At 43.6% G+C, this 144,179-nt stretch overlaps 3 protein-coding genes and 1 long non-coding RNA gene across 4 annotated transcripts; 1 reads left to right on the top strand and 3 right to left on the bottom strand.

Annotated features, from left to right (window-relative positions):
- The first annotated feature begins 6,124 nt into the window (after positions 1-6,124).
- LOC139370699 (mitochondrial import receptor subunit TOM34-like) lies at positions 6,125-9,699 on the top strand. The gene is made up of 8 exons (XM_071110337.1): positions 6,125-6,341; positions 6,568-6,707; positions 6,901-6,997; positions 7,859-8,011; positions 8,165-8,316; positions 8,467-8,614; positions 8,788-8,914; positions 9,009-9,699. The coding sequence occupies exons 2-8, from the start codon at positions 6,578-6,580 to the stop codon at positions 9,108-9,110; spliced, it is 909 nt and encodes a 302-aa protein (XP_070966438.1). The 5' UTR covers positions 6,125-6,341; positions 6,568-6,577; the 3' UTR covers positions 9,111-9,699.
- Positions 9,700-19,160: 9,461 nt separating this feature from the next.
- Positions 19,161-29,706, bottom strand: LOC139370698 (14-3-3 protein beta/alpha-1-like). The gene is made up of 6 exons (XM_071110336.1): positions 29,546-29,706; positions 23,712-24,012; positions 23,256-23,379; positions 22,696-22,859; positions 21,076-21,171; positions 19,161-20,933 (listed from the first exon to the last, which is right to left on the bottom strand). Exons 2-6 carry the CDS (start codon positions 24,003-24,005, stop codon positions 20,877-20,879), a joined length of 735 nt encoding a protein of 244 aa, XP_070966437.1. The 5' UTR covers positions 24,006-24,012; positions 29,546-29,706; the 3' UTR covers positions 19,161-20,876.
- Positions 29,707-40,546: 10,840 nt separating this feature from the next.
- Positions 40,547-43,272, bottom strand: LOC139369707 (uncharacterized). The gene is made up of 3 exons (XR_011627059.1): positions 43,120-43,272; positions 42,547-42,621; positions 40,547-41,116 (listed from the first exon to the last, which is right to left on the bottom strand). It is a non-coding gene; the product is annotated as an uncharacterized lncRNA (long non-coding RNA).
- A 23,618-nt stretch (positions 43,273-66,890) lies between these two features.
- LOC139370696 (angiopoietin 4) lies at positions 66,891-116,374 on the bottom strand. The gene is made up of 9 exons (XM_071110333.1): positions 115,622-116,374; positions 78,350-78,505; positions 76,831-76,952; positions 74,077-74,309; positions 72,875-72,987; positions 72,617-72,718; positions 72,146-72,312; positions 70,425-70,555; positions 66,891-67,775 (listed from the first exon to the last, which is right to left on the bottom strand). The coding sequence occupies exons 1-9, from the start codon at positions 115,943-115,945 to the stop codon at positions 67,615-67,617; spliced, it is 1,509 nt and encodes a 502-aa protein (XP_070966434.1). The 5' UTR covers positions 115,946-116,374; the 3' UTR covers positions 66,891-67,614.
- Between the last annotated feature and the right edge of the window lie 27,805 nt (positions 116,375-144,179).

Below are 144,179 nucleotides of genomic sequence, written 5' to 3'. Positions count from 1 at the left end.
GTGTGTAGGCCAGTGACAAACAAATCTCATTTTAATTCATGTGTTGCATATACAGTGATTCACATTGTGGCCAATGGAATCAAAATCAAATAACGTTTTATTTGTCAAATGCACCGAATACAACAGGTAGACCTTATAGTGAAATGCTTACTTACAAACCCTTAACCAATAATGCAGTTTTAATGTTTTTATAGAAATATAACCAATAATTAAGGAGCAACAATAAACTAACAACAGCGAGTCTATATACAGGGGGTTCCGGTAGAGAGTCAATGTGTTAGTCGAGGTAATTGAGGTAATATGTACATGTAGGTAGTGGTAAAGTGACTATGCACGGATAATAAACAGAGAGGAGTAGCAGCGTAAAAATAGGGGATGGGATGGGGACTAAACAAATAGTCCGGGTAGCCATTTGATTAACTGTTCAAGAGACTTATGGCTTGGGGTTAGAAGCTGTTGAGAACCCATTTTGACCTACACTTAGCGCTCCAGTACTGCTTGCTGTGCGGTAGCAGAGAGAGCAGTCTATGGACTAGGGTGGCTGGGGTCCTTGGCAATTGTTTAGGCTTTCCTCTGACACCGCCTGGTATTGAGGTTCTGGATGGCAGGAAGCTTGGCCCAAGTGGTGCCTTGCGGTCGGAGGCCGTGCAGTTGCCATACCAGGCAGTGATGCTTCCGATGGTGCAGCTGTAGAGGATCTGAGGATCTGAGGACCAATGCCAAATATTTTCAGTCTCCTGAGGGGGAATGAGGTGTTGAAAGCGTTCCACAGGGATGCTGGCCCATGTTGACTCCAATGCTTCCCACAGTTGTGCCAAGTTGGCTGGATGTCCTTTGGTGGTGGAACATTCTTGATATACAGGTGCCATGCCAAATCTTTTCAATCTCCTGAGGGGGAATATGCATTGTCATGCCCTCTTCACGACTGTCTTGGTGTGTTTGGACCATGATAGTTTGATGTTGATGTGGACACCAAGGAACTTGACGATCTCAACCTGCTCCACTACAGCCCCGTCGATGAGAATGGGGGCGTGCTCGGTGCTCGATTTTCTATAGTCCACAATCATCTCCTTTGTCTTCATCACGTCTCTGACCTCCTCCCCATAGGCTCTCTCATCGTTGTCAGTGATCAGGTGATCACAGTGATTTGCCGATGACACAATCACTGTTGTGTCATCGGCAAACTTAATGATGTTGATGGAGTCGTGCTTGGCCATGCAGTCATGGGTGAACAGGGAGTACAGGAAGGGACTGAGCACGCACCCCTGAGGGGCCCCTGTGTTGAGGATCAATGTAGTAGATGTGTTGTTACCTACCCTTATCACCTGGGGGCGGCCCGTCAGGAAGTCCAGGATACAGTTGCAGAAGGAGGAGGTCCAGGGTCCTTAGCTTAGTGATAAGCTTTGAGGGCACTATGGTGTTGAAGCTGTAGTCAATGAATAGTATTCTCAGGTAGGTATTCCTTTTGTCCATGTGGGAAAGGGTAGTGTGGACTGCAATAGAGATTGCATCATCTGTGAATATGTTGGGGCGGTATACAAATTGGAGTGGGTCTAGGGTTTCTGGGATAATTGTGTTGATGTGAGCCATAATCAGTCTTTCAAAGTACTTCATGGCTACAGACATGTGTGGTACGGGTAGGTTTTCATTTAGGCAGGTTACCTTGGTGTTCTTGGGCACAGGGACTATGGTGGTCTGCTTGAAACATGTTGGTATTACAGACTCAGTCAGGGACAGGTTGAAAATATCAGTGAAGACACTTGCCAGTTGGTCAGCGCATGCTCAGTGTACAAGGCTTTACAGCGAAAGCACCACAAACGATTATGTTAGGTCACCACCAAGTCACAGAAAAACACAGCCATTTTTCCAGCCAAAGGGAGGAGTCACAAAAAGCACAAATAGAGATAAAAGTAATCACTAACCTTTGATGATCTTCATCAGATGACACTCATAGGACTTCATGTTACACAATACATGTATGTTTTGTTTGATAAAGTGCAAAAATCACATTTTACATTGGCGCGTTATGTTCAGTAGTTCTAAAATATCCGGTGATTTTGCAGAGAGCCATATCAATTTACATAAATACTCATCATAAATGTTGATGAAAATGCAAGTGTTATACATGGAATTAGATATATACTTCTCCTTAATGCAACCGCCTTGTCAGATTTTTAAAAAACTTTACGGAAAAAGCAAACCATGCACAAACTGAGTACAGCGTTCAGACAACAAAGCAGCCAAAAAGATATCTGCCATATTGTGTAGTCAACATTAGTCAGAAATAACATGATAAATATTCACTTACCTTTGATGATCTTCATCAGAATGCACTCCCAGGAATCCCAGTTCCACAATAAATGTTTGATTTGTTCGATAAAGTTCATCATTTATGTCCAAATAGCTTCTTTTGTTAGGGCGTTTGGTAAACAAATCCAAACGCGCGTGCAGTTCCAGCCCGAACGTCAGACAAAAAGTTCAAAGAGTTATATTACTGGTCGTAGAAACATGTCAAACTAAGTATAGAATCAATCTTTAGGATGTTTTTATCATAAATCTTCAATAATGTTCCAACCGTAGAATTCCTATGTCTGTAGAAAAGCAATGGAATGAGAGCTAACTCTCTCGTGACCGCGCGTCGCGAGCCTGTGGCACTCTGCCAGACACTCTGCCAATCCCCTCTCATTCTCTCCCCCTTCACAGTAGAAGCCTCAAACAAAGTTCTAAAGACTGTTGACATCTAGTGGAAGCATTAGGAAGTACAATATGACCCCATTTACACTGTGTATTGGAATGGCAGAGTTGAAAAACTCTGATTTCCCACTTCCTGGTTGGATTTTTCTTAGGTTTTCGCCTACCATATGAGTTCTGTTAAACTCACAGACATCATTCAAACAGTCTTAGAAACGTCAGAGTGTTCTATCCAATACTACTAATAATATGCATATATTAGCATCTGGGACAGAGTAGCAGGCAGTTTACTCTGGGCACCTTATTCATCCAAGCTACTCAATACTGCCCCCCTGTCACCAAGAAGTTAACACTTTGCTTGTTTGTTGGTTCGTCAGGAGGGCATGGCGGGATTTCTTATAAGCTTCCAGGTTAAAGTCCCGCTCCTTGAAAGCAGCAGCTCTACTCTTTAGCTCAGTGCGGATGTTGCCTGTAATCCATCGCTTCTGGTTGGGGTATGTACGTACGGTCACTGTGGGGATGACGTCATCAATGCACTTAGTGATAAAGCCATGGGAAGAATCCCGGAACATATTCCAGTCTGTGATAGCAAAACAGTCCTGTAGCTTAGCATCTGCGTCCTTTGATCTGCGCCCTCTGACCTTGAATGAGTCACTGGTACTTCCTGCTTTAGTTTTTGCTTGTAAGCAGGAACAAGGAGGATAGAGTTATGGTCAGATTTGCCAAATGGAGGGCGAGGGAGAGCTTTGTGTGTGGAGTAAAGGAGGTCTAGAGTTTTTTTTCCTCTGGTTGCACATTTTATTATTATTATACCTTTATTTCAACAAGGAACACAGACTGAGACCAAGGTCTATTTTACAGCTGGGCCCTGGTATACATGTTTACACATACACATACAATGATTAAGAAACTACACAAGACAGACAAAAAGATCACAGATAACACAAAAAAATACAGCAGCAGATTGTTACATTTACCCACAGGTTATTCACCTAACAGCACAAGAACTTGCATTACCCGAAGCAAGCAATAGAAGAAAAAAAATCCTCCAATAAATGTTTAAATGGGCAAGGGGGACAAGAGTCTCAGGTTTACGTTTAGTCTGCAGGCTATTCCATAGGCAAGGAGTGTAACAGGAAAAGGCAGCCAGACCCAAGTCTGTGGAAATCGCATGGGCCTCAAGTGTAATCCATGCTTCAGACCTAGTTTTAGGAATTATAATTGTAATGTTGATGAGTGATGATAAATAAGAAGGTAGTTTATTCAGAAGTGCTTTATATGTTCTCATCTCATGGACAGCGAAGTCCAACCACATTTTGATATAAAACACAGTGGTGAGTTCTGTAGCTAGCACCGGTAATAAACCTAAATGCACAATGATAAGTAGAATCCAGCGATTTAAGTGTGGATGCCGTAGCATGCATGTAGATAATATCCCCATAATCTATAACAGACATAAAAGTAGCTTGCACAATTTGTCTTCTATTTGTAGAGGACAAACATGTCCTGTTTCTATAGAGGAAGCCTAGCTTGATTTTTAGCTGTTTAAAAAGTTTGTCAATATGCATTTTAAAAGACAGTTTATCATCCAACCATATCCCTAAGTATTTATATGCAGAGACCTGATTAATTCGAGAGCCATCTAAGCACGTAAGTGCAAGTGTATTTTCAAACAACTTTTTGAACCTATTAAAAATCATAAAATGTGTTTTCTTTGCATTTTAAACAACTTTCAGCTGTATAAAAGACCCTTGTAATATCTTAACATCTGTCTCCAATTGTGATAATGCTTGGTCAGCCGTTGAAGCAATAGAGTACATGATAGTGTTATCAGCATATAAGTAAATTTTACACTTTCTTATCTCATCACCGATATTGTTTATGTAGAGAGTGAACAGTAATGGACCAAGTATAGAACCTTGTGGGACCCCTTTAACCAACTCCAATGGCTCTGACTGGATGCCGTTGACTCTAACAGCCTGACTTCTATCCTTTAGATAGTCATGAAACCAACGACAGGCATCCGATCCCAGTCCTATTAACGACAGCTTACGCAAAAGTATCGCATGGTCTACAGTGTCAAAAGCTTTAGACAAATCTACAAGGCCTCACAGTACTTTCTATTATCTAGGGCATTAGTGATATCATTTACAACACGTACAGTGGCCGTAATGGTACTGTGTTTAGGTCTGAAGCCAGATTGATTGCTAGAAAGAGTATTGTTAACAGTTAAAAATGTAACATGCTGGTAGAAATGAGGTAAAACTGATTTAAGTTTCCCTGCATCAAAGTCCCCAGCCACTAGGAGCGTTGCCTCTGGATGAACATTTTCCTGTTTGCTTATGGCCCTATACAGCTTGTCTTAGTGCCAGTATCGGGTTGTGGTGGGAAATAGACAGCCACAAAAAATATAGATGAAAACTCTCTTGGTAAATAGTGTGGTCAACAGCTTATCATGAGATACTCAACCTCAAGCGAGCAAAATCTTGAGACTTCCTTAATATTTGATTTTGTGCACCAGCTGTTGTTTACAAATAGACACAGATTGCCACCCCTTGACTTACCGGATGCAGCTGTTCTATCTTGCCGATGGACCCTAAAACCCTGCCAGCTCTATGTTATCCATGTCGTCGTTCAGCCACGACTCTGTGAAACATAGCATATTAATGTATCGTTGGCAGGATGTCCTTGATCAGAGCTCATCCATTTTGTTATCCAATGATTGCACGTTGGCTAATAGGACTGATGGTAGAGAGGGTTTACTCACTCGTCTACAAATTCTCAGAAGGCAGCCCGACCTACCTTTTTCTACATCTTTTCTTCACGCAAATGACGGGGATTTGGTCCCATACCTGAGAAAGCAGTATATCCTTTGCGTCGGATTCATTAAAGAAAAAATCTTTGGTGAGTAATCGCAGTTCCGATGTCCAGAATAGATTTTCGGTCATAAGAGACGGTAGCAACAACATTATTTACAAAATAAGTTTAAAAAATAAGTACCAAAATGAGAAAAAAAGAACAAAATAACACAGTTGGTTAGGAGCATGTAAAACGGCAGCCAGCCCCTACAGCGCCATTCCATTATGGGTGCACTCTGTATTATTCAAAGCTCCATGAAGACACACCATATATACATTCTACAGACCGCACTGAGCATTCCCTACAATAATTTTATCGTGGCACCCATAATAGTTTTTGCTCTATAAGCCAGTATGTATTCCATATACAGTTATTCGCACTGTGGCCATTTATTTGACCTTGGAACATGTATTAAAACCCACATTTTATGCAAATGTCACTTAAATAGAAACAAATATGAATCAATGTTAATGTTTAGACAATTATTTTTCGTATATCATGAATAATACAGGTAATTGACAAGTTCCTACTATTAAGTGGAGGGCTTTTATTTCGAATGTTTCAAAATTATGTGACCCGGAAGTACTTTATTGTTGCTGAAGACACACTGATGTTGGTTAGCGTGTAAGGAAGACACATTTTACGCATCTAACTAGATTGTTTAAGATCTTGGTTTTACGTCCTACGTTATTTGTTAGTTAGACGATTTGCGGACGAGTACAGTACAGGAGAGTATAGATAGCTTCACAACCAACAGTTTGCCCTGCTATCAACATTACATTCACTAATTGGTAAGTCGACACATAGGCTAGCTGCTGGCTAACCACTTCTAAGGAATTAACTAGCTAGCCAGACATATATTTATACAATTATATTCATTATTCAAGGTAAGTATGTAGCTAACTAGCCGGCTGGCTCAGTTTAGAATGGATAATAAGTTGTTTTGGCTTGTAAAAGTTGGCTAGCTAGCAAGCTAACGTTAGCTAGCTAACCTTTCTTGTGTCTGTCTTGTTACAGCAAATCAAATATGCCACATAAGCGTCGTTCCCAGTCTTGGACAGAGTTGAAAAAAGCAGGCAACGAATGCTTTAAAACTGGACAATATGGGGAGGCTGCCTGTCTTTACAGCCAGGCGATCAAAGATGTGGAGAAGTCAGGTAGGCAGCTAACTAGTCAGCTAACCAGTCAGAATAATCGGCTCAATGTTCTAGATTAGAATCTAGTGTTTTCTCTGATCTAGCTACGTGTGTTTATTTTTTTTTATTGTGCATAAATGAAGACACGTTTTCTGAAACCAGCACAAGCTTTCCATGTTCTGATAGATTGTTACCACTGTAAATTCATTTACAGGAAAGAATTCAGAGGATCTTAGTATCCTGTATTCTAACCGTGCAGCCAGTTATCTGAAGGATGGAAATTGTGCGGAGTGTGTGAAGGACTGCACAGTGTAAGTAGCCTACATTGTAGACATGATGTTTTGTGGTAGGCCACGCAGACCTAGATCTTCTGCTCTATAGGTAGTTCTAGCCCAATATTGGACTAAAGGTGCACAATGTTACTCCTTAGTCCAAGGACCTTACATGTTTTATTTAAAGGGTGAATTGGCTCCTGGAAGCCTAAACAGCCAAATACTCCATCAAAACGTGAATCGATTCTCTACTGCGGTACGGTTCTAGAAATGTAAATCCCTCAACTCAAAATAATTTCACAAATACAAAATACAGTACACTTTTAACCAGTTTTAACAGTTGCAGCTGACAGTATTTTTCAGTGACAACACATTTGTGGTGTCTGTCTTCTGTTTACACACAGGTGTTCAGAGACGCAGATAGCTAATTATCACAGGTAGTCCACTCTGTTTTCCATCTGTTTTCTTTAAACAAGAGCTGTGACATGGAAATATGGCTGTGGGAAGCCTAACCCTATAAAAGTGTGTATCAATTTAACCTTTTGTTTTTTGAAAATGATTTCTCGCCAATATGAAAGATAAGGTACTTATTCTTCCAAAACCGTACTGCAAGCAATGCGTGTTAATGTTAAGACCGAGCGTTGTGGCTCTTAACAAAACACCCCCCTACAGAAGACGCCTTCGTCCAATGATTTTTATGTGTAATGGAATTGAGAGTCATGATCAAGGGCTACAGGTGGTTCATACTGCTGAAGTAACACTATTAACTAAAACATATCAACAGCATCTTTTCCCAATACTTTAGTAGCTCATTACTTTGTTTGCTGTTGAATAGGTTCTGTATTTTTTGTACTTACTACTGCAGCAACGCTCGTACCTAAAACACTTTTTATATTCTAGCTCTCTTGACTTGGTTCCGTTTGGCATCAAGCCTCTCCTTCGCCGGGGTGCAGCGTATGAAGCCCTTGAGAGATACAGATTAGCCTACGTGGACTACAAGACGGCCTTACAGATAGACTGTCGCATACCTGCAGCCCAAGATGGTACCAACAGGTATAACATGTTGCACTTATCCATTTGAACTTATTTTTGTTCACTAAAAGCCTTCAAGTCCTTTAACTTCTGAAAACTTCTCAATGTCATGCATAGGGGACATAATGAAGATGGTGCAATTGTGTACAACTGGATAACCCCTTTTCCTTCCAGAATGACAAAGTGTCTGACAGAGGTGGATGGACACTCCTGGCGAGAGAAGCTCCCGCCCATTCCCATTGTTCCAATGGCCGTCAAAGAAAACTTTTCTCAGGCAACATGCCAAACGACACAACACAATGGCACCAGAGAAAAATATAAATCCGGTTTGTCTTTCATATGATTGTCTGGTTTTGCTGTCCAAATATTAATAGAAACAGAAAACTGTTAATCTTCTTTTCACAACCTGTAACAGATATACACAAGTGTACAGAAATAGTAGTCCCAGAAATAAGATATCCATTTTTTTCCCCCAGTCCCAGGAGAGGATGTCATTAAAAAAGCCCTATACCTGAAAGAGGAAGGCAATGCACTGGTGAAAAAAGCAGAGTACAAGAAAGCCATAGAGAAATACACTCAGAGCCTCAAACACAATCCCTCAGAAATCACAACCTACACAAATAGGTGAGGCTTATGTCTGTTTGGTGTGTAGACAAATTACCATAGAAACCTTGTACGGGAGTTGTATTCCCATCTCTGCATTGTCATATAATTCTGTGAAATTGCCCAGCTCCTGTCAGACTTGGAATGTACATAATTCCTATGTTGGGACTAATTTGTACCTTTGTACTGAATAGGGCACTCTGCTACCTCTCTGTAAAGATGTACAAGGAGGCAGTGCGAGATTGTGGAGAGGCCCTGCAGCTCGACCCCGCTAATATCAAGGCACTGTACAGACAAGCTCAAGCACACAAGGAGCTGAAAGTGAGAGGCTTTCCGATGAACAAGAAATGCAGTGTATACATTGTATGTACCTGTTTTATCATTTTGTTTGATTTGTGTTCATTTTGCCCTTCAGGACTACAAAGCTTGCGTGGAAGATCTAAACAGCTTGCTGAAGGTTGAGCCAAAGAACACAGCGGCACATAATTTACTGCTGAAAGTGCAAAATAAAAAGTGAGCTTGTGATTCGGATGCCTGTGGATGTGAAGGACCCTATGCTTACCTGGTGTACATGCCTGAAGTGCCTGTGTTCACTCACAGAAGCAGTTTTTCCTATCTATTTCCTGGCCTCTTAACTTAAAGTATAAGTTTTTTTTTTTTTTTTACAACCAAATCTCTAATTTTGATGTGGAATTGATTGCTCTTTGGGGAAAGTGTTTCTCTAAAAGAAGTGAAATCAGAAAAAAGGTGTCTGGACCCTTCTGTAACATGACATTTACATGACAATTTTTTAAAGATTTGGTTGTAAAAAATTATCTGTTAAACCCACTCAAGTTGGAGTATTGCTGTGACTACTAAAGAGGAAGCACAGTGAATGCATTGCATATTTAGCCTTCATGTACATCATGCAATCACTGCATGAAACTGGAAATATAGCATTCAACAATTGTTGAATAACAAGGACTATGCATCTGTACTGTATTTTCACTAGTATAATAACCGATTGTTCGATAAAAATGTTTCATTTATGTTAGTCATATCGTGATCAATAAAATGACTGTTGTAATTAAAGGGATAATTCACCCAAATAACAAAATTACATATTGGTTTGGTATTTTATTAGGATCCCCATTAACTGTTGCAAAAGCAGCAGCTACTCTTCCTGGAGTCCACACAAAACATGACATAATACTGCTGAAAGTGCAAAATAGACAAGGACAGAACTCTACATTTTAAAAAAAGGCACACGTAGCCTACATATCAATGAATACACACTATCTAGGTCAAGTAGGGGTGAGGTGTTGCTTTATTTGTTTTTTTAAAACCAGGTTTTCTGTTTATTTGTGCAATATGAGATGGAAGGATGTTCCATGCAATAAGGGCTCTATATAATACTGTATGCTTTCTTGAATTTGTTCTGGATTTGGGGACTGAAAAGGGCCCTGCTGGCATGTCTGGTGGGGTAAGTGTGTCAGAGCTGTGTATAAATTGACAATTTAGGATTTCTAACACAAACATGTTTCTTATAAAAAGAAGTGAGGCAGTCAGTCTCTCCTCAAGCTGCATGTTTTGCCCTTCATTGTAAATCAGAGGGCTGATATAAATACAAGAGAGACTGGCATGCATAGTATTTATATTTGCCCTCTGATTTACAATGAAGAGCAAAACGTGCCGCTCTGTTCTGGGCCAGCTGCAGCTGAACTAGGTCTTTCCTTGCAGCACTGGACCACACGACTGGACATTAATAAAGATTAGACAAAACTAGAGCCTGCAGATCTTGGTTTTTGGAGTGTGGTGTCAAAAAAGCAGAGCATCTCTTTATCACGGACAGACCGCTCCCCATCTTTACAACCACTGAATCTATATGTTTTGACCATGACAGTTTACAATCTAAAGTAACGCCAAGTAATTTAGTCTCCTCAACTTGTTCAACAGCCACACCATTCATTACCAGATTCAGCTGAGGTCTAGAGCTTGAATGATTTGTACCAAATACAATGATCTTAGTTTTAGAGATGTTCAGGACCAGTTTATTACTGGCCACCCATTCCAAAACAGACTGCAACTCTTTGTTAAGGGTTTCAGTGACTTCATTAGCTGTGGTTGCTGATGTATATATGGTTGAGTCATTAGTATACATGGGGACACATGCTTTGTTTAATGCCAGTGGCAGGCCATTGGTAAAAATTAGAAAAGAGTAGAGGACCTAGAGAGCTTGACATTGGAGAAGCTTCCATTAAAGAAAACCCTTTGAGTGCTATTAGATAGATAGCTCTGAATCCACAATATGGCAAGGGTTGAAAAGACATAACACAAGTTTTTTCAACAACAGGTTATGGTCAATATCAAAGGATACACTGAAATCTAACAGTAGCGCTCCAACAATCTAATTATCATCAATTTCTTTCAACCAATCATCAGTCATTTGTGTCAGTGCAGTACATGTTGAGTGCCCTTCTCTATAAGCATGCTGAAAGTCTGTTGTTAATTTGTTTACTGTATTTGGTCAGACAATTTTTTCCCCCAACAGCTTGCTAAGAGCTAGCAGCAAGCTTATAGGTCTGCTGTTCGAGCCAATTAAGGCCACTTTACCACTCTTGGGTAGCTGAATTACTTTAGCTTCCCTCCAGGCCTGAGGACAGACACTTTCCTCTAGGCTCAGATTAAAAATATGAGATAGGAGTGGCTATAGAGTCAACTACCATCCTCACTCTTTCTGCCCATAACTTCATTTAAAATACTCAAGTTTTTTTTCCCATCCTTCTTTATATCATTGACCTTGGCTTCCTAATACAGCTTCTTCTTCTATTTGTTGAGTTTAGTCACATCATTTCTCAATTTGCAGTAAGTCAGCCAGTCAGATGTGCAGCCAGACATATTAGCCACACCTTTTGCCCCGTCTCTTTCAACCATACAGTTTTTCAATTCCTTATCAATCCTTAATTAACTGTTCTAATAGTCAGTTTCATAACAGGTGCATGTTTATAAATAATTTGAAGAAGCAATTTCATAAATTCATCAAGTGCGGCGTCTGGATGCTCATTAATCAGACAAACAAATATTTTTAATCATCCACATAAGAGTCACAGCAAAATCTTTTGTATGATCTTTATACACTATTTTAGGCCCAGCTGTTGGAACTTTGGCTTTCCTGGATATAGCCACTATATTGTGGATCAGAGCTACCCAGAGCTACCCAATGGGTACGGATACAGCTTTAGAACCAAGTTCTACAGTACTTATCATACCAGTCTATGGACAAGGTATGATAAAAATCCATGCGTTGCTTTTGTTTACCTGGCCACTGTTTCTAATGCTAACTTTTTAGCATTTGTGGCACAAATCCACTGCAAGTCAATGGTACCTACTGTGCATTCGGAAAGTATTCAGACCCTTTGACTTTTTCCACATTTTGTTACATTACAACCTATTGTTTCTTTTTCTTTTCTTTTTTTGAGTCTTCTTGGGTATGACAGTACAAGCTTGGCACACCTGTATTTGGGGAGTTTCTTCCATTCTTCTTTGCAGATCCTCTCAAACTGTTGTCAGGTTGAATGGGGAGCATCACTGCACAGCTATTTTCAGGTCTCTCCAGAGATGTTCGATCAGTTTCATGTGTGGGCTCTGGCTAGGCCACTCAAGGACATTCAGAGAATTGTCCTGAAGCCATTCCTGCATTGTCTTGGCTGTGTGCTTAGGGTCGTTGTCCTGTTGGAAGGTGAACCTTTGCACCAGCCTAAGGTCCTGAGAGCTCTGGAGCAGGTTTTCATCAAGGATCTCTCTGTGCTTAGCTCTGTTTATCTTTCCCTCGATCCTCCCAATCCCTGCCGCTGAAAAACATGCTTCACCATAGGGGTGGTGCCAGGTTTCCTCCAGACGTTACGCTTGGCATTGAGGCCAAAGAGTTCAATATTGGTTTCATCAGACCAGAGAATCGTGTTTCTCATGGTCTGAGAGTCTTTAGTTATTTGCCTTTTGGCAAACTCCAAGTGGGCTGTCATGTGCCTTTTACTGAGTAGCTTCTACCACTATTGTTTTCACTATATATTTTACCTCTTGGTGATGTCATTCGGAAACATAATGTTAACTTTCACTGCTATGCAGATGACACACAGCTGTACATTTCGATGAAACATGGTGAAGCCCCAAAATTGCCCTCGTTGGAAGCCTGTGTTTCAGACATAAGGATGTGGATGGCTGCAAATGTTCTACTTTTAAACTCGGACAAAACAGAGATGCTTGTTCTAGGTCCCAAGAAACAAAGAGATCTTCTGTTGAATCTGACAATTAATCTTGATGGTTGTACAGTCGTCTCAAATAAAACTGTGAATGACCTCAGCATTACTCTGGACCCTGATTTATCTTTTGACGAACATATCAAGACTGTTTCAAGGACAGCTTTTTTACATCTACGTAACATTGCAAAAATCTGAAACTTTCTGTCCAAAAATGATGCAGAAAAATGTATTAATTATTTTGTCACTTCTAGGTTAGACTACTGCAATTCTCTACTTTCTGGCTACCTGGATAAAGCACTAAATAAACTTCAGTTAGTGCTAAACACGGCTGCTAGAATCTTAACTAGAACCCAAAATTTGATCATATTACTCCAGTGCTAGCCTCTCTACACTGGCTTCTTGTTAAGGCAAGGGCTGATTTCAAGGTTTTACTGCTAACCTTACAAAGCATTACATGGGCTTGCTTCTACCTATCTTTCCCGATTTGGTCCTGCCGTACATACCTACACGTACGCTACGGTCACAAGACGCAGGCCTCCTAACTGTCCCTAGAATTTCTAAGCAAACAGCTGGAGGCAGGGCTTTCTCTTATAGAGCTCCACTTTTATGGAATGGTCTGCCTACCCATGTGAGAGACGCAGACTCGGTCTCAATTTTTACATTTTTATTGAAGACTCATCTCTTCAGTGGGTCCTATGATTGAGTGTAGTCTGACCAAGGAGTGTGAAGGTGAACGGAAAGGCACTGGAGCAACGAACCGCCCTTGCTGTCTCTGCCTGGCCGGTTCCCCTCTTTCCACTGGGATTCTCTGCCTCTAACCCTATTACAGGGGCTGTGTCACTGGCTTACTGGTGCTCTTCCATGCCGTCCCTAGGAGGGGTGCGTCACTTGAGTGGGTTGAGTCACTGACGTGATCTTCCTGTCTGGGTTGGCACCCCCCCTTGGGTTGTGCCGTGGTGGAGATCTTTGTGGGCTATACTCGGCCTTGTCTCAGGAAGATAAGTTGGTGGTTGAAGATATCCCTCTAGTGGTGTGGGGGCTGTGCTTTGGCAAAGTGGGTGGGGTTATATCCTGCCTGTTTGGGGTTATATCCTGCCTGTTTGTCTCCCGACCCCTCCTGTCTCAGCCTCCAGTATTTATGCAGCAGTAGTTTATGTGTGGGGGGGCTAGGGTCAGTCTGTTATATCTCCTGTCTTATCCGGTGTCCTGTGTGAATTTAAGTTTCCTCTCTCTAATTCTTTCTTTCTCTCTCTCTGAGGACCTGAGCCCTAGGACCATGCCTCAGGACTACCTGGCCTGATGACTCCTTACTGTCCCCAGTCCACCTGGCCGTGCTGCTGCTCCAGTTTCAACTGTTCTGCCTGCGGCTATGGAACCCTGACCTGTTCACCGGACGTGCCACCTGTCCCAGACCTGCTGTCTTCAACTCTCTAGAGACAGCTGGAGTGGTAGAGATACTCTGAATGATCGGCTATGAAAAGCCAACTGATATTTACTCCTGAGGTGCTGACCTGTTGCACCCATGACAACCACTGTGATTATGAACATTTGAACATCTTGGCCATATTCTGTTATAATTTCCACCCAGCACAGCCAGAAGAGGACTGGCCACCCCTCATAGCCTGCTTCTCTAGGTTTCTTCCTAGGTTCTGGCCACCGGCATTGCTTGCTGTTTGGGGTTTTAGGCTGGGTTTCTGTACAGCACTTTGAGATATCAGCTGATGTAAGAAGGGCTTTATAAATAAATTTGATTTGATTTGTGAGGCCGGTTGGACATACTGCCAAATTCTCAAAATTGAAGATGGAGGCAGCTTATGGTAGAGAAGTTAACATTAAATGATCTTGCAACAGCTGTAGTGGACATTCCTGCAGTCAGAATGCCAATTGCACACTGCCTCAAAACTTGAAACACCTGTGGTATTGTGTTGTGTGACAAAACTGCACATTTGAGTGGCTTTTTATTGTCCCCAGCACAAGATGCACCTGTGTAATGATACTGTTTAATCAGCTTCTTGATATGTCACACCTGTCAGGTGGATGGATTATCTTGACAAAGGAGAAATGCTCACTAACAGGGATGTAAACAAATTTGTGCACAAAATTTGAGAGAAATTAGCTTTTCGTGCATATGGAACATTTCTGGGATATTTTATTTCAGTATAGTTGCATTTATGAGCATATTGAAACATATTACAATCTATATCACCTGACATGTTGACAATTCTATCAGTAATGCATAATCTTTAGATGTAGTTATATGGCAGATTTCGATTTGGGAAACAAATTAGAATTAGATGATACCAGTTTTGAAACCAGTTGTTTTTCATTGTCTAGTTTTTGCTTCAATTACAGAATGTTTGAGCATATTTTTTAAATTTTAAAAATATTTTTTTGTTGTTGTGAATTTTACCCCTTTTTCTCCCCAATTTCGTGGTATCCAATTGTTTTTAGTAGCTACTATCTTGTCTCATCGCTACAACTCCCGTACCGGCTCGGGAGAGATGAAGGTTGAAAGTCATGCGTCCTCCGATACACAACCCAACCAAGCTGCACTGCTTCTTAACACAGCGTGCATCCAACCCGGAAGCCAGCCGCACCAATGTGTCGGAGGAAACACCGCACGCACTGCGCCCGGCCCGCCACAGGAGTCGCTGGTGGCGATGAGACAAGGATATCCCTACCGGCCAAACCCTCCCTAACCCGGACGTCGCCCCACGGACCTCCCGGTCGCGGCCGGTTACGACAGAGCCTGGGCGCGAACCCAGAGTCTCTGGTGGCACAGCTGGTGCTGCAATACAGCACCCTTAACCACTGTGCCACCTGGGAGGCTTGAGCATATTTTTTGGTAAATGTATTTTCAGATTATCAATATTTTTACCTTTCAGCAATGTCATCTCAGTATATTTAAGCAATAAGGCACGAGGGGTGTGGTATATGGCCAATATACCACGGCTAAGGGCTGTTCTTACACACTTCGCAAAGCGTAAAATACCTATCCAGGCATTGTAAGTTCAGCAATGTCTGGGAAGAGGAACATCACCATAGGCAATTAACATGAGCTGGTAGAAGTGGAAATGGCATTCCCACTCCCAGAAAGTGCTCAACAGCAACACAGGCATCCAAATGAGCAAGTATTTGGATAAAAAACAACACAATTTGGACATTTTATAAAAACGGTTTAATGTCAAACGTCTTCAGATTCCTTTTGAAGAAGTTTCCTCTCAATGTCCCCTCCCCTGGGTGACATCTTGACCATTTCAATTCCAATGTATCTCAGAGAACTAACATGATGTTCATCTTGTACAAAATGAACAGCAACCAGATTTTTTGTCTCAACCTGTCCGTATATTGCTGCGGTGCTCACTGATCCATGTCTTAAGGCTTCTATGGGTATTCCCTGTGTAAGACAGACCATAAGGACATTTCAACATGTAAATAACATTGGTGGACGTGGCCTTTGATCTTTGTCCTGTGTGGGGGTGGATAAATGAGTTGCATTTGTACGTGAAGCTGCATTGAGACACATTTGTAATTACCCTCCAGAACATTGTCCAAGAAAGTTTCCCTTTTCTCTGGTGGCTAATCAGATTTAACCACAATGCCTCTCACAGTTAGGGGTCTTTTAAAGACCATACGTGGGTGATATTTAAAAATGGGTTTCAATTGTGGGTCAGTATCAATAATGTACCAGTGCTTCCTGATAATGTCTTCAAATGCCTTCCCCAATGGTGAGTATTGGGTGAAGCATGATGGGACATGTTCTGCTTTTCCTTTAACTTTTTGTTGAAGGCTTTCCAACTGTTAGTCCTTCACAACGACCATTTGCATGTTTTACCCAATTGTCTTTGTACCCCCTTTCCTTAAACCGTTGTGTGAGGTCCGTGGTCTGTTTCTGATAAGAAGCATCAGAGCTGCATATTCTTCTGATGCGACTGAATTGACTGATAGGGAGACTTTTAATAAGTGAACGTGGACGAAAGCTGTCACCTCTAAGGAGGGTATTCCTGTCTGTAGGTTCCGTATAGAGATCTGTAGAGAGAAAACGGATTTGTGATAGGTCATAGTTAATGGTGAAATGAAGGTGTTCATTCATAGACTTTAGATAAGCATGGAATTCCAAAAGTTCTTCCTGGGTCACTGTATATATCACGAAAATGTCATCCAAATATCTCAGAATTAAGAGAATATTGGAGGGGAAAGCATTAAGGTCTGAATTCAGCACCAAGTGTTTTTCAAACCTTCCTAGATATAGGAATTAGGAGCCATAGTGTTCCCCATAAGCATAAATGGGAAATTATAATATGGCCTACCAAATGTTGGATATTATAATTATTGCTAAATTAGGGGTGAAAGTAGCCTAAGCCAGTAGGCTATATGGTCCAGTACGGAGTATTCGCAAAGCAAATTATTATGGTAAAGGTAGCCTACTTTTTGAAGTGATATGTTTGACCATCAGATCACACAACACTTATAATATGCAAAGCTGAGCCTGCGCAGACAGCGAAAAACAACAGTAAACAGTATAAGACATGCCACAGTATCCAGGCTAAAATCAGCATATTCCAGGCATCTTATCCGGGTTATTGTAAACGGATATGATGTTTATATCAACTCAAAAAGAGAATACTTGATTATCCCAAATAATAACAGGATATTGGTGTGCATTTAAGCGTGGTCAATATCTCAATGGGAAGCCCATCCTCCTATTTTCAGAAACTGGGAGGCATTTCCTGAGGCTATTCAATCAACTTGGATATTTGGCAAACCTTTTGTTAAGGGAAATCGTTATGTTGTTGCACCATGTATCTTCATTGTGGCCAATGGGTGCACTTGAGGATATACACTATATGACCAAAAGTATGTGGACTCCTGCTCGTTGAACATCTCATTCCAAAATCCTGGGCATTAATATGGAGGTGGTCCCCCATTTGCTTCTATAACAGCCTCCACTCTTCTGGGAAGGCTTTCCACTAGATGTTGGAACATTGCTGCGGGGACTTGCTTCCATTCAGCCACGAGCATTAGTGAGGTCGAGCACTGATGTTGGGCGATTAGGCCTGGCTCGAAGTCAGTGCTCCAATTCATCCCAAAGGTGTTCGATGCAGTTGAGGTCAGGGCTCTGTGCGGGCCAGTCAAGTTCTTCCACACCGATCTCGACAAACCATTTCTGTATGGACCTCGCTTTGTGCAAGGGGGCATTGTCATGCTGATACAGGAAAGGGCCTTCCCCAAACTTGCCACAAAGTTGGAAGCACAGAATCGTCTAGAAAGTCATTGCATGCTGTAGCGTTAAGATGCACTGGGGCAAGTAGTGTTCTCCTGGCATTCGCCAAACCCAGATGGAGAAGTGTGATTCATCACCCCAGAGAGCGCGTTTCCACTGCTCTAGAGTCCAATGGCGACGAGCTTTACACCACTCCAGCCGACACTTGGCATGGTGATCTTAGGCTTGTGAGCGGCTGCCCGACCATGAAGCTCCTGAAGAACAGCTCTTGAGCTGATGTTGCTTCCAGAGGCAGTTTGTAACTCGGTTGTGTGTTGCAACAGAGTACAGATGATTTGTACGCACTACGCGCTTCAGCACAAGGCCTACCACTTTGCAGCTGAGCCATTGTTGCTCCTAGACGTTTCCACTTCACAATAACCAGTACTTACAGTTGACCAGAGCAGCTCTAGAAAGGCAGAAATTTGACGAACTGACCAGTTGGAAAGGTGGCATCCTATGACGGTGCTACGTTCAAAGTCACTGAGCTCTTCAGTAAGGCCATTCTACTGCCAATGTTTGTGTATGGAGATTGCATGACTGTGGTCGATTTTATACACCTGTCACCAAAGGGTGTGGCTAAGCTAGCCGAATCCACTCATTTCAAGGGGTGTTCAAATACTTTTGTATATATAGTGTAATGCCCTGATGCTTCATTTCAATTTTTATGGTGTGTGTAATAGTATATTTAAGCAATAATGCCCGAGGAGGTGTGACCGTGGTATTTCGCCCATATACCACAAACCCCTGAGGTGCCTTATTGCTATTATAAACTCGTTACCAACCTATTTAGAGAAGTAAAAATAAATGTCATACCAGTGGTCAGTTTAAAATATTCAAGAGCCCTTTAGTAGACATGAACAAATAAAAATAGGACGCCCGAGGAAAAGATTAAGCCTTCTTTCTGAGGTGGAATGCAATTTCTGTCAAATAAGTAGCCAATGTTTTAATTGGACATTAAATAACATTTTAGTTGGACATTAAATTTGAGGGTTTTCAACTGGTGTTTTAGGCAGCAACTCCGTCAGAGACACAAACCAGTGGGTATAAAAACAAAACAGGAACATTTGGAACTGATAAAACTTTTATTTCACTTTAAATTGTCTTTTACATTTCCTGATAACATGTAAGGTGAAACTAGAACTGTTTTAAAAGACATACACAAATTTTGTTTTACGTCAATAACCAGTTTTTTTTGTTTGTTTGTATTTTTTTTAATGCTAGTCTAAAATGTCACAACCACGTGCGCACTAAGCAATAAAACCGTCACAGAAGCAAACTTTAGGCAGAATACCGGTCAGTAAAAATAAAGCAATTGGAGATACCAGATATACAGACAGGCTCGGTTCCACATTCACTACTGCATTTATTTTTTATATATATCAAGCGTAGAATAACTGCCATTTGCTCAGCTAAAAGGGGAGATTTTTCTTCAGTGCATGAAACATGGTCTTCAGCAAGACCGACTGAGACAGATCAATTCGACACCTAAGTGGAATGTTATGATGATGACAAGGTATTGTGACACTGAGTGAATTCAGCTACCTCTTAAGGGTCCTTGCACTACTCCAGAATCTAACCCGTCCACTGACCGCATTCCACTATTATATGGTCTCCTCTGGAGATACACAAAACAAAAGCATCAATGCCATCTCTGACTATGATAGACAACCTCCTTACACAACTTACATTAGGGGACTTGCTTACACACTCGTCGTGGGCAAAAGCATACATTCGCTTAGATATCATTTCATGAAGGAAACTGGTCAGTTTTGTACTGTCAGCATAAGGCTATCAAGATAGGCTTGAATAACCAAGACGTCAAAGTTCAACGCAAACGGCTTTAAGGTGTTTCTTTGCAAGCAGGTTAACATTTACATTTAGGACAGATTTATATTTACCGCAAACGTTTACAATTTACAGTTGAGCCAAAGAGTGAGTCATTATTACACAAAGCAAAAAGTAACATTTAAGAACAAACCAGGATCATTGTACTGATTTCAAACAGCACCTTGATGACAGCTGTTCAGGAGAATGGTCCAGGTTTGTTCAAGAAAGGTATATTGTCTTAATGTTAGGTTCTGATGGAATGTTATATTTTTTCTTGTTTTTAACTGGACAGATGTGGAATGGCAAAACCTACAGTAGGGTCCCTTTTATTCATTTTAATTCCATATGCAAAATAAACAAACAATACACAGCAATACGCATGTTAGTCAGTGTCACAATAGAGCCCGTTATACCATTCTGTATGAGGTCACAGCAGAATTGCACTGCTACTCAAACCATACAGTCCTAAATTTTATCATCCAGAATGTGATTATGTGGAGAATAACTAAGCATCACAGTGTTTGTTGAAAATAAAACCGACAGTTTAATACATTTTCTGAGTCAAACCAGCAAATCGCAAGTACACTAGGAAAGCAAAAAAATGGATACTATAAATGCATAAACTTGCTAGGTGAAAGAACACATATTTTTTTAAATGTTTGGAGGGAATCAAAAGGAAGGGAGGTGGAGGAGAGAATGGCCATGCCACTCAACTGGGCAATTTTATAATTGTTTTCTCTCCTCACAAAACAAGACTCGGCTTGTTAACAACTGAGTGTTACCCTGTTGCCTTTGAGCATATCGGAGAAAGGGCACAACTGGTAGGTCAGGTACAATTCATGCTGTTCGTCATACAGAAAGGAAGAGGCTGGATGGAGCGGGAATGTACGGGCTGTATATGTGTAAGAGAAGAGAAAGGGTGTGGGTGGATTAACAGTGATGTGCAACGCCTTTAGTTCTCCCCTTCACCGGCATCCCCCTCATCACCCTGGTTTTCTGATGTCCACAGCTGCAGAGGGGGAGAAAAACAAATCCAACCATTGAGTTCATTGGATTCAGACACTTGAGGTTTTCAGTTCCAAGAGTATCAAACTATTATGCATTTGAATGGCATTACATCGACAAGGCGTGTATTGGCAGTAAGCACTTACAGTGAGGTTGTCCCTTAGTAGCTGCATGATCAGGGTGCTGTCTTTGTAAGAGTCCTCGTTCAAGGTGTCAAGCTCGGCGATTGCTTCGTCGAAAGCCTAGAGGGTAAACAGGTATATGGAAGGGCGTAAAAAATATTTTCTGAAAGACCCAGAATACAAAAACCTACAATGCCTCAAACATATTTTAAATGTATTACCACTAAAAAGGGCTTACCAACTAACAAATCTTGGCATACCAGATGACAAAGCACCATCCATTAAAGTCTATTTTTGATTCAATATCTGGCAAATGCCAACAGCACGAGCACCGGTGTTAAAGAGCAGGTTTCTGTCACGTACACTACATGACCAAAAGTATGTGGATACCTGGTCATTGAACATCTAATTTCAAAATCATTGGCATTAATATGGAGTTGCTCCCCCCCTTGCTGCCAAAACAGCCTCCACTCTTCTAGGAAGGCTAGATGTTGGAACGTCGCTGAGCATTAGTGAGGTCGTGCACTGATGTTGGGCAATTAGGCCGGGCTCAAGGTGTTCGGTGAGGTTGAGGTCAGGGCTCTGTGCAAGTTCTTCAACACCGATCTCGACAAACCATTTCTGTATGGACCTCGATTTGTTCACGGGGGCTTTATGCTGAAACAAGGAAAGGGCCTTCCCCAAACTGTTGCCACAACATTGGAAGCACAGAATCGTCTAGAATGTCCATGTATGCTGTAGCATTAAGATTTTCCTTCACTGGAACTAAGGGGCTTAGCCCGAACCATGAAAAACAACCCTAGACCATTATTCCACCTCCACCAAACTTCACAGTTGGCACTATTCATTTGGGCAGGTAGCGTTTTCCTGGCATCCGCCAACGCCAGGTTTGTCCGTCAGACTGCCAGATGGTGACGCGTGATTCCTCACTGCAGAGAACACGTTTTCACTGCTCCATAGTCCAACGGTGTCGAGCTTTACACCACTCCAGCCAACGCTTGGCATTGTGCATGGTGATCTTAGGCTTGTGTGTGGCTGCTCAGCCATGGAAACCCATTTCATGAAGCTCCTGGCGAACAGTTATTTTGCTGATGTTGCTTCCAGAGGCAGTTTGGAACTCAGTAGTGAGTGTTGCAACCGAGGACAGACAATTTTTACCCTCTACGCGCTTCAGCGGTCCCATTCTGTGTGCTTCTTTGTCCTACCACTTCGCGGCTGAGCCACTGTTGCTCCTAGAAGTTTCCACTTCACAATAACAGCACTTGCAGTTGACCGGGGCAGCTCTAGGGCAGAAATTTGACAAACTGACTTGTTGGAAAGGTTGCATCCTATGACGGTGCCACGTTGAAAGATACTAAGCTCTTCAGTAAGGCCATTCTACTGCCAATGTTTGTCTATGGGGATTGCATGGCTGTATGCTCAATTTTATACATCTGTCAGCAACTGGTGTGGATGAAATAGCAGAATCCACTCATTTGAAGGGGTGTCCACATACTTTTGTATCTATAGTGTAGCTGAGCAGGAGGGGCGTGTTTGTGTTCTGTATTGATTCGGTTAGGCCAGACTCATGCTGATCACACAGGCGCTGCTGTGTGATGGAGGAACGTGTGTTTGTGCGAGAGATAGTGTATAGCGGTGCCCCACCGCCTTCGCCAAACTGCAGGCCTGCTCGGGGGAGTTGAGGATCTCATAGTAGAAGACAGAAAAGTTGAGAGCGAGCCCCAGCCTGATGGGGTGTGTCGGCTGCATGTCCTTCTTGCTGATGTCAAATGCCTCCTGGTAGGCCTGCTGGGAGTTCTCCACTGTGGCTGTGACAGAGAGGGAGAAGAGGTCCAATTAATTAACGGTATCATGCTTTTGTTGAAGTGAATTCATGTTTCATTTCACAGCCCATCTCCTGTATAATGGAGAGCGTTGAGCCAGTAAACGAAAGGTTGTTAGATCGAATCCCCGAGCTGACAAGGTAAAAATCTGTCGTTCTGTCCCTGAACAAGGGACACCCACCGTAATTGTAAATATGAATTTGTTCTCAAATGACTTGCTTAGTTGAATAAAGGTTAAATAAAATAAATACATGTACTATGAGGACATCAAATTGGAGGTTTTGCTTATTTCCATGAAAATCAGAGGTTGAAGAAAAGTGGCTGATTAACAAATATGGGTGACTCAGAAGCTTCCCCATTGAACAGAGATGATCAACTTACTCTTCTTTGATTCTCCAGACGCCACCTCAGACAGATATCTGTAGTAGTCCCCTTTCATTTTAAGGTAGAACACCTTGCTTTCTGCCTGAGTCGCATTGGCGATGAGGTAATTGTCGAGGAGTGCCTAAAACAGAAAAAAAGAGGGGTTGGTTGGGTGTCAGTCAACTCAAGTCCGCCCTTTCAACACAGGACCAAACAAAAGATTCATCCAAAATATATTATGCTTTGTAACCTGTCTTTGGCATCAAATCCATTCCAACTCACAATCAGAATGCCTAATGAAAAATGCCTGTTGAGTATAGGGCATTCCCAAATTGTCTGGACTCTAAATGAACCGGACTATAAATTAACTTAAATAAAGCCCCAGTGTTACACCCATCCCTATAACATCACGGGACACTTCATTTAAGAGCGAGGGGGGCCCATATGGAGTAGCAAGCGGCCGCGCTCTCTCACCAGCACGTCCTTGCAGATGTCCTGCAGCTCGGCCTCAATCTTCTCGCGGTACTCGCGTGCCATCTGCTGCTTCTTCTCGTTGCCCTCGGTCTTCTGCTCGATGCTGGAGATGACGCGCCAGGAGGAGCGGCGCGCCCCCACCACGTTCTTGTAGGCCACCGACAGCAGGTTGCGCTCCTCGTTGGAGAGCTCGCCGCCCTGCTCCGTCACCGCCTTCATGGCCGCCGCCATGTCGTCATAGCGCTCGGCCTGCTCGGCCAGCTTAGCCTTCTGTACCAGGTCGTTCTTGTCCATGTCGAGGCTGCGAAAGGGCACAGAGTTGTGGTCATAGTCAAAAGCAAGCAACATTGAAAATTGAGAAAACATCGTCAATTCGGTCAATTGACAATTAAATAAACTTGAATAAACTTGCCTTTCAATGCTTTTTAATTTCAGTTTACTTCCCGATTGAATTAAAATGAAATTGACATCAACCCCGGAACAACTCTCTGGACATGCTATCGGGTTGTCTATATATCAGACATGAGGCCCTCCCCTAACAGAGTATGTACTAATATTTGGCCTAATTACTGATTATTCAATAGGCTATGTATTAAAACAGATTAATACAATCAGAACATCATATGTCAACATGAAAAACCTTTCAGATACCACTCAGGAGTGAGTAGTTCTGATTTCATAGTTCTGATGTTTTCACTATTATTCTACAATGTAGAAAATAGTAAAAATATAAGAAAAACCCTTGAATGAGTAGGTGTGTCCAAACTTTTGACCGGGAGTATACATGACCAAATTACATGTTTTTGCTCATCCATTTAACACACACCCATGTACTTTCACAAAAAAAAGGCACATTATATAACTTTGTATTGAGACATTGTGTGTTGTCAAATATAAGATTATTTTTAAGGAGGAAAGCCTCCACTGCTGGTCCTCGAGTGACATAGTGCAAATGTGACGAAGTAGAGAATTCGAAATGCATATAAAACCTTGTATAATTAAGTGTACACATCTACTTAATTTCCGGTATACTCATTGTAGTGATGAACATTTCCGTACTACGCCTATCATATAGCCTGTGTTTTGGTCTGAGTGACTCCAAGATGCTCCTTTCATATTATTAATTTACTAAGTGTTGCCTGCTCTTCAATTCACAATATAACTACAATTAGTGTAGGTCTAATAAATACTTGAAGTTTAGGCTACACTAAAGTTCCATATGCAATAGGTTATAGCAAGGAGGACACCATATGGTGTGAATGCGTGCAACGTTCAACCTATAGTAGGCTAGGCTATATCAACACCATTTTTGGATACGATACGCTAGCCAAGCTAAAAACACATCCGTGACAATGAAGAGAGCTCTATTGTTAGGCTATAGGCTAAGGCCAGTCAGTCAATAGCTTGTGTTGCAGGAAAGCATGATCAGATTGTGTGTATTTTACTACATCGGCTTCATTCGTTTTTTAAGCCAGGTTTCACTTCAGTGAATTCTTGGAGTAGCTGCGCCCTCTACTGGACACTTGGTGAACCTAGCCTGACCAGCCAATTTACCAGGGCCTAAAATAAACACCCCGCTACCTGCCAAATGCGGGTAGATTTTGGCGTTGGCGGGTTAAATGTCTATTTCACCAGCCACGTTGGCGGGTGGTCAGGGCTCCACAGTGCGAGTATTTCACTCGCATTTGTGAATAGAAATAGTCAAGTATGATCAATCACACTTATCTGCAGTAGCTGTTTTCAAAATATTTCTGCCGTTTTGTTTCATAGCTGGTAAATTAATTGCACAAAGTCAAAAAACTACAAATCCTATATAGCCTATTCCACCTCGCTCTGCAACACTGCCTGGCTAGGGGCTGCGCGCACGTGAAGAACAGTGAAAGATTCATTTATTTTTTTAGAAGTGCTGCACACAGGCATAAAAGTAGGTCTAAAACAAACATCTACTGAAGTGAGACTTTGTCCTTGTGTTTCTTGGCTATTTACATTGTTTTGTTCACATGCTAGGTTGTTTTTCTATGTTTGAGCTTTAAATGCTAGGGAAGAAAAGACAACGCTTCTTCTACTAGTCAAGACAATCTCACAGGCACAAACATGACTTGAGTCGCACTACCACGGTAACCTCACCCATTTATTGTCTAGTCTGTGATATTTTGGTTAAAGAACACATCACAAAAAATGAAAAACAATAACCCACATTGCTTCTTACAAAGCATGCTCATCTGTTCGTTTGTGTTTTCTTGGTGAAATTTGTGTGAAAAAACATGTTGGCCAGTAAAAAAATCTGAGAGGCTGGTAGATTTTTAAAAATCTACCTGTCACAGTCGCTGGTGTACCAAAATGTAAATGTTATGCCCTGCCATTTACACGTGACAAGGACGGCTAGATTATTATTATAAAAACGTTGTAGGCATAACCCACTCGTAGGCAAGTATACACATCCATGCAGCCTCATATGCTAAGACATTATTAGGCCCTAGCAGTGTGTTTGTGAAAAAGGCTGACGAAATCGTAAATGTATCTTGCAGATGCTAAACTCTTTCAACTGTCGATCAAGTCCCATTGGGGATCTAGGCAGTTTTAGGCCATAATCTGAAGACCATCTTTAAAACAAGGGTTTTCCAAACTCAGTCCCCGTGTGCACATGTAGGTTTTTGCCCCAGCACTACACAACTGATTAAAATAACCAACTCATCATTAAGCTTTGATTATTTGAATCAGCGGTGTAGTGCTAGAACAAAAACCTACATGTGTCCCCAAGGAGGAATTTGGGAAACCCTGTAACAAATAACCATTATAGGAAATGAACCTTATCACTTCATTTAAATTTCAGGTGAAACACAGCTCTAGACTTACACCTAGAGCAAGGAATGTTTCTAATTCCCTAGACACCAATAGAAAATAACATGAAATGGTCCCAGTACTCAGTGAAAACGCCGCAGGGGATCTTAGCTAAAGGTCGACTGATCTCAAGAGGTCGACCGATTTTCAAATGTTCATAACAATTGGAAATCGGTGGTTTTGGACACCGATTTGGCCGTTTTTTTTGGTTCACCTTTATTTAACTAGGCAAGTCAGTTAAGAACATTCTTATTTTCAATGACGGCCAAGGAACAGTGGGTTAACTGCCTCGTTCAGGGGCAGAACGACAGATTTTTACCTTGTCAGCTCGGGGGATTCAATCTTGCAACCTTACAGTTGACTAGTCCAACGCTCTAACCACCTGATTACATTGCACGCCACGAGGAGCCTGCCTGTTACGCGAATGCAGTAGAAGCCAAGGTAAGTTGCTAGCTAGCATTAAACTGATCTTATAAAAAACGATCAATCATAATCACTAGTTAACTACACATGGTTGATGATATTACTAGTTTATCTAGCGTGTCCTGCGTTGCACATAATCGATGCGGTGCGTATCGTTGCTCCAATGTGTACCTAACCATAAACATCAATGCCTTTCTTAAAATCAATACACAGAAGTATATATTTTGAAACCTGCAAATTTAGCTAAAAGAAATCCAGGTTAGCAGACAATATTAACCAGGTGAAATTGTGTCACTTCTCTTGCGTTCATTGCAGGCAGAGTCAGTGTATATGCAACAGTTTGGGCCACCTAATTTGCCAGAATTTGACGTAATTATGACATAACATTGAAGGTTGTGCAATGTAACAGGAATATTTAGACTTATGGATGCCACCCGTTAGATAAAATACGGAATGGTTCCGTATTTCGCTGAAAGAATAAACGTCTTGTTTTCGAGATGATAGTTAACAGATTCGACCATGTTAATGACCTAAGGCTCGTATTTCTGTGTGAGCAGTCTGACTGAGCGGTAGGCAGCAGCAGGCTCGTAAGTATCCATTCAAACAGCACTTTCGTGCATTTTGCCAGCAGCCCTTTGCTGTGCTTCAAGCATTGCACTGTTTATGACTTCAAGCCTATCAACACCCAAGATTCAGCAGGTGTAACCGATGTGAAATGGCTAGCTAGTTAGCGGGGGCGGCAGGGTAGCCTAGTGGTTAGAGCGTTGGACTAGTAACCGGAAGGTTGTGAGTTCAAACCCCCGAGCTGACAAGGTACAAATCTGTCGTTCTGCCCCTGAACAGGCAGTTAACCCACTGTTCCCAGGCCGTCATTGAAAATAAGAATTTGTTCTTAACTGACTTGCCTGGTTAAATAAAGGTAAAATAAAAAAAAAATAAAAAAAAATAGTGTTTCAAACGTCACTCGCTCTGAGACTTGGAGTAGTTATTCCCCTTGCTCTGCATGAGTAACACTGCTTCGAGGGTGGCTGTTGTCGTTGTGTTCCTGGTTCGAGCCCAGGTAGGGGCGAGGAGAGGGGCGGAAGCTATACTGTTACACTGGCAATACTAAAGTGCCTATAAGAACATCCAATAGTCAAAGGTTAATGAAATACAAACGGTATAGAGAGAAATAGTCCTATAATTCCTATAATAACTACAACCTAAAACTTCTTACATTGGAATATTGAAGACTCATGTTAAAAGGAACCACCAGCTTTCATATGTTCTCATGTTCTGAGCAAGGAACTTAAACGTTAGCTTTCTTACATGGCACATATTGCACTTTCACTTTCCTCTCCAACACTTTGTTTTTGCATTATTTAAACCAAATTGAACACGTTTCATTATTTATTTGAGGTTAAATTTATTTTATTGATGTATTATATTATGTTAAAATAAGTTTTCATTCAGTATTGTTGTAATTATCATTATTACAAATAAATAAATAGTCCGATTAATCAGCATCAGCTTTTTTTGGTCCTCCAATAATTGGTATCGGTATCTGCGTTGAAAAATCATAACCGGTCGACCTCTAATCTTAGCTATATTGTTTTACCCATATAATTAATAGGAACTATTGTTTAACCAATGTATTATTATGGCCATGTTAACTACACGCTTATTATGGCCGCTAAGTCAATTTTGACTCTGATTTGTCACCTGCGTTAAGTTTATTTACAATGCCTGGAATACTATGACAGTATGGTATCCTAAAATACCAAGGCCAAACGTCTTAATTGCCACTGTATTAGTTATTATCGCTATTAAAACAGATAACATGACAACCTGCTATTCTTTAATCACGGATTTAACAATGGAACGTCCATTGCGGAAATACTGCAGCATTGCCCTATAAGATCCGTAGGCAACCTCATTGCTAAGGCGCTAGCTAGCGTGCTATATTCCTGTCCATTGAAGATGTTGGTAGTTGGCTAGCTACGCCCTCTGTCGCATTCCCTTGCGGAATTTTAAGATGGAGTGATACCGTTAGCAAACCAAGTAACGTTAGCTAGCGTAATTGAATGCTACCAATGAGTTGGATTTACTAAATGTCATTTTAATTCGTTATAAGCACCAGTTTTATTTCATTGTTCACGAATCGCAAAGGCCTGTGTATTGCAGTCCAGTCACTTGTAAAATTTGCTGGAGATAGCGTCAAGTTAGCATTAGCTTGCTAGCGCTGGTAAGATATCTTGATTTCACGACGACCAGGATGTGAACGTTAGCCTGGCAAAATGTGTTTTTCAGTCTCTATACACATTTCATTATGGAACTATTTTTGATTCATATATTCAATGGCAGATCTCCCCTATTGGCTTACAATAATCTAAATCCTGGCTAGTTTGTGAGCTCTAGTTCGCCATTCAATCACACGTCTCGGCCTAAGTCATTGTACCCAGCCCCAAACCACAATAGGCACCTTCCGCCATAGATAGCGATTTGAGCCATTGTTGGGTCATTATGGTGCCAAAATGCTCTACCTTACCCTTGAAATAATACTAGAATCGACTTTATGCAAGTAAACTTACATTTAGAATGTATTTTGAATCTTGCTTTTTTTCTCTGAACGATGGGAGTATCAAGCTGTCCTCGGTTCGCTGCTCGGGATATTCAGGGCAGTACCACTTCCGCCTGCGCTGACACTTCCACTTCCGTTTCCTCTAAACCCCACCCTCCCCCGCCAGTATCTATGGTAACAGCACTCCGGGGTTTTCAGAGCGTTGTACAGGGTCGTTAACGTCATAAAGACTACGGGAACCACCATAGAATGACGTAAGTGGTCACCATAGTTACTGCAGTAAGAGGGCGAAGCCAAACATGTCTTTTAACCTTTGTTTAACTAGACAAGTCAGTTAAGAACAAATTCTTATTTACAATGACGGCCTACACAAGAGGGATAACTGGGCCCAAAATCGTTCGTTTTTTTGGCTCACCAAGCGAGTAGTTTTTGTTTGGAGGTCAATAGTAGTGTCACATTTTGCAATAAAAAAATGTATGTCTTATTTGCTACGTGTGGCATACTTGATATAAAGTTTCGTAACGATTAAGGTAGCTACGAGGCAACTGAGAAAAAAACACTTTGTATCAGACTTGTGCCTGATCGTCACTTACCACGAACACAAAGTCATAAATCCCGCCCATTTCTACAATCTCCCTTCTAAAATATGATTTTAAACCTAACACGAACCTTAACCTACACTGCTAACCTTATCCTAACTTTTACATTAAAAACCCAAAAGCACGTTGTTGTCATTCATTTTTCGATAGCCAATTTTGACTTTGTGGCTGTGATAACTAGGAAACCGTTGTGCCTGTTGTCCACACAGAATATTGGCTATGATGGTCCCTCCCACCTGATCTTGCCTCCTCCCGAATTCCATTTTTGAAGACATTTATTTTCACTGTGTGGAGTATCTGGTCAATACAATAGATAATCTGTGGTTACCGTCTCCAAGAGACAGTTGACAGTCAGATGTTATGCTGCATTCATATCATGTGGGAAATTTGCTGCGTTTACATCATGTCGGAAACTCGTACCTCAGAGTTCAAATGATTGTATATTATTTACATTTTATTGGTTTAACTTTTTTTTATTTCACCTTTATTTAACCACAACTGCGAACTGGCCAAGATAAAGCAAAGCAGTGCGACACAAACAACAACACAGAGTTACACATGGAATAAACAAACGTACAGTCAATAACACAATTGAAAAAATCTATATACAGTGTTTGCAAATAAGGTAAGATTAGGGAGGTAAGGTAATAAATAGGCCGTAGTGGCGAAGTAATTACAATTTAGCAATTAACACAGGAGTGATAGATGTGCAGAAGATGAATGTGCAAGTAGAGATACTGGGATGCAAAGGAGCAAGAAAACAATATGGGGATGAGATAGTTGGATGGGCTATGTACAGGTGCAATGATCGGTAAGCTGCTCTGACAACTGATGCGTAAAGTTTGTGAGAGAGATATGAGTCTCCAGCTTTAGTGATTTTTGAAATTCGTTCCAGTCATTGGCAGCAGAGAACTGGAAGGAAAGGCGGCCAAAGCGCATGCTACGGGGTGGGTGCTGCTATGGTGACCAGTGAGCTGAGATAAGGCGGGGCTTTACCTAGCAAAGACTTATAGATGACCTGGAGCCAGTGGGTTTGGCAATGAATATGAAGCGAGGGCCAGCCAACGAGAGCATACAGGTCGCAGTGGTGGGTAGTATATACAAAACGGATGGCACTGTGATAGACTGCATCCAATTTTCTGAGTAGAGTGTTGGAGGCTAATTTGTAAATGACATCGCCGATTTCAAGGATCGGTAGGATAGTCAGTTTTACGAGGGTATGTTTGGCACCATAAGTGAAGGATGCTTTGTTGCGAAATAGGAAGCCGATTCTAGATTTAATTCTGGATTGGAGATGCTTAATGTGAGTCTGGAAGGAGAGTTTACTGTTTGGGGGCCTCCCATCCAAATCACTAAAGAGTTGATCCGAGAGAAGATTATGTGAATAATATATACATGTAAATGTTGTCCAACCAATCAAGTCGATGAAGATATTAATAAAGGGGAAAAAAATGTGAGGAAATCACTACCGAAATTATATAATCTCCTGTGCTACACTCTAGTGCTACACACGCAACGAACACTCTGGATCAAGGCTCTCTCTGTGCTAGTCTCCCTTCCGGGATGGCTACAAAGCCCTCCCCCACCCTTCTTTCGGTAAATCAAAGCCACTCTTCCCCACCTACAGGCAGAAACTTATGCAGGAAGTACCCCTGTTAAGGACTGTTCAACATTCGTCTGACCAATCGAAATCTATGCTTCAAAATTGTTTTGATCATGCGGACTGTGAAATGTTCCAGGTCGCCTCTGAGAATAGTATCGACATATACACTGACTCGGTGACTGGGTTCATCAGGAAGTGCATAGAGGATGTTGTTCCTACTGTGATGATTAGAACTTATCCAACACCAAACCGCCAACGTGGGACCCCGCTGCTCTCAAGGATCAATCCATTTTTTATAGTTTTATATGTTGCGTTTATTTTTTTGTGTGTATACAGTGCATTCGGAAAGTATTCAGACCCCTTGACTTTTTCCACATTTTGTTACGTTACAACCTTATTCTAAAATTGATTAAATAGTTTTTTCCCCCTTACCAATCTACACACAATACCCCATAATGACAAAGCAAAAACAGGACTTTTTTTGTTTGTTGCTAATTTATTAACATTTTAAAACTGAAATATTGCATTAACGTAAGTATTCAGACTCTTTACTCAGAACTTTGTTAAAGCACCTTTGGCAGTGATTGCAGCCTCACGCCTTCTTGGGTATGACACTACAAGCTTGGCATACCTGTATTTGGGGAGTTTCTCCCATTCTTCTCTGCAGATCCTCTCAAGCTCTGTCAGGTTGGATGGGAAGCATCACTACACAGCTTTTTTCAGGTCTCTCCAGAGATGTTTGATCGGGTTCAAGTCCGGGCTCTGGCTGGGCCACTGAAGGACATTCAGAGACTTGTCCCTAAGCCACTCCTGCGTTGTCTTGGCTGTGTGCTTAGGGTTGTTGTCCTGTTGGTAGGTGAATCTTCAACCCAGTCTGAGGTCCTGAGCGCTGTTGAGCAGGTTTTCATCAAGGCTCTCTCTGTACTTTGCTCCGTTCACTTTTCCCTCGATCCTGACTAAGTCTCCCAGCCGCTGAAAAACATCCCCACAGCATGATGCTGCCACCACCATGCTTCACCGTAGGGATGGTGCCAGGTCTCATCCAGACGTGACGCTTGGCATTCAGGCCAAAGAGTTCAATCTTGGTTTCATCAGACCAGAGAATCTTGTTTCTCATAGTCAGAGTCCTTTAGGTGCCTTTTGGCAAACTTCAAGCGGGCTGTCATATGCCTTTTACTGAGGAGTGGCTTCTGTCTGGCCATTCTACCATAAAAGCCTGATTGGTGGAGTGCTGCAGATATGGTTGTCCTTCTGGAAGGTTCTCCCATTTCCACAGAGGAACTCTGGAGCTCTGTCAGAGTGACCATTGGGTCCTTGGTCACGTCCCTGACCAAGGCCCTTCTGTTCAACGTTCGTCTGACCAATCTAAATTTATGCTTCAAGATTGTTTTGATTATGCGGACTGTGAAATGTTCCAGGTCGCCTCTGAGAATAGTGGTTTCGTCAGTTTGGCCGGGTGGCCAGCTCTAAGAAGAGTCTTGGTGGTTCCAAACTTTTTCCATTTAAGAATGATGGAGGCCATTGCGTTCTTGGAGACCTTCAATGCTGCAGACATTCCCTTCTTGGGGCTCCACAGACAATTCTTTCGACCTCATGGCTTGGTTTTTGCTCTGAAATGCACTGTCAACTGTGGGACCTTATGCAGACCTTTCCAAATCATGTCCAATCAATTGAATTTACCACAGACTCTAATCAAGTTGTAGAAACATCTCAAGGATGATCAAAAGAAACTAGATGCACCTGAGCTCAATTTCGAGTCTCATAGCAAAGGGTCTGAATACTTATGTAAATGAGTTATTTCTGTTTTTGCACCGGTGCACAAATACATGCTTTACAGAGTTCAAGTAACAGACATCTCAACATCAACTGTTCAGAGGGGACTGCGTGAATCAGGCCTTCATGGTCAAATTGCTTCAAAGAAACCACTACTAAAGGACAACAATAATAAGAAGAGACTTGCTTGGGCCAAGAAACACAAGCAATGGACATTAGACTGGTGGAAATCTGTCCTTTGGTCTGATGAGTCCAAATTTGAGATTTTTGTTTTCAACTGCCGTGTCTTTGTGGGATGCAGAGTAGGTGAACTGATAATCTTCGCATGTGTAGTTTCCACCGTGAAGCATGGAGGAGGAGGTGTGATGGTGCTTTGCTGGTGACACTGTCAGGGATTAATTTAGAATTCAAAGCACACTTAACCAGCATGGCTACCACAGCATTCTGCAGCGATATACGCCATCCCATCTGGTTTGCGCTTAGTGGGACTATCATTTGTTTTTCAACAGGACAATGACGCAACACACCTCCAGACTGTGTAAGGGCTATTTGACCAATAATGTGTGACATGGTGAGGTTGGACCCAGGTGCAAGAGAAGAGACCAGACAAGGAATGGGCGGTTAAGGATAAGCACAATACTTTACTGAGAAACGGTAATGGAAGGATCACAGTAACTGGGAAAACAACAAACACCAAGTGTCGAAAACTCACTCAGGAGACAAATGCACACGGCACATAATTCAAGATTCAGCAAAGGACAACAGAAAACACACCTCTTTTAAAAGGGAAATCATAATGAGTCTCTAGGACTGTCTCTGCCACTCTCTGGTGACAGGTGGAACCATGACAGAAGGAGAGTGAAGTTGGCTCCCCTGCCTGTTCGGGGGGTGCTCGGCGGTCGTCGTCACCGTCCTACTAGCCGCCACGATCCCTTTTTCGTTTGTCTGTTTGTCTTATTAGTTTCACCTGTGTTCTGTTGTATGGCTTAATGAGCTTCAATTGGCCTAGCGTCGTCCGGGTTAGGGAGGGCTTTGTTGGTAGGGATGTCCTTGTCTCATCGCGCACCAGCGACTCCTGTGGCGGGCCGGGCGCAGTGCGCGCTAACCAAGGTTGCCAGGTACACAGTGTTTCCTCCGGCACATTGGTGCGGCTGGCTTCCGGGTTGGATGCGCGCTGTGTTAAGAAGCAGTGCGGCTAGGTTGGGTTGTGAATCGGAGGACGCATGACTTTCAACCTTCGTCTCTCCCGAGCCCGTACGGGAGTTGTAGCGATGAGACAAGATAGTAGCTACTACAACAATTCGATAACACGAAATTGGGGAGTTAAAGGGGTAAAAAAAATGAAAATAAAATAAGCTTATTAAACAGCATATCAAGAAGCTGATTAAACAGCACACCTTTTGCTGGAGACAATAAAAAGCCACTCTAAAATGCACAATGCCACAGATGTCTCAAGTTTTGAGGGAGCCTGCAATTGACATGCTGACTGCAGGAATGTCCACCAGAGGTGTTGCTAGAGAATTTAATGTTAATTTCTTTACCATAAGCTGCAACCAACGTCATTTTCAATAATTTGGCAGGACGTACAACCGGCCTCACAACCGCAGACCACATGTAACCACGCCAGTCCAGGACCTCCACATCCGGCTTGTTCACCTACGAGATCATCTGAGACCAGCCACTCGGACATCTGATGAAACTGTGGGTTTGCACAACCTAACCATTTCTGCACAAACTGTCAGAAACCATCTCAGGGAAGCTTATCTGCGTTCTCGACTGCAGTCAGACTTGACCTGACTGTAGTTCGGCGATGTAACTGACTTCAGTGGGCAAAAGCTCACCTTCGATGGCCGCTGGCACGCTGGAGAAGTGTGCTCTTCACTGTACCGGGCAGATGATAAGCCTCAAGTCTTGGGTACAAATGTTTTATACCAGTTTATGCAATGGACTCGTATCAATGACCTACAAGTGGTTCCCACTAGATGGCTAAGCTTCAAAGTCAAAATTGGCTATATTGTAAAAATGTATGAAAACAAAAATGAGCTTTTTGGTCTTAATTTAAGGCTAGGGTTAGGCATAAGGTTAGCAGTCTGGTTAAAGGGACACTTCAGGGATGCAACACTACTTAGCATTGGCTCGCAAAACTACCTCTAACTTCCTTCATACTGGGCACAGAGACATGCAGTTTTTATTCACAAGTTCATGTGACTCAGGGGAAGTAGATAAATGGCCTCATTGCCAAAATCCCGAAGTATCCCTTTTAACGATAAGACAACCCCTATAATGGTGCACTTGACTGTGGTGCTGTGATGCTATGAAACAGCCAGCAGGGTGTACTAGAGGCTATGGTATTTTATTTCTTTCATGATTAACCTTAGCCTGCCTTGCCAAATTCTGCTAATAAGATCATCTTCAACATGATAATTTTTACATTTTGATATTGTATCAATTGATATACAATTGGGGGCATTATGAGCGCAATGTCAAGTGTTAAGATAGGCAAAATGAAGGGTTATAAATCGAATACCAAAAATGTTAGAACAGTTTATTTACACATTGATCTGTTGTATGGTTTGCATCAACTGCAGAACGAATCGACGTCTTCAAAAATCCGTTGAAAGAGTGATTAGTCTTACATATTCACATTTCCACTGAACTGTTTGTTGATATAAAGGCCTTTTTCTTGCAACAGTAAATATATTAAACAAGTAACACATTTCTCTATGACCTTGCTTCAAATTATTTACCATTATTTAAATAGGTAATCAATACATAATGTAATAACTTTACAGTGGCCTAAAAAATGTACTATTGGCAATCAATTGAGTGTCCTTCACAATATTGTAATTTTGCAGAGCGATTTGACAGACATAAGTTCGACCGGGGTCAGCCCCAATTAATGCCCATCAAGATAGGACAGTCATTAAACAAAAAACTGTCTCATTAGACCTCTATATTGAGTTTGAGGTCTTTCAATTGAATTATCTTCTACTTTTTTCTTCAGTAAAGGAAGTTTCAAGTTGAGATGGGGACAGCTATCTGTATGGCCTCTTTAGCGGGCTTGGTACACAGCCACCGCCTCACCCACCTTGGAATGCAGATCTCTGGGGACTCATGTGGAGCAGCTCGTAGTTGTCTAACTCCAGAAGTATGCCTGTCATCTTCCCAGCCAGACTGAGGAGCGTGATCTGGGTGAGAGATGCTCACCTCGGGAAATGGGGAACAAAACAAACCATCACAAAGTACTTTACACTGGAGGATTGCAAAATTCCAATATGAGGCTAATAAAGTGAACTGAACAGAAGGATGCCAAACTCACCAAGCATCTGCTTCTGTTCCTGAGGACAAGCAGTTGCCAGCATGGAGGCCATCAGAGGCTCCTGGCCATTGGACATGGACAGCAGGCTGCTGCAGGGGGGCCTATGGCAGGGCAATCATATGATACAATGGGTTCTGTACACTGCCTGGGCACCTGTAACGTTACTTGTACAATGCTGAGGACTAGATATTCACGATTAAAGATGTGATTATAGCCAGTTATATCACTAATGCATTTTTCCAACTACAGACTGTAAATGTTATGGGATCATTTAGGTAATGAGGGGCTGCATCACCAGATATACGCACCCCTCCGTTGAGACAAAGCCGAAGCCCTTGCTGCGGCCACCCTCTGTCATCATCACCATTGCACTCGTGATCGTTCCAAAACGGGGAAAACTCCTTGCGAAGACGCTCATCATCCCAGTGATCGTCCTGCTTCATCTGCTCAAACTTGTGTATCGGCTCTGTCTGGCGCTCTCCTTTCTTCTGGGCGGCCCACACTGACCCGTCTTCCATCCAGCTCCTCCCCATTCATTTTAGCCACAGCCTGAAGAGGTCAGATACACTCCATTGAGACACTGGACTCCCAGATACTGAAATCTATTCCATATCTAGACAGTGACAATAATGTATGGCATTACTCACCTTCTGTGATGATCATTGGATCACCTGATTAATTTTGCATCAATGCAATTTCATCTTTATTGACTAGCTTAGTATCAGTCTCAATTGCGCTGCCCGTGCATTCACAGATGCCATAATGGGAGATACAACGTTGCGATCTCAATACACCTTTATGCGACAACAATGGGTTTGGGTTTTTTGGGACATCAAATCATTCAACGGAAGGTGGATGTGGATGTGCTCCGGAATAGAGAGGAATATAATAATTCTGAAGGAGTATGGAAAGAACCAAAATGTACAAATGCAATAGACAGTCAAATCAAAGTTGTGGTAGGCCTACATCCACAATGCTTTATCACTGAAAGGGTATCAAGGCCGCACAAAAATGTCTTGATACTGCATTGACACTAACCTGTAAGTTGATTGCTGTTTTCAGTTTTTGCAGTCTTAACTTGTTAACGACATTAGAGTGTTAATGAAGCTCTTCAGCTTTCATGAAAACACTGTTAAATTTCATGGGAGGACTGTTATAGTCAAGAGAGTGGGAATGACAGCAATTATAAACGATCATTAAACAGCAGCAAACATTTCCCTCTAATCTTATCAATCTATATTTCGACAAAGGATGTTGAATTACCATCACTCCATTTTGTTTGATGTTATTTTGTTTTCATATGCACTAATATGACCGATACTTACAGTTTTAGCAGCCTTTTAAGCATTCTAGTACAGTTAAATAGTTAACACACACACACGGACGCAGTGGTCTAAGGCACTGCATCTCAGTGCTAGAGGCGTCACTACAGTCCCTGGCTCAAATCCAGGCTGTGATTGGGCGACCCACAATTGGCCCTGCGCGGTCCGAGTCCCTGGTCTTTGTGGTTGAATCTGTGTTTGAAAATCACTGCTTGACGGATGGGTCTAACAGATAAAGTGCCTTCGGAAAGTATTCAGACCCCTTGACTTTTTCCCCAAAAATATACGTTACAGCCATATTATAAAATTGATTAAAAAATAAATAAATATAAATAACTCTATTTGACGTGTCAAATAACACGACATCTGCTATAGCAAGGTGTCATCATCGAAAATAACCCTAATTTATAAAACAGCTCTTATTTGATTAATGGTGGTCGGACCACAATAGTGGACTTTGCGGTTAGCCTTCAAAATAAAAGTATGGCATAATTCTACAATTTGTATTAATTTGCATTACTGTCAATTACATAATTTTTAGTTTGAAGGCAAACTGCAAGTTCCACTATATTGCCTAATCCTTAATGTGGCTAGCTTCACAACGCTAGCCTCACTAGCCAAATGAAGCTAGCTGGCTGCTTATAACGTTAGCTTTGAGCAACAGGGCAATTGCTATTTATTTTCACGAACTGAAGTTCAATTTCAATAGGCGAACAACAAGTGGCAACCTAGCTAATACTAACAAGGACTCCTAAATCATTGCTAAGAATAATGAAAATGACTGCAGGTTCTACTGGTCATTGTCTTCAGGCTGGTTGTGTTGGTGCTAGCTAGGTACCAAGCTGAAGCTAGCTACCCCAGAAGTTGCGGTCGAACAAATTATGCTTTATTACCAACATGGTATTGTAAACACATTGTTCGTGGCTGGTGTTTGCTTGTTTGCAGACTTTTTTGTACAACTTTGACAGTGCTACTGTATCTTTTTTGACATGCAAAGACCCAAACGGCGTTCCATAGTATGTATGTCGTGAAGCTAATAGCAGTGACGCTATTACTGCGTAACTCCGGTAGGGCAACATCTAAAAAATAACACACTTGGTAGTGTGTACCGGTGCTCGACCAGTCGGCGAAAGCCAACATCACCCACGACAGAGAACAGTTGATTGTCAAGGGCAATGAATTCCATTATCTTGGCTGTAATGGATTTCGCCTTTGAGTTGTCTCGCTGAAATTTTGTTACTCTTTCAAATGACTGCTCAATCCACACTGCAGACATTGTGGGCTAGTTTAGGAATGTTGCGTGATGTTATTACGTCATGTATCCACGTTCTATAGGTATGCACGTCAGCTTTGACACCGGTTTTGTACATCGGGGCGTTAAACTAGACATTGGCCGATACCGATGTTGCCATTTTTAGCTAATATCAGCAGATTCCGATATGTTCACCGATATATTGTGCATCCCTATTTGATAAAGTACCCTTTATTGAAGAAAACGTGATTCATCTTGCACTCGAGATTATCGCCACAATACAGAAAACATTTTCCATTGAGAAGTGATAGTCTCTGTACAATCAATCGGCCCTTGTGAAATTTCTGGAGACATCGTTTGACAAAGTTAAGGCACTATTTTGTTTACTTAGCAGTCTGCGGAAACAAAGCAATAAACATTGTGGATCCAACCAGGTTTGAGTGATGCTGATTGGTTTATATATCGACTTTACTTTTGGTGGCTGCTGTTTGAAAGAGATGTTGCCTCTCGCGAGTACATTTTTTAAAGAGTGTAGGTTACCATGAATGGCTTTTGCACAATGTTGATGGCTGTTACATATGGGCACTTGTTCATCCTGCTTAAACCTCATGGTTACTATGTTTAGTACCTAATAGTGTCCCTTGAAGCAGAATTTTCATTACTTTTAAATAACATGAAATTCTTGTGAAATGTTTGTTGTAAATCTTGTATAGTATTTGTGTCTTTTCGTGTGAATGTTGCTGTTAGTGCTTTCAGAAAGTATTCACACACCTTGATTATTTTCACATTTTGTTGTGTTACAGCCTGCATTTAAAATGGATAAAATTGCGATTTTGTGTCACTGGCTTATACACAATACCCCATAAAATGTCAAAGTGGAATTATGTTTTTACTAATTATTTAAAAATGAAAAGCTGAAATGTCTTGAGTCAATTAGTATTCAACCCCTTTGTTATGGCAAGCCTAAATACGCTCAGGGGTAAAAATGTGGGTAACAAGTTACATAATAAGTTGTAGGGACTAACAATATTGTGTAATATGATTTTTGAATGACTACCTCATCTCTGTACCCCACACCTACATGTACAGTGCCTTCTGAAAGTATTCAGTCCCCTTGACTTTTTCCACATTTTGTTACATTACAGCCTTATTCTAAAATGAAAATAGTTTTTTTTCCCACTCAATCTACAAACAATACTCCCTAATGATAAAGCAAAACAGGGTTTTAGAAATGTTTGCTAATTTAAAATAAAACCTGAACTATCACATAAGTATTCAGACCCTTTATTCAGTACTTTGTGGAAGCACCTTTGGCAGCGACTACAGCCTTGAGTCTTCTTGGGTATGACTCTACAAGCTTGGCACACCTGTATTCGGGGAGTTTCTCCCATTCTTCTCTGCAGATCCTCTCAAGCTCCGTCAGGTTGGATGGGGAGCGTTGCTGCACAACTAGTTTCAGGTCTCTCCAGAGAAGTTTGAAGTTTGGTTCAAGTCCAGGTTCTGGCTGGGTCACTCAAGGACATTCAGAGACTTGTCCCGAAGGCACCCCTGCGTTGTCTTGGCTGTGTGCTTAGGTTCGTTGTCCTGTTGGTAGGTGAACCTTCGACCCAGTCTGAGGTCCTGAACGCTCTGGAGCAGGTTTTCATCAAGGATCTCTGTACTTTGCTCCGTTCATCTTTGCCTCGATCCTGACTTGTCTCCCAGTCACTGCCGCTGAAAAACATCCTCATAGCCTGATGCTGCCAGGTTTCTCCAGACACTTGACACTCAGGCCAAGGAGTTCAGGCGTGTGCGCTAGTGTATTGGAGGATGCATGACTTTCAACCTTTGTCTCTCCGTACAGGAGTTGTAGCGATGAGACAAGATAGTAGCTACTAAACAATTGGATACCACGAAATTGGGGAGAAAACAGGGTAAAATTCAAAAAATAATTGGGGTAATCTAGTTCCTGATTATATAATTGATTAAGTGGCCCTTTCCCTGTAGAATGTTGACAGCAGTATAGATCCCATTGTATTGCTAAGATGCTCAAACTTAACTTAATAGCTATACTCACCGACACAGGACAAACTTTAAACCTCATGCTGGCCTTGACCAAACTGGTGAATTGCCCCTATAGCTGCACTTCTCCACATGGCCAGACTTATAGTGGTCTTCTCCCCTTTTAATGCTCATCCTTGAAAAATGCCATAAAGTCTGAAATAGATATCAAAGTAGACATACTGTACAAACAATTATCTAAACTTAAGTGATAAGAAAAAAATTCAATTGAACTACTGCTCTGCTAACTGACTAGCTAAAGTGTAGTCAGTGGCTAGCTAAGACAGAAAGGGGATGGAAGAAGTTCCAACACTATTCAATTCATTTCAATACAGCACATGGATTCATCAGGGATTGGGCAAAGGTCTTTAATCACGCTGGTGAACGGTAACTTTGTCAGCTAGAGATGAAAGGCAGAAGCTTCCTGCAGGAAATTGTAGTCTTGCTGAGGTCTTCTCTGTTCCTAATTAGCATTTCACATTTTTTTAAGTAAATTGAGGTGAATATATTGATAAACCCCACCTTGTCCGAGAGAGAATTACACGTTTATCAAAACATCATGACACATACTGAGTTTGAAGTGTTTCTAAACTTCAGAGCTGGTGTAAGGAGGGCAAGGAGGCCTACAAACCTGGCTCCGTTACACCACCTCTGTCAAGAGGAATGGGCCAAAATTCACCCAACTTATTGTGGGAAGCTTGTGGAAGGCTACCCGAAACGTTTGACCCAAGTTAAACAATTTAAAGGCAATGCTACCAAATACTAATTGAGTGTATGTAAACTTATGACTTACTGGGAATGTGATGAAAGAAATAAAAGCTGAAATCATTCTCTCCACTATTATTCTGACATTTCACATTCTTAAAATGAAGTGGTGATCCTAACTGACCAAGCACTATTGAGCACATCTGCAGCAATTACGGAATATGAAACATGGGTTATACATATTCATAAGTTATCAGTCTTTTCTTGCAGTTTTTTTTCCTCTAGTAAAACAAGTTGTTTTTGTTCAACCAATGCTTCAATAAAATACATATAGGCCTATGTGTTTTCTTGCTTTGTTTTCATCCAGTACAACTGTTAAGGAGTGTACGTTAGCATACAAAAGCTGTCCTCATTCTTCAGCTCCAAAGATGTCCAGCTCCAGTTATGATATTGGCAAATAATGTTTGTGGTTTCTGAAAGTACAGAATAAAGAGTAATTAATAGTCAGTAGAATAAAACATCAGGATATAACAATAATACAATATTACAAAGAAGTGACATAACACTGCTATAAAAATAATAATTTTCATTGACAAAATCACACATGAGTTATATAACAGTAAGAAACAGTAACTGTTGTGCTCCACAAGGGGGCAGGGCAGAACAGAGCTATGCTAAACAGGCCAAATGAAAACAAACCATGGTCCTAAGGACAGGGTAGCTTCAAAAGACAACAAGCTAATACTTCTCTGATGCAGTTAGCATTGTTTTACAGATCTAATAGAAGAATGTAGCTAGCTACATAAGCACGATTGAGTGTAACACCATAAAGGTTATGAAATGAGTAACGTTACCTTGCGTGTCCGCGGTTATAAGGAATACAGACAAATATATTATGCTCCATACAGTGAGCTACAGTAGAAACGACATAAAGACATACAGAAACAATTATAACATAATAAGGCACTTACTTTGATTGAACCTCATGCATGTCCAAAGTTATTATCATGTAGTAATGAAAACAACAATGAAGTGGAAGTGGGCACCAGCCCGGAAAATGTGAAAAACTTTGTGCAGGTCCTGTTCTAACTGGAGATGCGCAAATGTCTGCATACTTGATCTGCGGAAACAATGGGGAAGTGTTTGGGAAAGTTTATAATGGCCAAAAAATATATTGTCCGCAAAAGTCAAATGGCTTACTTTTATGTGAATTAATGAGGCAGAACACACCTCAATTCAAACTGTTCTTAGAAAATAAAACTTGTAAGAAAATAATTTGAAATAGACAAGTTAAAAAACAGCCTATAAATAAAAGCAGGCAGCGTGCCTTAAAAAAATTGCATAAAAAACTCACGCTGGGGTGACCGAGATATGAGGTTAAGAAAATGACTGTAAAAACGGTGAAATCCCCGTGGATTGATGAGGTATTGAAAAATGTTAATGTTTATGGGGATGAGGAAAAGCAATGGTAATAAGTCTGGCTGCAAACGTACTGCAAATTGAGAAATCATGTGACTAAACTGAATAAAAAGAAGAAGAAACTATACTATGAAGCAAAGATAAATGACAAAGAATGTTAGTAAAATGCTTAAATGATTTTTTTTCCACAAAAAGGTCAACTCAGCCCCATCATTCATTGAATCATTGAATTCATTACAAAACCTACTGATATTGCCAAATGTTGAATTCCGTGAGTGTGGAAGAGGTGAAAAAAATATTGTTCTCTATCAATAATCACAAGACAGCAGTATCTGACAACTTGGATGAAAAATTGCTGAGAATAATAGCTGACAATATTGCCACTTTATTTGCCATATCTTCAATTTAAGCCTACTAGAAAGTGTGTGGATATTGTGGGTTACTGTGTATAAATAAAGCTGGACAAAGTCCAATTTGATGGGTTTCCATTCCAGGCTGTAAATCAACAAAAGGTGAACATTTTGAAATGAGGTGGTGACTTTCTATACCCACTGTAGTGCATGTCCTTGCAACACTTATACGGGTAGTTTGCTTACCATGTAGGAGTGGACAAAATGGCTGAGGTCTCCAGCTACCTTGGAGAACTCAGCCTTTAAAAGGCCAAAGTATGCCATGTCCAGTGGCTGCAGGACATGGATGCAGTGTGGTGGAAGACAAAGAAGTATAACCCCTTCCCTTAGTACCACCGCGAACACCTCCGAGTCCATGTTGCTCTCTTGTTATTTCCAGTGCCTTCATTATCTCAGCCAATCATGACTAAAGGGAAGGTTCCTTGCTTTTTCTGTAACTAAACCAACTAGGCTCGTACTTTAACAATTTTATTTGTATGTACAGATGGCATACAAGTTTGTTATTAAGGCACATGAAAGTTAACATGTTCCAGAAGGCATTTCTGCCAAAAATAACGCATTTTGATTTAAAAAAAAGTTTACGTTCAAATAGGTTTCCTGTGAAGTAGTGACGCACGACATACACCTTGTTTCCTGAAATGAATCACATACAGTATGTGCAGCCATCTGTAACTCTGATCGTTTAACCACAGATAGAACAATGAGGCAGATATTTATTTCACTGTAACGTTAAAGCCTTATTCAAAATATTTTTAATCTACAAACTTGATTGGAGTCCACCTGTTCATTGGACATGATTTAGAAAGGCACACACCTGTCTATATAAGGTTGCACAGTTGACAGTGCATATCTGTGCAAAAACCAAGCTATGAGGTCGAAGAAATTGCCTATAGAGCTCCGAGACAGGTTTGTGTCGAGGTACAGATCTGGGGAATGGTACTTAAAAATGTCTGCAGCATTGAAGATCCCCAATAATACAATGGCCTCCATCATTCTTAAATGAAATAATTTTGGAACCACAAAGACTCTTCCTAGAGCTGGCCGCCCGGCCAAACTGAGCGAACGGGGAGAAGGGCCTTGGTCAGGGAGAACTCTGCCAGAGCTCCAGAATTCCTCTGTGGAGATGGGAGAACTTTCCAGAAGGACAACCATCTGCAGCACTCCACCAATCAGGTCTATATGGTAGAGTGGCCAGACGGAAGCCACTCCTCAGTAAAAGGCATATGACAGCCCGCTTGGAGTTTGCCAAAAGGCACCAAAAGGACTCAGACAACGAGAAACAAGTGATGTTGTACCCACAGCGACTATTAAAACCTTCCACAACCAGAAACCACGGATTGATGGCAGCATTCGTGCAAAATTGAAAGCGCGAACCACTGCTTTTAATCAGAACAAGGCGACCGGAAACATGACCGAATACAAACAGTGTTGCTCTTCCCTCCGCAAGGCAATCAAACAAACTAAGCGTCAGTATAGAGACAAAGTAGGGTCACAATTCAACGGCTCAGACACGAGAGGTATGTGGCAGGGTCTACAGTCAATCACAGACTACAAAAAGAAAACCAGCCCACGAAGTCTTGCTCCCAGACAGACTAAACAACTTATTTTCTCACTTTGAGGACAATACAGTGCCACTGACACGGCCCGCTACCAAAACCGCGGGCTTCCCTTCACTGCAGCCAACGTGAGTAAAATATTTAAACGTGTTAACCCTCGCAAGGCTGCCAGCCCAGACGGCATCCCTATCCGCGTCCTCAGAGCATGCGCAGACCAGCTGGCTGGTGTGTTTACGGACATATTCAATCAATCCTTATCCCAGTCTGCTGTTCCCACATGCTTCAAGAGGGCCACCATTGTTCCTGTTAACTCAGAAAGGTAACTGAGTTAAATGACTTCCGTCATCATGAAGTGCTTTAATAGACTAGTCAAGGACCATATCACCTCCACCCTACCTGACACCCTAGACCCACTCCAATTTGCTTACCGCCCCAATAGGTCCACAGACGACGCAATCGCAATCACACCGCTCACTGCCGTAACCCATCTGGACCAGAGGAATACCTATGTAAGAATGCAGTTCATCGACTACAGCTCAGCATTTAACACCATAGTACCCTCCAAACTCGTCATTAAGCTCGAGACCCTGGGTCTCGACCCCGCCCTGTGCAACTGGGTCCTGGACTTCCTGACGGGCCGCCCCAGGTGGTGAGGGTAGGAAACAACATCTGCACCCCGCTGATCCTCAACACTGGGGCCCCACAAGGGTGCGTTCTCAGCCCTCTCCTGTACTCCCTGTTCACCCTTGACTGCGTGGCCATGCACGTTTCCAACTCAATCATCAAGTTTGCAGACGACACTACAGTGGTAGGCTTGATTAGCAACAACGATGAGACGGCCTACAGAGAGGAGGTGAGGGCCCTCGGAGTGTGGTGTCAGGAAAATAACCTCACACTCAATGTCAACAAAACAAAGGAGATGATCGTGGACTTCAGGAAACAGCAGAGGGAGCAGCCCCCTTTCCACATCGACGGGACAGTAGTGGAGAAGGTGGAAAGTTTTAAGTTCCTCGGCATACACATCACGGACAAACTGAAATTGTCCACCCACACAGACAGCGTGGTGAAGAAGGCGCAACAGCGCCTCTTCAACATCAGGAGGCTGAAGAAATTAGGCTTGTCACCGAAAACACTCACAAACTTTTACAGATGCACAATCGAGAGCATCCTGTCAGGCTGTATCACCACCTGGTACGGTAACTGCTCCGCCCACAAACGTAAGGCTCTCCAGAGGGTAGTGAGGTCTGCACAACGCATCACCGGGGGCAAACTACCTGCCCTCCAGGACACCTACAGCACCCGATGTCACAGGAAGGCCAAAAAGATCATCAAGGACAACAACCACCCGAGCCACTGCCTGGTCACCCCGCTATCATCCAGAAGGCGAGGTCAGTACAGGTGCATCAAAGCGGGGACCGAGAGACTGATAAACATCAGATTGTTAAACAGCCATCACTAACATTGAGTTGCTGCTGCCAACATACTGACTCATCTCTAGCCACTTCATCAATAAAAATTGGATGTAATAAATGCATCACTAGCCACTTTAAACAATGCCACTTTACATAATGTTTACATACCCTACATTACTCATCTCATATGAAAATACTGTACTCTATACCATCTACTGCATCTTGCCTATGCTGTTCGGCCATCGCTCATCCATATATTTTACGTACATATTCTTATTCATTGCTTTACACTTGTGTGTATAAGGTAGTAGTTGTGGAATTGTTAGATTACTTGTTGGCCTTTCTGGCGCAGGCGTTCCGTTAGCGACCCACCTCGACAACATCCGGTGAAATTGCAGAGCCCCAAATTCAAAATACAGAAATAGTCATAATAATCATTCAGAAAAAATACAAGTGTTATACATCGGCTTAAAGATTAACTTCTTGTTAATCCAGACGCTTTGTCAGATTTCAAAAAGGCAGCGAAAGCATACATTGCAATTATCTGAGGACAGCGTCCCGCTTACAAAAGCATATGAACATTTTACAACATAGTAAAGGAATTACAAAAGTCAGAAATAGCGATAAAATTAATCACTTACCTCTGAAGATCTTCATATGGTTGCAGTCACAAGAGACCCAGCTACACAATAAATGTTTGTTTTGTTCGATAAAGTCCCTCTTTATATCCCAAAAACTCAGTAATCCACATGCTCAAAGGCAATCAAAACATGCAGACAAATACATCCTAATAGTACCGGTAAAGTTTGTCAAAACATGTCAAACAATGTTTATAATTAATCCGCAGGTTGTCAATTGTCTAAATAATCGATAATATTTCAACCAGACAATAGCGTATTCAATAGAAAGGAAAACCAACAAAGTGCGCGCAATCGGTCGCGCGATCAAACCAGCTCTGCATTCTTCCTCAGTCCACTGACAGAAGGTCTCATTCTTCTTCATTTTTCAGAAAACAAGCCTGAAACAGTGTCTAAAGACTGTTGATATCTAGTGGAAGCCATAGGAACTCTATAGGTATTCAATTGAAAATACCCAAATAAAAAAAATCCTACTTCCTGGATGGATTGCCTCAGGTTTTCGCCTGCCATATCAGTTCTGTTATACTCACATACATTATTTTAACAGTTTTGGAAACTTTGGAGTGTTTTCTATCCAAATATTCAAATTAAATGCAAATCCTAGTAACAGGCAGTTTACTTTGGGCACACTTCTCATCCAGACGTCGAAATACTGCCCCCAAGCCATAAGAAGTTAGATATTACTGCATGGTCGGAACCTAGAAGCACAAGCATTTCACTACACTTGCATTAACATCTGCTAACCATGTGTATGTGAGAAATAAAATTTGATTTGATTTCACATCTGAAGGAAACCTTGCACCATTCCTAAGTTGAATCAGGGTGGTGGCAGCATCACGCTGCGGGGATGTTTTTCAACTGCAAGGGGGAAGATGAATGGATCAAAGTACAGAGATATGTATGTAGTTGGTTTTGTAGTACTGTCCTTGAGTTGTTCTTGTCTAATTATGTTCTGTGTTATGTATTATTCTCTACTTTTGCAACAGCTAATGGGGATCTTAATAAAATATCAAATACCAAATCTTTGATGAAAACCTGCTCCAGAGTGCTCAGGACCTCAGACTGGGGTGAAGGTTCACCTTCCAACAGGACAACGACTCTAAGCACACAGCCAATACAATGCAGAAGTGGCTTCAGGACAAGTCTCTGAATGTCCTAGAGTGGCCCAGCCAGAGCCCGGGCTTGAACACGATCGAACATCTCTGGAGGACCTGAAAATAGCTGTGTAGCGACACGCCCCATCAACCTGACAGAGTTTGAGAGGATCTGCAGAGAAGAATGGGGGAAACTCCCCAAATACAAGTGTTGTAGCGTCATACCCAAAAAGAGTTGAGGCTGTAATCACTGCCAAAGCTGCTTCAACAAAGAACTGAGTAAAGGGTCTGAATAATTATGTTTTTGCTTTGTGATTATGGGGTATTGTGTGTAGGTTGATAAGGGCAAAAAAAATTTGAATCCATTTTAGAATAAGGCTGTATTGTAACAAAATGTGGAAAAAGTCAATGGGTCTGAATACTTTCCGAATGCACTGTATAAATGTGAAGCCAATATGATAGTGAGAGGAATCCCACTGGCGGGCAGTGGGAGAAGATGGAAGGAGGGATTTTGTCTGATATTCTGAAAATGTTCTTATCGATGAAACATTTGATCTCAATACAGTTTTCTGTTGCCAAAACTAGAATATGTTAAAAACAGAGTGGACTCATTTGAGGATACTTTACCCTTTGCAAAAGTTTTTTTTAAATGTCATTGTTTAGAAGGTGCTCAAAGGCAAATTGTCACGTTCGTTCGTAGAAACGGACCAAGGGTTATGTTGAGTTCCACATATTTATTAAAGAAGTAAAACTTAGCAAAGACAAAAAAACGAATAAACAAATAAACTAACAACGAACCGTGACTACAGAGAATGTTAACGTGCAATAACTCAAAACAAAATCCCATAACTCACAGGTGGAAAAAATGCTACTTAAGTATGATCCCCAATTAGAGACAACGATAGCCAGCTGCCTCTAATTGGGGATCATACCAAAACACCAACATAGAAAAAACAAACTAGAACCCCACAGAAAATATAAACTAGACTAAACCCCTAGTCACGCCCTAACCTACTCTACCATAGAATATAAAGGCTTTCTATGGTCAGGACGTGACACGAATTGAGTTATTGTACACGCTCACATCACAGAGTAGGCGTTCTCTATAGGCGTTCCCTAACGGAAATATGCAGATGCATACCTAGAACACACTACTAGGACCTTGTGCTTGGCTCTGCCCACCTCCTTGCTTGTTCTGCCCACCATGACTAATTTGTTCCCATTGGAAACGACAGGCTGTGGTCTATCTCGGTTGAGTTATAAAAAAAACTATTTGGTATAACTGTGTTATTCTCACTTACAAATGTAGTTCCTGTGTCAAACAATGTTCTTGCATTAGAAAATGGGGCATCATTTCTCTTGTGTTTCTCCGTTTGTGCATGAGAAATTTCTGATTTATTTCACATTTCCGATTTACAATACCTACAGTAAGCTTTTCTGTCATCTCCTGGGATGCTCTTAATCCATTATATCCCATTCTCTTTCCCAGTCTTTGCAATATTTTGGCCCATATTTTCCCCATTTACCTGGCATACTGACAATAGAATCGTGTATAGCCAGTAAACTAGTGTGTTAAATCGGTTTGTTCCTCTGTCCTCATCTCTGCACGTTGCTACATACACAGAGAGAAAGCAAGTTGTTTGATCCTTTCTCCCTCTGAAACTGTTGGATGATTATTTCTCAGTTTCTGTCCGTTGCTGTGTTGGCTATAATGATCGATAGGACTGGGGGCGGTCAGGATACAAAGAAAATAAACATTTTGAGGGAGAAGTATGTAGTTAGCTAGCTAGTGCTTCTGTTCATTGTTGAATCTCACATCACTTGCCATTATTTTTTCAAATCAAAATCAAATCAAATCAAATTTTATTTGTCACATACACATGGTTAGCAGATGTTAATGCGAGTGTAGCGAAATGCTTGTGCTTTCTAGTTCCGACAATGCAGTAATAACAAGTAATCTAACTAACAATTCCAAAACTACTGTCTTGTACACAGTGTAAGGGGATAAAGAATATGTACATAAGGATATATGAATGAGTGATGGTACAGAGCAGCATAGGCAAGATACAGTAGATGGTATCGAGTACAGTATGTACGTATGAGATGAGTATGTAAACAAAGTGGCATAGTTAAAGTGGCTAGTGATACATGTATTACATAAGGATACAGTCGATGATATAGAGTACAGTATATACGTATGCATATGAGATGAATAATGTAGGGTAAGTAACATTATATAAGGTAGCATTGTTTAAAGTGGCTAGTGATATATTTACATCATTTCCCATCAATTCCCATTATTAAAGTGGCTGGAGTTGAGTCAGTGTCAGTGTGTTGGCAGCAGCCACTCAGTGTTAGTGGTGGCTGTTTAACAGTCTGATGGCCTTGAGATAGAAGCTGTTTTTCAGTCTCTCGGTCCCAGCTTTGATGCACCTGTACTGACCTCGCCTTCTGGATGATAGCGGGGTGAACAGGCAGTGGCTCGGGTGGTTGATGTCCTTGATGATCTTTATGGCCTTCCTGTGACATCGGGTGGTGTAGGTGTCCTGGAGGGCAGGTAGTTTGCCCCCGGTGATGCGTTGTGCAGACCTCACTACCCTCTGGAGAGCCTTACGGTTGAGGGCGGTGCAGTTGCCATACCAGGCGGTGATACAGCCCGCCAGGATGCTCTCGATTGTGCATCTGTAGAAGTTTGTGAGTGCTTTTGGTGACAAGCCGAATTTCTTCAGCCTCCTGAGGTTGAAGAGGCGCTGCTGCGCCTTCTTCACGATGCTGTCTGTGTGAGTGGACCAATTCAGTTTGTCTGTGATGTGAATGCCGAGGAACTTAAAACTTGCTACCCTCTCCACTACTGTTCCATTGATGTGGATAGGGGGGTGTTCCCTCTGCTGTTTCCTGAAGTCCACAATCATCTCCTTAGTTTTGTTGACGTTGAGTGTGAGGTTATTTTCCTGACACCACACTCCGAGGGCCCTCACCTCCTCCCTGTAGGCCGTCTCGTCGTTGTTGGTAATCAAGCCTACCACTGTTGTGTCGTCCGCAAACTTGATGATTGAGTTGGAGGCGTGCGTGGCCACGCAGTCGTGAGTGAACAGGGAGTACAGGAGAGGGCTCAGAACGCACCCTTGTGGGGCCCCAGTGTTGAGGATCAGCGGGGAGGAGATGTTGTTGCCTACCCTCACCACCTGGGGGCGGCCCGTCAGGAAGTCCAGTACCCAGTTGCACAGGGCGGGGTCGAGACCCAGGGTCTCGAGCTTGATGACGAGCTTGGAGGGTACTATGGTGTTGAATGCCGAGCTGTAGTCGATGAACAGCATTCTCACATAGGTATTCCTCTTGTCCAGATGGGTTAGGGCAGTGTGCAGTGTGGTTGAGATTGCATCGTCTGTGGACCTATTTGGGCGGTAAGCAAATTGGAGTGGGTCTAGGGTGTCAGGTAGGGTGGAGGTGATATGGTCCTTGACTAGTCTCTCAAAGCACTTCATGATGACGGATGTGAGTGCTACGGGGCGGTAGTCGTTTAGCTCAGTTACCTTAGCTTTCTTGGGAACAGGAACAATGGTGGCCCTCTTGAAGCATGTGGGAACAGCAGACTGGTATAGGGATTGATTGATTGATTGCAAGGGTTAACACGTTTAAATGTCTTACTCACCTCGGCTGCAGTGAAGGAGAGACCGCATGTTTTCGTTGCAGGCCGTGTCAGTGGCACTGTATTGTCCTCAAAGCGGGCAAAAAAGTTATTTAGTCTGCCTGGGAGCAAGACATCCTGGTCCGTGACTGGGCTGGATTTCTTCCTGTAGTCCGTGATTGACTGTAGACCCTGCCACATGCCTCTTGTGTCTGAGCCGTTGAATTGAGATTCTACTTTGTCTCTGTACTGGCGCTTAGCTTGTTTGATAGCCTTGCGGAGGGAATAGCTGCACTGTTTGTATTCGGTCATGTTACCAGACACCTTGCCGTGATTAAAAGCAGTGGTTCGCGCTTTCAGTTTCACACGAATGCTGCCATCAATCCACGGTTTCTGGCTAGGGAATGTTTTAATCGTTGCTATGGGAACGACATCTTCAACGCACGTTCTAATGAACTCGCACACCGAATCAGTGTATTCGTCAATGTTGTTATCTGATGCAATACGAAACATCTCCTAGTCCACGTGATGGAAGCAGTCTTGGAGTGTGGAGTCAGCTTGGTCGGACCAGCGTTGGACAGACCTCAGCGTGGGAGCCTCTTGTTTTAGTTTCTGTCTGTAGGCAGGGATCAACAAAATGGAGTCGTGGTCAGCTTTTCCGAAAGGGGGGCGGGGCAGGGCCTTATATGCGTCGCGGAAGTTAGAGTAACAATGATCAAAGGTCTTTCCACCCCTGGTTGCGCAATCGATATGCTGATAAAATTTAGGGAGTCTTGTTTTCAGATTAGCCTTGTTAAAATCCCCAGCTACAATGAATGCAGCCTCCGGATAAATCGTTTCCAGTTTGCAGAGAGTTAAATAAAGTTTGTTCAGAGCCATTGATGTGTCTGCTTGGGGGGGGATACATACGGCTGTGATTATAATCGAAGAGAATTCTCTTGGTAGATAATGCGGTCTACATTTGATTGTGAGGAATTCTAAATCAGGTGAACAGAAGGATTTGAGTTCCTGTATGTTTCTTTCATCACACCATGTCACGTTGGCCATGAGGCATACGCCCCCGCCCCTCTTCTTACCAGAAAGATGTTTGTTTCTGTCAGCGCGATGCGTGGAGAAACCCGTTGGCTGCACCGCTTCGGATAGAGTCTCTCCAGTGAGCCATGTTTCAGTGAAGCAAAGGAAGTTACAGTCTCTGATGTCCCTCTGGAATGCTACCCTTGCTCGGATTTCATCAACCTTGTTGTCAAGAGACTGGACATTGGCAAGAAGAATGCTAGGGAGTGGTGCACGGTGTGCCCGTCTCCGGAGTCTGACCAGAAGACCGCCTCGTTTCCCTCTATTTCGGAGTCGTTTTTTGGGTCGCTGCATAGGATCCACTCCGTTGTCCTGTTTGTAAGGCAGAACACAGGGTCCGCGTCGCGAAAAACATATTCTTGGTCGTACTGATGGTGAGTTGACGCTGATCTTATATTCAGTAGTTCTTCTCGACTGTATGTAATGAAACCTAAGATGACCTGGGGTACTAATGTAAGAAATAACACGTAAAAAAACAAAAAACTGCATAGAGAGTTTTTGTGCCTGCTGCTCTCCTCTCACTAATGTGACTGAGCTGAGCTACCTGCTGCAGCAGAAAAGCCTCTCTGAGGCAACAGACACACACACCCCTCCAGCCCGCCCTTCTATTTCAATGACTGTATGAAGCTCTTTCCCAGTCACCACTCACTCACTCAGCATCAGCAGCCTGCAGTTGTGGAAAAAGTACCCCATTTTCATGCTTGAGTAAAAGTAAAGATACTTTAAAAGAAAATAACTTTAGTAAAAGTGACTTTCACTTTAACTTGAGTAAAATGCTACTTGAGTAAAATTCTAAAAGTATTTGGTTTTAAATGTACTTAAGTATCAAACGTAAAAGTATAAATAATTTAAAATGTATTGTATTAAGCAAACCAGACAACACGATTTTCTTGTTTTTTAAGTTTACGGATAGCCAGGGACACAGTTCAACACTCAACATTTACAAATTAAGCATTTGTGTTTAGTGACTCTTCCAGATCAGAGGCAGTAGGGATGACCAGGGATGTTCTCTTGATAAGTGCGTGAATTAGAGAATTTTCCTGTCCTACTAAGCATTCAAAATGTAAAGAGTACTTTTGCTTGTCATTCCAGAAGTTACCACCAGCTAAATCTATGACGTTAAAATGCCTATTTACTCTGTTCCATCTGACTGCGCAATCCACTGTCTCATCAGCCTGGCCAGTCAATTTATAAACTAAAAGCATTAATTCATTTTCAACAGCGGAGATTTGTGTATCCCTTGCTCTGTCTCTCCGACATTTACAACATTGTTTCAGTATTCAAATTCGATCTCCCGCTGTCCCATATAAACAATTTGGGACAAGACAGACAAGCAGGCAGTGTTTCTCAGCCAGTCGAAATCATGAATCAGCTGGCATAATTTTTAGCAGCTAATTTATAGTCTTTCCAGCTTCCGTTTGAAGTCATTGTTTTACTGTAGCTGTGTCGCTGGCAAGCTCCTCTGGACAACAGACGAGTGAGAACATTTTCTTTGCCAGGCAAAATCACACCTCATTAGCTCCTTGTTATTTATGTATCCAAATAAATGTCACTAGAAAACAGCTTAAATGAATGCAAATGCAGCTACTTTGCTGTTATACTGGTGTCACGTCCTGACCATAGAAAGCCTGTATTTTCTATGGTAGAGTAGGTCAGGGTGTGACTAGGGGTTTTAGTCTAGTTTATTATTTCTATGTGGGGTTCTAGGTTTAATGTTCTATGTTTGGGTTGGATAGATACAATCAATGGAGCGTAAGCACTTCCACATGGATGATATCCCCTCCATCTACACGTAGAGAGACTTGGTATTGTTCAAGCTCTGAGCGAGAAGATGACGGGATCCGTGAAATAAAGGCTCTGCCAACATGCAATTGCAATCATCGATAAGATGCATTTTCCGTGTTTCAATGATAACAAAGCCCTTTAGTGTCAATCAAGATGTTAATCACTGATGACCATTGCAATTGATCTTGACTTACAAAATATAAATGAAAATCAAAATTGAATGATGCTTATGTTTTTAGAGTTATAACACACAAGTAAAAAAGCAAAAATTCAATGTCATAATACTGTTTTTACGAGCAAAGGCAGTCATCTTCACCGCAACAGAGCATAGAAACACTTATTTTCCAATTTAAAAGCGATATCAATATTTGACTGAGATGTTACAAGTAAACATTTTATAGCTGCAGAGAGAGATATAATGTGTGTGTTAGGGAGAGTTTTGGGTCTTAACTGTGCTTTCAACAGGGGATGTTTCATATGCTTCTGTTTGTGTTGGCGAACAAATGGAACCACTTTTTTAAGACAGAGGAATACATTACATTTCTTTACAACCCTGCTGAGCTCTTTGCAATCAACCATTACATAATTCTCAATTATATGACATATTGTTGACGGGTTCAAATGTCACAGTTCAAATAAAGATCATGTGCACTTAGCACAATGGCATCTGCATCAGCACAATGGCGTAAGAGGCCTAGTAATTAAGTTCCATACATTAGTACAGCTGGCATGAACATGAGTTCACATTTATGTTTTTGCTTTTCATTCAAATCAATGACAATATTAACAATACAAAAGTGATAACATGGCTGTCAAATGTTACATTAAAATAATGCAAGGGCTGCCTCACTGTCACACTGCAATTAAAACTTCTTAAGGCTATAGGGCAGTATTCGGAAGTTTGGATGACTGATGTGCCCAAAGTAAACTGCCTGCTACTCAGGCCCCAAAGCTAGGATATGCATATGCATGGTAGTATTGGATAGAAAACACTCTAAAGTTTCTAAAACCGTTCAAATAATGTCTGTGAGTATAACAGAACTAATTTAGCAGGAGAAATCCCGATGACAATCCATCCAGGAATTTTTGTTGTTGAGGTCATTGGATTTTCCAATGCTTTTCTATGGGAAAGGCTAATTATTAGGACCCAGATTGCAGTTTCTATGGCTTCCAGTTCCTATGGCTTTAACAGTCTTTAGAAATTGTTTTTTTTTAATGAGGAAGTATTCGTATTCTTTCTAAGTGTCATTCAGGTGGACTCCAGTGTTTTGGTGCGTGTGAATGAGAATGCGTTCCTCGTTGTTTTTCTCCGGTATTGAAAACAGTTTATTACGTCTTAAATTTGATCGATTATTTACATATTATGGTACCTGAGGTTGGATTAGAAACGTTGTTTGAAATGTTTGGACCAAGTTTACAGGTAACTTATTAGATCCTTTGTAGGCATGTTGGGCGAGTTGGAACAGGTGTATTTCTGAATCAAGCGCAACAAAGAAACATACATTTTTAGGAAATAAAGGACTTTATCAAACAAAACGACCATTCATTGTGTAGCTGTGACCTTTGGGATTGCAAAAAGAGCAAGCAATTTATTTTATCGCTATTTCTGACTTTTGTGATGCATCTGTCCTCATGGTGTGCTTTCGCCGTAAAGCCTTTTTGAAATCTGACAAAGCGGCTGTATTAACAAGAGGTTAAGCTTTTAAATGATGTAAGACACTTGTATCTTCATGAGTGTTTTAATATTACGAATTTTGTATTTTTGAATTTCTCACTCTGCAATTTACCGAATGTTGTCAAATCGATCCCGGTAACGAGATTCTAGCCGTAATGGTTTTAAGAGTTGAAGAGTTATGGGGCTAATTAATGTTGCACAAAATATGGAAAAACTGGCACAACATAGACACTCCCTGCAAGAAAGTAATGTGTTTCAACTGTAACTCAATGCGAAAATGTACCTCACCCTAGTTGTAAAACAAAGCTTTGGCCTTTTACTGTATCAGATACTAAGTACTCATAAAGTGCATCACCTCAAAAGTTAAGTTGGAATAATTCACTTAGGGGCCAATTCAGACTTTTACACCTTTCCTACACACTCCTTTCATACTCACTTCTCAGTATTTGGTATTCAGACTTACCTAATTCAGTCGCATAACGCGCTCTGCAGATGTGGCTACCTTCCGTGCTCTGAAAACATTTCATTCAACCACTGAAAACCCTCAAACTTACAAGCCAAAATATTTTCTTGTGGACTTTTCAGTCAATAGGTTTTTCAATACATCTATTTTAAGTCATCCCGGTGCTCTTCCGGCGCCGACAGAGATGGCCGCCTCGCTTCGCGTTCTTAGGAAACTATGCAGTTTTTAGTTTTTTTACGTGTTATTTCTTACATTAGTACCCCAGGTCATCTTAGGTTTCATTACATACAGTCGAGAAGAACTACTGAATATAAGATCAGCGTCAACTCACCATCAGTACGACCAAGAATATGTTTCTCGCGACGCGGATCCTGTGTTCTGCCTTACAAACAGGACAACGGAGTGGATTCCATGCAGCGACCCAAAAAAACAACTCAGAAAAAGAGGGAAACGAGGCGGTCTTCTGGTCAGACTCCGGAGACGGGCACACCGTGCACCACTCCCTAGCATTCTTCTTGCCAATGTCCAGTCTCTTGACAACAAGGTTGATGAAATCCGAGCAAGGGTAGCATTCCAGAGGGACATCAGAGACTGTAACGTTCTTTGCTTCACTGAAACATGGCTCACTGGAGAGACTCTATCCGAAGCGGTGCAGCCAACGGGTTTCTCCACGCATCGCGCAGACAGAAACAAACATCTTTCTGGTAAGAAGAGGGGCGGGGGCGTATGCCTTATGACTAACATGACATGGTGTGATGAAAGAAACATACAGGAACTCAAATCCTTCTGTTCACCTGATTTAGAATTCCTCACAATCAAATGTAGACCGCATTATCTACCAAGAGAATTCTCTTCGATTATAATCACAGCCGTATATATCCCCCCCCAAGCAGACACATCGATGGCTCTGAATGAACTTTATTTGACTCTTTGCAAACTGGAAACCATTTATCCGGAGGCTGCATTCATTGTAGCTGGGGATTTTAACAAGGCTAATCTGAAAACAAGACTCCCTAAATTTTATCAGCATATCGATTGCGCAACCAGGGGTGGAAAGACCTTGGATCATTGTTACTCTAACTTCCGCGACGCATATAAGGCCCTGCCCCGCCCCCCTTTCGGAAAAGCTGACCACGACTCCATTTTGTTGATCCCTGCCTACAGACAGAAACTAAAACAAGAGGCTCCCACGCTGAGGTCTGTCCAACGCTGGTCCGACCAAGCTGACTCCACACTCCAAGACTGCTTCCACCACGTGGACTGGGACATGTTTCGTATTGCGTCAGACAACAACATTGACGAATACGCTGATTCGGTGTGCGAGTTCATTAGAACGTGCGTTGAAGATGTCGTTCCCATAGCAACGATTAAAACATTCCCTAACCAGAAACCGTGGATTGATGGCAGCATTCGCGTGAAACTGAAAGCGCGAACCACTGCTTTTAATCAGGGCAAGGTGTCTGGTAACATGACCGAATACAAACAGTACAGCTATTCCCTCCGCAAGGCTATCAAACAAGCTAAGCGTCAGTACAGAGACAAAGTAGAATCTCAATTAAACGGCTCAGACACAAGAGGCATGTGGCAGGGTCTACAGTCAATCACGGACTACAGGAAGAAATCCAGCCCAGTCACGGACCAGGATGTCCTGCTCCCAGGCAGACTAAATAACTTTTTTGCCCGCTTTGAGGACAATACAGTGCCACTGACACGGCCTGCAACGAAAACATGCGGTCTCTCCTTCACTGCAGCCGAGGTGAGTAAGACATTTAAACGTGTTAACCCTTGCAAGGCTGCAGGCCCAGACGGCATCCCCAGCCGCGCCCTCAGAGCATGCGCAGACCAGCTGGCCGGTGTGTTTACGGACATATTCAATCAATCCCTATACCAGTCTGCTGTTCCCACATGCTTCAAGAGGGCCACCATTGTTCCTGTTCCCAAGAAAGCTAAGGTAACTGAGCTAAACGACTACCGCCCCGTAGCACTCACTTCCGTCATCATGAAGTGCTTTGAGAGACTAGTCAAGGACCATATCACCTCCACCCTACCTGACACCCTAGACCCACTCCAATTTGCTTACCGCCCAAATAGGTCCACAGACGATGCAATCTCAACCACACTGCACACCGCCCTAACCCATCTGGACAAGAGGAATACCTATGTGAGAATGCTGTTCATCGACTACAGCTCGGCATTCAACACCATAGTACCCTCCAAGCTCGTCATCAAGCTCGAGACCCTGGGTCTCGACCCCGCCCTGTGCAACTGGGTACTGGACTTCCTGACGGGCCGCCCCCAGGTGGTGAGGGTAGGCAACAACATCTCCTCCCCGCTGATCCTCAACACTGGGGCCCCACAAGGGTGCGTTCTGAGCCCTCTCCTGTACTCCCTGTTCACCCACGACTGCGTGGCCACGCACGCCTCCAACTCAATCATCAAGTTTGCGGACGACACAACAGTGGTAGGCTTGATTACCAACAACAACGAGACGGCCTACAGGGAGGAGGTGAGGGCCCTCGGAGTGTGGTGTCAGGAAAATAACCTCACACTCAACGTCAACAAAACTAAGGAGATGATTGTGGACTTCAGGAAACAGCAGAGGGAACACCCCCCTATCCACATCGATGGAACAGTAGTGGAGAGGGTAGCAAGTTTTAAGTTCCTCGGCATACACATCACAGACAAACTGAATTGGTCCACTCACACAGACAGCATTGTGAAGAAGGCGCAGCAGCGCCTCTTCAACCTCAGGAGGCTGAAGAAATTCGGCTTGTCACCAAAAGCACTCACAAACTTCTACAGATGCACAATCGAGAGCATCCTGGCGGGCTGTATCACCGCCTGGTACGGCAACCGCTCCGCCCTCAACCGTAAGGCTCTCCAGAGGGTAGTGAGGTCTGCACAACGCATCACCGGGGGCAAACTACCTGCCCTCCAGGACACCTACACCACCCGATGTCACAGGAAGGCCATAAAGATCATCAAGGACATCAACCACCCGAGCCACTGCCTGTTCACCCCGCTATCATCCAGAAGGCGAGGTCAGTACAGGTGCATCAAAGCTGGGACCGAGAGACTGAAAAACAGCTTCTATCTCAAGGCCATCAGACTGTTAAACAGCCACCACTAACATTGAGTGGCTGCTGCCAACACATTGACACTGACTCAACTCCAGCCACTTTAATAATGGGAATTGATGGGAAATGATGTAAATATATCACTAGCCACTTTAAACAATGCTACCTTATATAATGTTACTTACCCTACATTATTCATCTCATATGCATACGTATATACTGTACTCTATATCATCGACTGTATCCTTATGTAATACATGTATCACTAGCCACTTTAACTATGCCACTTTGTTTACATACTCATCTCATATATGTATATACTGTACTCGATACCATCTACTGTATCTTGCCTATGCTGCTCTGTACCATCACTCATTCATATATCCTTATGTACATATTCTTTATCCCCTTACACTGTGTACAAGACAGTAGTTTTGGAATTGTTAGTTAGATTACTTGTTGGTTATTACTGCATTGTCGGAACTAGAAGCACAAGCATTTCGCTACACTCGCATTAACATCTGCTAACCATGTGTATGTGACAAATAAAATACAAATTTGATTTGATTTGATTTGATTTGATGCACCTTTTTGGGTGACGGCCAAGTTAACATAGAAATGTGATTTCTAGATCTGTCATTTTCACTGAAAGCAAGTCTAAGAAGCGGTATATCTATTCTATGTGCCCTATTTCTATGCTTCCCATTCTGAAGTTTAGTTTTTGCATCTTTTAATTTCAGTTTTGTACACCATCTGCATACAGCTGAAAATACAATATTTTTGGTTATGGAAGATATATTTCACAGCAGTTTAAATGGTACAATGATTCTCTACACTATACTTTCTCGTCACCGAGCTTAGGACTTTAGGTCTGAACACCTCCCTCTGCAACTGGATCCTGGAATTCCTGATGGGCCGACCTCAGGTGGTGAGGGTAGGCAACATCACCTCCGCCACGCTGACCCTGTCCCACTGGGATGTGTGCTTAGTCCCCTCCTGTATTCCCTGTTCATCCATGACTGTGTGACCACGCACAACTCCAACACCATTATCAAGTTCCCTGACGACACGGCAGTGCTAGGCCTGATCACCGGCGATGATGAGTCAGCCTACAGGGAGGAGGTCAGTGACTTGGCAGTGTGATGCCGGAGCAACAACCTCTCGCTCAATGTCAGCAAGACCAAGGAGCTGATCGTGGACTACAGGAAAAGCGGGTGAGGTGAGCACGTCCCCATCCACATCGATGGGGCGGCAGTGGAGCAGGTAGACAGTTCCTCGGTGTCCAAATCACTAAAGACTTAAAATGGTCCAAACACACACACACACACACACTTCCCCCTCAGGAGGTTGAAAAAGTTTGGCATGGTGTGGACAGCCCAGTACATCACTGGGGCCGAGCTCCCTGCCATCCAGGACCTTTATATCAGGTGGTGTGAAAAGAAGGCCCTGAAAATTGTCAAACCCAAGCCATAGACTTTCTCTGCTTCCGCATGGCAAGAGGTACAAGTTTATCAAGGCTGACACCAACAGGCTCTTGAACAGCTTCGATCCCCAAACAATACGACTGCTAAATAGCTAACAAAATAGCTATACGGACTATCTGAGTTGACCTTGTACATTTATTGACCTTTCATTTCAATATTTGTCTCTATGCAGACTCACAGTGCCTTACACAACACACACAAACACTCACTCCATCATTTGCTCACTCACACACAATATGCACATACATTTATACTGACTCCACACACCCACTCACATGCAAGCTGCTGCTACTCTGTTTATCTTATATCCTGTTGCCTAGTCCCCTTACCCCTATACATATCTACCTCCATCCCTCCAACATCATGTAACTATGGTATGGATTGGATTTCCTGTATATAGTATGTTTACTTACTTATTTATATTGTGTATTTCATATTCTTATTTATTGTTTTTTTTAATAGTATTTAATTGTTATTGATTACTGCATTTTTGGGTTTTGAGTTTGCAAGGCATTTCACTGGTCTTGTGCATGTGACAATAAAACTTGAAACTTGTTTTGTCAATAAACTGAAATTAGGCTAAATATTAGAGTTTTTGCAACCAGGAAATGGTGGAGCGATTTCTCCACAGTGCTCCTTTAAATATGGTGTACCTTTTAGTTAGAATTTTGTCGACAGACTCACTAGAATACTGTATATCGAGAGAATGGGTTCAGAATATTAGGGATTAATGAAAGAAAGCCATCTAAATATACCATAAAACTTCCATTAATCCCTGAACACAACAGGCCCTTGTTAGAGACATGTTTCTATTTGAGCCAGGTATCTATTTCTTTAATGTACACAGCTTTTGATCATTTGCATAGTTTATTGTTTAATTCCAGCATTCACTTTCAGCATTTTAATCAGTTTCTTAATTTCCTGCACTAAGGTGTTATCATTTACACACTGTGACACTTTTATTTTGATTCAGACACCTTGACCTTTTCCACATTTTGTTATGTTACAGCCTTATTCTAAAATGTATGAAATTAATTTTACCCCTCCTCAATCTGCACACAATACCCCATAAAAACAAAGCGAAAACAGTTTAAGAAAAGTTTGCAAAAAACAGAAATACCTTATTTTACATAGGTATTCAGACCCTTTGCTATGAGATACGAAATTGAACTCCAGTGCATCCTATTTCCATTGATAACCCTTGAGAAGTTTCTACAACTTGATTGGACTCCACTTGTGATAAATTCAATTGATTGGACATTATTTTGAAAGGCTATATAAGGTCCCACAGTTGACAGTCCATGTCAGAGCAAAAACCAAGCCATGCGGTCAAAGGAATAGTCTGTAGAGCTCCGAGACAGGATTGTATCAAGGCACAGATCTGGAGAAGGGTACCAAAAAATGTATGCAGCATTGAAGATCCCCAAGAACACAGTGACCTCCACCATTCTTAAATGGAAAAAGTTTGGAACCACCAAACTCTTCCTAGAGCTGGCCACCCAGCCAAACTGAGCAATCGGGGAAGAAGGGCCTTGGTCAGGGAGGTGACCAAGAACCTGATGGTCACTCTGACAGAGCTCCGGAGTTCCTCTGTGGAGATGTGAGAACCTTCCAGAAGGACAACGATCTCTGTAGCACTCCACCAATCAGGCCTTTATGCTAGAGTGGGCAGACGGAAGCAACTCCTCAGTAAAAGGCACATGACAGCAGGCTTGTAGTTTCCCAAAGGCAACTGAAGACTCTCAGAACATGAGAAACAAGATTCTCTAGTCTGATTAAACCAAGATTGAACTCTTTGGCCTGAATGCCAAGCGTCACGTCTGAAGGAAACCAGGCACCATCCCTACGGTGAAGCATTGGGGTGGCAGCATCATTTTGTTGGGATATTTTTCAGCGGCACGGTCTGGGATACTAAACAGGATTGAGAGAAAGATGAAGAGATCCTTGATGAAAACCTGCTCCAGAGCGCTCAGGACCTCAGACTGGGGTGAAGGTTCATCTTCCAACAGGACAACGACCCTAAACACATATCCAAGACAATGCAGGATTGGCTTCGGGACAAGTCTCTGAATGTCCTTGAGTGGTCCAGCCAGAGCCCGGACTTGAACCCGATTGAAAATCTCTGGAGAGACCTTAAAATAGTCATGGTAACCTAATAAACAATTCCTAAATACCCAGCGTGTCACGTCCTGACCTTAGTTCCTTTTTTAATGTCTCTGTTTTAGTTTGGTCAGGGCGCGAGTTGGGGTGGGCATTCTATGTTTTGTATTTCTGGTTTTGGCCTGGTATGGTTCCCAATCAGAGGCAGCTGTCATTCGTTGTCTCTGATTGAGAACCATACTTAGGCTGCCTGTTTTCCCACTATGGGTTGTGGGTAGTTGTTTTCTGTGTCTGATTTCCATACAGAACTGTTTCGGTTTTCATTTATTTCTCTTGTTCTTTTGTATTCTGTGTTCAGGTTAATAAATATATTATGGACACTTACCACGCTGTGCATTGGTCCGATATTTCATACTCCTTGTCAGAGGAAGAAGAAAATCGTTACACAGCGTCTATTTGAAACAGCCGTTTATTTGATGAAATGTGTGACATTGCCCGGCTATTAAAAGGGATAGGCGACTGATTTGAGACTGAGCGTTTAATTAAAGTTTACAGTATCCATCTCGGTTTCAGCACCAATTGGTATATTTAAAAATATGATGATCTTGTAGATTATTTACTTTTAGGAAAGTATTTACGAATCATAAAAAACAGGTTTGGAGAGCCTTTACGCACAAAATAAAGAAAACGGTGGTTTGAATCATTCTTAAAATTGCCACATTCATTTTTTCCACCCATGGTAATGTTGGAAGATTAGTGTATATTATAGAATTATAATAGGGAGAATAGTGTAGGTTATACCCTTGTCTATTACCTGCACTAACCATGGAACTGTGTGATGACGGCCATGCCTCTGGTTCAAACTGGTCTGCTCGCTGCTCGCTGCTCCTGTCACGTTCGTCATAACGAGGAGACCAAGGCGCAGCGTGATTGGAATACATTCTTCTTTTATTTAACGAAGAACACTTAAACAAACTAACAAAACGGACGTAAAGCTATAAACAACTAGTGCTGACATGCAACTACACATAGACAATAACCCACAAAACCAAAATGGAAAATGGCAACCTAAATAGGATCCCCAATCAGACAACGATAAACAGCTGTCTCTTATTGGGAACCAATTCAGGCCACCATAGACCTACATATACCTAGACATACCAAAACCCCATAGAATACAAAAAAACCCTAGACAAGACGAAAGCACACATACCACCCTCGTCACACCCATAGCCACCTATCCCTAATAAAGAAAGAAAACAAAAAGAAAACAAAGATAACTAAGGTCAGGGAGTGACAGTACCCCCCCGCCCCCCCCCCCCCAAAGGTGCGGACTCCCGGCCGCAAACCTAAACCTATATGGGAGGGTCTGGGTGGGCATCTAACCTCGGTGGCAGCTCTGATTCTGGATGCCGCCCCCTTTCTATACCCTGAGTCCGCTCTTGACCCGTGGATCATTGTCGGGGGCTTTGGACTGCGGATCCTCACTGTAGGCCTCGGGCTGGGGACCCTCGCTGCGTGGATCATCGCCAGATGTTCTGGACTGGAGACCGTCGCTGGAGACCCCGGACTGGCGATCGTCGCTTGAGACCCCGGGCTGGGGACCGTTGTTGGAGGTTCCGGACTGTGGCCCGTCGTTGGAGGTTCTGGACTGTGGCCCGTCGTTGGAGGTTCCGGACTGTGTACTGTCGCCGGAGGTTCCGGTCTGTGAACTGTCGCCGGACGCTCCGGACTGGGTAGTGTCGCCGGACGCTCCGGACTGGGTACTGTCGCCGGACGCTCTGGACTGAGTACTGTCGCCGGACGTTCTGGACTGGGTACTGTCGCAGGACGCTCTGTACTGCCGAGGCGCAGGGTGCCGGCACTGGTGGTACTGGGCTGGGGACACGCACCTCAGGGCGAGTGCGAGGAGCAGGAACAGGGCGTACTGGACCCTGGAGGTGCATTGGAGGTCTGATGATTGGTGCCGGTACTGGTGGTACTGGGCTGGTGACACACACCTCAGGGTGAGTGCGGGGAGCAGGCACAGGACGTACTGGACTTTTGAGGCGCACTGGAGGTCTGGAGTGTAGAGCTGACACAACCCGTCCTGGCTGGATGTTTATTTTCGCCCTGCAGATGCAGGGCACTGGCACAGGACGCACTGGGCTGTGCAGACTCACCAGAGACACAGTACGCAGAGCCGGCGCAGGATTTCCTGGTCCAAGGAGGTATACTGGAGACCAGGAGCGCTAAGCCGGCACCCTCCTTCCTGGCTGGATGCCCATTCTAGCCCGGCCAAGTCCACCATAGACCTACACATACCTAGACATACCAAAACCCCATAGAATACAAAAAAACCTAGACAAGACAAAACACACATACCACCCTCGTCACACCCTGACCTAACCAAAATAATAAAGAAAACAAAGATAACCAAGGTCAGGGCGTGACAGCTCCATAACGATTTAATTAGACTACATGTCTTTTAGCTCGTATCAATAGCTCAAGTTGTAATTTACAGTGCATGGAGAATGGTGTTATTTCTATCTGAAAATATAGTAGATGCTTTTCCCACTTGGAACTGGTAGGGTCGCTAAACTTTATTAATGGTTTCCTCACGCATAAATGTGGTTGAATTATTAGGGAATTAAGTCAAGGCCAGAATACAGAGTATCTGTAGACACACCTCCGCCACACCTTCATTTATTTCATCTCCACCCCAAACTAATAGTGGGTGAATAGCATTCTATACTCATGCATAAATTCAAGGTCAGAATGCGCATATAGAGAAAAGTACATATAAAAGGAATGTAGAGATATCCTTAATAGAAAAAACAAGCTTAGAGAAATATTAACAGATTCACACGAAATGGCAGAGCAATGAACCCAAAATTTAAACATACAATCCAGTTATGCAAAACAATTATGTCAAAGTTTAGCTCACATTTACAGTACGCAAATACAATTTTGCAAAAAAAAAGTAGGAACGTTGAAATATTTCATAAGCAGGCCTCACAGTATGACCTGTCCATATCACATCTTGTCAATCATAAAATATTCTGGCACATTCTGGCCAAAATGTCTTCCATTTATTTGTCTTGGTGTCTTTATCTGTGGTTAATTTAAAATAGTCCTCTTGGCTCACGGATATGCGACATTCCTATATATTCATTTGATGTTGTCTTGATGATGACAGCTTCAGAATGTTCTGGAATAAACACTGAGGGTGTGAGGGAGCTGTGTAGATGTGTATTTTTGACATCACTAGCACATTGTGGTAAAGCAAGACATCAGAGGACTGAGAATCTGGCACCTTATAGTATATATTAAAAAGAGCTGAGGCCAGATCTACACTGCATAAAGGTGCCAAGTGACGAAGACTATCAGTCTGGTCTCTTCTGCTGACTCCCAACGTTTTCGCATGTACTAAATGACACCCAGTCATCCAGTGACTGATTGATTGTTTGCTATTAAAAACTTAAATTTACACCTGCCTTTGTCCTGGAGACAATGAGGCAAAGAAATGTATGCCCCTTTCCCATTCATAGCCCTTCCCCTCTCCAAATGACTGTCCCTTTCCCATTCACAGCCTTTCCCCTCTCCAAATGACTGTCCGGACTGTCCCTTTCCCATTCACAGCCCTTCCCCTCTCCAAATGACTGTCCGGTCTTAGAAGTCGGATGGTCGGATCATCATGGCTGTCGAACTAAGTGAATAACTCGGTCCCCGAAAGTGATGCCACTTTATGCCGTTCAGCTTGCGGATGTTGTGGCCCACGGTGTAGTAAATGCCGTTGAGGTTGGACAAGCCACAAGCGTCAAACCACCAACCTAAAGAACAGAAAGAGTGGTTGGGTTATAGCAGGATGGACTCCGGGAGATATGTCTTTGTGTTAGCAAAATGGTTACAGCAATTAAAGTGGAACCGACACTTGTGAACAGCTTGCCACACAGGCCTTAAGCCTCAATTAATCATTCCCCCCACCTTTTCCAACCAAGTTCTTTCTCTCTCACCAAATGTGGTGTTTTGACTCATGGTAGTGGTGTGCTAACCTGCTGTGCATAAGGTTCTTATTCCATTTCAAAGCAAACATGGATCCTGCTATGAGAACCACACTCGCGCCTCAGAGAGATACTGCAAATTCATCTCTGATTAATCTAATATCACCCCCCTGCTGTTTGCTTTGGATGGCATGTGTCAAGAGGTTGTACCCATAAGTGGTTTGATTACGGATGACTATAGTTTCAAACATTTTGAAAGGGGTTCCAGCTGTGCTGGAGCAATTAACTTAAACAACTTTCAGAATCAATCAAAGTTTTAGTATTAAAAAGCTATTTATCTTGGAGTTTGTGTGACTGAGGGAATGGTTTGAGGTCGGGATGTGTTTTACACAGCACGTAGGAGATAGGAGCTGGAATGCTTGTATCTGGTGAAGATCCCAGAAATTGTGTTTATGCCTTGTCTTGTTGTCTTTAGCTCTGGGCCTAGAGTCAAGACCCACTGGGCAAAAACGGATTTTTATTAACGTTGTTTCCATGTCATTTAAACCAAAAAATATATATGGGATGACGTTGAATCAACATGGAAAACTGATTGTATTTGCAATAATTCATCAACGTAAGAGAACTTATCATTTTTTTTCACCCAACTTTTATTAACCTAAATCCAATGACAGGGTGAACTTTTCGGTAGATTTCACATTGAATTGAAATTAGTTGACAACTCAACCCAAAGTAAATTAAAACTAGAAGTTGAAATGACGTCTGTGCCCAGTGAGGAGTCAAGAAGAGAGTAAGCAATTCAGATTGAAACTGCTGTATGGAGTACAATGAGTTTATCAGGGTGTTACACAAAAAGCACAGGAATCTCAGAGTAAAATAAAATGATCGAGAGTACTATAGTACCACAAACAAACTAATAATTATATACGAACATGTAGACCTGAAAAACATATATTTTTTTAGTATGTAGGTATTTACAGTGGGTCCGAAATCATTGACAGCTTTGATAAAGATGACACCCTTGATAAAGATGACACCCTTGATAAAGATGAGCAAGAATTACTGTATAAAATAAATAATTAAAATACTGAGCTACAGTATATTGTATGCTCAATAAAATTGGGAAATATATTATTTTATACTAACTAATACAATTGCTCAGAAAAATAGATTTTGTTTAAGTAAAAAATATATATATACAAAAAATGTAGGGGTTAAAACGAACATCCCTGTTTTCTATAATAACTTTCAATAACTAACCTGGCGAGGATAACGGCACCTATCCTTTTTCTAAAATGTTTTATGAGATTGGAGGACATATTGGGCCAAAAGAGCTCGGTTTTCATGCCATCTTACAGTAGCACCGGTTCCAATCCAAGTGCCAGTGCCGTTTAGCAAACTCCAGCCATTTACATTTGTTGAATCACATGAAAATAAAGCTCTTTGGCCATGCACACAAGTGGTCGGTTTTGGCGTTGAAAAGAGGAATCATATGCAGAAAAGAGCCACATACCTACTGTAAAATATGGTGGTGGATTTGTGATGTTATGGGGCTATTTTGCTTCCACTGATCCTTGGGCCCTTGTTAAGGTCAACAGCATCATGAACTTTAAAAAACCCGGTTGTCTCGGCCAGGAGGCTGAAACTTGGCCGCAAGTGGATCTATCAGCAAGACAATAACCCCAAGCACATATCAAAATCCACAAAGAAATGGTTAATTGACCCCCAAAAAATCTACATTTTGCAATGACCAATATCTCCGGACTTGAACGCCATTGAAAACCTGTGGTTTGAATTGAAAAGGTACAGACAAAGAAATATCAATGTTCTGGAATGATTCTGTATGGAGGCATAGTCTAATATCACACCAAACATGTTCTCCAATATCATAAAACATTTTAGAAATAGGCTCACTGCCATTAGCTGGTGAGGTATTGAAAATAGGGGTGTTGATCATTTTGCCCCCTACCCTTCTGAGAAAAATAAATATTTCTTGGTAAACAAAATCTATTTTTATGAGCAATTGGATTAGTATAAAATAATATAATTTTTATGTTTTGGAAATACAATATAGCTCAGTATTTGAATTATTTATTATACACTGTCATTTTTGCTAATCTTTATGAAGGGTGTCAATAATTTCAGAGCCAAGTACTTAACAATTAAAACAACTGATGAACTTTACTTGAGCTTTACTTTAGCAAGGTCAACAGAATACATGTCACAACACGTCATAAAAAACTGCTGGCATGTTATGACATGTTGACACCCACGTAAATTGATGAAAACAAAAACATTATATATTTATGTCACGACATGAAAGGCATTAGCTATGTTATTCATTTACCAGAGTGAGAAGTCATATTGGCAGCATGCCTCAAGTCAGCTAGCTGTAAGAAAGGGGTTACTGCTTGTATGTCACTTTCACATAACATAATGCCCTAAATTTCCTCGTGGAGGACAAGTTTTAACCCTCACCCCCAGTCAGCATGAGGGCACACTTGCACAGGCAGTTGTCGTTGTCGGCGTCGCGGGTGCTGAAGCTGGTGCCATGTGATACCAGGCTGCTCTGCTCTCCTGCTGTTCCACTGTAGCCCCACAGGAACAGCCTGCAGATGGGAAAGTCAGCTTGACTGGGACTGATGGATTTCTGATGCCAAAATCACATTTTGAATTCATTCCATACAAAAAAATAGCTATGAGATAATACTGTGAGGAAAGTTGAAGCAAAAAGCGAACGCTGTAGACTTTTTTTCAAAGTAATTTTACATGGCTTTCAGATATACAATAAGAACTGTATTATTTTCCTTGTAATGGAAAGGCGATATATGATTAATAACAACATTGATATTTATTCCTATATCATTGGATCCAGGATTATTCATGTGCAATGAGTTTTGTTGTGGTGACAAAGACATAGTAAACTTGAACTGTGTACATATTTGCATAGTTCTTGCCAGAAATCCTGTTACCGTTCCCGATTTCTATACTGTCAGCCTAGCTCTGGCTTATATGCTTTATTTGTTGTGGTCCTTTGAGTCAGATAAAGAAATGAACACATCGACATTGTGACTGAGTGTTACTCGTGGTTCAGGCATTTGTCACCACACACCTCATCACAAACTCCTGACCTTGAACAAAGTGAAGCAGACAAACTTCAAGGCCTTTGCTTGCCACTTCCCACCCACTTCGCCTGTCAGCCAGCCAGATCAAGTCCCTACGATCCGTCTCGTACGACCATAGCTTTAGGAAGTCGTTTGGGAGTGGGAGGTCATGCCATTTTTTTTCCCGGGGATGCAGGAAAAAAGAATACCTGCACTGAAGAAGTCTAAATCTGAAGAAGTCTATATTGGTCTGCTAAAATACAGGACTACTAAAGGCATAGTGCACTACTTTTGTAAAAACATTTCAACCAAATGTATTTGAGTGTTTACTTGCGGAATATAAAAACCAGAGCATTGCAAGCCCCACGTTGGGCACTACCATTGGGGCTCCTGAGTGGCGCAGCAGTCTAAGGCACTGCATCTCAGTGCTTGAGGTGTCACTACAGACACCCTGGTTCAATTCCAGGCTGTATCACAACCGGCCGTGATTGGGAGTCCCATAGGGCTGCACACAATTGGCCTAGTGTCGTCCGGGTTTGGCCAGTGTAGGCTGTCATTGTAAATAAGAATTTGTCCTTAACCGACTTGCCTAGTTAAAGTCACAATCATTATAATGATTGGAACAAGGCAAGTGCGTAGAGCTCCACATATTAAAATGAACCGAAACTCACCAAACAATACAAACAAGTACAAACGAAACGTGAAGCTACTGGTGTGCACACAGGCAACTAACTGTAGACAAGATCCCACAAACCCAATGGGGAAAATGGCTATCTAAATATGATCCCCAATCAGAGACAACAATAAACAGCTACCTCTGAACCATATCAGGCCACCATAGAAATACAATTAACCTAGATGACCCACCCTGGTCACTATCACGCCCCAACCAACATAGAGAATAAACAGCTTTCCATGGTCAGGGCGTGACATAAATATTGTTTTTAATTCTGATTTTTCAGCGGGTGCTGCAGCACCCTTACTTCCCAAGGCTATGTGGGAAGTAGAAAATTGTGTTCAGCCATGAAAAATCTGTTTAGAAAGAGCTACGTTTTCCATATGGACATGGTGAAGTCATGAGGTAGAGTACTGTACCTGTATTGTTGTTTCTCACTGGCCAGTTGGAACTTGTCGTAGTGGGAGTAGGGTGTGTTCCCCTCCCAGTCTCTCAGCTCCACTCTCAGGGCATACTGGGTCTGACTGGTCATTTGAAACGCCAGCTCATTCCCAAGCCAGTGCTCTCCCGCAGGGTCCCCAAAACCCTAGAGACAAACATCGGATGATCACACCATTACACAAGGGCACCTTACATCTATATTTTAAGTTAAAGTAGTCCATGTTTGATGCTTTGTCAGCTCTTGGCATCTGAACTGGTCTGCCAATGGATGAATAGGTGTCCAAGCGGCCCAATGGATGAATGGGAAAACATTTTACACAGGGCTTTATTGGGACAACAACATTATTCTCAGCACCTGCACAACAAATCTAACACAGGTAGGTACAGTACAGTAACATCCCTAACGTCAGCTGTGAATTCCAAAGTTGGAGGTTGTCAGGAGTACCCACCATTTTGTATTCCTTCCATGTTCTCTGGAAGTCCACACTGCCGTTGACCCTGCGCTGGAACAATGTCCAGCCTCCACCACTAGTCTCCATGTCACAAAACACCTGGTGAAACAATAACTCAAATCTAGTCATTGCACTCAGCAACGACAGAGGCACCACTCAAAAAACGTTGATCTATCAGCCGCACTTGGAGAAAGTTGACAAGAGAAAGTTGACACAAGTTGGCTCGTGAGGATGATGACAGTGTTATTTATTCACCTGGGTGGGTTCTGTCATGTTACTGATGTATATGTAGTAGACTCCACTGATGTTGTGTCCTGCTTTATAGGCTTCTGCACAATCACAAAACCTCTGGTCTCTCAGCAATATCCCTGCACACACACACACACACACACACACACACACACACACACACACACACACACACACACACACACACACACACACACACACACACACACACACACACACACACACACACACACACACACACATTTTGAAACAAAGCCAAAAATAAGTGTTTTGTTTAAAATCTACAAAGGGTAGACAACAATCTGATGACGATAATTGAAAGCAGTCTCATTTGAGTTGGGAACGTCTCCGGAAACAGATGCTGACATGTCCTACTCAGGCAAGATGTTGATTGGGAAGTTCAAAAGAGTTATCAAAGTGAATCCAAGACTTGACGGCCAAAAACATCATCAAGTCAGCTCCCAACAATCTCTTTCTCTCCTTCTCTCGCTCTCTGTGTCATTAACGACTGGATGTCATTAAGACCGCACAGCACATATGATATCCGCACCCATTTTCCAGAATGTTAGTGTTATCTGAATTTATGAATGTGCAATGGTCCCCAAACGTGTACACATTGTGGCCCACCCAAAGTCTTTACATTTTCATGTTGACCCATCCAAGAAACCAGCCACGTCTTTAGCTCCAACCCAGCCTTAAGCTGTGACTCTAGAGAGGAACTGGCTCGGATCCATCAGTGGATTCTATTTCCCCAGAAGGGACCTAGGTGTTGATGTCTGATAACGTTTGATCTTTTCATTGCCGTGAAAGTGTGCACTCATGGTGGTTTACAGCTTGTCTATCGACTGTCTGTCTGCAGACAGCTGTCACAATGACATTATGAACATTCTATCTATCTGGAGTTAAACACTGGAGTGTACTGGATTTGATTTGACACTTCAATAGAGCGCCGGAGTCTGGTTGAGTTATGACACTCGACTCCCGGACCACCTCTGCAATGTGGTTTGAGCCTTGGTTCGGTCGCTGTCTGAGGCCTTCCTTCCCGTCATTCCTGCTTTATTGTCTGTTCCCCTAACTTCATTCTGTCCTGTCGAAAAACCAATCAAAACAACAAAAGGTTGTTCGACTCTGATCTCTTCAGCCGAGTGTGGACTTATCAGAAAGCAAACTGCATTTGACAAAACCTGAGCTTTTGAAGGTGTTCCTACCTGTACCGGTAGACACCATGTTGATGAGCGTGTGGACCGACTCCATGAGCTGCTGATGCTGCCTTTGCAGGGCTGAGTTGTTGGTGCTGGCCACCCTCAGCTGCCTCTCTAGAGCCTCGATGGCTGTCGTCTGGGTCCTCACCAGTCCTTGTAGCCTATTCTTCTCCTCCCTCATGTCCTCCAGCTCGTCCCGCTGCTGTGACTCCAACACCTGCACCTTGTTCTCCAAATGACTGAGAAGATAGGCGACAAGTATATTTCGTAGTATTTTGATTACCAAGCCTTCTTTTGTCGCTTGTTCTCTAAATTACTCAGCAAAAGGGGCCGGGGGTTTATTTGGATAGTCCATCTGTAGATGCTCTACAAACTATCAGCAACATGTCAACTGCATGTCTGTTGACTTTCAATTATATACTATGTGCTTTGATAAAGCATTCTACCTCCCTACTGTACCTGCCCTACGTCGATTGATCATTAATCTACAGTTTTGGTGTAAACTTGAACCCTTGCTTTACCAGAATAACCACAATTGATAGAAGGACAAATAAGTATTTGAACAGGCCCCGTTGTCTCTTGACAACCAAGCTAACTAATTCACTTTCACTGCTTCCATGTGTAAGTAACTCCAAAAAAACACTAACCGTCGAGTAGATAAACCCATGCTCTAGGGTCGTAGCTGAAAATAGATGTGGACTCTGGTTGACTAAACACTGAAACAAGCCAAATGTATGTAACTTGATGAGAGGATAGCAAAGTGAACATAGCACTAGATGAACAACACTGCAACTGAATGTTTGGCCAAAGCACACATCTGGTGATTCTAAATGTGGCTCAAAGAGTGGATGAAACAGGCAGGTAAGTGTCAGTGGTGTGTCAGTGGTGTTGTACAGATGTAACCTGCTTCAATTACATCTTTCACAACTGCTGTTGGAGTGAAACAAGGCTGACCTTGAATTGGGCTTCTAAAACAATGTATTTACATGGGCAGGTTGTTACGCCCTGAGCTGTTTCACCTGTCTTTGTGCTTGTTTCCACCCCCCTCCAGGTGTTGCCCATCTTCCCCATAATTCCCTGTGTATTTATACCTGGGTTCTCTGTTTGTCTGTTGCCAGTTTGTTTTGTTCGTAGAACCTACCAGCATTTTGTTCCCCTGTTCCTTGCTCCTGTTTTCTAGTTTCCCGTTTCTGACCATTCTGCCTGACCTGACCTGTCGTTTGCCTGCCCCTGTTTAAAGAATAAACTTTTGTTTCTTCAGCACTGTCTGCACCTGGGTCATACCTTAAAACATGATACAGGCATAATGTAACTAACTATCTGCATAGCTCAGTAAACCTGTTGACATTCATACATAGACATCACATTGACGTTACACATTCTGTATATGAAAATATCTCAAACAAGGGTGAGATCCTAGCAGGGTAATTATGAGTTTGGTTGAAACTGCACACAGATATTATTGTTGTAATCCCTACATGTAACAATTTGTACATTCACTGTAATTACACCTGAACAATGTAAAAACTATGTAAATACCAAAAACCATGTAAATAATAGTTATAGCAACACTAAGTGACTTGGGCATTCAAAACCCTTACATTGGCACAGTGAGATCTGAGTTGAGGCTTAAACCCATTGTATCATTATCCTATACCGCATACCGTATGAGTGGTTTCATAGCTTTACAGTAGTGGATGTCAGAGCCAAACTAAATTTGCGCAAAATTATAAATTCAACATGCTGACCATTGCAAAGCAACATAAACTGTGAAAATTATGATTATTCCTAATGGAAATTTATGAGCTGTGAATTATTTTTATGTTGCTGTGGCCTGCTGCTGTTGATTATGGGCACCAGTTCAGTTGTAATGGTGATCAGAAGCTGAGAAAGGATCCCCTTATAGAGTCAATTTCCGTATGATGTAGTGGCCCATTATATTTGTCTACGGTACCCCATATGGCCTGATGTGTAACCAAAACAGAGTGCAAAACAAGATTCAGCTGTGAGCCCCATGTTCTCATTTAAGACAAATTACATCAGTCTATCTGTTACATCTAGAACTTTTATGGGAAATCTGTCACATTTCTCAATGAAAACTGTACCCAACTACCTCATCCCCATATTGTTATTTATTTTTTTGCTCTTTTGCACCCCAGTATCTCTACTTGCACAACATCATCTGCACGTCTATCGCTTCAGTGTTATTGCTAACTTGTAATTATTTCGCCACTATGGCCTATTTATTTCCTTACCTCCCTAATCTTGCTTTATTTGCACTCACTGTATATAGATTTTTCTATTGTGGTATTGACTGTACGTTTGTTTATCCCATGTCTAACTCTGTGTTGTTGTATGTGTCGCACTGCTTTGCTTTATCTTGGCCAGGTCGCAGTTGTAAATGAGAACGTGTTCTCAACTGGCCTACCTGGTTAAATAAAGGTGAAATGAAAATGTTTAAAAAAAGTTTTGCAAGGTCTTTACTTTTGAGAGTTTTGTTTATATTGTAGTTATTAAGCATTATTTTGAATTTCTCATTACATACATTTTACTGCAACGTGCGCTGTCCAAGATTCCCCAGTACAGGAGTAATGTTATGGTTTCAAATATGCTTCTTTGCACTGATATGTCTTTTCAACATAAATTATTTTTCAGCTCAAAGCTGCAGAAATATGTAACAGCTATTTTAGTTGAGATTGTACCACACGTCTTAATGAGGAAATAGCAAACTTATGCAGATATCAAAATGTTATACTGTACCTGTTCTTGTCTTGCAGTTTAGTGATTTTAGAAGTCTGTACCAATAATTCCTTCTCCAGTTTGTTTGTAGATAATGAGTTCTCCAACAACTTGATCTCAATTCTTGATGTCTGGTTCATAACCTACACATAATGACAATAAATGGCAACACTTTATTTAGAGTGGTGATGTGTAGCATTCATTCTCAATGCGTCATCAATTATTTCCAAGGTAATGTACAGAACGTCAGCCTTAATCCCTTCCTTAATGATTACTATGTCACCAATATAAGTAAAGTGTTACCAAATAAACAGATTCCACCAACTTGTGAGCAATGTTTAAAAAAAATTACATTCCACAGTTTTATTCTGTTGACCAGAGAGACAAATTAGCATTATGAGGCTATGCAGAACTTTTACCTCTGATGGTGTTCTTGAGCCAAAAGGGATCCTATAATTGGACAGAAAAATTTACCCGAAATGACCTTATTGGACAGAGAGCGGCAATCTTCCATAAACAAATGAGCAAACATTAAGGAAAAACTAAGGATTGGTGTGGTTTCATGAGATAATACATTGATTTATATTATACTGAACAAAAATATAAACGCAGCATGCAACAATTTCAAAGATTTTACTGAGTTACAGTTCATATGATAAATGAATCAATTGAAATCAATTAATTTAGAACCCAATCTATGGATTTCGCATGACTGGAAATACAGATATGTATCTGCTCACAGATTTTTTGTGCATTCAAATTGCCATCAATAAAATGCAATTGTATTCATTGTCCGTAGCTTATGCCTGCCTGCCCATACCATAACCCCACCATGTGGCACTCTGTTCACAACGTTGACATCAGCAAACCGCTCTCCCATACGACGCCATACACAAGATCTGTTGTTGTGTGGCTGGTTGGATGTACTGCAAAATTCTCTAAAACAATGTTTGGTAGAGAAATTCATATTAAATTCTCTGGCAACAGCTCTGGTGGAAATTCCTGCAGTCAGCATGCCAATCTGTGGCAATGTGTTGTGTGACAAAACCGCACATCTTAGAGTAGCCTTTTATTGTCCCCAGCACAATGATCAATGATGTAATGATCATGCGGTTTAATCAGCTTCTTGATATGTCCCACCTGGCAGGTGGATGGATTATCTTGGCAAAGGAGAAATGCTTACTAACAGGGATGTAAACACATTTGTGCACAACATTTTAGAGAAATAAACTTTTTGTGTGAATCAAACATTTCTGGGATCTTTTATTTCAGCTCATGAAATATGGGACCAACACTTTACATGTTGTGTTTATATTTTTGTGCAGTGTATATCATTTGAACCAAACAGCAGAAATTCAAGCCAAATATTAACGTCTATTAGCAACTTAAGTTCCATAGTGTGTCTCTTAGGATATATTTTTTTATAGAGTATAAGTTTTTGTTTCATGCATATCTTCGTTGTTAATTAGTTTTATGGAACATCTCATTTAAGAATTATCTTTGAGATTCTGATCACATATAACTCAGATGTAGCCATTACCTTAGCCTCGACAACGTTTAACTTGTGGGTCTGTTCTGCAGTCTGAGTCAACAGGTTAGTTCCGATTTCCAGCATGGTAGCAGTCTGGTTGTGTACTGGATGGTCTTGAATATGCACCATCTCCATCTTGATGTTTTCCTGGATATACTTTTCTAGCTGCAGACACACAAAAACAAATGTTTAACTTCTAGAGCCCCAGGTTTTTGTATTCTACAGTAGATTAATTTCAGTTTACCTTCCCACCTTGTGCAGTAATTGTTCCATATTTTGGAGGGTAAGTATGGAAACAAATTATGCATAAGTTAGGAAAAGGTTGTTGTGAAAAATGTCTATTTTAAAATAATTTTTATCTCTCACATACAGTGACAGATGATCTGAAATCTCAACATTTCCAGTCATTGAGTGGCACAAATTTCTACATTGCTTTAAATAACCACAATGCCTGAGCACCCCAGGTTGAGGACAGGCTGTTTGTTATTAGAGACATACTGCATCCCTCTTCGTAGTCATCCTATGACCTGGGCTCTTTGGGAACATGCACTGGTGCCAGCAAAGGTGCGGAAAAGTGGCCTCTAACTCAAACTCAGCACAAATAAATACTCGGTCCCCACGATATCAGAAAACACTGAGAGAGAGAAGGAGCCGATACATTTATCTTAACTGTAACAAACACAGGAATCCCTGGGGTATATTTCTAATGTGGTCAGTAGAACATTAGCGTGATAGCATTTTAAAGGTTCAAGTTATTCACAGGCATCAGTGTGCCCTTGGTTTGTTGACAAGACAAAAACGACCAGAGGAAGTAGATGGAATATGGCCAATTTTCCTCGTCAAGGTTCCCTTGACACTCTAATTACTTTTGCAATGGCTAATAACTCCACCTGATTCAGCCATGGCAGGGACCGGAGGTTTAGTGGGGGGAAATTAATTGACATAAACAAGAAACAAAAAGGTCACGCTTTTTTTGTTGGTTCCCCAAAGACACAGTGTGCTTTTACTGGTTAATTGACCCTTGCTTCCTGCCTTTGGATTAAAATTACACAAGACCTGCCCATAATATGAGTTTGGGAACACAGCTACACTTTCTAAGGGTCTGTTAAACTGCTGTTAATTTAAACCAGATGTCTCGTTCTTTCTGATCCTAGTACCTCGGAGGGACTGTGTGACCAAACAGCCCTAATAAAAAAGGGAACTGGCACTGATAAAGAACTAGGTAACAACTGCATAGAAGTGTGTCTGGAACTATTGCAGGGGAGTCATTTCAGCTAAACCTATAGGGTATGGCAGTGTGACAGGGAATTTCCCTGCACGGAATTGTTATAAAATTGAAGCTCATTTACTGCATTTCTACACAATTTAAAAACTCAAATAGTTTATTTTGGAGAACAGCAAAAAACAAGCAAAATTGACTCCAGCCATTATCACCTTGTTGATGTTGCTTCATTCACCTCAGTCAATAGGAGTTAATGTTCTACAAACCCATGTCATACAATAATGATCTGCTACGCACTAGCTCAGCATCTGCTCTGTTTTGAGAAAAGATTGCGCTGTTTCCTGCAGCTGAGTCGATGGGCTCTCCATAAAGCCAGCCAGCCATACAAACAGCCAACCCTCCCGCTCCCAGGTGTTTGCATGGTCCTAAAGTCAGTCGGGCTAATACCGCTAAACTGTATTTGTCTATTTATCAAGATTGTAGTGATTTTAGTAGCCTATTTTAAACTGTTGGTGTTGCTAGGGTATGGTGACTGCTAGGGTATGGTGACTATTTTATTAGCACTTACTTGTAACCTTCAAGCTGTTGTGAAGGCTGGTATCACATACAATAAATCTCCATCCCAGCATTCGTGAGACATTACAGGTCAATCATACACCGTCATACCAAATGGTCTCATTGCATGACAAGTGAACACATCAAGATGATCACTCAAAGAATGCACACATTAGCTGAAAATAACTGCCACAAAATTTAAAAAACGTGCATATTCAAAATGTTCAATTTAGCAAGTAAGTGAGTGGTTAGCGAATGGTTAGGGGTGGGTTAGGGATTAGTTAGTGACTTATGGTAAAGCATGGAAACTAGTTAAGGTTAGGATTAAATGTAAACAACAAGCATGGATTCATACCACCATCACGCTTACCTGGGTTCAAATAATGGCTGTTTGCTCGAGCGTGTCTGGGGTGCCAGATGGGTGGGTTTGTACTTTTTTTGACAATTTGATTGGTTCCATTGTACAAGGCAAACTCAATCAAGCACAGGTAATGTATTTTAAAGATTTCTAATACTATTTGAAGACAGGTTTGTCGTGAACTGTGAAACACCGTTGTAAATACTCTCAGAATTAATTTGCTATAATTCATCGTATGATTATTACATTTGAAAAGACAATTCCTGAAATTGGGGACACAGGGTAACCGAAACAAAAGTTGTCCAACTTAAGGCATTTTGCAAATGAGTCCAAAGCTAAAACACATAGAGTGTCCTTGGCCAGTTGCACACGTTTCTCTGTAATCCCCCCAAATCCTTAATATCTTTGGGGTTTGCCTCTGTCTAGGTTGCTGCCTGAAGTCAACCACTCCACTCGGCTGAACAAAACAATAACTTCCTGCTCCTGGGCTCTTGACTGCTTTCCAGTAGAACTATTAGTAGTAAAACCGTTTTAACCCTCCATCACTTCACTCTCATATGACAAGCCCAAACACGGACTGAAGCAATGGCCTGAGGTTCTGTTGCTAAATGAATTTCCAGTGGCATGGAGGAAGGCCTCCGTCAAACTAGGAAAGTTAGATAGATTTGAATAACTAATTTCCTAATAAAGATAAGAAAGTGTGGTAAGAAGGGGTTTCCTTAAACCTCAGATTAATTGGGAGAAGAGTGGATATTCCAAGAACTTGATTTAAAAACTAATGTTGCATTATGTGTTCATAAGAGTCATTCAAATTTCAGCTAGGCTGATTTGATTTTGTAGACTGTGACAGTATAAATTCAGAGTATATTAAAGCCTCCAGCTTTGACATTAAACCCCTTGTCTGCATCATCTAATTGCAAAACCACACATTATACCTTCAGCTACAATGACATATTTTGTTATAAGTAATAAGCCCAAACAGCAATCGTCTGCGGGGCATATCTGGTTGTTTTGTGACACAAATGGGTCAGTGCACATCATATGGCTCAGATATTGTCTGAATGTGGGATATTCACACTTTCCTATGGGCCAGATCTGGCTTGAGGTAAGTGGCCCGAACAGCTTCCTGTAGTTGCTGGCCCACTTTTGGACTGAATGTGAGCTGCATTTATCTTGCTGGGAAAGTTCTGGCCTTTTCATGGCCAATATCTGGTTTGGTTAAAACTGTGTTAGCCTCTCTTGAGCTTAAGCCATTGCATTAGTTTGTGGAGCTAATGCAACTATTCTGGTCTCAGGCAAGGTTACTCAACACGTTACAAGGACATCGATGGCAAAAGTGCATAAAGATGGCTGAATACAGACATACCGTCATTGTTTTAGCACTGTGTGTTAAGACGATTGTTATGAATGGTACTGCAACACTCATAAAGATGTTATGGCTGGTTTCATAAAGGTGTTATGGATGGTTTCATAAAGGTGTTATGGCTGGTTTCATAAAGGTGTTATGGCTGGTTTCATAAAGGTGTTATGGCTGGTTTCATAAAGGTGTTATGGCTGGTTTCATAAAGGTGTTATGGCTGGTTTCATAAAGGTGTTATGGCTGGTTTCATAAAGGTGTTATGGCTGGTTTCATAAAGGTGTTATGGCTGGTTTCATAAAGGTGTTATGGCTGGTTTCATAAAGGTGTTATTTTTTCCTCTCTTTTTATGTCTCATAGAGAGAAAAATGGATAGGGTTCAAAGATCAGCTCGTTCTACATGATATGGGATAAAGATGTTACTATAGAATACGGACAGAGCCATCTTGGGTGCGGCACAAAAATATTCCGATTGATAAACACAGCATGAAGCATTCTTATTGCTGAAAGTCCACAATGTGGATGTTTTGGTATCATCTGGGAGATGCATGGAAAACTCCCCTGAACATTGCTCAATTTAACCTCAATACAAGCCAAATGTGTTTATGTTGGATGGATCGGAAACATTGTCTGCCTTCAAATGTCACTCTAAAAGAGTGTTCCGCAACAACGTTACGTAAATGTTATTGTTATGTATAATGGTTTCTAAAAAATTGTTTAATTTGTGTTCATAGGACAGCATCGTTTTTACAGAGAGTCATGTTGTTGAATATTCAAGTGTCCCTCTTTTTCATCACTCAGTTATAGAAGCAGTTTCAGCATCTTTTGTATGCTGGTTTGGATCTAATTGTATGAAGTTGTGGGAGTTTTGTGGAGGCCTAATTTGGGCGAAACTTATTTTAATTTTATATGATTATCTAAACTCTAGTACATCATCCTCCACCACACACCGAAAATAAAACAATGACCAACCACTGAAGCTACAACCTTCAAAATTAGTTTAGCAACTCTTATTTTGAGTATTTCTTATTACCATGGATGTTTGAGTAAAGAAGGGCAAAACAGTTACTCCACACCAGGTGGCAGTTGGCAGGCACAAGATACAACTGATGTCCTGATGATTGAGAAGAGCTGGCGTGTTTACATAGCTTTAGGGTCTTTTGTATGGAAGTGGGCTATGCTAATATTGACCTAAACATACCTTCCATTTTACGTGGTGCCAAGCAACATCTAATCCCTGATGAAAAGTGACCACTGTGGATTCTTCCTTACCCACAATCCTCTAGCTGAAAACTTCCCACAATAACAGGTCATCAAAAACATATTGTTATGTAGAATATTATCTGTTTAGAGTACACAGCATTCAAGTCCATTCCTATCACATTGTACTGTTCTGTTGCTGCAACCTAAAATACATAATGACTATGACTGTACCGTGTAAGCCTCGCAACACTCTCTGAGTATGTGGGAGGGTCAGTGGGAGGTTGCTAATCCCCTACAAACAAGCTGCAACAAACATCTCACTCATCCAGGCCCAAATCAGGACCAGATGGACAAAGTCAACAATGGGTACTGCAAGCAAGCTAAAGGTCTTGTTTTATGTCCTTTCTCTAGCTCTGTCAACATGTACAGTGCATTCGGAAAGTATTCAGACCCCTTGACTTTTTCCACATTTGTGACTTTACAGCCTTATTCTAAAATTGATGAAATAGTTTTTTCCCCTTCACCAATCTACACACAATGCCCCATAATGACAAAGAAAAAACATATTTTTAGAAATGTTTGCAAATGTATTAAAAATATCACATTTACATACGTATTCAGACCCTTTACTCAGTACTTTGTTGAAGCACCTTTGGCAGCGATTACAGCCTCGAGTCTTCTTGGGTATGAAGCTACAAGCTTGGCACACCTATATTTGGGGAGTTTCTCCCATTCTTCTCTGCAGATCCTCTCAAGCTCTGTCAGGTTGGATGGGGAGCGTCGATGCACAGCTAAATAGGTCTCTCCAGAGATGTTCAATTGGGTTATAGTCCGGGCTCTGGCTGGGCCAGACAAGGACATTCAGAGAATTGTCCCAAAGCCACTCCTGCGTTGTCTTGGCTGTGTGCTTAGGGTCCTTGACCTGTTGGAAGGTGAACCTTCGCCCCAGTCGGAGGTCCTGAGTACTCTTGTGCAGGTTTTCATCAAGGATCTCTCTGTACTTCAACCCGTTCATCATTCCCTCGACCCTGATTAGTTGCCCAGTCCCTGCCGCTGAAAATCATGCTCAAAGCATGATGCTGCCACCACCTTGCTTCACCGTAGGGATGGTGCCAGGTTTCCACCATGCTTCACCATAGGGATGGTGCCAGGTTTCCTCCATGCTTGGCATTCAGGACAAAGTGTTCAATATTGGTTTCATAAGACCATAGAATCTTGTTTTTCATGGTCTGAGTCCTTTAGGTACCTTTTGGCAAAGTCTCAGCGGGCTGTCATGTGCTTTTTACTGAGGAGTGGCTTCCGTCTGGCCACTCTACCATAAAGACCTGATTGCTGGAGTACTGCAGAAATTGTTGTTCTTCTGGAAGGTTCTCCCATGTCTGTCAGAGTGACCATTGGGTTCTTGGTCACCTCCCTGACCAAGGCCCTTCGCCCCTGACTGCTCAGTTTGGCCGGGCAGCCAGCTCTAGGAAGAGTCTTGGTGGTTCCAAGCTTCTTCCATTTAAGATTGATGGAGGCCACTGTGTTCTTAGGGACCTTCAATGCCGACCAAATGTTTTGGTACCCTTCCTCAGATCTGTGCCTCTTCACATTCCCATCTCGGAGCTCTACGGACAATTCCTTCGACCTCATGGCTTGGTGTTTGCTCTGACATGCACTGTCAACTGTGGGACCTGTGTGTGCCTTTCCAAATCATGTCCAATCAATTGAATTTACCACAGGTGGACTCCAATAAAGTTATAGAAACATTTCAAGAAGGATCAATGGAAACAGAATGCACCTGAGCTCAATTTCGAGTCTCATAGCAAAGGGTCCGAATACTTACAGTGGGGCAAAAAAGTATTTAGTCAGCCACCAATTGTGCAAGTTCTCCCACTTAAAAAGAGGAGAGAGGCTTGTAATTTTCATCATCGGTACACTTCAACTATGACAAACAAAATGAATTTAAAAAATCCAGAAAATCACATTGTAGGATTTTTTATGAATTTATTTGCAAATTATGGTGGAAAATAAGTATTTGGTCAATAACAAAAGTTTATCTCAATACTTTGTTAAATACCCTTTGTTGGCAATGACAGAGGTCAAACGTTTTCTGTAAGTCTTCACAAGGTTTTCACACACTGTTGCTGGTATTTTGGCCCATTCCTCCATGCAGATCTCCTCTAGAGCAGTGATGTTTTGGGGCTGTTGCTGGGCAACACAGACTTTCAACTCCCTCCAAAGATTTTCTATGGGTTTGAGATCTGGAGACTGGCTAGGCCACTCCAGGACCTTGAAATGCTTCTTACGAAGCCACTCCTTCGTTGCCCGGGCGGTGTGTTTGGGATCATTGACATGCTGAAAGACCCAGCCACGTTTCATCTTCAATGCCCTTGCTGATGGAAGGAGGTTTTCACTCAAAATCTCACGATACATGGCCCCATTCATTCTTTCCTTTACACAGATCAGTCGTCTTGGTCCCTTTGCAGAAAAACAGCCCCAAAGCATGATGTTTCCACCCTCATGCTTCACAGTAGGTATGGTGTTCTTTGGATGCAACTCAGCATTCTTTGTCCTCCAAACACGACGAGTTGAGTTTTTACCAAAAAGTTATATTTTGGTTTCATCTGACCAAATGACATTCTCCCAATCTTCTTCTGGATCATCCAAATGCTTTCTAGCAAACTTCAGACGGGCCTGGACATGTACTGGCTTAAGCAGGGGGACACGTCTGGCACTGCAGGATTTGAGTCCCTGGCGACGTAGTGTGTTACTGATGGTAGGCTTTGTTACTTTGGTCCCAGCTCTCTCCCGGTCATTCACTAAGTCATTCACATTCGTGTCGTTCTGGGATTTTTGCTCACCGTTCTTGTGATCATTTTGACCCCACGGGGTGAGATCTTGCGTGGAGCCCCAGATCGAGGGAGATTATCAGTGGTCTTGTATATCTTTCATTTCCTAATAATTGCTCCCACAGTTGATTTCTTCAAACCAAGCTGCTTACCTATTGCAGATTCAGTCTTCCCAGCCTAGTGCAGGTCTACAATTTTGTTTCTGGTGTCCTTTGACAGCCCTTTGGTCTTGGCCATAGTGGAGTTTGGAGTGTGACTGTTTGAGGTTGTGGACAGGTGTCTTTTATACAAGTTCAAACAGGTGCCATTAATACAGGTAACGAGTGGAGGACAGAGGAGCCTCTTAAAGAAGGTCTGTACAGGTCTGTGAGAGCCAGAATTCTTGCTTGTTTGTAGGTGACCAAATACTTATTTTCCACCATAATTTGCAAATAAATTCATTAAAAATCCTACAATGTGATTTTCTGGATTTTTTTTCGTCATTTTGTCTGTCATAGTTAAAGTGTACCTATGATTAAAATTACAGGCCTCTCTCATATTTTTAAGTGGGAGAACTTGCACAATTGGTGGCTGACTAAATACTTTTTTGCCCCACTGTACTTAAATAAGGTATTTCTGTTTTTTATTTTTAATACATTTGCAAAAATGTCTAAAACCCTGTTTTTCGCTTTGTTATTATGGGGTATTGTGTGTAGATTGAGGGAAAAAAAGTAATTTCATAAATTTCAGAATAAGGCTGTAATGTAACGAAATGTGGACAAAGTCAAGGGGTCTGAATTCTTTCCGAATGCACTGTATATAGTGCATTGCCTTGTGCCCTCTATGTCTCTTGCATAGAGTGCCTTGTTTCAAAGACCAGTGTAAAAGTACTTCAATCTCACACCTCCTTTGTCCTCCTCAGCTTCCATCCATGGCAAATGTTACCCGAAGAGGGAAGTAGGTGATGGTTGGGTGAGAAAGGCATTATTTGCTATGGTGCATTCATGCTGTACTATATGAATGCCTGGTTGGGGGCAGGGTTGGGTATGTTACTTTCTAAATGTAATCCATTACAGTTACTAGTTACTGTCCAAATTTGTAACCAGTAACATAACTTTTGGATTACCCAAACTCAGTAACATAATCTGACTACTTTCAGTTACTTTTGGATTACTTTACTCAAGAGGCATTAGAAGAAGACAAAGAGGATCCATCAAACGTATTTGGTGTGTCATCATAGTAGTCTCTGACTTGTGGTCAGACTTGCTCAGGTGGAACAAACTTAAACTTCCGCCTTTTTATAATTATGAATTGAATGTCATTGAGAAAGCAGACAGGTGTCAATGTATTTTTTCGCAAAAACATCCTTGCCAAATGTAAAAGTAATCAAAGAAGTAATCATCTAGTTTTTTGAAAGTATCTGTAATCTGATTACAAGTACTTTTGCTGGTAACGTAATTGACTACAGTTGCAAAAAATTGTACTCAGATGACATGTAATCAGTTACACTCAAACCCTGGTTGGGAGGATATGGTTTTAAGCTGACCATAGGGGATGATACTGTGTATATGCATATGGAGTTCAAACCCAAAACACATAAAGGTCCTGCTTATCAATCTTGTTAATCAAAGACCTATTATTTCAATCCATGTCACGCCCTGACCTTATAGATCCTTTTTTCCCCCCTCTATGTTTGGTTAGGTCAGGGTGTGACTCGGGTGGGAAAGTCTATGTTTTCTATTTCTTTGTTTTTGGCTGTGTTTGTGTGTGTGTGTGTGTGTGTGTGTGTGTGTGTGTGTGTGTGTGTGTGTGTGTGTGTGTGTGTGTGTGTGTGTGTGTGGTTCCCAATCAGAGGCAGCTGTCTATCGTTGTCTCTGATTGGGGATCACATATAAGTTGTCATTTTCCTTTTGGGATTTGTGGGCTCTTGTTTTCTGTTTAGTGTCTGTACCTGACTGTACGCTTTCGTTTTCACTTTTGTTATTTTTGTTTGAGTGTTTAAAAAATGTAAAAAATATATCATGAACACTTTCCACACTACGCTTTGGTCCACTCTTCGCTTTGGTCCACTTTCGACGAGAGCCGTTACAAGCCATTTGACTTGGCACACAGATGACTTCATTTTTGAAACACAGGGATTTGACGTTACACGTAGCCCTACTTATTTTATTAACTATGATAATAAATAGCCCCCACATGACTATTAATAATAGCTATTAACAAACTCTGTTGTCATTGTGTTTTCACAGATGGGATTTGACGGACATCTAAGATTAACATAATTTTGTAACTCGGGTACTGTTGAGTCTGTCCATCTACAGATGTAGGCTCTTAATTTGATCACTATTTTGTTAATGAGAATTTCCCTGCAAGGCAGGACATGCGAAGTAGTAGTGCATTTGAGTTTTAAAAAGGCTTCTAAAGTTTGTAATTTTCACTTTGAAATGTCAGACTTGACAAAATAAACATGTATCAAGCCATACAGACATTTCCATTAATTATAATCCACATAATAATTCACATTTCCTGCTGTAGCAAACTGGCTCATATTAAGATCCAACATCTCTACTCTGTTTTACCTTGCTTTGTGTCTTGAACGCATGCAACATGCTCAATTAGCCTGGATAGCATCTCAGGAAAGTGCACTCTCCTCCAGAGTGGCACTACATTACACACTGAACTAGAAATCATGTTGACAACAAGGAACGGGACAAAGTCAACCTAGATCTGTCTATCTAATTAAAATCAGGGTAACACTTTATTTGGATCGTCCATCTGTAGACTGTCTGTCTATCTACAGACTATCAGTAACATTTCAACTAACTATCTATTAATCTTAACCCTTATCCTAACCCTAAACTTAACCATTACCCTTAGTCTAAACCAAACCCTAACCTTAGCAAGCAGTTGCTTATCAACAGATAGTTTGTTGATAGCATGACCGTATGTAGAGCATCTACAGATGGGCTATTCGGACTACACAAATAAAGTGTGGCCAACATCAGCCATGGGGTTTCTTTGTCCAACGATCTGCTGTCCTGCTGAGGAGACCTTGCCGTGGATGGTAGAGCTTGAACAAGGCTTGTTGGTTCTCTGTGATAAAAAGGGAATGTTTTAGGCGCTTGGCCTGGCTCCAGGGTATGGAGAGGGGGGTCTCTAGGGACCCCTGCATGGTGTCTCTAGAGACCCTGCATGGTTGTGAGCAGACTGGCGCTCTGCCACATGCACTGTGAATCCCCCCCCCCGTTCCCAACCCCTCAACCCCCCCCCCCCCCCCCAACCCTCGAACTCCGATATCGCCACTGCAACACTCCCCATCTGATCATACTATTTCCATGGCTACAGAAAGCTCCTTGCCTGCCAATAAGCCTCATAGAAATAAGTCATTTTCATCAAAAAGAGGCTGACTTTTTAGCTCTGCCGCTGATAACACATGTCCATGTTAGAGACAAATACTTGGCCTTTTGGACATAGATAAATCTCACATCTCACAGCATGTGCTTGTTCGACAGCACTTTCATCATATAATATGACAGTATATCTTAAAAGGGAGCCTAACCTTGAAGCCACATGCACATCGTACTCTGGAATGTGTCCACAATTCATTCATTGTAATTCAACATGATAGGAAGGACTGGAGTCCAGTTCTTGGCCTGAGAATCTTCCCTACGGAATGGAATATGTTATTGAGCCACAATGTTGCCATATAGAGCTCTTCCAATGGCTTGGCATGCAGCATTTAAAAAACTTGTTCAGTTAAAAAATTGCCATGACTAATGGCTTTATCATTCTGGGACCCTCTCAGAGTTGAAGGCACTTCAAAGAGTTGTGAAAGGATATAGTGAAGCGTAAAATGATTCCCAAAATTCAAAGAAACAGTCAGAGACATAATATACTGTATCCTATTTGCCGAAGGTAAAAGAATCCAGCGAATGTAAAAGATGGTCTGAAAATAATAATAAGAAGATGTAGTCATAAAATCATCCCTGCAGTTCATTGATAAGTATGCAGTAAAATAAGAGGATTTATAGAAAGTTTTAAAGAGAAATATTGCATTTTTGAATGATTTTATTGTAATTTTGTTCAAATTATTCAACACATGTTGTTCAACACATGTTGATCTACTCTGAATTGTAGAGAATCATCCATATTATACAAATGCTGACTGGTATGTCTCTTATAACAATTGCATGGATTAGATGGGATAGACTTCAAGGCTATATTGAATGTTTTCCACGTCATGCATATGGTTGCAGTATGTATGGTCATATTGGCACATTGTGTATTGATGCATGAACATTTTACAGTCTGACATAGATTCTTGAGCAATTCTTGACCATTTCTGATAGAGAAGTGACGGATCAGTAACATCTTTTTAAACTGACTTGTTATAAGCATTTATATGAACCCGTACAATGTCTTATTAGGCTTACCGGGTTAATAATATTTGAATAGACTGAAAATAACTGTTATTTAGTCGGGACCATTATGAAATAGGAGTAAGACATTACAAGGGGTTTCTTACATGCTTATTGGAAGTTTTACATTTACTGTACCTGTCGGCTTTAAGGTAAAGTGTTACCAAAATATCTATTTAAAAAATATGTACGGACATTATGGCATGACACATCCTCTTCTCCATTGTTTGTTTTTGTTTAGGCGCACCTCTTCATTACGAAGAGTGTCACTGTCACGATCGCCGTCTTCGTGGAAATGACCGGACCAAGGTGCAGCGTGGTGAACGTACATTTTACTTTATTATAAATGTCGCCAACAAAACAAGAACCAACAAAAACAACCGTTTACTAAGGCTATACGGGCCACTAACAAAGACAACTACCCACAACTAAGGTGGAAAAACAGGCTGCCTAAGTATGATTCCCAATCAGAGACAACGATAGACAGCTGTCCCTGATTGAGAACTGCCAAAACATAGAAACACAGAACATAGAGTTTCCCATTCGAGTCACACTTTGACCAACCAAACATAGAGAATAAAAAGAGCTCTACGGTCAGGGCGTGACAGTCACTAACAAATCAACAATCATTGGAAAAAGAGTATGTTAAAATGTTATGACGAGACACACTGAAGACACCATCACTACAATCTCGGTTTGTTTAGAGGAGAAACTAAGAGCAAAGCAAACAGTACCCCAAAACGGTTTCATTTTTTCCCTTCACTTTGAATAACTTATGAGGTGGAGGGTTAAGACCATATTTGACTGAACCAGATTCCAGCCTTAATTATCATTATCAAAGTTACAAGTCAGCTGGAAGCAAACCATGTTTACTTAGCAATTGAAATCATGCTGTGACCAATCGCAAGGAGAGAGCTGACCCTGTGCAAAGGGAAAGTGCAGTGCTATAGTGCAAGTGCAAAGATTCCTCTCCCTAAGCTAACACACAATGCTTAATAGACACTGCTAAGGCGAAGGCTAAGACTGAGTAAACTTCAATGGAAGAGAGCCTAAAGAGTGAAAAGAGTGAGGGGTAGTTAGAGTTTATGAGAAACACCATCATCTTTGAAAAGAGTACAGATCCAGAAATGAACTACAACATAGTATTTGTGGTAAATAAATCAGAGGATACCATGCTCCTGGTAGCCTGGCAGAGTGAAAACTGTAAAGCCCGAGATGCAGGTACAGGGAGTCAAACATTTAATCGGAACAGACATGAAACAAGGCAGGAACAGCGTCAGCACACGAGTATAATGGACAAATGGCAATCAATGCTGAATCGTGGAACAGACAGATATAGGGGAGGTAATGACAGAGGTGATTGAGTCCAGGTGAGTCCAATAATCATTGATGAACGTAACGGGGGAAGGCAGGTGTGCGTAATGATGGTGGCAGGAGTGCTTAATGCTGGGCAGTCTGAGCCCCAGGGGGGAAGAACGGGAGCAGGCGTGACTGTCCCGTCCCCTCTAGGGGTGCCACCCTGCGTCCCACCTGGGCGAGCCTGACGTGCCGGCCGAGGCACGGGCGCTGGACAAGCCGCAGGGCGTGAAAACCCAACGTACCGGCAGAGGCGTGAGAGCCTGGCGAGCCGGCTGAGGCCTGACGTGGGATGGGCGCCTTCCCGAGCCAACCTGGGCAAGAAACCTCTCAAGCCAGCTAGGGCGAGACAGCCCGACGAGCTGGTTTAGGCACCCCCGGTTCCATCGGTGGCGCCACCCAGACCCGACATTACCACCAACCGGAAAGGCAGCACAAGACAGGAACAGCGTCAGCACATGGGTATACAAGGAAACATGACAATCACTGCTGAAGCGGGGAACAGAGCGGGGGAACAGACAGATAAAGGGGAGGTAATGACAGAGGTGATTGAGTCCAGGTGAGTCCAATAATTGCTGATGCGCGTGACAGGGAAGGCAGGTGTCACACCCTGACCATAGTTTGCTTTGTATGTTTCTATGTTTTGGTTGGTCAGGGTGTGATCTGAGTGGGCATTCTATGTTGGATGTCTTGTTTGTCTATTTCTATGTCTGGCCTGATATGGTTCTCAATCAGAGGCAGGTGTTAGTCATTGTCTCTGATTGGGAACCATATTTAGGTAGCCTGGGTTTCACTGTGTGTTTGTGGGTGATTGTTCCTGTCTCAGTGTTTGTTTGCACCAGATAAGGCTCAGTCATTTGTTTTTTTCTTTTCACTTGTTTTGGAAGAGAAGAGAACGAGCGCCATTCTCCTTGCGGAGATGGTGCTAAATACATCAACACGGTCGGTCCCTGGGATTGGGCTGGCTAACACGATTAGGTTTGCTTGGAAGGAAAAGGAGATGGAGCCTTTAGGACGGGAATCTTTTGGAAGGATAATATTGATGGGGATTCTAAAGCTGACGGTGAAGGACGTGTTTTGTTTCCAAGGCAACTCGTTGGAGGGAGCATACGACGTGGCACTATATACAGAGGTAAAACACGATGATATCCTGAGAAGGGCAAGAGCAGTGGGAGGTGAGAGGCCGATGTGCCACTACGAAATAGCAAGCCTGGCGAAGAATAATTTTAGGGTTGTAACTGTCAACATTTACAACCCTTACGTTAAGGACGAAGAGGTGAGGGCTTTTCTGGGGAGATATATGGATAACGTCTCCTCAGCAAGGCACCTCAAAGACTCCCTTGGGTTTTGGAATGGGAGGAGAGGTTTCCAGGCCCTCCTCAGAGAGGACCCAAAGGGACATGGTGGCTACCTCCATCCTCCTGCTATGTTCTCCCTAGGGGCTGACAGGGGGACGTTGTTTTATGCACGTCAGCCCCCATTTTGCAGACGCTGTATGGCCTACGGTCACATATTCGCCTCATGCAGTACAAGAAAATGCAGATTTTGTGCATCTGAGGATCATGAGGGCGGCAGGGTAGCCTAGTGGTTAGAGCGTTGGACTAGGAACCCGAAGGTTGCGAGTTCAAACCCCCGAGCTGACAAGGTACAAATCTGTCGTTCTGCCCCTGAACAGGCAGTTAACCCACTGTTCCCAGGCCGTCATTGAAAATAAGAATTTGTTCTTAACTGACTTGCCTGGTAAAATAAAGGTAAAATAAAAAAAAAAAAAAAAAATGAGGCGAGGGATTGTGACAAGCCTAAGACGTGCCATGGGTGTGGCTCGTCAGCACACCTGTGGCGGGGGTGCCCGGCCCGTCAGCGGTCATATGCGTCTGCGGCTGGGGGGGGAGCAGGGGCGGGGGATGGGGGAAGAAGAGGAGGGGAAGGAAGCACGCCTCATGATCAGAGTACAGGTCCAGAGGGGAAGGCCACAAGGAAGGAGGAGGAGCAAGAAGCGGCGGAAGGAAGAGAGAAGGAAACGGAAGGCACGGGAGTAGGAGAACCAGGAAAAGCGGCGGAAGAAGGCAACCGAGTGGAGGAGCATGAGAGAGAAGAAAGCGATGGAGGAGTGGTGGAGAAGGAGACGGTGGAAGAGCAAGTGGACTGGGGGGAATGTGCCCTGGTGGAAGAGATGAGGGGTATGGTGGAGGAGCTGGCGGGGGGGGGGGGGGGTTGGTATCTCTCCACTGCCGTCATCACCAAAGAAGAGAATGAAGAGGAGGGAGCGATTGGCCGACAGTGAGAGGGAGGGGATGGCCAAGAGAGTGATGGGGGTGGGAGAAACCTCTGGGTTGCTGCTGGTTTCCACAGGCTCTCAATATCTGTTGGGTGGGGACACACCTAACAGGACTCAGGACTGGGTACAGGAGGAGGTGGGGAGTTTTTTGTTTGGGGATTCAGCCTCCCCGAATTTTTTCCAATCCAGCTGCAGCACTGGGGAGGGGGAGGATTGTGGGGGTAGACCCAGGGTGCAGGGCACCCCGGAGCCAAACACTATTCCTGCATCCTGGGTTGGTGAGATGGAGGAAGAGGAGGGGATGTTGGGAGTACAGATGGTGTTATCACCGGTAAATATGGAGCAGGGGAGAATCGGGTGAGTCTCCTGTTTTTGTTTTTTTCTGTCTGGGTTTAGAATTTGAGTGTATTACATGTTTTTATTTTATTCTTTCATGGGGTCTGATTTTACTTTTGTTAGTTTAAATGTAAGGGGTTTAAGGGATTGTGTTAAGAGGAGGGCGGTTTTTAGTTATTTGGAGGGTGTGGGGTTTGATTTTTGTTTTTTACAGGAGGTTCACCTGAGGGATGGAGGGGATGTTAATAGGTTTAAGAGGGAGTGGGACAAGGGGGAGTCGGTTTGGGGTGTTGGGGGGGTGCACTCATCGGGGGTAGGGATTTTGTGTGGGCACAGGGAGGTTAAAGTGGAGGATTCTTTTGTGGTAATGCAGGGGAGGGTTATAGGGGTGGATGTCACGATAAGGGATTGTAATTTTAGATTAGTGGTGGTGTATGGACCACAGGTGGTGGCAGACAGGAGGGAGATGGTGGACTGTCTGACGCCCCTGTGTGTCACAAATAGGAAATTAGTGATAGGGGGGGATTTTAATACAGATTTAGGAAGAGGGGGGGATAGCAGTGCAGGCGCCATTGCCAGGCTAATGGCTTGCCATGGTCTGGTAGATGGTGGTCTGCACACTACTCCGAAAATGGACGGTCCTACATGGCGCAACTCCAGGGGGGTTGAGCGGAGGCTCGACTATATTTTTGTACCCAGGTCTTTGGGTAAGTTGTCTGGGCGGCTGTTGCCTGTTTCCTTTTCGGATCACGACGGGGTGCTCCTGCAGGTGGGGTCGCCAGTCTGCCTCTTTGGTAGGGGGTACTGGAAGCTAGATCGGGATGTGCTGGAGGAGCAGGCTTTTGTTGACAGGTTTTATGGTTTCTTTTGGAGGCTTGAGGGTCTCCGGTCCATGTGCGAGGGGGTGTTAGAGTGGTGGGAATTAGTTAAGGTGAGGATTAGGGCTTTTATAATAGGGTATTGCAAGAGGAAAAAAAGGGAGGAGAGGAGGGAGGTGGATCGTATCCAAAGGTTAATTGAACTCGAGTACGAGGCAGGCAACCTCGGCGGGTCATTTGACTGGGAGAGATCCGCAACCCTAAAGGCGCAGCTCAGGGAGTTGCAGGAGCGGAAGGCTCGAGCTTTCCTGGAGCGTGCGCATAGTGGCTTTCTAGAACACAATGAGACTTGTTCTGCTATGTTCTTTAAGTCGGTTAGGGCCAGACAGAGTAGGAAGGTAATGCATGGCGTTAGGGAAGAAAATGGTAGTATAGTTAGAGAACCAGAGGATATGGTCAGGGTGACAACTGATCATTTCCAAGGTTTATTTAAGGAAAGGGAAATAGATGTAGAGCAGGGAAATGTGTTTTTAGAACACTTGTCCAGGCGGTTGCCGGAGGACATTAGAGAAGTGATGGAGGCCCAGATCTCACTAGAAGAGGTTGAGAGCGCTCTTAGGAGGATGGGAAAAGGGAAGGTGCCTGGGATAGATGGGCTGCCGGCTGAGTTTTATCTCAAGTTTTGGGGTATACTTGGACCAGTGGTCCTCGAAGTCTTGAAGGCCATCCTTGAGACGGGGGTCCCGGGGGGATCAATGGCTGTTGGTGTGCTGTCACTTTTATATAAGAAGGGGGAAGTAACAGACCTTGGCAACTGGCGGCCGTTGACCATGCTGTGTGTAGATTACAAGCTACTTGCAAAGGTCTTAGCAGACCGGTTGCGCACAGCCCTTCCCTACGTCGTCCATGAGGATCAGACGTGCGGGGTAGAGGGCCGCTCTATTAGATGGAACCTACAGTTAATCAGGGACTCCATCGCTTGGGTTGAAGATAGAGGACTGCCTTTAATGGTAGCAGCGCTAGATCAGGCGAAAGCCTTTGATCGCGTGAATAGATCATTTTTATTCAGAGTGTTAGGTCGATTAGGATTTGGGGCGAAGTTCATAGGATGGATTCGTACATTATATGTCGGAGCGGGGTGCCGAGTTAGTGTAAATAGTCACTTGGGTGACGTTTTTGACCTCTCGTCTGGGGTCAGGCAGGGGTGCCCACTCTCGGCTCTCCTCTTCGTTCTGTACATGGAGCCTCTGGGGGCTGCCATTAGGGCAGACACAGGGGTGGAAGGCTTGTTGATCCCTGGAAGTGGTGGGCTGCGTGTTAAGATGACGCAGTACGCCGACGACACTTCCTTGCTGCTGTGCAAGGACTCGTGCCTGACAAGGTCCCTTGCCATCTTTGGGGATTTCACCCGAGCGTCGGGAGCAGTTCTGAACCATGCAAAGTCTTCCGTCAAGTTTTTCGGAAGATGGCGCGGTAGAACGGATGTGCCCGGGGGGTTATCTCTCTGTGAGGGGGCCCTGAGGATTCTCGGGGTCCATTTTGAGACCTCCGGTTCAGCGACGCTAAACTGGAACATGCGTATCGCAGTGGTACAGAGGAAGCTAGCAATGTGGAAGGCTAGGTATTTGTCTTTTATGGGCAAAGTCCTGGTTCTAAAGGTGGATGTGTTGCCGTCTCTTTTGTATTTGGCGTACATCTACCCATTGCCGGCTAGTCTGAGGAGGCCTCTAGTGAGGCTTGTGTTTCAGTTCATGTGGAGTGGCAGGTGCGAGTGGGTCGCCAGGGCACGCATGCTTTGTCCCATCGGGGAGGGAGGTAGGGGGGTACCACATTTCCCCCTCAAGCTGGACGCAATTTTTGTTTCTTTCTTGTTAACGGAGCTTGCTCATCCAGTGATACACCCGTCCGGTTACCTCCTGCGGGTGTTCTTCTCGTATCAGGCGAGAAGCGTAATGGTGTGGTCTAACACGGGTCCTCGGGCGGAACAGCTGCCGTGGCACTTTGGTCATGCGGCCAAGTGGCTGCGTGCGCACCCTGAGGTTGAAGTTGCCCGAGTAGGTTTAGATCACAGGCACCTGTACGAGGAGGTCAGAAAGGCAGGGAGTCCGGAGCCTGTAGTGGGCATCTCGGAAGTGGTCTGGGAGGGAGTGCAGGCGCGGGGTCTGGACAACAGGCTCAAGGACCTGAATTGGTTGAACCTCCATAAGTGCTTGCCGGTACGTTCCATCATGTACCGGTATAGTTTGGTGCAATCCCCCACCTGTCCAAGATCTTCTTGTGGCAGGGAGGAGACTGTGCGCCATGTCTTTTGGGACTGTGCCTTTGCCGGAGTAGTATGGGCTAGGGCACGGGTGTTGTTAGGTTTGGTAAGGGGGGATTTTGTATTGACGTGGGCCAGGTTAGAGAGAGGTGTAGGGAGAGCGAGAGGGACGGATAGGGACAGGTTTCTGCTCTGGCTTCTCATGAGTCTCTTTAAACGGGGGCTGTGGGAAGCCAGGCAGAACATGGTGAAGACAGGGAGAGATTGGGGGGTGGAAGGGATAGTGAGGAGGGTGGAAGGAGATTTGAGGGGGAGGATGAAGAGGGAGGAGAGGAAGTGGGGGCAGCATGCTGCCCGGGAGAGGTGGAAGGGGGGTTTAGGGCTGGGTGTCATTTAGATTTGTAAGGGGATAGATTAGGGACGGGGAGATAGGGAAAGGTAGTTTGTAGGATGATGGGGAGGGAAGATGCTCCCCTGAGGTTTTGTTTGGGGTTTTTGTTTAGTTTAAATTAAAATACCACTATTTGAGTTTGTATGGAAATTATGAGTTGTAAAGAATGAATGGTATTGATGATAATAAATTATTTTTTATAAAAAATAAAAAAATAGGACTGTTTAGGTTTTTCACTTTTCTTGTTTTGTTTAGTTATTTCATGTATAGTGTATTTATAAATTAAAGAACGTGAATAACCACCACGCTGCATTTTGGTCCGCTTCTCCTTCACAACAGGAAAACCGTTACAGCAGGTGTGCGTAATGATGGTGGCAGGAGTACGTAATGCTGCGCCCTCGAAGAGCAGGAGCAAGCGTGACAGAAAACAACTGTTTGCAAACTATTGGATTAGGTTAAACCCTATGTTATTTTTATTTTGAGTCTGATTAAACTCATATTACTGTTACATAATGTCAGATCCTTGTGAAGATGTCAAACTGCTCATGTATTTCTTGGAATTGTGATGGTAAAGACATCTTATAAGCAATACATGAAGTTTATTTCTAAAACGTTACATCCACACATTTCTCACATCTGTGTTTTATAACCAGAAATGATTGCTTATGGGTACCTTCATGTGTGTGTAAAATATTACCGTTCTCAAATGTTTATTCATATATTTTAGGTGTGTATAATATACAGTACCTGTCAAAAGTTTGGACACACCTATTCATTCAAGGCATTTTCTTTACTTTTACTATTTTCTACATTGTAGAATATTAGTGAAGACATCAACACTATGAAACAACACATGGAATCATGTAGTAACCAAAAAAGTGTTAAACAAATCAAAATACATTTACAATTTGAGATTTTTCAAAGCAGCCACCATTTGCCTTGACAGCTTTGCAGACTCTTGGCATTCTCTCAACCAGCTTCATGAGGTAGTCACCTGGAATGCATTTAAATTAGTAGGTGTGACTTGTTGTGCATCTTAATGCGTTTGAGCCAATCAGTTGTGTTGGGACAAGGTAGGGTTAGTATACAGAAGATAGTCCTATTTAGTAACATACCAAGTCCATATTATGTCAAGAAAATAAGCAAAGAGAAACGACAGTCAATCATTACTTAAAGTCATTAAGGTCAGTCAATGTGGAAAATTTCCATAACTTTTAAAGTTTCTTCAAGTACAGTTGCAAAAACCATCAAGCGCTATGATGAAACTGGCTCTCATGAGGACCACCACAGGAAAGGAAGACCCAGAGTTACCTCTGCTGCAGAAAATACATTTATTAGAGTTAACTGCACCTCAGATTGCAGCCCAAATAAATGCTTTACAGAGTTCAAGTAGCAGACACATCTCAACATCAACTGTTTAGAGGAGATTGTATTAATCAGGCCTTCATGGTCAAATTGCTGCAAAGAAAGCACTATTAAAGGACAACAATAATAAGAAGAGACTTGCTTGGGCCATGAAACACGAGCAATGGACATTAGACCGGTGGAAATCTGTTCTTTGGTCTGATGAGTCAAAATTTGCGAGTTTTGGTTTCAACTGCCGTGTCTTCGTGAGACGCAGAGTAGGTGAATGGATGATCTTCGCATGTGTGGTTCCCACCGTGATGCATTGAGGAGGAGGTGTGATGGTGTGGGGGTGCTTTGCTGGTGACACTGTCAGTGATTTATTTAGAATTCACGAAAGACTTGCATTCTGCAATAATACACCATCCCATCTGGTTTGCCATTAGTGGAACTATCATTTGTCTTTCAAACAGGACAATGACCCAAAACACACCTCCAGGCTGTATAAGGGCTATTTGACCAAGAAGGAGAGTGATGGAGTGGTGCATCAGATGACCTGGCCTCCACAATCACCTGATCACAACCCCCAGGAAGCCTGTATTTCAGACATACGGGAGGGATGCTTGCAAATGTTTTACTTTTAAACTCAGAAAAAACAGAGATGCTAGTTATGGGTCCCAATAAACAAAGAGAGCTGCTGTTGGATCTGACAATTAATCTTGATTGTTGTAGAGTCATCTCAAATAAAACTGTGAAGGACCTCGGCGTTACTCTGGACCCTGATCTCTCTTTTGATGAACATATTGTGGCAGACCAGGGGGTTGGGGTCAAAGCGTTTACACAGATCAGACACGGACAGAGTAGGATGAGCTCAGTTTCAAAGGGGTTAATTAAAATAATGGTCCAAAAGAAAAGAACAGGTCGCCCCCAAGAGACCCTCTCTGGGATACCGTCTTCTGGGCTCCGGGTCTTGCTGTATCCTGTGGGGATCAAAAACTGAACTCCCTCCTGTTACCTCTGGTACCGTCCCCAACTATACGGGAGTCCTTTCCTCCCCTAGTCTCTCCCCTGTGTGCTTCCCTTCTGGCAGCTTCATGGGAGTTGTACAGTTGGTGAGCAATCAGCCCTTGATTACTCACCAATCCCCAATCAGCCCCAATTAGTCCTGGCCGGAGATCCCGTCAAGACCTGGCACGTCCTGCAGAAGGAGCCTTAACCTCTTTATGTATACTCCGTCTGTCACCAGGCCTCGACGAGTCTACCCCTGGTGGCTGACTTGCTGTACGCCACAATATCAAGAATATTTCAAGGACAGCTTTTTTCCATCTTCATAACATTGCGAAAATCAGAAACATTTTGTCCAAAAATGATGCAGAAAAACAAATCTATGCTTTTGTCATTTCTAGATTAGACTACTGCAATGCTCTACTCCCCGGCTACCCAGATAAAGCACTAAATAAATTCCAGTTAGTGCTAAACACGGCTACTAGAATCCTGACGAGAACCCAAAAATGTGATCACATTACTCCAGTGCTAGCCTCTCTACATTGGCTTCCTGTTAAGGCGAAGGCTGATTTCAAAGTTTTACTGCTAACCTACAAAGCATTACATGGGCTTGCTCCTACCTATCTCTCCGATTTGGTCCTGCCATACATACCTACACGTACGCTACAACCACAAGACGCAAGCCTCCTTATTGTCCCTAGAATTTCTAATCAAACAGCTGGTGGCAGGGCTTTCTCCTATAGAGCTCCATTTTTATGGAATGCCTATCCATGTGAGAGACGCAGACTCGGTCTCAACCTTTAAGTCTTTATTGAAGACCCATCTCTTCAGTAGGTCCTATGAGTGTAGTCTGGCCCAGGGGTGCGAAGGTGAACGGCAAGGCACTGGAGTGATGAACTGCCCTTGCTGTCTCTGCCTGGCCGGCTCCCCTCTCTCCACTGGGATTCTCTGCCTCTGACCATATTACTAGTGCTCTTCCATGACGTCTCTAGGAGGGGTGCGTCACTTGAGTGGGTTGAGTCACAGACTTGATCTTTCTGTCCGGTTTTTCGCCCCCTCGGGCTCGTGCGTGGAGGAGATATTTGTGGGCTATACTCAGCCTTGTCTCAGGGTAGTAAGTTAGTGGTCTGTTGATATCGCTATAGTGGTGTGGGGCCTGTGCTTTGGCAAAGTGGGTGGGGTTATATCCTGCCTGGTTGGCCCTGTCCGGGGTTATCTTCGGATAGTGCCACAGTGTCCACCGACCCAACCCCAATCTCAATCTCCAGGCTCCAGTATCTATGCTGCAATAGTCAATGTGCCGGGGGGCTAGGTCTGTTATACTTGATATAATTATTCTGTCTTATCTGGTGTCCTGTGTGAATTTAATTATGCTCCCTCTAATTCTCTCTCACTCCCACTCTCCCTTCCCTCCCGGAGGACCTGAGCCCTAGGATCATGCCTCAGGAATACTTGGCTTGATGACTCCTGGCTGTCCCCAGTCCACCCGGTCGTACTGCTGCTCCAGTTTAAACTCTTCTGCCTGCGGCTAGGGAACCCTGACCTGTTCACCATATGTGCTTCCTTGTCCCGAACCTGCTGTTTTCGACTCTCTCTCTCTACTGCACCTGCTGTCTCGGCCTTTGAATGCTCAGCTATGAAACGCCAACTGAAATTTACTTCTGAGGTACTGACCTGTTGCACCCTTTACAACCACTGTTTTTTATTATTTGACCCTGGTGGTTATCTATGAACTTTTGAACATCTCAAAGAACAATCTGGCCTTAAATGGCCATGTACTCTTAAAATCTCCACCCAGCACAGCCAGAAGATCCTTATTGATGTAACTTGTTTATTTGACTCTGTGGTAGTCTCATCTAGCTATCTTAAGATAAATGCACTGTAACGGTAAGTCGCTCTTGATAAGAGCGTCTGCTAAATGACTAAAATGGCAAATGTAAATGTTTTATGTGCAAATCTCATATTACTGTTTTGACAATTTTTTTATATTGATGTCACAAATATATAGTTTTTTTATTTAATTTTTTACATTTGACTGTGTAAAACCTGGCAGTACTACTTATTTCTCTGAGAGCGAGGCAGATATATAAGGGTTTTGCCAAAGAAACATCATTAGTCTCTCTAAAAATAAAACCACCAAGTGATAGATTCAAACAAATACATGTCTGTCATTGAACAAGCCCATGCCATAATTAGATGGTGAAAAAACAAACCAACCTTTTTCATTAGTTCTTTTAACAACAAAAGCTATTTCTGAAAATGGATATACACTCCGTGTACGGTTTATTAGGTACTCTCATCTAGTACCATGTCGGACGCCCCTTTGCCTACAGAACAACCTGAATTCTCCTGGGAATGGAACTGTTGCTCAATTGGTATCAAGGGACCTAACGTGTGCCAGGAAAACATTCCCCACACTCTTACACCACTGCCACCAGCCTGTACCGTTGACACCAGACAGCATGGGGCGGCAAATCTTGACTCTGCCATCAGCATGACACATACGGAACCAGGATTCGTCGGACCAGGCTATTTTTTTCCACTCAATTGTCCAGTGTTGGTGATCGCGTGCCCACTGGAGCCGCTTCTTCTTGTTTTTAGCTGATAGAAGTGGGACGTCTGCTGCAATAGCCCATACGTGACAAGGACTGGGGAGTTGTGTGTTCCGACATGCCGTTCTGCACTCCACTGTTTTGAGCCGCCTGTTAGCTTGCACAATTCTTGCCATTCTCCTTCGACCGCTAATCACAAGCTGTTTTTGTCCACAGGACTGCCGCTGACTGGAAGTGTTTTTGTTTGTCGCACCATTCTCTGTAAACCCCAGACACTATCGTGTGTGAAAAGCCCAGGAGGCCAACCATTTCAGAGATACTGGAACCGGTGCGCCTGGCACCGACAAGTCGATTAGGTCACTCGTTTTTGTCCATTCTAGCGTTCAATCGAACAGTAACTGAATGCCTCGATGCCTCACGTGGCCACATGACTCAATGTCTGTAGGAGCTAACCATTTTTTGTGATTGGGGTGGTGTACCTAATTAACGGGCCACTTAGTTTATAGCATTTTGGAAAGAAACTCTGCACATATTTGTTATTAAAAGCCCTGGAAGAATGTTTTGCTACAGTAATGGCCAAATGATGGTGTTAAGTTCATGTGTTCTTTACTTTTCTTCAACCACAGTTTCATGTCTTGTAAAAACAGCTATTTGAATCCATCTAATGCTTCACAATATCACAGTAATGTGCAGTTTGAACTCTCAACAGAGTCATTTGGAATTCAGAAATTTCTCCTACAACGCATTCTCAAAATCAAAATTGCCCTGGACTTTGTAGAGAACAAACAGTACTGCAGTACACCATCCATACATATCACATGCAGGGACACACTGGAGAAATACATTAACAGAAAACAACTAGAGTTGTTCCCTTTGGCCAGAACCTCCTAGTATAGGAGTTTCCAGTAGGAAATTGGCTTGCTGATGGTCTTTCACCAACAATGGATCATACTGTAACATTTAAAAAAATGACACTAACATAATAACATTTGTATTTATTGTACCTGGCAAAGCAGTGGTTGATAGATTGTCTTCATGAAACGAAACGAGAATCTATCCAAGATCAAGTGCGTTTGCATTACTCTGATGAATGATTAAATATGAGTATCGTTGTCAAAGTCTGATTGGATGCCAGACCCTCACTGTTTGGCAGACGCACCGTTTTACTGGGAGTTGAATCCTCACTAATTTTATTCTGAGCCACGGGATGCGTCCCAAATGGCACCCTATTCCCTACATAGTGCACTTAGATGGTTTCTGATCAAAAGTAGTGCACTATTAAAGAACAGCGTCCCATTTGGGATGCAACCATGGTGTCAGATCCATTAGCATGGCACCTATTACCATGACACAGGTATATTTACAGCCAACACTGTCTGCCTTTGGGCTACCAACCCCCACATGTACGTCACACATCCTTGGAAGTCGTGTCAGAGTCACTTGGAGTTGGTGTCAGGGTCACTTGGAGTTGGTGTCAGAGTCACTTGGAGTGGGTGTCACTTGGCACCCTCAAACAGGCAAGAAGGAATACCAGTGAAAACTATACTCTGAGCAGCGTCTAACTTTTAAATACAAGCAGCAAACACAGTTTGTGTCTACCAACCTCAGCTCCTCTAAAAGGGAATAAGTAATAGCAGGTAAAGTACACACTGACCAAAGTCTAACTTTTAAATCCGAGCAACAAACCAAGTTTGTGTCTGTGTAGGGAGCTGGCATCAAACATACTGACAGGTTTACCTTGAGCTCTGTTCCAAGCCGTCCTTATGGTACCCAGCCTGCTTACTGTGCCTCTTGCCTTACATCATTTACATGTGATCTCCAGGCAATATAGGCATAGACTCCAGATTACGTGCTTGATTAAGAGCTAATACATCTGATTTCGGATCAGATTCTGGTAGAGCTATGTCAGGCCCTGTCTGCTTCCAAGTCCTCGACGTTGCTGTCAAGGAAATAATGGGAAAGTGATGTTTTTTTTGTCCTGAATATGTTTTTGTTTCTGCCAACTGCTTCCTTCAATAACCTTTCTTATAGGAAAGGCCAACTGACAAATTCATCTTGTAAGTATTTTCATACAATGGGAAATCTGTTGGTTGATTAGTGAACCAGTGTGTGTACACAGGGGTTTGCTAATGTATTTGGCTTTTTTAGCATTGTTTAGAAGCTAAAGGACTTTACAAAGCAGAAAGACATAAGGCAAGGCCAGGCAGCATGGATAAACCCTCATTCTTGCCAGCGTACACAAGAAACAGAAGATACAGCTTAGTTTTGAGCAATGAATATCAGATGTTACAGACAGTATCGTATCGCCATTTTACAGTACTTTCATTGATACAGTCACATATGCATTAACATCTATCTGACTTTAGAGGCAGCCATAGAAGCTCCAGCCTGGCTCTGTCGGTCATAGTTCCAACATAATCCAGTTGGAACGGAGACAGAAGCAATACACAAGCCAACGATTTACGAGGGAGTTAAGAGACGTCCTTATCACTGTCTGGGAGACCGATAGTGGGGATGGTTCCTTCCACTCCAATGTTGACTGATGTCGTTGCAGGCGACAACTCTGGGAGTGCAGCCCCCCTCGACCATCTCAGTCTTGGAGATTTCTGAGACACTTCCTCAAGAATGATAATCATGGGAGAAAATGTCTATTTAGCACACGGAGGCCTCCACTGATCTGAGCCAACCCAATGTACACAAACAGGCTGCAACAGGCAGCCCAATTCTGATGTTTTTTACACTAATTGGTCTTTTGACCAATCACATTGATCTTTCCACATCAGATCTTTCTCCGAGCTGATCTGATTGGCCAAAAGACCAATTAGTGGAAAAAAATATCAGAATTAGGCTTCCTGTCGAAATTCAGCCAACGTCTGGTTATGACTGTGACGTTGGCACACACTGGATTAAGGCTAGGATTCAAACAAACCGCAAGGGCAGACTTTTAAAGTCAAATGCTGTACAATGTTGGCGTACTGTTACATATCATATGTATTTCACCATCTGCACACTCTTTCTTTAATGTTGTCTGACAATGCCACATGGAAAGCAAGCTTCTTAACTTCTACTCCGGGATTGAATTTCCATTATGGAGACGTTACTGTAGGATCTTTCAGCCTCTCAAACTGTTCAAATGACACAAACTACAGAAGAATCCCTCTAGGACTTCATTCTTTTCCCAGAATGAACTCCACATATTGTCGAGGGCATGGCACTTTGTATGAGGCTTTGAACAAAGGGTTCTCGTCATCAAACATGTGGCAAATTAAAGCTGTAAGAGCTTTTGATGCGTTTCTGCAGAAGTCAGATCCTTCCGATTGATAAGCTGGTAATCAGCGGAGGCTGATCTGAGATCTGGCGTTAGAGGGGAGTCCCGTGACAAAGGCCTTTACGAGGCCGTTAAAGACACTGCAAAACGCACTCCCCTCTACATGCCCTTCACAGCCTGCAGTGAAAACATTCTCAAACTATTCCCAACATTTCCTCCCCTTTTTAATAATCACTCCAATTCACTCCCTGCAGGGAAATGAAACCAGTGAGAACCGAGAGACAAAAATCTATTAACTAATGCTTCAGGGACTAGTTAATGCAGTATTATAGGAGGAGAAACTCTGCGTATTCTAAGAATCATTGCTATTAAGTATTATTAGAGCTGTCAGATAGAGATTGGTAGAATCTGTTTGAAGTACACTATAAAGAATGACGGCACTGGGACGTTGGCAAGGTATCCTCAAACAGATCATCTGTGAAGGAAGAACACTACAAGGATTCAGTGATATACGTTTGAAGTTGAAGTTGATCAATTATTGAAATAGTTTGTTTTTGCTGTTTTCTTATGTTCAAAGTTCAATGCACCACAAAGTATTACAGCTGCAACGACCATTCATTCACAACAATTACAGTTTTGTCCAAAACGATCATACAAAATAATAAACTGGGTACCCAATGAATATGAAATGTGAGTGCACTCAATTTTCTCAATTCAGTTCCTACCACGATGTACCAGTCAAATGTCCCTCTAGAGATAAGGTGATGATGAGGATTGTAGAAGCTGCAGATGATGAGCCTCTGTAAAATGCGAAATGATCATCAATATCAAAAGCATTCATGCTTATGTAAATATCCTTACTGGTTTTAGATCCTAAATATTATGTACACCTTAGTTATTCATCAAGACAGGCATAGAACTCAGCTAGCTAACTCACCATGATTCTTCGTTCACAACATCAAGGGAAAAGACTCCCAATTATCTTCTGGTTCAGCACACTGATTATCTAAGCACTTGATTATTCTGTAGTAGTAATTATATACTTTACAACTTTGGTTTCTAGTTGGTTTCTAGATTTCATCTGCTTCAAAGTTTGTGGGTGCTCTTCTCCAAAGGCCAGATGGAAAGAGAGCGAGATCGTTCAGACTCTAGGGTTTGCCAACAAACTCCAAACCCATAAGATTTGTGAAAAGAAATTAACTTTAAGCTGTCAGTACCTGCAATTTGGCACTATATTTACTTTAAAAAATAAGTACAGTACCAGTCAAAAGTTTGGACACACCTCCTCATTCAAGGGTTTTTCTTTATTTGTACTATTTTCTAAATTGTAGAATAATAGTGAAGACATTAAATCTATGAAATAACACTCATGGAATCATGTAGTAACCAAAAAAGCTTTAAGCAAATCAAAATAGATTTTAGATTCTTCAAAGTAGCCACCCTTTGCCTTGATGACAGCTTTGCACACTCTTGGCATTCTCTCAACCAGCTTCATGAGGTAGTCACCTGGAATGCATTTAAGTTAATTTGTGGAATTTCCTTCCTTCTTAATATGTTTGAGCCAATTATAAGTATTGTGACAAGGTAGGGGTGGCATACAGAAGATAGCCCTATTTGGTAAAAGACCAAGTCCATATTATGGCAAGAACAGCTCAAATAGGCAAAGAGAATTGACAGTCCATCATTATTTTAAGACATGTAGGTCAGTCAATGTGGAAAATTTGTGCAGTCGCAAAAACAAAAGTCAAGAAAAAGCAGCCAACAAGTGCTCAGCATATGTGGGAACTCCTTCAAGACCTTTGGAAAAGTGTAATCAAGGCAACGGGTGGCTACTTTGAAGAGTTTCAAATATAACATATATTTAGATTTGTTTAACAAACGTGTCCATATGTGTTATTTCATCATTTGGATGTCTTCACTATTATTCTACAATGTAGAAAATAGTACAAATAAAGAAAAACCCTTGAAGGAGTAGGTGTGTCCAAACTTTTCACTGGTAGTGTATATGTTTACATTACTTTTTCGATTGATTTCCCACAATGTTATAAGTCAGAAGACAGCAATCCATACTTTCCTAGGACCATGTAAACGTCCTATGTCGAATTAACTTGTTTTTGCCTCCCTCTGAAGGTTGGCTGCATCACTCCATCCGTTTCTATCACTTCACTGCAACTTTACGTCAAAGGGGCGGTCCTTAGAAAAACATTTATCCAGCTCGACTGCTTCGTGGCACAGACATGGCAAAGCAATTGCTGAATTTGTCTCGAGCAGGCGGATCTCAATACATAACTTTCAGAGCTCTAAGATAAAGAATGCAACTACACACTTCCTTAAACCTAAAATAAATAAAGAAGTAATTTTGTGTGGAAGTCAAACATTTGTATTATGTTGGAGGTAGACACATCGAACATGCTCAGAACAACTAAATCTAGACCTTTACATATCCCTTCTACCATTGTCTGTAGGAGGGATGCACACTATTTAAATGGCCCAAATGTTGATTTAGACATTCATTAATTTAACAAATTTTGACTTTCACTAATGTCATGATATGTTTGGTAAATAGTAAAGGTGTAATATTTTGAGTGGATGTTCCTAAACCAGATAACTATACAGTGCATTCAGAAAGTATTCAGACCCCTTCACTTTTTCCACATTTTGTTACATTACAACGTTACTCTAAAATTGATTAAATCTAATTTTTCCCCTCATCAATTTACACACAATACCCCATAATAACAAAGTGAAAACAGAATTTTAGCCATTTTTTCAAACGTATAAAAGTTTAAATACAGAAATAGCTTATTTACATAAGTATTCAGACCCTTTGCTATGAGGCTCAAAATTGAGCTCAGGTGCATCCTGTTTCAATTGATCATCCTTGAGATGTTTCTACAACTTGATTGGGTCCACCTGTGTTTAATTCAATTGATTGGACATGATTTTGAAAGGCACACACCTGTCTATATAAGATCCCACAGTTGACAGTGCATGTCAGAGCAAAAAGCAAGCCATGGGGTCGAAGGTATTGTCCGTAGAGTTCCGAGGATTGTGTCGATGCACAGATCTGCGGAAGGGTACAAAGGTCCCCAAAAACACAGTGGCCTCCAGCTTTCTTACAAGTTTCCCTACGGAGAAGCATGGTGGTGGCAGCATCATGCTGCGTGGATGTTTTTCAGCGGCAGGGACTGGGAGACTAGTCAGGGTCGAGGGAAAGATGAACGGAGCAAAGTAGAGAGATCTTTGATGAAAACCTGCTCCAGAGCGCTCATTACCTCAGACAGGACAACGACACTAAGCACACAGCCAAGACAGCGCAGGAGTGGCTTCGGGCCACTCAAGGACAAGTCTCTGAATATCCTTGAGTGACCCAGCCAGAGCCCAAACTTGAACCTGATCTATAATCTCTGGAGAGACCTGAAAATAGCTGTGCAGCGACACTCCCCATCTACAGAGAAGGATGGGAGTAACTCCTCAAATACAGGTGTGCCAAGCTTGATATTTCAGGTTTGTATTTTTAATAAATTTGCTAAAAAATACTAAAATCTGTTTTATGGGATATTGTGTGTAGATTGATGAGGGAAAAAAAGATTTCAATACATTTTAGAACAAGGCTGCAACGTAACAAAATGTTGAAAAATTCGAGGGGTCTGAATATTTTCCGAATGCACTGTAAATAAACAATTCCAGGTGAATGCCAAAGGTCATATTTTTCTAGTGAGGGGGGCACTACTACATTCAAATCAAATCAAATCAAATTTTATTTGTCACATACACATGGTTAGCAGATGTTAATGCGAGTGTAGCGAAATGCTTGTGCTTCTAGTTCCGACAATGCAGTAATAACAAGTAATCTAACTAACAATTCCAAAACTACTGTCTTGTACACAGTGTAAGGGGATAAAGAATATGTACATAAGGATATATGAATGAGTGATGGTACAGAGCAGCATAGGCAAGATACAGTAGATGGTATCGAGTACAGTATGTACAAATGAGATGAGTATGTAAACAAAGTGGCATAGTTTAAAGTGGCTAGTGATACATGTATTACATAAGGATACAGTCGATGATATAGAGTACAGTATATACGTATGCATATGAGATGAATAATGTAGGGTAAGTAACATTATATAAGGTAGCATTGTTTAAAGTGGCTAGTGATATATTTACATCATTTCCCATCAATTCCCATTATTAAAGTGGCTGGAGTTGAGTCAGTGTCAGTGTGTTGGCAGCAGCCACTCAGTGTTAGTGGTGGCTGTTTAACAGTCTGATGGCCTTGAGATAGAAGCTGTTTTTCAGTCTCTCGGTCCCAGCTTTGATGCACCTGTACTGACCTCGCCTTCTGGATGATAGCGGGGTGAACAGGCAGTGGCTCGGGTGGTTGATGTCCTTGATGATCTTTATGGCCTTCCTGTGACATCGGGTGGTGTAGGTGTCCTGGAGGGCAGGTAGTTTGCCCCCGGTGATGCGTTGTGCAGACCTCACTACCCTCTGGAGAGCCTTACGGTTGAGGGCGGTGCAGTTGCCATACCAGGCGGTGATAAAGCCCGCCAGGATGCTCTCGATTGTGCATCTGTAGAAGTTTGTGAGTGCTTTTGGTGACAAGCCGAATTTCTTCAGCCTCCTGAGGTTGAAGAGGCGCTGCTGCGCCTTCTTCACGATGCTGTCTGTGTGAGTGGACCAATTCAGTTTGTCTGTGATGTGTATGCCGAGGAACTTAAAACTTGCTACCCTCTCCACCACTGTTCCATCGATGTGGATAGGGGGGTGTTCCCTCTGCTGTTTCCTGAAGTCCACAATCATCTCCTTAGTTTTGTTGACGTTGAGTGTGAGGTTATTTTCCTGACACCACACTCCGAGGGCCCTCACCTCCTCCTTGTAGGCCGTCTCGTCATTGTTGGTAATCAAGCCTACCACTGTTGTGTCGTCCGCAAACTTGATGATTGAGTTGGAGGCGTGCGTGGCCACGCAGTCGTGGGTGAGCAGGGAGTACAGGAGAGGGCTCAGAACGCACCCTTGTGGGGCCCCAGTGTTGAGGATCAGCGGGGAGGAGATGTTGTTGCCTACCCTCACCACCTGGGGGCGGCCCGTCAGGAAGTCCAGTACCCAGTTGCACAGGGCGGGGTCGAGACCCAGGGTCTCGAGCTTGATGACGAGCTTGGAGGGTACTATGGTGTTGAATGCCGAGCTGTAGTCGATGAACAGCATTCTCACATAGGTATTCCTCTTGTCCAGATGGGTTAGGGCAGTGTGCAGTGTGGTTGAGATTGCATCGTCTGTGGACCTATTTGGGCGGTAAGCAAATTGGAGTGGGTCTAGGGTGTCAGGTAGGGTGGAGGTGATATGGTCCTTGACTAGTCTCTCAAAGCACTTCATGATGACGGATGTGAGTGCTACGGGGCGGTAGTCGTTTAGCTCAGTTACCTTAGCTTTCTTGGGAACAGGAACAATGGTGGCCCTCTTGAAGCATGTGGGAACAGCAGACTGGTATAGGGATTGATTGAATATGTCCGTAAACACACCGGCCAGCTGGTCTGCGCATGCTCTGAGGGCGCGGCTGGGGATGCCGTCTGGGCCTGCAGCCTTGCGAGGGTTAACACGTTTAAATGTCTTACTCACCTCGGCTGCAGTGAAGGAGAGACCGCATGTTTTCGTTGCAGGCCGTGTCAGTGGCACTGTATTGTCCTCAAAGCGGGCAAAAACGTTATTTAGTCTGCCTGGGAGCAAGACATCCTGGTCCGTGACTGGGCTGGATTTCTTCCTGTAGTCCGTGATTGACTGTAGACCCTGCCACATGCCTCTTGTGTCTGAGCCGTTGAATTGAGATTCTACTTTGTCTCTGTACTGGCGCTTAGCTTGTTTGATAGCCTTGCGGAGGGAATAGCTGCACTGTTTGTATTCGGTCATGTTACCAGACACCTTGCCCTGATTAAAAGCAGTGGTTCGCGCTTTCAGTTTCACACGAATGCTGCCATCAATCCACGGTTTCTGGTTAGGGAATGTTTTAATCGTTGCTATGGGAACGACATCTTCAACGCACGTTCTAATGAAGTCGCACACCGAATCGGCGTATTCGTCAATGTTGTTATCTGACGCAATACGAAACATCTCCCAGTCCACGTGATGGAAGCAGTCTTGGAGTGTGGAGTCAGCTTGGTCGGACCAGCGTTGGACAGACCTCAGCGTGGGAGCCTCTTGTTTTAGTTTCTGTCTGTAGGCAGGGATCAACAAAATGGAGTCGTGGTCAGCTTTTCCGAAATTGGGGCGGGGCAGGGCCTTATATGCGTCGCGGAAGTTAGAGTAACAATGATCCAAGGTCTTTCCACCCCTGGTTGCGCAATCGATATGCTGATAAAATTTAGGGAGTCTTGTTTTCAGATTAGCCTTGTTAAAATCCCCAGCTACAATGAATGCAGCCTCCGGATAAATCGTTTCCAGTTTGCAGAGAGTTAAATAAAGTTCGTTCAGAGCCATCGATGTGTCTGCTTGGGGGGGGATATATACGGCTGTGATTATAATCGAAGAGAATTCTCTTGGTAGATAATGCGGTCTACATTTGATTGTGAGGAATTCTAAATCAGGTGAACAGAAGGATTTGAGTTCCTGTATGTTTCTTTCATCACACCATGTCACGTTGGCCATGAGGCATACGCCCCCGCCCCTCTTCTTACCAGAAAGATGTTTGTTTCTGTCAGCGCGATGCGTGGAGAAACCCGTTGGCTGCACCGCTTTGGATAGAGTCTCTCCAGTGAGCCATGTTTCAGTGAAGCAAAGGAAGTTACAGTCTCTGATGTCCCTCTGGAATGCTACCCTTGCTTGGATTTCATCAACCTTGTTGTCAAGAGACTGGACATTGGCAAGAAGAATGCTAGGGAGTGGTGCACGGTGTGCCCGTCTCCGGAGTCTGACCAGAAGACCGCCTCGTTTCCCTCTCTTTCGGAGTCGTTTTTTTGGGTCGCTGCATAGGATCCGCTCCGTTGTCCTGTTTGTAAGGCAGAACACAGGATCCGCGTCGCGAAAAACATATTCTTGGTCGTGCTGATGGTGAGTTGACGCTGATCTTATATTCAGTAGTTCTTCTCGACTGTATGTAATGAAACCTAAGATGACCTGGGGTACTAATATTGCCCTCTTGCTAGATTGATGACTAAAGCCATTGCGAAACAGGGCTGTCAGCTCAACTGGTTAATTAAGGACTGTCTTGTTTTGTGAAAACATTAGGGAATGTCTAAAATAGCATGGTGTGTGGTCCCATAAAAAAATGTAACCTTTAGTAACTAGGCAAGTCAGTTAAGAATAAATTCTTATTTACAATGCCGGCCTAGGAACAGTGGGTTAACTGCCTTGTTCAGGGGCAGAACAACAGATTTGTACATTTTCAGCTCGGGGATTCGATCTAGCAACCTTTCGGTTACTGGCCCAACACTAAAGAGCATTGTAATTTATAATGAAGCACAGGGAAATCAGCAGGTGCAAAGTAGCAAGCATATCCATGTTCATATTGAAAGTTTATGGTTCCACTACAGTATGTCACTAGAAAGCCCTAATCATATGAAGTGGTGGGCATCCCGAGTGGCGCAACGGCACTGCATCTCAGTGCTAGATGGTTCGAATCCAGGCTGTATCACAACCGTCTGTAGGGCCGTGCACAATTGGCCCAGTGTCGTTCGGGTTTGGCCGGGGTAGGCCGTCATTGTAAAGAAGAATGAGTTCTTAACTGACTTGCCTAGTTAAATATTTGTATTTATTTTCTAACTGTGAGGCCTGAGCATCCCAAATGTGATCCCCCCCCCCCCCCCTTGGCAAGTGGCAGAATTTTCACTCAGTACAACCTGGGGCCCGACCATATCTCAAGCTCTTTCAAATAGGACATACAATCACTGATCCCTGTGTCTTTGATGTTGGCAGAGCTCTTTTCCAGAGAAGCCTTTGGACCACAGCCATAAAAAAAAAGCTGAAACTTCAAATGGCTTCTGCCTTCTCCATTCTCTCTCTACCCATTCTTTGGAGCCGATCTACACTTTCTGTAGCCAGTGATTGGTGCTGGCTATCAGGGAAAGAGCACTCTGCCACATCAAAGGGTGACTCCACTCTGTCCATACCAGGCTGAATGCGAGCCTCATTTGATGTCAGTCATTTGGCAGCAAGCTAAACAACCTGCTGTTAACTGCCTCACTTACTGGTGTTTACAAGGAAACATGTCAATTGAATATTATTCTCCACAAACACTGATGTATTCAGAGAGTTAGAATATTCAGTAGGAAAAAGTCAAATGCAACTGTACATTTTTTTGTTGTTGAAGGTTTGGTAAAATACCTACATTTTCTGCAGTGATTTGATATGGTAAACTGACCTCTGTAAACCCAGAAGGTCAAGGGTCATCCTCTTCTCTCCTGTTGAGGTGAGGCAGTCTTGAGCTCTTTTACTTGACCCTTTGCATGTTTTTATCGAAGTGGGAGGTACAACGCACACAGTCGATTTGCACACACACACACTTTATTCTTTTTTTCATAATCTGTTCTTTGAATCTCCATAAGCATAATCCCAATAAATCAATATGAACTGGTGTTCACACTCCAGAATATAGATTAGAACTGAGGTATTTCAAAGCAATTAATTCCCATTTCGGTTTCCTATTGGTTGAGCACAGTTAGAATTTACTTATAGGGCCAATTATAGTGGAAATAATGAAAAGTTCATTTGGTTCATTAAAGTAATTCTCCTGAGATTTTCAAAAGCAACACCGTAACAAAAAATGTGCACATTGTTCAGGCTTGATTACCGTTGTTACTCTTGTGCAGCATTGTAATGATGATGAATGTAGACCGTAGGGGAGAGTGGGGTAAGTTGAGCCTCTTTTACGTTAAGCATCAAGGGACATATAATAAGTATTCAGACCCCCTGACATTTCTCACATTTTGTTACGGTACAGACCTATTCTAAAATGGAGTATGGCCTGAACGCCATCCTTTAGAATGCACTGTATATTTCAGGATGTTGTGTATACCTGAAAATAATCACAATTCATGTAAACATTACAGTTTTGAAAAAATAGCTTGTACAACAAAAGTGGTCTCTTGGCACAACTTACCCCAGGCATGGGGTAAGTTGAGCCAAGGGACAGGTTAAGTTAAGCCTCCTACACATTTCTGTATTAAGTGAAATATTACCACTACCTTTGTAAAAACCATGTCTATATTTATTTCCCAAACACAATTCAACACAATCACAATCACTTTTTTGTCTTTTAATAATTTTAAACATATTTTAACACAGGCTTAACATACACTTCATATTTTTTTGAACCCTTTTTACATAGGCTAAGCCCTGTTGTTACTTCATATCCCTGCGATAATGTCTTGCATTACGCCTGGGAAGAAAGTACTTCGATTTGCTCAATTTGCCATTGGTTCCACCACTGCCAAAACACCAGTTAGAAGCTAATGTTTTATGCGATCAGTTAAGTAAGAACTAAACAAGGGAAACTTGCGTGTGGTCTACATTCACCATTGCTCACTGAGGACCACTGCTCTTTGCTTTGCTCTTGGTCCTCTTTCTAAACCCACAATATCAGAACCATATATTTGGCTCCCGATTGGCCCAGCGGGCTAAGGCACTGCATCTCAGTGCACAATTGGCCCAGTGTTGGCTGGGGTAGGCCGTCATTGTAAATAAGAAGTTGTTCTTAACGGACTTGCCTAGTTAAATAAAGGAAAAATAAAAAGTACAGGTATCAGCTCTTACCTTCTGCAGCCACTGCGTGTTGTTCTCCATGGCCGTCTCCAGGTGCTGCAATTTCTGTGCAGACCAGTCACTATCTGCAGGGGGTGGTTTGTCCCTTTGAACCATGTTGGTGCTGCCGTATTGGACCGGGCTGGCCTGACAGCGCTCCATCTCTGGTAGGATGAAGGTGTAGCTGCAGTGGCCGTGCTGGACACGATGGAGCCCCCTGCGCTTTTCTCCTCTGCGCCTCTGCCCTCTACCACCTCCTCCACTAGCACCCACTACGCTAGCCCCCATTACCCCAGCCGTCAGCATCAGCCCCCACCCCAACAGGATTTTCCTCATGGTGCTCCCCACACCTTAATGCCCAGGTAGTAGCACCTGTGCCGAGGTGTTGTGATAAAAGTGCCCCCTCCCCCCAAACTTCACTCACTCACTTGAGGTATGGATGCACATGGTTCCAAGCAGAAAAAGGAGAGGAAGCCCTTGTGTTCTCTTCTTCTTAATTTAGATGTATTTTGTCTGTGCTTTGGTTCTTATTATTCTTGATAAAGTCCTGATTTTCTCCCCGCAGGTCCCTGTTTCCTCTAAACTTTCCCTGGCCCCAGTGCTACGTAAGTGAACAGACACAAACATTGACCCCTAAATAGCCACAGAGAAAGAGAGAGGGAGGGGGAGAGAGACAGAGAGAGAACAAAAAGTGAGGGAGCAGCTCCAAATGACTCTCAATCTTCAATGTCCAAAAAAAGAGAGAAATGCTTTCCTCCCATCCCACTCCAGTGGGTCGAGTTTCAGAAATGGCCAAAGTGAAATAGTTCTGCCCCCTCTTATCTGAGGGTTGGGGGGAGGGGGGAGCTGAGGGAGGTCTATTAGAACACCCCGTCTCTCCGCTCCACTAATCTGCTCTGTCCACGCTGGGGATAAAGATGCCATGTATGGTCTCTCCCCGTTTCAGCCCAGGTTAGGAAACATACATAAGTAAATGCACTTTTCACTGTTTTCCGAAGTGTCGATTCATTCACATGCGTCTAAACTTTTGAGAGCAAGCCAAATTAGCATATGCTTATCAGTCAACTAAATGTAAAATGTGTCATTTTTCACATTTTCTGAATATAGAACGTTTAACTTGTCGAAGCTTGAACGTACACAACGTCATCCAGTTCTACTGTAGTCAGCAAATATACCATAGCATGCAGCTCATTGGTGAAACCATTTTTCGTCTACTGCACCTCGTTGCCCTTTATTTATTTTCTACACAATCCTTATTTTTGGCATAGTTTGTCTTGTATCTTATGTTGCGGCTGTTGCAGTCCTAAGGGAGAGAGAGGTCACAGGGAGTGACTTTTTGCCCTGCCTAAAGTGATTCTCATGAGAACTGGGAGAGAAGCCTGGTGAAGGTTCTTGAATATTCTATTTTGACTGAAATCAGGACATTCAGCAAGTGAAAATCATAAACTACCCCTTTCATCTTTCCTGTGGGAACATGAGTGATATATTTTATTCTGCATTATTTTTCAACTCTTGCATGTGGTGGTCATCATGCTGTTTGGTGTCTTTTTACGTTGATTTTTTAACTTGGTTGTTTTACAGCTCCAAGTCAATCTTCAGTGGCCTGAATGGTGGTAGGATGTGGAGGAGAAGGTGAAGGAGGAGGGGGTAGGATTTCTGTTGCCTTGATTGCTGTCTGGGGAGCAGAGCAGAGTCTCTATATCACACCCAAAGGACACATTCATAGCAACAGATTGAGACATGGAGTGAAAGGTTAACACCTTCACAATATAACTTCCTGTCGGACTGTTTCAACTGATCATTTTAGCAGTTCAAACTCTCCCTGGTAGTAAGACAAGATCTGCCAAATCAATCACAGGTTTTCTGTTTGGGATTGTGGAGTAGTGTGATTTATTTTACTATTACGTGGTCATCCCTACTGCCTCTGGTCTGGCGGACTCACTAAACACAAATGCATCTTTTGTAAATAATGTCTGAGAGTTGGAGTGTGCTCCTGTAAAAACAAGAAAATGGTGCCGTTTGCTTTGCTTAATATAAGGAATTTTAAATGATTTATACGTTTACTTTCGATACTTAAGTATATTTAAATCAAATACTTGTAGACTTTTACACAAGTAGAATTTTACTGACTGATGTTCACTACTTTTACTCAAGTATGACAATTTCATACTTTTCCCACCACTGTTGTGGAGTGTAGGTCAGCATCTGTCAAAGTTCGCATTATAAATTTGATCATTTCATCTTTTCAAAATAAATTCCTTTCATTTTGTTGGTTGGTAAAGCCTGGTAACCCCAAATCTCAACAATATTACATATATGGCTGACCGCATCGATTCGGTCTTTTGGAATAGTGTTTTTTACACTGGATAAAAGTATAGACTCAGCGCTACAAAATGGTATATCATACACTGCAGTTGAGGAACAATGGGAAAATAATTCTGCTTTGAAAGTTGATAAACTTGTAACCCCAATTTTGAGAAAATAGCCCTTGAATGTTTTGTCACACCTACTGGAGAGGTCTTCTTTGTCTACACCTACTCAGCATCGTTCACCACCTCTTAAGCCTTAGCCCCACCCATTTCTTTAAGGATTCACATGTGAAGCCATGTGCTAAACAGAGTGAGTAAGGTAGTGTAGTAAACAACCAAAGATTTCAAGACCAAAAGTGGTGAAAGTAGTAGCCTACAATAGTTTTAACTCCAGGTAAAAATACACTTTATCTAGTTCTTAGCCTATATCCTACTCTCTTTGGTTCAGGTCATCTGGCCAAGTGTAGTCTTTTGTTTAGACATGTAGCTAGCTAGCTAGCTAAACAATGAACCACAATCCCAACCCATAGCTACAGTACAAACAGATTGTCATAGCTAGCCACTATGCATGAAATGCTGTGGTATGAATCTGTAGGTAGCTAAAGCTTACCTACTAGGTTCAATATTATCTAGCTACCTAACATTAGGCGATAGCCAGCAATGCAAATTATTTCTGTGATACGAATAATATTACTACACATAACATTAGCTAGTGAGCCAGCAAGCTAACGTTAGCTAGCAGTACGCTTTAAATTGCAATGAAAATTACTTTCTGCCAAAATTAGAAACGTTTAATATCTGAAAATGTAGCTAGACTCTTACCCATATACATGGATGAACGCTTCACGGCAGCGTGTTTTTTCCATTTGGTTTGTAGCTAGATACAGCTCGTTTGGCTCGTTTGGCTCGTTTGGCTGAATCACAAGAGACACCACCTGGTGAAGTAAGTTTAGTTTTTTTCAAGCGGCCATCTTATCTTCTACTGTCGCTGTACCTCAGAGGAGGCTGTTAGGGGGGGAATGGAATTAATGGACCGGTATCAAACACATCGAACATATGGAAACCACGTTTGACTTCATTCCATTCCAGCCATTACAATGAGCCTGCCCTCCTATAGCTCCCCCCCACCAGCCTCCTCTGAGGTAGAGGTACAATAGAAGATAAGATGGCAGCTTGAAAAAAACTAAACTTACTTCGCCATTCTTTAAGGATTGTGAATGGCTGGGTCATAATCTGCCTTACAATTCATAATGCTCTCCACCTGCACAATCACCACTGGGGGGGAAAGACTCACCCCAGACTGGCAGTAACTTGAGAGGGTACCATAATATAAATGGCCTAGCTTCATGACATCCTCACTGTTTCGATTGTCTGAGTGTGATGATAAGGCTGATTTATTTTCCCGTTTTAGATCTCAGCTCTTATGAATCAGTGGCATTTATAGACATGAGAGAGAAAATGGACTATAGGGTGGGGTAACTCGACAGCTTGGTCATTTCATAGTCATTCTACAATATATGAGATTTACTTTTTGTCGCTCCATGGCAAAATACTGCACATGGCAATGATCACATACAGTGCCTTGCCAAAGTATTCGGCCCCCTTGAACTTTGCGACCTTTTGCCACATTTCAGGCTTCAAACATAAAGATATAAAACTGTATTTTTTTGTGAAGAATCAACAACAAGTGGGACACAATCATGAAGTGGAACGACATTTATTGGATATTTCAAACTTTTTTAACAAATCAAAAACTGAAAAATTGGGCGTGCAAAATTATTCAGCCCCTTTACTTTCAGTGCAGCAAACTCTCTCCAGAAGTTCAGTGAGGATCTCTGAATGATCCAATGTTGACCTAAATGACTAATTATGATAAATACAATCCACCTGTGTGTAATCAAGTCTCCGTATAAATGCACCTGCACTGTGATAGTCTCAGAGGTCCGTTAAAAGCGCAGAGAGCATCATGAAGAACAAGGAACACACCAGGCAGGTCCGAGATACTGTTGTGAAGAAGTTTAAAGCCGGATTTGGATACAAAAAGATTTCCCAAGCTTTAAACATCCCAAGGAGCACTGTGCAAGCGATAATATTGACATGGAAGGAGTATCAGACCACTGCAAATCTACCAAGACCTGGCCGTCCCTCTAAACTTTCAGCTCATACAAGGAGAAGACTGATCAGAGATGCAGCCAAGAGGCCCATGATCACTCTGGATGAACTGCAGAGATCTACAGCTGAGGTGGGAGACTCTGTCCATAGGACAACAATCAGTCGTATATTGCACAAATCTGGCCTTTATGGAAGAGTGGCAAGAAGAAAGCCATTTCTTAAAGATATCCATAAAAAGTGTTGGTTAAAGTTTGCCACAAGCCACCTGGGAGACACACCAAACGTGGAAGAAGGTGCTCTGGTCAGATGAAACCAAAATTGAACTTTTTGGCAACAATGCAAAATGTTATGTTTGGCGTAAAAGCAACACACCATACCCACTGTCAAACATGGTGGTGGCAGCATCATGGTTTGGGCCTGCTTTTCTTCAGCAGGGACAGGGAAGATGGTTAAAATTGATGGGAAGATGGATGGAGCCAAATACAGGACCATTCTGGAAGAAAACCTGATGGAGTCTGCAAAAGACCTGAGACTGGGACGGAGATTTGTCTTCCAACAAGACAATGATCCAAAACATAAAGCAAAATCTACAATGGAATGGTTCAAAAATAAACATATCCAGGTGTTAGAATGGCCAAGTCAAAGTCCAGACCTGAATCCAATCGAGAATCTGTGGAAAGAACTGAAAACTGCTGTTCACAAATGCTCTCCATCCAACCTCACTGAGCTCGAGCTGTTTTGCAAGGAGGAATGGGAAAAAATGTCAGTCTCTCGATGTGCAAAACTGATAGAGACATACCCCAAGCGACTTACAGCTGTAATCGCAGCAAAAGGTGGCGCTACAAAGTATTAACTTAAGGGGGCTGAATAATTTTGCAGGCCCAATTTTTCAGTTTTTGATTTGTTAAAAAAGTTTGAAATATCCAATAAATGTCGTTCCACTTCATGATTGTGTCCCACTTGTTGTTGATTCTTCACAAAAAAATACAGTTTTATATCTTTATGTTTGAAGCCTGAAATGTGGCAAAAGGTCGCAAAGTTCAAGGGGGCCGAATACTTTCGCAAGGCACTGTATATCTAATCTAATGACATTTTCAGAAGTGAGACATTTAGATGTTTCTGAAGTCTCCTATTACAGAAGTACTGATATTATCAGTATTGCATACCTCTAAAGGGGCAACCTGACATTGCTGAATCCAGAGTTAGTGGAAATCTGTTTGTTCACATTGCAACACCATAATACCAAAACAATGCATTTCCAATACTTGTTTAAGTACAGTGTCTTCAGAAAGTATTCACACCCCTTCCACAAGTTTGTTGTGTTACAGCCTACATTTACATTTACATGTATATGTTTTTGTCACTGGCTTATACACAATACTCCATAATGTCAAAGTGGAAATGTTTTTTTGAAAAGTTTACGAATGGAATACTTATTGTCTTGAGTCAATAAGTATTCAAATATGTTGTTATGGCAAGCTTAACTAAGTTCAGGAGTAAAATGTTGCTCAACGAGTCACAATAAGTTGCATGGACTCACTGTGTGCCACAGTAGTGTTAAACATTATTTTTTTAAAGGACTACCTCATCTCTGTACCCCACACATACAATTATCTGTAACTTCCCTCAGTCGAGCAGTGAATTTCAAACACAGATTCAACCACAAAGATCAGGGAGGTTTTCCAATACCTCACAAAGAAGCATGGTGAAGTTATTAATTACACTTTGGATGGTGTATCAATACACCCAGTCACTACAAAGATACAGGCGTCTTGCCCAACTCAGTTGCCAGAAAAAGGAAACTGCTCAGGGATTTCACCAAGAGGCCAATGGTGACTAAAACAGTTACAGATTTTAATGGCTGTGATAGGAGAAAACTGAGGATGGATCAACAACTTTGTAGTTATTCCACAATTCTAACCTAATTGACAGAGTGAAAAGAAGGAAGCTTGTACAGAATACATGTATACTGTTTGCAACAAGGAACTTAAGTAATACTGAAAAAAATGTGGCAAAGCAATTAACTTTTGGTCCTAAATAAAAAGTCTTGTGTGTTGGCAAATCCAATACAACACATTCATGAGTAACATTCTCCATATTTTCAAGTATAGTGGTAGCTGCATCATGTTATGGGTATGCTTGTAATTGTTAAGGACTGGGGACTTTTTCAGTATAAAAAAAAGAAATGTAACTAAGCACAGGCAAAATGTTAGAGGAAAACCTGGTTCAGTCTGCTTTCCACCAGACACTGAGATTAATTCAACTTTCAGCAGTACAATAACCTAAAACACAAGGCCAAATCTACACGGGAGTTGCTAACTAAGAAGACAGTGAATGTTCCTGAGTGGCCGAGTTAAAGTTTTGACTTAAATCTACTTGAAAATCTAGTAATGATCAACAACTAATTAGACATAGCTTAAATAATGGGCAAATGTTGCACAATCCAGGTGTGGAAAGCTCTTAGAGACTTACCCAGAAAGACTCCCAAAGTATTGACTCAGGGGTGTGAATACTTATGTAAATTAGATATTTCTGTATTTAATTTTAAATACATTTCTAAAAATATGTTTTCACGCTGTACCCCATAATAATTACAGGCCTCTCTCATCTTTTTAAGTGGGAGAACTTTCACAATTGGTGGCTGACTAAATACTTTTTTGCCCCACTGTATATACTGTATTCTATCCTACTGTATCTTAGTCTATGCCGCTCTGACATTGCTCGTCCTAATCTTTACATATTCTAAATTTCATTCCTTTACTTTAGATTGTGTGTATTGTTAGATATTACTGCAGTTGGAGCTAGAAACACAAGGAATTCACTACACCCGCATTTACGTCTGCTAAACACGTGTCTGTGACAAATAACATTTGATTTGATTTGATTTGAAAAGGTCCTGAAATTACAGGAGCTCATCCCTTTTAATGAGTTTAAAGCTAGGGTAAACAATAAGTGTGGGGGAGGGGGGGGGGGGGGGGGCTGTCAATGTTTTGACCCCTAGTTGCACCATACTTCCCCAAACCATCTTGCTACTCAATGTGTAAATTGATGTTCTTCTTTTTTTAAATTGCAGTGCTTCTATTTTAAATGTGTCTGCAACTTTGTGTGCCACTATTTTGGCCAGGTCTCTCTTGTAAAATAGATTGTCAATCTCAATGACACCAACCTGGTAAAATAATGGTAAAATAAAATAATAAAAGGATAATCAGAACACCTTTTCAAAGTCAGTAATACCTACAAGCTTCTCGTTTTCTTTGGTTCAGAAGGAGAAACTGACAAAAGCTGAAGGAATACCTTTACAGGATGACATTTTTACAGACTGATGAGTTCTGCAATCTCCTTCAAACCAAAGAGGGGAACATCCCACAATGCTGCTACCTCTCAGGGGAATGCAGAAAAATGTACAGTGCAGTGTGTATCACACCACTATAGGCAATTCCTTTTATCATTGACATTGAGGTCTTCCCTACAAGCTTCCTGTGAGTCCTATCACTTTTTTATTGGGTTGAAACAAGTTATAGAAATGCATATGGAATTGTACAATTTTTATGCAGACTTTACACATTAACCTATGTCAAATGTTATTTCCCTTCAAGCATCATGAAGCTTTACATTTCTGCCATCAAGCGAATGTTCTTATCAGTTAGTGGTACAATTGAAGTTAGTGGTACAGTTGGAAGTTTACATATAACTTAGCCAAATACATTTAAACTCAGTTTTTCACAATTCCTGACATTTAATCCTAGTAAAAATTCCCTGTTTTAGGTCAGTTAGGATCACCACTTTATTTTAAGAATGTGAAATGTCAGAATAATAGTAGAGAGAATGATTTACTTCAGCTTTTATTTCTTTCATCACATTCCCAGTGGATCAGAAGTTTACATACACTCAATTAGTATTTGGTAGCATTGCCTTTAAATTGTTTAACTTGGGTCAAATGTTTCGGGTAGCCTTCCCACAAGCATCCCAAAATAAGTTGGGTGAATTTTGGCCCATTCCTCCTGACAGAGCTGGTGTAACTGAGTCAGGTTTGTAGGCCTCCTTGATCGCACACACATTTTCTATAGGATTGAGGTCAGGGCTTTGGGATGGCCACTTCAATACCTTGACTTTGTTGTCCTTAAGCCATTTTGCCACAACTTGCTTGGGGTCATTGTCCATTTGGAAGACCCATTTGCGACCAAGCTGTAACTTTAACTGATGTCTTGAGATGTTGCTTCAATATATCCACATAATTTTCCTACCTCATGATGCCATCTATTTTGTGAAGTGCACCAGTCCCTCCTGCAGCAAAGCACCCCCACAACATTATGCTGCCACCCTTATGCTTCATGGTTGGGATGGTGTTCTTCAGCTTGCAAGCCTCCCCCTTTTTCCTCCAAACATAACTGTTCTATTTTTTTTTCATCAGACCAGTGGACATTTCTCCAAAAAGTACAATCTTTGTCCCCATGTGCAGTTGCAAACCATAGTCTGGCTTTTTTTATGGTGGATTTAGAGCAGTGGCTTCTTCCTTGCTGAGCGGCGTTTCAGGTTATGTCGATATAGGACTCACTTTATTGAGGATATAGATACTTTTGTACCTGTTTCCTCCAGCATCTTCACAAGGTAATTTGCTGTTGTTCTGGGATTGATTTGCGCTTTTCGCACCAAAGTACGTTCATCTCTAGGAGACAGAGATCTTCTCCTTTCTGAGCGGTAGGATGGCTGTGTGGTCCCGTGGTGTTTATACTTGCGTACTATTGTTTGTACAGGATGAACCAGACTTGTAGAGGTCTTGGCTGATTTCTTTTGATCTTCCCATGATGTCAAGCAAAGAGGCACCGAGCTTGAAGATAGGCCTTGAAATACAGTCGTGGCCAAAAGTTTTGAGAATGAAACAAATATGAATTTTCACAAAGTCTGCTGCCTCAGTGTATTTATATATTTTTGTCAGATGTTACTATGGACTACTGGAGTATAATTACAAGCATTTCATTGTGTCAAAGGCTTTTATTGACAATTACATGAAGTTGATGCAAAGAGTTAATATTTGCAGTGTTGACACTTATTTTTCAAGACCTCTGCAATCCGCACTAGCATGCTGTCAATTAACTTCTGGGCCACTGATGGCAGCCCATTCTTGCATAATCAATGCTTGGAGATTGTCAGAATTTGTTGGTTTTTGTTTGTCCACCCGCCTCTTGAGGATTGACCACAAGTTCTCAATGGGATTAAGGTCTGGGGAGATTCCTGGCCATGGACCCAAAATGTTCCCAGAGCCACATAGTTATCACTTTTGCCTTATGGCAAGGTGCTCCATCATGCTGGCAAAGGCATTGTTCATCACCAAACTGTTCCTGGATGGTTGGGAGAAGTTGCTCTCGGAGGATGTGTTGGTACCATTCTTTATTCATGGCTGTGTTCTTAGGGAAAATTGTGAGTGAGCCCCTTCCCTTGGCTGAGAAGCAACCCCACACATGAATGGTCTCAGGATGCTTTACTGTTGGCATGACACAGAAATGATGGTAGCGCTCACCTTGTCTTCTCCGGACAAGCTTTCTTCCGGATGCCACAAACAATCGGAAAGGGGATTCATCAGAGAAAATGACTTTACCCCCATCCTCAGCAGTCCAATCCCTGTACCTTTTGCAGAATATCAGTCTGTCCCTGATGTTTTTCCTGGAGAGAAGTGGCTCCTTTGCTGCCCTTCTTGACACCAGGCCATCCTCCAAAAGTCTTCGCCTCACTGTGCGTGCAGATGCACTCACACCTGCCTGCTGACATTCCTGAGCAAGCTCTGTACTGGTGGTGCTCCAATCCCGCAGTTTTATCAACTTTAGGAGACGGTCCTGGCGCTTGCTGGACTTTCTTGGGCGCCCCGAAGCCTTCTTCACAACAATTGAACCGCTCTCCTTGAAGTTCTTGATGATCCGATAAATGGTTGATTTAGGTACAATCTTACTGGCAGCAATATCCTTGCCTGTGAAGCCTTTTTTGTGCAAAGCAATGATGACGGCACATGTTTCCTAGTAGTTAACCATAGTTGACAGAAGAAGAACAATGATTCCAAGCAACACCCTCCTTTTGAAGCTTACAGTCTGTTATTTGAACTCAATCAGCATGACAGAGTGATCTCCAGTCTTGTCCTCGTCAACACTCACACCTGTGTTAACGAGAGAATCACTGACATGATGTCAGCTGGTCCTTTGTGGCAGGGCTGAAATGCAGTGGAATTTTTTTGGGGGGGATTCAGTACATTTTGCATGGCAAAGAGGGACTTTGCAATTAATTGCAATTAATCTGATCACTCTTCATAACATTCTGGAGTATATGCAAATTGCCATCATACAAACTGAGGCAGCAGACTTTGTGAAAATTTATATTTGTGTCATTCTCAAAACTTTTGGCCACGACTGTAAATCCACAGGTACACCTCCAATTGACTCATATTATGCCAATTATCAGAAGTTTCTAAAGGCATGACATCATTGTCTGGAATTTCCCAAGCACAGTTAACTTAGTGTATGTAATCTTCTGACCCAATGGAATTGTGATACAGTGAATTATCAGTGAAATAATCTGTCTGTAAACAATTGTTGGAAAAAGTACTTGTGTCATGCACAAACTAGATGTCCTAACCATCTAGCCAAAACTGTAGTTTGTTAACAAGAAATTTGTGGAGTGGTTGAAAAATGAGTTTTAATGACTCCAACCTAAGTGGATGTAAACGTCTGACTTCAACTGTATAACCAACATGTCATTGACGTTTTATTTATGCCATCAAACTCACTCTTGACCAATCAGGAAAAAAGCGCTCCTGTTGGGTGACCGATCAGCTGCTAAGAGGAGACCAGATGGGATCACGAGACACGTTTCTGAAATTTTAACAGTACAGACTACAGGATGGAACCTGGTTTCCAGAGCTAACTGACAGCTTTAAAGTACAACCCCCACCCTCCAGGACAGCTTTTACCGCTGTCTATCAAATATTTGTCTCATAGTGATTCAGTGTTTCTGGATCTCTTGCTGTTTGATTAACGTTTCCATATCATCCGCAGGCACTTGATTTCAAATCCCAACAATTAGCGTCTTTAAACAAGCAAATCAACATGTTGTTCTAAAGAGCTCCCGGGGCTCCTCTTAAATAAATGAAGTACTGGTTTCTTAAATTGCCACAGAATGTTGCCATGTGCACTCCTGGATAGAGAATCCAGCCCAGCGTGAATCCTATCTTATCTGTCTTTTTCTTACCAGATTGGAGCCTATTTCTCTGATATCAGCCAGAGTAATGAACACATTAACCATTGTTTCTTAGTTCATTTGCAGCACACCCCACGTGCGTTTTCCAGTACAAGGCCCTGCCAGATAACATTCATGTTTGTAAAATAAAAGGACACCCCTCCCAAGACAAAATGTGCAATTTCATAAAAAATACAAATAAACGTTAGGGTTTGGAATCAACTGATCTTGTACAAGCATTACACCCAGGAATTTCACTAGGACTGATCATAGAGGGAAATCATATTATTCGTTTGTACAAGATAAATATTAGCAATTAGATGTATGTCCCATTTTTTGCTTTAATGTTTTCTGTAAGGTTCCCACACATTAATCCATTTCTTATCTCATACAACCCCACAAAAACTTAGTTTTAGGAAAACAATATATTATCTTGCTCATGGGGGTGGGGAGGTTGGGCCCGTTTGGTTTAATGAGGTAATTTCAGGACCATAATGTCTGTCCATTTAAGGGGACCCCTGTTGACTTTGGTGATCAGCAATATTCTTTAGTTGCATAAATGGGCAGAGTAGATCTGTTTCAGAGTAGATCTGGATGAGAAGCAGGACACTATTCCCATGGTTGGGCTGCTGAGCACATAGGGACAGAGAAGCAAATTCTGGTTTGTTCCCAGTAAAATGATGCTTTTTAAATACTTTATCACTATAATGAAAAGCAGGTCCAGAGAAGAATACAGACTGGACTGGTGTGTGTCGGTGACGGTGTGTATGTGTCTAAACATGTATGGGGAAGGAAGAGGGAGAAGGTCAAATGTAAAGGATTAGACGACAGCATAGACCTCCAGTGAAGACAAACTCTGGGTAAGAGGTTCGAGAGCGAGACAGAGAGCGAGACAGAGAGTGAGAGAGTGACAGAGATCGAGACAGAGACAGAGAGACAGAGAAAGAGAGCGAGACAGAGACAGAGAGCGAGACAGAGATGGAGAGCGAGACAGAGAGCAAGACAAGAGACAGAGAGCGAGACAGAGAGCGAGACAGAGAGCTAGACAGAGAGGGAGAGCGAGACAGAAAGCGAGACAGAGAGCGAGACAGAGAGCGAGAGCGAGACATAGAACGAGAGCAAGACAGAGACCGAGACAGAGAGCGAGACAGAGAGCGAGACAGAGAGCGAGACAGAGAGCGAGACAGAGAGTAAGACAGGGAGCGAGACAGAGACAGAGAGCGAGACAGAGAGCAAGACAGAGAGCTAGACAGAGACAGAGAGTGAGACAGAGACAGAGGCAGAGAGCGAGACAGAGACAGAGAGCGAGACAGAGAGTGAGACAGATAGCAAGACAAGGACAGAGAGTGAGACAGAGACAGAGAGTGAGACACAGACAGAGAGTGAGACAGAGACAGAGAGTGAGACGGAGACGGAGAGCGAGATGGAGAGTGAGACGGAGAGCGAGACGGAGACGGAGACAGAGAGCGAGACCGAGACGGAGACAGAGAGAGAGACGGTAACGGAGAGCGAGACGGAGAGCGAGACGGAGAGCGAGACGGAGAGCGAGACGGAGACCGAGACGGAGAGCGAGACGGAGAGCGAGACGGAGACAGAGAGCGAGACGGAGACAGAGAGCGAGACAGGGAGCGAGAGCGAGACAGAGAGCGAGAGCGAGACAGAGAGCGAGACAGAGAAAGAGAGCGAGACAGAGACAGAGAGCGAGACAGCGATGGAGAGCGAGACAGAGAGCAAGACAAGAGACAGAGAGCGAGACAGAGAGTGAGACAGAGAGCTAGACAGAGAGGGAAAGCGAGACAGAAAGCGAGACAGAGAGCGAGAGCGAGACAGAGAGTGAGACAGAGACAGAGAGCGAGACAGGGAGCGATAGCGAGACAGAGAGCGAGAGCGAGAGCGAGACAGAGAGCGAGACAGACTTAGAGCGAGAGCGAGTGAGAAAGAGAGCGAGACAGAGAAAGAGAGCGAGACAGAGAAAGAGAGCGAGACAGAGATAGAGAGCGAGACAGAGAGCAAGACAAGAGACAGAGAGCGAGACAGAGAGCGAGACAGAGAGCTAGACAGAGAGGGAGAGCGAGACAGAAAGCGAGACAGAGAGCGAGACAGAGAGCTAGACAGAGAGGGAGAGCGAGACAGAAAGCGAGACAGAGAGCGAGAGCGAGACAGAGAGTGAGACAGAGACAGAGAGCGAGACAGGGAGCGATAGCGAGACAGAGAGCGAGAGCGAGACAGAGAGCGAGACAGACTTAGAGCGAGAGCGAGTGAGAAAGAGAGCGAGACAGAGATGGAGAGCGAGACAGAGAAAGAGACAGAGACAGGAGACAGAGAGCTCGACAAAGAGCGATAGCGAGACAGAGAAAGAGAGCGAGACCGAGACAGAGAGCGAGAAAGAGACAGTGAGCGAGACAGAGACAGAGAGCGAGAAAGAGAGCGAGACAGAGACAGAGAGTAAGACAGAGACAGAGAGCGAGAAAGAGACAGAGAGCGAGACATAGACGGAGAGCAAGACAGAGACAGAGACAGAGCGCGAGACAGAGACAGAGAGCGAGACAGAGACAGAGAGCTAGATAGAGAGCGAGACAGAGACAGAGAGCGAGAGCGACAGCGAGACAGAGAGCAAGACAGAGACAGAGAGCGAGACAGAGAGTGAGACAGAGAGCGAGAGCGAGACAGAGACAGATAGCAAGACAGAGACAGAGAGCGAGAAAGAAACAGAGAGCGAGACAGAGACAGAGACAGGAGACAGAGAGCTCGACAAAGAGCGATAGCGAGACAGAGAAAGAGACAGAGAAAGAGAGCGAGACCGAGACAGAGAGCGAGACAGAGAGCAAGACAAGGACAGAGAGTGAGACAGAGACAGAGAGTGAGACAGAGACAGATAGCAAGACAGAGACAGAGAGCGAGAAAGAGACACAGAGCGAGACAGAGACAGGAGACAGAGAGCTCGACAAAGAGCGATAGCGAGACAGAGAAAGAGACAGAGAAAGAGATCGAGACAGAGAAAGAGAGCGAGACAGAGACAGAGAGCGAGACACAGAGCGAGAGCGAGAGCGAGACAGGGAGCGAGACAGAGAGCGAGACAGAGAGCGAGATAAAGAGCGAGATAGAGAGCGTGACAGAGAGCGAGACAGAGAAAGAGAGCGAGACAGAGACTGAGAGCGAGACAGAGAGCGAGACAGAGAAAGAGAGCGAGAGCGAGACAGAGAGAGCGAGACAGAGAAAGAGAGCGATAGCGAGACAGAGACAGAGAGTGAGACAGAGAGCGAGACAGAGAGCAAGATTGAGACAGAGAGCGAGAAAGAGAGCGAGATAGAGACAGAGGCAGCCAAAGAGAGCGAGACAGAGAGCGAGAGCGAGACAGGGAGCGAGACAGAGACAGAAACAGAGAAAGAGAGCGAAACAGAGACAGAGAGCGAGAGCGAGACAGAGAGCGAGACGGAGAGCGAGATGGAGACGGAGACAGAGAGCGAGACTGAGACAGAGACAGAGAGCGAGACAGAGAAAGAGAGCGAGACAGAGAAAGCGAGCGAGACAAAGACAGAGAGCGAGAGAGACAGAGAGCGAGAAGAGACAGAGACAGAGAGTGAGACAGACTTAGAGCGAGACATAGAATGAGACAGACTTAGAGCGAGACAAAGAGTGAGACAGAGAGCGAGAGCGAGACAGATGGAGAGCGAGACAGAGAAAGAGACAGGAGACTAGAGAGCTCGACAGAGAGCGATAGCGAGACAGAGAGCAAGACAGAGACAGAGAGCGAGACAGAGAGCAAGACAGAGACAGAGAGCGAGACAGAGAGTGAGACAGAGAGCGAGAGCGAGACAGAGACAGATAGCAAGACAGAGACAGAGAGCGAGAAAGAAACAGAGAGCGAGACAGAGACAGAGACAGGAGACAGAGAGCTCGACAAAGAGCGATAACGAGACAGAGAAAGAGACAGAGAAAGAGAGCGAGACCGAGACAGAGAGCGAGACACAGAGCAAGAGAGAGACAGAGAGACAGATAGTGAGACAGAGACAGTGAGCGAGACAGAGACAGAGAGTGAGACAGAGACAGTGAGCGAGACAGAGACAGAGAAAGAGAGCGAGACAGAGACAGAGAGCGAGAAAGAGACAGAGAGCGAGACAGAGACAGAGAGCGAGAGCGAGACAGAGAGCAAGATAGAGACAGAAAGTGAGAAAGAGAGCGAGATAGAGACAGAGGCAGCCAAAGAGAGCGAGACAGAGAGCGAGAGTGAGAGCGAGAAACAGAGCGAGAACGAGAGCGAGATAGGGAGCGAGATAGAGACAGAGGCAGACAAAGAGAGCGAGACAGAGAGCGAGAGCGAGATCGAGACAGGGAGCGAGACAGAGACAGAGAGCGAGACAGAGAAAGAGAGCGAGACAGAGACAGAGAGCGAGACAGAGAGCGAGAGCGAGACAGAGAGCAAGATAGAGACAGAAAGTGAGAAAGAGAGCGAGATAGAGACAGAGGCAGCCAAAGAGAGCGAGACATAGAGTGAGAGCGAGACAGGGAGCAAGACAGAGACAGAGAAAGAGAGCGAGACAGAGACAGAGAGCGAGACAGATTTAGAGCGAGACAGAGAGTGAGACAGAGATGGAGAGCGAGACAGAGAGAAAGACAGGAGACAAAGCGCGAGACAGAGACAGAGAGCGAGACAGAGAGCAAGACAGAGAGCTAGACAGAGACAGAGAGTGAGACAGAGACAGAGGCAGAGAGTGAGACAGAGACAGAGAGCGAGACAGAGAGTGAGACAGAGAGCAAGACAAGGACAGAGAGTGAGACAGAGACAGAGAGTGAGACACAGACAGAGAGTGAGACAGAGACAGAGAGTGAGACGGAGACGGAGAGCGAGACGGAGAGCGAGACGGAGAGCGAAACGGAGACGGAGACAGAGAGCGAGACCGAGACGGAGACAGAGAGCGAGACGGAGACGGAGACCGAGACGGAGAGCGAGACGGAGAGCGAGACAGAGAGCGAGACGGAGACAGAGAGCGAGACGGAGACGGAGACCGAGACAGAGACCGAGACAGAGACCGAGACGGAGACAGAGAGCGAGACGAAGAGCGAGACGGAGAGCGAGACGGAGAGCGAGACGGAGAGCGAAATGGAGACAGAGAGCGAGACGGAGACGGAGAGCGAGACGGAGAGCGAGACAGAGAGCGAGACGGAGACCGAGACGGAGAGCGAGACGGAGAGCGAGACAGAGAGCGAGACGGAGACAGAGAGCTAGACGGAGACGGAGACCGAGACAGAGACAGAGACCGAGACAGAGACAGAGACCGAGACGGAGACGGAGAGCGAGACGAAGAGCGAGACTGAGAGCGAGACGGAGAGCGAGACGGAGAGCGAGATGGAGACAGAGAGCGAGACGTAGACGGAGACGGAGACAGAGAGCGAGACGGAGACAGAGACAGAGACCGAGACCGAGACCGAGGCGGAGAGCGAGACGGAGAGCGAGACGGAGACAGAGAGCGAGACGGAGAGCGAAACGGAGACAGAGAGTGAGACAGAGACAGAGGCAGAGAGCGAGACAGAGACAGACAGCGAGACAGAGAGTGAGACAGAGAGCAAGACAAGGACAGAGAGTGAGACAGAGACAGAGAGTGAGACAGAGACAGATAGCAAGACAGAGACAGAGAGCGAGAAAGAGACAGAGAGCGAGACAGAGACAGGAGACAGAGAGCTCGACAAAGAGCGATAGCGAGACAGAGAAAGAGACAGAGAAAGAGATCGAGACAGAGAAAGAGAGCGAGACAGAGACAGAGAGCGAGACACAGAGCGAGAGCGAGAGCGAGACAGGGAGCGAGACAGAGAGCGAGACAGAGAGCGAGATAGAGAGCGAGATAGAGAGCGTGACAGAGAGCGAGACAGAGAAAGAGAGCGAGACAGAGACTGAGAGCGAGACAGAGAGCGAGACAGAGAAAGAGAGCGAGAGCGAGACAGAGAGAGCGAGACAGAGAAAGAGAGCGATAGCGAGACAGAGACAGAGAGTGAGACAGAGAGCGAGACAGAGAGCAAGATTGAGACAGAGAGCGAGAAAGAGAGCGAGATAGAGACAGAGGCAGCCAAAGAGAGCGAGACAGAGAGCGAGAGCGAGACAGGGAGCGAGACAGAGACAGAAACAGAGAAAGAGAGCGAAACAGAGACAGAGAGCGAGAGCGAGACAGAGCGCTAGATAGAGACAGAAAGTGAGAAAGAGAGCGAGATAGGGAGCGAGATAGAGACAGAGGCAGACAAAGAGAGCAAGACAGAGACAGAGAGCGAGACAGAGACAGGGAGCGAGACAGAGACAGAGACAGAGAGCGAGACAGAGAGCTAGACAGAGAGGGAGAGCGAGACAGAAAGCGAGACAGAGAGCGAGAGCGAGACAGAGAGTGAGACAGAGACAGAGAGCGAGACAGGGAGCGAGAGCGAAACAGAGAGCAAGAGCGAGACAGAGACAGATAGCAAGACAGAGACAGAGAGCGAGAAAGAAACAGAGAGCGAGACAGAGACAGAGACAGGAGACAGAGAGCTCGACAAAGAGCGATAGCGAGACAGAGAAAGAGACAGAGAAAGAGAGGGAGACCGAGACAGAGCGAGACACAGAGCGAGAGAGAGACAGAGAGACAGAGAGTGAGACGAGACAGAGACAGAGAGCGAGACAGAGACAGTGAGCGAGACAGAGACAGAGACAGAGAGCGAGAAAGAGAGCGAGACAGAGACAGAGAGCGAGAAAGAGACAGAGAGCGAGACAGAGACAGAGAGCGAGATAGAGACAGAAAGTGAGAAAGAGAGCGAGATAGAGACAGAGGCAGCCAAAGAGAGCGAGACAGAGAGCGAGAGCGAGAAACAGAGCGAGAACGAGAGCGAGATAGGGAGCGAGATAGAGACAGAGGCAGACAAAGAGAGCGAGACAGAGAGCGAGATCGAGACAGGGAGCGAGACAGAGACAGAGAGCGAGACAGAGAAAGAGAGCGAGACAGAGACAGAGAGCGAGACAGTGAGCGAGAGCGAGACAGAGAGCAAGATAGAGACAGAAAGTGAGAAAGAGAGCGAGATAGAGACAGAGGCAGCCAAAGAAAGCGAGACAGAGAGCGAGAGCGAGACAGGGAGCAAGACAGAGACAGAGAGCGAGACAGAGAAAGAGAGCGAGACAGATTTAGAGCGAGACAGAGAGTGAGACAGAGATGGAGAGCGAGACAGAGAGCAAGACAGGAGACAGAGAGCGAGACAGAGAGCGAGAGCGAGACAGAGAGCGAGACAGACTTAGAGCGAGAGCGAGTGAGAAAGAGAGCGAGACAGAGATGGAGAGCGAGACAGAGAAAGAGACAGAGACAGGAGACAGAGAGCACGACAAAGAGCGATAGCGAGACAGAGAAAGAGACAGAGAGCGAGAGCGAGACAGAGAAAGAGAGCGAGACCGAGACAGAGAGCGAGACACAGAGCGAGAGAGAGATAGAGAGACAGAGAGTGAGAAGAGACAGAGACAGAGAGCGACACAGAGACAGAGAGTAAGACAGAGACAGAGAGCGAGACAGAGAAAGAGAGTGAGACAGAGACAGAGAGCGGAACAGATTTAGAACGAGACAGAGAGCGAGACAGAGATGGAGAGCGAGACAGAGAGCAAGACAGGAGACAGTGAGCGAGACAGAGAGCGAGACAGAGAGCTACACAGAGAGGGAGAGCGAGACAGAAAGCGAGACAGAGAGCGAGAGCGAGACAGAGAGTGAGACAGAGACAGAGAGCGAGACAGGGAGCGAGAGTGAAACAGAGAGCGAGAGCGAGACAGAGAGCAAGAGCGAGACAGAGACAGATAGCAAGACAGAGACAGAGAGCGAGAAAGAGACAGCGAGCGAGACAGAGACAGGAGACAGAGAGCAAGACAGAGACAGAGAGTGAGACAGAAACAGAGAGTGAGACAGAGACAGAGAGTGAGACGGAGATAGAGAGCGAGCGAGAGCGAGACAGTGAGCGAGGCAGAAAGCGAGACAGAGAGCGAGAGCGAGACAGAGAGCGAGACAGAGAGCTAGACAGAGACAGAGACAGAGAGTGAGAGCGAGAGCGAGATAGAGAGCGAGACAGAGAAAGAGAGCGAGACAGACACAGAGGGCGAGACAGAGAGCAAGATAGAGACAGAGAGCGAGACGGAGAGCGAGACAGAGAGCGAGACAGAGAGCGAGACAGAGAGCGAGAGTGAGACAGAGAGCGAGAGCGAGATAGGGAGCGAGATAGAGACCGACAAAGGGAGCGAGACAGAGAGCAAGACAGAGAGCGAGATAGAGAGCGAGACAGAGAGCAAGAGCGAGACAGAGAGCGAGATAGGGAGAGAGATAGAGACCGACAAAGGGAGCGAGAGAGAGCGAGACAGAGAGCGAGACAGAGAGCAAGAGCGAGACAGAGAGCGAGAAACAGAGCGAGAACGAGAGCGAGATAGGGAGCGAGATAGAGGCAGACAAAGAGAGACAGAGAGCGAGAACGACAGCGAGACATAGAGCGAGACAGAGAGCGAGAGCGAGACATAGAACGAGAGCAAGACAGAGACCGAGACAGAGAGCGAGACAGAGAGCGAGAAAGAGAGCGAGACGGAGAGCGAGACAGAGAGCGAGACAGGGAGCGAGACAGAGACAGAGAGCGAGACAGAGAGCAAGACAGAGACAGAGAGTGAGACAGAGACAGAGGCAGAGAGCGAGACAGAGACAGAGAGCGAGACAGAGAGTGAGACAGAGAGCAAGACAGAGACAGAGAGTGAGACAGAAACAGAGAGTGAGACAGAGACAGAGAGAGAAACGGAGATGGAGAGCGAGACGGAGAGCGAGACAGAGAGCGAGACAGAGAGCAAGACAAGGACAGAGAGTGAGACAGAGACAGAGAGTGAGACAGACAAAGAGAGCGAGATAGAGAGCGAGCGAGAGCGAGACAGTGAGCGAGGTAGAAAGCGAGACAGAGAGCGAGAGCGAGACAGAGAGCGAGACAGAGACAGAGACAGAGAGTGAGAGCGAGAGCGAGACAGAGAGCGAGACAGAGAAAGAGAGCGAGACAGAGACTGAGAGCGAGACAGAGAGTGAGACAGAGAGCAAGATAGAGACAGAGAGCGAGAAAGAGAGCAAGAGTGAGACAGAGAGCGAGAGCGAGATAGGGAGCGAGATAGAGACCGACAAAGGGAGCGAGACAGAGAGCAAGACAGAGAGCGAGACAGAGAGCGAGAGCGAGACAGAGAGCGAGAGCGAGACAGAGAGCGAGATAGGGAGCGAGATAGAGACCGACAAAGGGAGCGAGACAGAGAGCGAGACAGAGAGCGAGACAGAGAGCGAGAGCGAGACAGAGAGCAAGACAGGAGACAGAGAGCGAGACACAGCGCGAGAGCGAGAGCGAGACAGGGAGCGAGACAGAGAGCGAGACAGAGAGCGAGATAGAGAGCGAGATAGAGAGCGTGACAGAGAGCGAGACAGAGAAAGAGAGCGAGACAGAGACTGAGAGCGAGACAGAGAGCGAGACAGAGAAAGAGAGCGAGAGCGAGACAGAGACAGAGAGCGAGACAGAGAGCGAGACAGAGAGCAAGATAGAGACAGAGAGCGAGAAAGAGAGCGAGATAGAGACAGAGGCAGCCAAAGAGAGCGAGACAGAGAGCGAGAGCGAGACAGGGAGCGAGACAGAGACAGAGACAGAGAAAGAGAGCGAAACAGAGAGAGACAGAGAAAGAGAGCGAGACAGAGACAGAGAGCGAGACACAGAGCGAGACAGGGAGCGAGACAGAGAGCGAGACAGAGAGCGAGATAGAGAGCGAGATAGAGAGCGTGACAGAGAGCGAGATAGGGAGCGAGATAGAGACCGACAAAGGGAGCGAGACAGAGAGCGAGAGCGAGACAGAGAGCAAGACAGGAGACAGAGAGCGAGACACAGAGCGAGAGCGAGAGCGAGACAGGGAGCGAGACAGAGAGCGAGACAGAGAGCGAGATAGAGAGCGAGATAGAGAGCGTGACACAGAGCGAGACAGGGAGCGAGACAGAGAGCGAGACAGAGAGCGAGATAGAGAGCGAGATAGAGAGCGTGACAGAGAGCGAGACAGAGAAAGAGAGCGAGACAGAGACTGAGAGCGAGACAGAGAGTGAGACAGAGAGCGAGACAGAGAGCAAGATAGAGACAGAGAACGAGAAAGAGAGCGAGATAGAGACAGAGGCAGCCAAAGAGAACGAGACAGAGAGCGAGAGCGAGAGCGAGACAGGGAGCGAGACAGAGACAGAGACAGAGACAGAGAAAGAGAGCGAAACAGAGACAGAGAGCGAGAGCGAGACAGAGAGCAAGATAGAGACAGACAGTGAGAAAGAGAGCGAGATAGGGAGCGAAATAGAGACAGAGGCAGACAAAGAGAGCGAGACAGTGACAGAGAGCAAGACAGAGACAGAGAGCGAGACAGAGACAGAGCGCGAGACAGATTTAGAACGAGACAGAGAGCGAGACAGAGATGGAGAGCGAGACAGAGAGCAAGACAGGAGACAGAGAGTGAGACAGAGACAGAGAGCGAGACAGGGAGCGAGAGCAAGACAGAGAGCGAGAGCGAGACAGAGAGCGAGACAGACTTAGAGTGAGAGCGAGTGAGAAAGAGAGCGAGACAGAGAGCAAGACAGAAAGCGAGACAGAGAGCGAGAGTGAGACAGAGAGCGAGACAGAGAGTGAGACAGAGAGCAAGACAGAGACAGAGAGTGAGACAGAAACAGAGAGTGAGACAGAGACAGAGAGAGAAACGGAGATGGAGAGCGAGACGGAGAGCGAGACAGAGAGCGAGACAGAGAGCAAGACAAGGACAGAGAGTGAGACAGAGACAGAGAGTGAGACAGACAAAGAGAGCGAGATAGAGAGCGAGCGAGAGCGAGACAGTGAGCGAGGTAGAAAGCGAGACAGAGAGCGAGAGCGAGACAGAGAGCGAGACAGAGACAGAGACAGAGAGTGAGAGCGAGAGCGAGACAGAGAGCGAGACAGAGAAAGAGAGCGAGACAGAGACTGAGAGCGAGACAGAGAGTGAGACAGAGAGCAAGATAGAGACAGAGAGCGAGAAAGAGAGCAAGAGTGAGACAGAGAGCGAGAGCGAGATAGGGAGCGAGATAGAGACCGACAAAGGGAGCGAGACAGAGAGCAAGACAGAGAGCGAGACAGAGAGCGAGAGCGAGACAGAGAGCGAGAGCGAGACAGAGAGCGAGATAGGGAGCGAGATAGAGACCGACAAAGGGAGCGAGACAGAGAGCGAGACAGAGAGCGAGACAGAGAGCGAGAGCGAGACAGAGAGCAAGACAGGAGACAGAGAGCGAGACACAGCGCGAGAGCGAGAGCGAGACAGGGAGCGAGACAGAGAGCGAGACAGAGAGCGAGATAGAGAGCGAGATAGAGAGCGTGACAGAGAGCGAGACAGAGAAAGAGAGCGAGACAGAGACTGAGAGCGAGACAGAGAGCGAGACAGAGAAAGAGAGCGAGAGCGAGACAGAGACAGAGAGCGAGACAGAGAGCGAGACAGAGAGCAAGATAGAGACAGAGAGCGAGAAAGAGAGCGAGATAGAGACAGAGGCAGCCAAAGAGAGCGAGACAGAGAGCGAGAGCGAGACAGGGAGCGAGACAGAGACAGAGACAGAGAAAGAGAGCGAAACAGAGAGAGACAGAGAAAGAGAGCGAGACAGAGACAGAGAGCGAGACACAGAGCGAGACAGGGAGCGAGACAGAGAGCGAGACAGAGAGCGAGATAGAGAGCGAGATAGAGAGCGTGACAGAGAGCGAGATAGGGAGCGAGATAGAGACCGACAAAGGGAGCGAGACAGAGAGCGAGAGCGAGACAGAGAGCAAGACAGGAGACAGAGAGCGAGACACAGAGCGAGAGCGAGAGCGAGACAGGGAGCGAGACAGAGAGCGAGACAGAGAGCGAGATAGAGAGCGAGATAGAGAGCGTGACACAGAGCGAGACAGGGAGCGAGACAGAGAGCGAGACAGAGAGCGAGATAGAGAGCGAGATAGAGAGCGTGACAGAGAGCGAGACAGAGAAAGAGAGCGAGACAGAGACTGAGAGCGAGACAGAGAGTGAGACAGAGAGCGAGACAGAGAGCAAGATAGAGACAGAGAACGAGAAAGAGAGCGAGATAGAGACAGAGGCAGCCAAAGAGAACGAGACAGAGAGCGAGAGCGAGAGCGAGACAGGGAGCGAGACAGAGACAGAGACAGAGACAGAGAAAGAGAGCGAAACAGAGACAGAGAGCGAGAGCGAGACAGAGAGCAAGATAGAGACAGACAGTGAGAAAGAGAGCGAGATAGGGAGCGAAATAGAGACAGAGGCAGACAAAGAGAGCGAGACAGTGACAGAGAGCAAGACAGAGACAGAGAGCGAGACAGAGACAGAGCGCGAGACAGATTTAGAACGAGACAGAGAGCGAGACAGAGATGGAGAGCGAGACAGAGAGCAAGACAGGAGACAGAGAGTGAGACAGAGACAGAGAGCGAGACAGGGAGCGAGAGCAAGACAGAGAGCGAGAGCGAGACAGAGAGCGAGACAGACTTAGAGTGAGAGCGAGTGAGAAAGAGAGCGAGACAGAGAGCAAGACAGAAAGCGAGACAGAGAGCGAGAGTGAGACAGAGAGCGAGACAGAGACAGAGAGCGAGAGCGAGACAGAGAGTGAGACAGAGACAGAGACAGGGAGCGAGACAGAGACAGAGAGCAAGACAGAGAAAGAGAGCGAGACAGAGACAGAGAGTGAGACAGAGACAGAGAGCGAGAGCGAGACAGAGAGCAAGATAGAGACAGAAAGCGAGAAAGAGAGCAAGATAGAGACAGAGAAAGCCAAAGAGAGCGAGACAGAGAGCGAGAGCGAGAGCGAGACAGGGAGCGAGACAGAGAGCGAGACAGAGAAAGAGAGTGAGACAGAGACAGAGAGCGGAACAGATTTAGAACGAGACAGAGAGCGAGACAGAGATGGAGAGCGAGACAGAGAGCAAGACAGGAGACAGTGAGCGAGACAGAGAGCGAGACAGAGAGCTACACAGAGAGGGAGAGCGAGACAGAAAGCGAGACAGAGAGCGAGAGCGAGACAGAGAGTGAGACAGAGACAGAGAGCGAGACAGGGAGCGAGAGCGAAACAGAGACAGAGAGCGAGACAGAGAGCAAGAGCGAGACAGAGACAGATAGCAAGACAGAGACAGAGAGCGAGAAAGAGACAGAGAGCGAGACAGAGACAGGAGACAGAGAGCAAGACAGAGACAGAGAGTGAGACAGAAACAGAGAGTGAGACAGAGACAGAGAGTGAGACGGAGATAGAGAGTGAGCGAGAGCGAGACAGTGAGCGAGGCAGAAAGCGAGACAGAGAGCGAGAGCGAGACAGAGAGCGAGACAGAGAGCTAGACAGAGACAGAGACAGAGAGTGAGAGCGAGAGCGAGATAGAGAGCGAGACAGAGAAAGAGAGCGAGACAGACACAGAGAGCGAGACAGAGAGCAAGATAGAGACAGAGAGCGAGACAGAGAGCAAGATAGAGACAGAGAGCGAGACGGAGAGCGAGACAGAGAGCGAGACAGAGAGCGAGACAGAGAGCGAGAGTGAGACAGAGAGCGAGAGCGAGATAGGGAGCGAGATAGAGACCGACAAAGGGAGCGAGACAGAGAGCAAGACAGAGAGCGAGATAGAGAGCGAGAGCGAGACAGAGAGCGAGAGCGAGACAGAGAGCGAGATAGGGAGCGAGATAGAGACCGACAAAGGGAGCGAGACAGAGAGCGAGACAGAGAGCGAGACAGAGAGCGAGAGCGAGACAGAGAGCAAGACAGGAGACAGAGAGCGAGACACAGAGCGAGAGCGAGAGCGAGACAGGGAGCGAGACAGAGAGCGAGACAGAGAGCGAGATAGAGAGCGAGATAGAGAGCGTGACAGAGAGCGAGACAGAGAAAGAGAGCGAGACAGAGACTGAGAGCGAGACAGAGAGCGAGACAGAGAAAGAGAGCGAGAGCGAGACAGAGACAGAGAGCGAGACAGAGAGCGAGACAGAGAGCAAGATAGAGACAGAGAGCGAGAAAGAGAGCAAGATAGAGACAGAGGCAGCCAAAGAGAGCGAGACAGAGAGCGAGAGCGAGACAGGGAGCGAGACAGGGACAGAGACAGAGAAAGAGAGCGAAACAGAGAGAGACAGAGAAAGAGAGCGAGACAGAGACAGAGAGCGAGACACAGAGCGAGACAGGGAGCGAGACAGAGAGCGAGACAGAGAGCGAGATAGAGAGCGAGATAGAGAGCGTGACAGAGAGCGAGACAGAGAAAAAGAGCGAGACAGAGACTGAGAGCGAGACAGAGAGTGAGACAGAGAGCGAGACAGAGAGCAAGATAGAGACAGAGAGCGAGAAAGAGAGCGAGATAGAGACTGAGGCAGCCAAAGAGAACGAGACAGAGAGCGAGAGCGAGAGCGAGACAGGGAGCGAGACAGAGACAGAGACAGAGACAGAGACAGAGAAAGAGAGCAGAGCAGAGCAGAGGTCAGGATCAGAGCTCCTGCATTTTTCAGCATTTTCTTTAAAAAAGATAGATTAGGAGTTAGATAAACTTGGATTTTTTGTCAGGAACACATACTGGATTCTACCCTCTTCAACATAACCCCTACTTCAAATCAAAACTTAAAACCTACAACCTGATTTTGGACGGAATTACGGAATCACCTGGAAAGTTCACAACAACCAAGGATTTATTACCCTATACAGCAAATTCTCTGGAAAACAACAGAAACCTGAAAACACCATCCAACCTGGAACTGAGTGAGTAATGTTTAGTCTGAAACGATATTTTATTTCCAAAAGCCAAGAAGAAAAATACACAACATTACTTTATAAGGACTGAATTCTAACATAATTCTGCCAAGCTTGATACAGCTTCAACTAGCACTGACGTGTCAAGTGAGAGGTGTCAAAGCCCATTAGCCCAACAATGGCAGGAGAGTCACACAGTCTACCCCAACCAAATGGAGAGGCCTTAGAAGCTCCCTCCCGCTGTTCAGAGGTAATTCAAATACAGTACCCTTTGCATGTAAAGAATGATAAGGCAAGAAAAGACCACAAGAAGAAGCTCCTTATGGAAAACCAAGAAACACTTTTTGCTGACTATTACAAAAATGGGAACATCAGCAACCTTATCTTCCACACAAACCATCCCCTGGCATGGCACAGTGCTATATTAGCACACTACCCCTTTTTTACGAGAGGGGGGATTAACGAGGGGTGGAAACTCAGAATACTTGATAACGAGGACTCTGAGTTAAGTAATATAAATATCTATAAATCCGGAACAGTAATGGTACAGAATAACCACAAACAGTTTCAGCTGGACTTTCACCTAATCAAAGAATTAGCCCAGTAGGAGAAGCTCTGCCTTGATAATGATACCCCCACACCGAGCGGGTCAGACCAGACCTCTTCATTATGTAACCCCACAGATGAGCAACCCCCAGTGGAGAGTCAACCTCCCAGCACAGATTACCACTCCCTCATTGAAATGAAGGACAAATTCACCCAGCTGGAGGTAAGGCTGGTGGAGCTGGAACAGCAGGTGATTACACTTCAGTCAGCACAGACCCAGACAACAGTCCAGCACAACAACAGCTCCTTAACCAGACCCGGAGAGCTGGAGGTGGACAGAGACATATCTGCACTTTGGACAGTGGTGAGACAAATACAACAGGAGAAAGAGGAGCAGAACAGAGCACTAGAGGAGAGTATCAGACTGCTGGTGGAGGAGAGGTTGAGGGGGATGGAGGAGAAGTTGAGGGGGACGGCGTGTGACAGAGAACAACCCACTAGAGAGGTGGCCACCCCCACAGAGAAGCCAGCAGAACAGCCCACCTCAGCACCCAACAAAAGTCTCGACACCACAGCAGAACAGTCCACACCAGACCCTGACCATAGAGTCGACACCACAGCAGAACAGTCCACACCAGACCCTGACCATAGAGTCGACATCACAGCAGAACAGACAAATGAAGAACCCCAAGCCCAGAGGCTCTCACCCCCTCTGAGCACCCCCCCTGTCAGCCACCCTGATAGCCCTTTTGACAACCCCCCCACACCCACTGAGGACAAACACAAAACACAGATTGTACTACTTATGGACTCAAATGGGAAATATATAGAAGAAAAAAAACTTTTTCCCAAACACAGTGTGTCTAAACTCTGGTGTCCAAACACCCAGCGCGCCCTAGACCTTCTGTCTGAGGCCAAACTAGGCTCACCCAGCCACATAATAATACACACAGGCACAAACGACCTGAGAGCACAGCAGGAAAGAGTGGCCACAGCACTGAAGGGAGTGATTGAAAAGGCTTCTTCTACTTTCCCCAACGCACAAGTGGTTATCTCCACCCTGCTACCACGAAAATACTTCCACCCTGCCACAATACAGCGGGTAAATGCAAGTATTTCCCGTGACTGTGCCTCAAAACCAAACGTTTTCCTGGCCCACCACTCCACCCTGGACTTGAACAGCCTCTATGACCAGGTCCACCTCTACAAGGCAGCAGTGCCCACCTTTGCCCGAACTCTAAAGGACATCGCTCTCAAACGTATCCCCAACACTTCACACAGGAGCAACAGATCAATAGACACCCCATCCAGACCAGCGAGACACCCTCCCAGATCTGCAGGACCCCCCCCTGGACCTACACATAGAGGACCCACGCCAAGAGGAATTACATCCAGACCACAGTACACCCAGACACATCCACACCCCCACCCCAACCAATCAACACCCCCCCACGTCAACCATGCCCACACCCCATTTAGGCCCCCTCAGATCAGACCTATGCCACTCCTGCCCACCCCATGCACCCCACCCCCGCAAAGAGGGCCTCAACATGGAAGCCACACATACGCCCAGGTAGTGAGCGGGCAAACAGTCCCAACCCCCACTCTCACACTCGCCGAAGCCAATGGCATGTACCAGATGCTCAGCAG

Source organism: Oncorhynchus clarkii, chromosome 17 (assembly GCF_045791955.1).
Source record: "Oncorhynchus clarkii lewisi isolate Uvic-CL-2024 chromosome 17, UVic_Ocla_1.0, whole genome shotgun sequence".
NCBI lineage: Eukaryota > Metazoa > Chordata > Actinopteri > Salmoniformes > Salmonidae > Oncorhynchus > Oncorhynchus clarkii.
The sequence above is the reverse complement of the archived record's forward strand: the minus strand, read 5'-3'. Positions and strand labels throughout refer to the sequence as shown.

Excerpts from the sequence above, each read along its gene's own strand:
- LOC139370699 (XM_071110337.1), top strand. The coding sequence starts at position 6,578 with ATGCCACATAAGCGTCGTTCCCAGTCTTGGACAGAGTTGAAAAAAGCA. Across the intron at positions 6,998-7,858 it reads TGTGTGAAGGACTGCACAGT|CTCTCTTGACTTGGTTCCGT; the intron begins GTAAGTAGCCTA and ends TTTATATTCTAG. Across the intron at positions 8,915-9,008 it reads AAGCACACAAGGAGCTGAAA|GACTACAAAGCTTGCGTGGA; the intron begins GTGAGAGGCTTT and ends TTTGCCCTTCAG.
- LOC139370698 (XM_071110336.1), bottom strand. The coding sequence starts at position 24,005 with ATGGACAAGAACGACCTGGTACAGAAGGCTAAGCTGGCCGAGCAGGCC. Across the intron at positions 23,380-23,711 it reads ACATCTGCAAGGACGTGCTG|GCACTCCTCGACAATTACCT; the intron begins GTGAGAGAGCGC and ends TTTCTGTTTTAG. Across the intron at positions 20,934-21,075 it reads TACTAAGGGACAACCTCACT|CTGTGGACATCAGAAAACCA; the intron begins GTAAGTGCTTAC and ends CCCCCTCTGCAG.
- LOC139370696 (XM_071110333.1), bottom strand. The coding sequence starts at position 115,945 with ATGAGGAAAATCCTGTTGGGGTGGGGGCTGATGCTGACGGCTGGGGTA. Across the intron at positions 74,310-76,830 it reads AAACTGCAAGACAAGAACAG|TCATTTGGAGAACAAGGTGC; the intron begins GTACAGTATAAC and ends CTATCTTCTCAG. Across the intron at positions 72,988-74,076 it reads CATGGTGTCTACCGGTACAG|GGATATTGCTGAGAGACCAG; the intron begins GTAGGAACACCT and ends GTGTGTGTGCAG.